General features: G+C 52.6%; 4 protein-coding genes, 1 long non-coding RNA gene and 1 other non-coding gene across 8 annotated transcripts in view; 2 read left to right on the top strand and 4 right to left on the bottom strand.

The window, feature by feature from the left end:
* Positions 1 to 35,051: 35,051 nt before the first annotated feature.
* Positions 35,052 to 44,513, bottom strand: LOC147102597 (ATP synthase peripheral stalk subunit d, mitochondrial-like). 2 transcript variants are annotated; one of them, XM_085963241.1, is made up of 4 exons: positions 44,419 to 44,513; positions 38,438 to 38,511; positions 36,303 to 36,433; positions 35,088 to 35,184 (listed from the first exon to the last, which is right to left on the bottom strand). In XM_085963241.1, the coding sequence occupies exons 1-4, from the start codon at positions 44,496 to 44,498 to the stop codon at positions 35,167 to 35,169; spliced, it is 303 nt and encodes a 100-aa protein (XP_085819367.1). In that variant the 5' UTR covers positions 44,499 to 44,513; the 3' UTR covers positions 35,088 to 35,166. The 2 variants fall into 2 exon arrangements, with proteins under 2 accessions (XP_085819369.1, XP_085819367.1); XM_085963243.1 differs by lacking the exons at positions 38,438 to 38,511; positions 44,419 to 44,513 and adding an exon at positions 38,300 to 38,359 and having other exon boundaries at positions 35,052 to 35,184.
* Positions 44,514 to 44,528: 15 nt separating this feature from the next.
* Positions 44,529 to 81,268, top strand: LOC147102596 (BTB/POZ domain-containing protein KCTD2-like). 2 transcript variants are annotated; one of them, XR_015073029.1, is made up of 7 exons: positions 44,529 to 44,769; positions 53,931 to 54,039; positions 57,108 to 57,199; positions 59,988 to 60,083; positions 78,417 to 78,542; positions 78,849 to 79,775; positions 79,818 to 81,268. XR_015073029.1 is itself a non-coding variant. In XM_085963240.1 (6 exons), the coding sequence occupies exons 1-6, from the start codon at positions 44,569 to 44,571 to the stop codon at positions 78,876 to 78,878; spliced, it is 654 nt and encodes a 217-aa protein (XP_085819366.1). In that variant the 5' UTR covers positions 44,529 to 44,568; the 3' UTR covers positions 78,879 to 81,268. The 2 variants fall into 2 exon arrangements, 1 of the variants encoding a protein (XP_085819366.1); XM_085963240.1 differs by having other exon boundaries at positions 78,849 to 81,268.
* A 645-nt stretch (positions 81,269 to 81,913) lies between these two features.
* LOC147102595 (uncharacterized) lies at positions 81,914 to 83,987 on the bottom strand. The gene is made up of 2 exons (XR_015073030.1): positions 83,851 to 83,987; positions 81,914 to 82,310 (listed from the first exon to the last, which is right to left on the bottom strand). It is a non-coding gene; the product is annotated as an uncharacterized LOC147102595 (long non-coding RNA).
* Positions 83,988 to 96,952: 12,965 nt separating this feature from the next.
* On the top strand, positions 96,953 to 97,025 carry trnar-ucg (transfer RNA arginine (anticodon UCG)). Its single transcript has one exon. It is a non-coding gene; the product is annotated as a tRNA-Arg (tRNA).
* Positions 97,026 to 112,574: 15,549 nt separating this feature from the next.
* Positions 112,575 to 121,659, bottom strand: mrpl58 (mitochondrial ribosomal protein L58). Its single transcript, XM_085963239.1, has 6 exons — positions 121,456 to 121,659; positions 120,365 to 120,407; positions 119,188 to 119,247; positions 116,530 to 116,612; positions 113,748 to 113,917; positions 112,575 to 112,764 (listed from the first exon to the last, which is right to left on the bottom strand). The coding sequence occupies exons 1-6, from the start codon at positions 121,642 to 121,644 to the stop codon at positions 112,680 to 112,682; spliced, it is 630 nt and encodes a 209-aa protein (XP_085819365.1). The 5' UTR covers positions 121,645 to 121,659; the 3' UTR covers positions 112,575 to 112,679.
* A 14,436-nt stretch (positions 121,660 to 136,095) lies between these two features.
* Positions 136,096 to 144,179, bottom strand: part of cdr2l (cerebellar degeneration-related protein 2-like) — a 34,831-nt gene continuing 26,747 nt past the window's right edge. Inside the window, exons 4-5 of the mRNA XM_085963238.1 lie at positions 142,265 to 142,429; positions 136,096 to 140,099 (exon numbers count right to left, since the gene is read on the bottom strand). Coding sequence (XP_085819364.1) covers positions 139,229 to 140,099; positions 142,265 to 142,429 — 1,036 coding nt within the window. The 3' untranslated portion in view covers positions 136,096 to 139,228. The remainder of the gene's footprint in view (positions 140,100 to 142,264; positions 142,430 to 144,179) is intronic.

Here is a 144,179-nt window from a genome sequence, read left to right as displayed (position 1 = left end):
CTCCCTGTACCCTGTAATACCCCACCCAGTCTAATCCCACTCCCCATACCCTGTAAGACCCCAACCAGACTAATCTCACTCCCCATACCCTGTGATACCCCACCCAGTCTAATCCCACTCCCATACACTGTGATACCCCACCCAGTCTAATCCCACTCCCCATACCCTGTAATACCCCGCCCAGTCTAATCCCACTCCCCATACCCTGTAATACCCCACCCAGTCTAATGACACTCCCCATACCCTGTAATACCCCACCCAGTCTAATCCCACTCCCCATACCCTGTAATACCCCACCCATTCTAATCTCACTCCCCATACCCTGTGATAACCCACCCAGTCTAATCCCACTCCCCATACCCTGTAATACCCCACCCAGTCTAATCTCACTCCCCATACCCTTTAATACCCCACCCAGTCTAATCTCACTCCCCATACCCTGTAATACCCCACCCAGTCTAATCCCACTCCCCATACCCTGAAATACCCACACAGTCTAATCCCACTCCCGATACCCTGTAATACCCACCCAGTCTAATCCTGCTTCCCATACAGTGTGATACCCCACCCAGTCTAATCTCACTCCCCATACCCTGTGATACCCCACCAAGTCTAACCCCACTCCCAGACCCTGTGATACCTCACCCAGTCTAATCTCACTCCCCATACCCTGTGATACCCCACCAAGTCTAATCCCACTCCCCATACCCTGTAATACCCCACCCAGTCTTATCATACTCCCCATACCCTGTAATACCCCACCCAGTCTAATCCCACTCCCCATACCCTGTAATACCCCACCCAGTCTAATCTCACTCCCATACCCTGTGATACCCCACCCAGTCTTATCCCACTCCCCATACCCCGTAATACCCCACCCAGTCTAATCTCACTCCCCATACCCTGTAATACCCCGCCCAGTCTAATCCCACTCCCCATACCCTGTGATACCCCACCCAGTCTAATCCCACTCCCCATACCCTGCAATACCCCACCCAGTCTAATCTCACTCCCCATACCCTGTAATACCCCACCCAGTCAAATCTCACTCCCCATACCTTTAATAACCCACCCAGTCTAATCCCACTCCCCATACCCTGTGATACCCCACCCAGTCTCATCCCAATCCCCATACCCTGTAATACCCCACCCAGTCGGATCTCACTCCCCATACCCTGTAATACCCCACCCAGTCTAATCCCACTCCCCATACCCTGTAATACCACACCCAGTCTAATCCCACTCCCCCCATACCCTGTGATACCCCACCCAGTCTAATCTCACTCCCCATACCATGTGATACCCCACCCAGTCTAATCTCACTCCCCATACCCTGTGATACCCCACCCAGTCCAATCCCACTCCCCATACCCTGTTATACCCCACCCAGTTTAATCTCACTCCCCATACCCTGTAATACCCCACCCAGTCTAATCCCGCTCCCCATAAGCTGTAATACCCCACCCAGTCTAATCCCACTTCCAATACCCTGTAATACCCCACCCAGTCTAATCCCGCTCCCCATACCCTGTAATAACCCACCCAGTCTAATCCCACTCCCCATACCCTGTGATACCCCACTCAGTCTAATCCAACTCCCCATACCCTGTGATACCCCACCCAGTCTAATCCCACTCCCCATACCTGTGATACCCCACCCAGTCTAATCCCACTCCCCATACGCTGTAATACCCCACCCAGTCTAATCCCACTCCCCATACCCTGTAATACCCCACCCAGTCTAATCCCACTCCCCATACCCTGCAATACCCCACCCGGTCTAATCCCACTCCCCATACCCTGTGATACCCCACCCAGTCTAATCCCACTCCCCATACCCTGAAATACCCCACCCAGTCTAATCCCACTCCCGATACCCTGTAATACCCCACCCAGTCTAATCCCACTCCCCATACCCTGTGATACCCCACCCAGTCTAATCTCACTCCCCATACCCTGTGATACCCCACCCAGTCTAATCTCACTCCCCATACCCTGTGATACCCCACCAAGTCTAACCCCACTCCCCATACCCTGTGATACCTCACCCAGTCTAATCTCACTCCCCATACCCTTTAATACCCCACCCAGTCTAATCTCACTCCCCATACCCTGTAATACCCCACCCAGTCTAATCCCACTCCCCATACCCTGTAATACCCCACCCAGTCTAATCCCGCTCCCCATACCCTGTAATAACCCACCCAGTCTAATCCACTCCCCATACCCTGTGATACCCCACTCAGTCTAATCCCACTCCCCATACCCTGTGATACCCCACCCAGTCTAATCCCACTCCCCATACCCTGTAATACCCCACCCAGTCTAATCCCGCTCCCCATACCCTGTAATACCCCACCCAGTCTTATCCCACTCCCATACCCTGTAAGCCCCCACACAGTCTAATCCCACTCCCCATACGCTGTAATACCCCACCCAGTCTAATCCCGCTCCCCATACCCTGTAATACCCCACCCAGTCTTATCCCACTCCCATACCCTGTAAGCCCCCACACAGTCTAATCCCACTCCCCATACGCTGTAATACCCCACCCAGTCTAATCCCACTCCCCATACCCTGCAATACCCCACCCGGTCTAATCCCACTCCCCATACCCTGTGATACCCCACCCAGTCTAATCCCACTCCCCATACCCTGAAATACCCCACCCAGTCTAATCCCACTCCCGATACCCTGTAATACCCCACCCAGTCTAATCCCACTCCCCATACCCTGTAATACCCCACCCAGTCTAATCTCACTCCCCATACCCTGTGATACCCCACCCAGTCTAATCCCACTCCCCATACCCTGTGATACCCCACCCAGTCTAATCCCACTCCCCATACCCTGTGATACCCCACCCAGTCTAATCTCACTCCCCATACCCTGTGATACCCCACCCAGTCTAATCTCACTCCCCATACCCTGTGATACCCCACCAAGTCTAACCCCACTCCCCATACCCTGTGATACCTCACCCAGTCTAATCTCACTCCCCATACCCTGTGATACCCCACCAAGTCTAACGCCACTCCCCATACCCTGTGATACCCCACCCAGTCTAATCCTACTCCCCATACCCTGTGATACCCCACCAAGTCTAATCCCGCTCCCACAAGCTGTAATACCCCACCCAGTCTAATCCCACTTCCAATACCCTGTAATACCCCACCCAGTCTAATCCCGCTCCCCATACCCTGTAATAACCCACCCAGTCTAATCCCACTCCCCATACCCTGTAATACCCCACCCAGTCTAATCCTACTCCCCATACCCTGTAATACCCCACCCAGTCTAATCCCACTCCCCATACCCTGTAATACCCCACCCAGTCTAATCTCACTCCCCATACCCTGTGATACCCCACCCAGTCTTATCCCACTCCCCATACCCCGTAATACCCCACCCAGTCTAATCTCACTCCCCATACCCTGTAATACCCCACCCAGTCTAATCTCACTCCCCATACCCTGTGATACCCCACCCAGTCTAATCACACTCCCCATACCCTGCAATACCCCACCCAGTCTAATCCCACTCCCCATACCCTGCAATACCCCACCCAGTCTAATCTCACTCCCCATACCCTGTAATACCCCACCCAGTCAAATCTCACTCCCCATACCCTGTAATAACCCACCCAGTCTAATCCCACTCCCCATACCCTGTGATACCCCACCCAGTCAAATCCCACTCCCCATACCCTGTGATACCCCACCCAGTCTAATCCCACTCCCCATACCCTGTAATACCCCACCCAGTCGGATCTCACTCCCCATACCCTGTAATACCCCACCCAGTCTAATCCCACTCCCCATACCCTGTAATACCACACCCAGTCTAATCCCACTCCCCATACCGTGATACCCCACCCAGTCTCATCCCAATCCCCATACCCTGTAATACCCCACCCAGTCGGATCTCACTCCCCATACCCTGTAATACCCCACCCAGTCTAATCCCACTCCCCATACCCTGTAATACCACACCCAGTCTAATCCCACTCCCCATGCCTTGTGATACCCCACCCAGTCTAATCTCACTCCCCATACCATGTGATACCCCACCCAGTCTAATCTCACTCCCCATACCCTGTGATACCCCACCCAGTCCAATCCCACTCCCCATACCCTGTTATACCCCACCCAGTTTAATCTCACTCCCCATACCCTGTAATACCCCACCCAGTCTAATCCCGCTCCCCATAAGCTGTAATACCCCACCCAGTCTAATCCCACTTCCAATACCCTGTAATACCCCACCCAGTCTAATCCCGCTCCCCATACCCTGTAATACCCCACCCAGTCTTATCCCACTCCCATACCCTGTAAGCCCCCACACAGTCTAATCCCACTCCCCATACGCTGTAATACCCCACCCAGTCTAATCCCGCTCCCCATACCCTGTAATACCCCACCCAGTCTTATCCCACTCCCATACCCTGTAAGCCCCCACACAGTCTAATCCCACTCCCCATACGCTGTAATACCCCACCCAGTCTAATCCCACTCCCCATACCCTGCAATACCCCACCCGGTCTAATCCCACTCCCCATACCCTGTGATACCCCACCCAGTCTAATCCCACTCCCCATACCCTGAAATACCCCACCCAGTCTAATCCCACTCCCGATACCCTGTAATACCCCACCCAGTCTAATCCCACTCCCCATACCCTGTAATACCCCACCCAGTCTAATCTCACTCCCCATACCCTGTGATACCCCACCCAGTCTAATCCCACTCCCCATACCCTGTGATACCCCACCCAGTCTAATCCCACTCCCCATACCCTGTGATACCCCACCCAGTCTAATCTCACTCCCATACCCTGTGATACCCCACCCAGTCTAATCTCACTCCCCATACCCTGTGATACCCCACCAAGTCTAACCCACTCCCCATACCCTGTGATACCTCACCCAGTCTAATCTCACTCCCCATACCCTGTGATACCCCACCAAGTCTAACGCCACTCCCCATACCCTGTGATACCCCACCCAGTCTAATCCTACTCCCCATACCCTGTGATACCCCACCAAGTCTAATCGCTCCCCACAAGCTGTAATACCCCACCCAGTCTAATCCCACTTCCAATACCCTGTAATACCCCACCCAGTCTAATCCCGCTCCCCATACCCTGTAATAACCCACCCAGTCTAATCCCACTCCCCATACCCTGTAATACCCCACCCAGTCTAATCCTACTCCCCATACCCTGTAATACCCCACCCAGTCTAATCCCACTCCCCATACCCTGTAATACCCCACCCAGTCTAATCTCACTCCCCATACCCTGTGATACCCCCACCCAGTCTTATCCACTCCCCATACCCCGTAATACCACCACCCAGTCTAATCTCACTCCCCATACCCTGTAATACCCACCCAGTCTAATCTCACTCCCCATACCCTGTGATACCCCACCCAGTCTAATCACACTCCCCATACCCTGCAATACCCCACCCAGTCTAATCCACTCCCCATACCCTGCAATACCCCACCCAGTCTAATCTCACTCCCCATACCCTGTATACCCCACCCAGTCAAATCTCACTCCCCATACCCTGTAATAACCCACCCAGTCTAATCCCACTCCCCATACCCTGTGATACCCCACCCAGTCAAATCCCACTCCCCATACCCTGTGATACCCCACCCAGTCTAATCCCACTCCCCCTATACCCTGTAATACCCCACCCAGTCGGATCTCACTCCCCATACCCTGTAATACCCCACCCAGTCTAATCCCACTCCCCATACCCTGTAATACCACACCCAGTCTAATCCCACTCCCCATACCCTGTGATACCCCACCCAGTCTCATCCCAATCCCCATACCCTGTAATACCCCACCCAGTCGGATCTCACTCCCCATACCCTGTAATACCCCACCCAGTCTAATCCCACTCCCCATACCTGTAATACCACACCCAGTCTAATCCCACTCCCCATGCCTTGTGATACCCCACCCAGTCTAATCTCACTCCCCATACCATGTGATACCCCACCCAGTCTAATCTCACTCCCCATACCCTGTGATACCCCACCCAGTCCAATCCCACTCCCCATACCCTGTTATACCCCACCCAGTTTAATCTCACTCCCCATACCCTGTAATACCCCACCCAGTCTAATCCCGCTCCCCATAAGCTGTAATACCCCACCCAGTCTAATCCCACTTCCAATACCCTGTAATACCCCACCCAGTCTAATCCCGCTCCCCATACCCTGTAATAACCCACCCAGTCTAATCCCACTCCCCATACCCTGTGATACCCCACCAGTCCAATCCCACTCCCCATAAGCTGGAATACCCCACCCAGTCTAATCCCACTTCCCATACCCTGTCATACCCCACCCAGTCTAATCCCGCTCCCCATAAGCTGGAATACCCCACCCAGTCTAATCCCACTTCCCATACCCTGTCATACCCCACCCAGTCTAATCCCGCTCCCCATACCCCGTAATACCCCACCCAGTCTAATCTCACTCCCCATACCCTGTAATACCCCACCCAGTCTAATCCCACTCCCCATACCCTGAAATAACCCACCAGTCTAATCTCACTCCCCATACCCTGTGATACCCCACCCAGTCTAATCACACTCCCCATACCCTGTAAGCCCCACACAGTCTAATCCCACTCCCCATACGCTGTAATACGCCACCCAGTCTAATCCCACTCCCCATACCCTGTAATACCCCACCCAGTCTAATCCCACTCCCCATACCCTGCAATACCCCACCCGGTCTAATCCCACTCCCCATACCCTGTAATACCCACCCAGTTGATCCCACTCCCCATACCCTGTAAAACCCCCACCCAGTCTGATCTCATCACTCCCCATACCCTGTAACACCCCACCCAGTCTAATCCCACTCCCCATACCCTGTAATACCCCACCCAGTCTAATCCCACTCCCCATACCCTGCAATACCCCACCCAGTCTGATCCCACTCCCCATACCCTGTAAAAGCCCCACCCAGTCTGATCTCACTCCCCATACCCTGTAACACCCCACCCAGTCTAATCCCACTCCCCATACCCTGTAATACCCACCCAGTCTAATCCCGCTCCCCATACCCTCTAATACCCCACCCAGTCTAATCTCACTCCCGATACCCTGTAATACCCCACCCAGTCTAATCTCACTCCCCATACCCTTTAATACCCCACCCAGTCTAATCTCACTCCACATACCCTGTAATACCCCACCCAATCTAATCCCACTCCCCATACCCTGAAATACCCCACCCAGTCTAATCCACTCCCGATACCCTGTAATACCCCACCCAGTCTAATCCTGCTTCCCATACAGTGTGATACCCCACCCAGTCTAATCTCACTCCCCATACACCCTGTGATACCCCACCAAGTCTAACCCCACTCCCCATACCCTGTGATACCTCACCAAGTCTAATCCCACTCCCCATACCCTGTAATACCCACCCAGTCTAATCCTACTCCCCATACCCTGTAATACCCCACCCAGTCTAATCTCACTCCCCATACCCTGTAATACCACCACCCAGTCTAATCTCACTCCCCATACCCTGTGATACCCCACCCAGTCGAATCACACTCCCCATACCCTGCAATACCCCACCCAGTCTAATCCCACTCCCCATACCCTGCAATACCCCACCCAGTCTAATCTCACTCCCCATACCCTGTAATACCCCACCCAGTCAAATCTCACTCCCCATACCCTGTAATAACCCACCCAGTCTAATCCCACTCCCCATACCCTGTGATTACCCCACCCAGTCTAATCCCACTCCCCATACCCTGTGATACCCCACCCAGTCTAATCCACTCCCCATACCCTGTAATACCCCACCCAGTCGGATCTCACTCCCCATACCCTGTAATACCCCACCCAGTCTAATCCCACTCCCCATACCCTGTAATACCACACCCAGTCTAATCCCACTCCCCATACCCTGTGATACCCCACCCAGTCTAATCTCACTCCCATACCCTGTGATACCCCACCCAGTCTAATCTCACGCCCCATACCCTGTGATACCCCACCCAGTCCAATCCCACTCCCCATACCCTGTTATACCCACCCAGTTTAATCTCACTCCCCATACCCTGTAATACCCCACCCAGTCTAATCCCGCTCCCCATAAGCTGGAATACCCCACCCAGTCTAATCCCACTTCCCATACCCTGTCATACCCCACCCAGTCTAATCCCGCTCCCCATACCCCGTAATACCCCACCCAGTCTAATCTCACTCCCCATACCCTGTAATACCCCACCCAGTCTAATCCCACTCCCCATACCCTGAAATAACCCACCCAGTCTAATCTCACTCCCCATACCCTGTGATACCCCACCCCAGTCTAATCACACTCCCCATACCCTGTAAGCCCCCACACAGTCTAATCCCACTCCCCATACGCTGTAATACCCCACCCAGTCTAATCCCACTCCCCATACCCTGTAATACCCCACCCAGTCTAATCCCACTCCCCCATACCCTGCAATACCCCACCCGGTCTAATCCCACTCCCCATACCCTGTGATACCCCACCCAGTCTGATCCCACTCCCCATACCCTGTAAAACCCCCACCCAGTCTGATCTCACTCCCCATACCCTGTAACACCCCACCCAGTCTAATCCCCACTCCCCATACCCTGTAATACCCCACCCAGTCTAATCCCACTCCCCATACCCTGCAATACCCCACCCAGTCTGATCCCACTCCCCATACCCTGTAAAAGCCCCACCCAGTCTGATCTCACTCCCCATACCCTGTAACACCCCACCCAGTCTAATCCCACTCCCCATACCCTGTAATACCCCACTCAGTCTAATCCCACTCCCATAGCCTGTGATACCCCACCCAGTCTAACCTCACTCCCCATACCCTGTAATACCCCACCCAGTCTAATCCCACTCCCCATACCCTGTGATACCCACCCAGTCCAATCCCACTCCCCATACCCCTGTCAAACCCCACCCAGTCTAATCCCACTCCCCATACCCTGTAATACCCCACTCAGTCTAATCTCACTCCCCATACCCTGTAAAACCCCACCCAGTCTAATCCCACTCCCCATACCGTGTAATACCCCACCCAGTCTAATCTCACCCCCCATACCTTGTAATACCCCACCCAGTCTAATCCCACTCCCCATACCCTGTAATACCCCACCCAGTCTAATCCCACTCCCCACACCCTGTAATACCCCACCCAGTCTAATCCCACTCCCCACACCCTGTAATACCCCACCCAGTCTAATCCCACTCCCCACACCCTGTAATACCCCACCCAGTCTAATCCCACTCCCCATACCCTGTGATATCCCACCCCAGTCTAATCTCACTCCCCATACCCTGCAATACCCGACCAGGTCTAATCCCACTTCCCATACCTTGTAATACCCCACCCAGTCTAATCTCACTCCCCATACCCTGTAATACCCCACCCAGTCTCATCCCACTCCCCTGTACCCTGAAATACCCCACCCAGTCTAATCCCACTCCCCATACCCTGTGATACCCCACCCAGTCTAATCCCACTCCCCATACCGTGATACCCCACCCACTCTAATCCCACTCCCCATACCTTCTAATACCCCACCCAGTCTAACCCCACTCCCCATACCCTGTAATACCCCACCCACTCGAATCCCACTCCCCAACCCTGTAATGCCCCACCCAGTCTAATCCCACTCCCAATACCCTGTAATACCCCACCCAGTCTAATCCCACTCCCCATACCCTGTAATACCCCAAATCTAATCCCACTCCCATACCCTGTAATACCCCACCCAGTCTAATCCCACTCCCCATACCCTGTAATACCCCACCCAGTCTAATCCCACTCCTCATAGCCTGTAATACCCCACCCAGTCTAATCCCACTCCCCATACCCTGTAATACCCCAAGTCTAATCCCACTCCCCCATACCCTGTAATACCCCACCCAGTCTAATCCACTCCCCAAACCTGCAATAACCCACCAAGTCGAATCCCACTCCCCATACCCTGTGATACCCCACCCAGTCTAATCCACTCCCCATAGCCTGTAATACCCCACCCAGTCTAATCCCACTCCCCATACCCTGTAATACCCCACCCAGTCTAATCCACTCCCCATACCCTGTAATACCCCACCAAAGTCGAATCCCACTCCCCATACCCTGTGATACCCCACCCAGTCTAATCCCACTCCCCATACCGTGATATCCCACCCAGTCTAATCTCACTCCCCATACCCTGTAATACCCCACCCAGTCTAATCCCACTCCCCCATACCCTGAAATACCCCACCCAGTCTAATCCCGCTCCCCATACCCTGTGATACCCCACCCAGTCTAATCCCACTCCCCATACCCTGTGATACCCCACCCAGTCTAATCCCACTTCCCATACCCTGTGATATCACACCCGGTCTAATCTCACTCCCCATACCCTGTAATACCCCACCCAGTCTAATCTCACTCCCCATAACCTGTAATACCCCACAGTCTAATCCCACTCCCCATAGCCTGTAATATCCCACCCAGTCTAATCCCACTCCCCCATACCCTGTAATACCCCACCCAGTCTAATCCCACTCCCCATACCCTGTGATACCCCACCCAGTCTAATCTCACTCCCAATACCCTGTAATACCCAAACAGTCTAATCCCACTCCCCATACCCTGTCATACACCACCCAGTCAAATCCCACTCCCCATACCCTGTAATACCCCACCCAGTCTAATCCCACTCCCCATACCCTGTAATACCCCACCGAGTCTCTATCCCACTCCCCATACCCTGTGATACCCCACCCAGTCTAATCCCACTTCCCAAACCCTGTGATACCCCACCCAGTCAAATCTCACTCCCCATACCCCTGTGATACCCCACCCAGTCTAATCTCACTCCCCATACCCTGTAATACCCCACCTAGTCTAATCCCACTCCCCATACCCTGTAATACCCCACCCAGTCTAATCCCACTCCCCATACCCTGTAATACCCCACCCAGTCTAATCTCACTCCCCATACCCTGCAATACCCCACAGTCTAATCCCACTCCCCATACCCTGTAATACCCCACCCAGTCTAATCTCACTCCCCATACCCTGTGATACCCCACCCAGTCTAATCCCACTCCCCATACCCTGTAATAGTCCACCCAGTCTAATCCCACTCCCCATACCCTGCAATACCCCACCCAGTCTAATCCCACTCCCCATACCCTGTAATACCCCACAGTCTAATCCCACTCCCCATACCCTGTAATACCCCACCCAGTCTAATCTCACTCCCCATACCCTGTGATACCCCACCCAGTCTAATCCCACACCCCATACCCTGTAATAGTCCACCCAGTCTAATCCCACTCCCCATACCCTGTAATACCCCACCCAGTCTAATCACACTCCCCATACACTGTGATACCCCACCCAGTCGAATCCCACTCCCCATACCCAGTGATACCCCACCCAGTCTAATCCCACTCCCCATACCCTGTAATACCCCACCCAGTCTGATCTCACTTCCCATACCGTGATACCCCACCGAGTCTAATCCCACTCCCCATACCCTGTAATACCTCACCCAGTCTAATCTCACTCCCCATACCCTGTAATACCCCACCCAGTCTAACCCCACTCCCCATACCCTGCAATACCTCACCCAGTCTAATCCCACTCCCCATACCCTGCAATACCCCACCCAGTCTAATCCCACTCCCCATAGCCTGTAAAAGCCCCACCCAGTCTGATCTCACTCCCCATACCCTGTAACACCCCACCCAGTCTAATCCCACTCCCCATACCTTGTAATACCCCACCCAGTCTAATCCCACTTCCCATACCGTAATACCCCACCCAGTCTAATCCCACTCCCCATACCCTGAAATACCCCACCCAGTCTAATCTCACTCCCCATATCCTGTGATACCCCACCCAGTCCAATCCCACTCCCCATACCCTGTCAAACCCCACCCAGTCTAATCCCACTCCCCATACCCTCTAATACCCCACCCAGTCTAATCTCACCCCCCATACCCTGTAATACCCCACCCAGTCTAATCCCGCTCCCCATACCCTGTAATACCCCACCCAGTCTAATCTCACTCCCCATAACCTGTAAAACCCCACCCAGTCTAATCCCACTCCCCATACCGTGTAATACCCCACCCAGTCTAATCTCACTCCCCATACCTTGTAATACCCCACCCAGTCTAATCCCACTCCCCATACCCTGTAATACCCCACCCAGTCTAATCCCACTCCCCACACCCTCTAATACCCCACCCAGTCTAATCTCACCCCCCATACCTTGTAATACCCCACCCAGTCTAATCCCACTCCCCATACCCTGTAATACCCCACCCAGTCTAATCCCACTCCCACACCCTGTAATACCCCACCCAGTCTAATCCCACTCCCCACACCCTGTAATACCCCACCCAGTCTAATCCCACTCCCCATACCCTGTAATACCCCACCCAGTCTAATCCCACTCCCTGTACCCTGAAATACCCCACCCAGTCTAATCCCACTCCCCATACCGTGATACCCCACCCACTCTAATCCCACTCCCCATACCTTCTAATACCCCACCCAGTCTAACCCCACTCCCCATACCCTGTAATACCCCACCCAGTCTAATCCCACTCCCCAACCCTGTAATACCCCACCCAGTCTAATCCCACTCCCAATACCCTGTAATACCCCACCCAGTCTAATCCCACTCCCCATACCCTGTAATACCCCACCCAGTCTAATCCCACTCCCCATACCCTGTGATACCCCACCCAGTCTAATCTCACTCCCCATACCCTTTAATACCCCACCCAGTCTAATCCCACTCCCCATACCCTGTAATACCCCACCCAGTCTAATCCCACTCCCCATACCCTGTAATACCCCACCCAGTCTAATCCCACTCCCCAAACCCTGTAATACCCACCAAGTCGAATCCACTCCCCATACCCTGTAATACCCCACCCAGTCTGATCCCACTCCCCATACCCTGTAATACCCCACCCAGTCTAATCCCACTCCCCATACCCTGTAATACCCCACCCAGTCTAATCCCACTCCCCATACCCTGCAATACCCCACCCGGTCTAATCCCACTCCCCATACCCTGTAATACCCCACCCAGTCTGATCCCACTCCCCATACCCTGTAAAGCCCCCACCCAGTCTGATCTCACTCCCCATACCCTGTAACACCCCACCCAGTCTAATCCCACTCCCCATACCCTGTAATACCCCACCCAGTCTAATCCCACTCCCCATACCCTGCAATACCCCACCCAGTCTGATCCCACTCCCCATACCCTGTAAAAGCCCCACCCAGTCTGATCTCACTCCCCATACCCTGTAACACCCCACCCAGTCTAATCCCACTCCCCATACCCTGTAATACCCCACTCAGTCTAATCCCACTCCCCATAGCCTGTGATACCCCACCCAGTCTAACCTCACTCCCCATACCCTGTAATACCCCACCCAGTCTAATCCCACTCCCCATACCCTGTGATACCCCACCCAGTCCAATCCCACTCCCCATACCCTGTCAAACCCCACCCAGTCTAATCCCACTCCCCATACCCTGTAATACCCCACCCAGTCTAATCTCACTCCCCATACCCTGTAAAACCCCACCCAGTCTAATCCCACTCCCCATACCGTGTAATACCCCACCCAGTCTAATCTCACCCCCCATACCTTGTAATACCCCACCCAGTCTAATCCCACTCCCCATACCCTGTAATACCCCACCCAGTCTAATCCCACTCCCCACACCCTGTAATACCCCACCCAGTCTAATCCCACTCCCCACACCCTGTAATACCCCACCCAGTCTAATCCCACTCCCCACACCCTGTAATACCCCACCCAGTCTAATCCCACTCCCCATACCCTGTGATATCCCACCCAGTCTAATCTCACTCCCCATACCCTGCAATACCCGACCAGGTCTAATCCCACTTCCCATACCTTGTAATACCCCACCCAGTCTAATCTCACTCCCCATACCCTGTAATACCCCACCCAGTCTCATCCCACTCCCTGTACCCTGAAATACCCCACCCAGTCTAATCCCACTCCCCATACCCTGTGATACCCCACCCAGTCTAATCCCACTCCCCATACCTTCTAATACCCCACCCAGTCTAACCCCACTCCCCATACCCTGTAATACCCCACCCACTCGAATCCCACTCCCCAACCCTGTAATGCCCCACCCAGTCTAATCCCACTCCCAATACCCTGTAATACCCCACCCAGTCTAATCCCACTCCCCATACCCTGTAATACCCCAAGTCTAATCCCACTCCCCATACCCTGTAATACCCCACCCAGTCTAATCCCACTCCCCATACCCTGTAATACCCCACCCAGTCTAATCCCACTCCTCATAGCCTGTAATACCCCACCCAGTCTAATCCCACTCCCCATACCCTGTAATACCCCACCAAGTCTAATCCCACTCCCCATACCCTGTAATACCCCACCCAGTCTAATCCCACTCCCCAAACCCTGTAATAACCCACCAAGTCGAATCCCACTCCCCATACCCTGTAATACCCCACCCAGTCTAATCCCACTCCCCATACCCTGTAATACCCCACCAAGTCGAATCCCACTCCCCATACCCTGTGATACCCCACCCAGTCTAATCCCACTCCCCAGACCGTGATATCCCACCCAGTCTAATCTCACTCCCCATACCCTGTAATACCCCACCCAGTCTAATCCCACTCCCCATACCCTGAAATACCCCACCCAGTCTAATCTCACTCCCCATACCCTGTAATACCCCACCCAGTCTAATCTCACTCCCCATACCCTGAAATACCCCACCCAGTCTAATCTCACTCCCCATACCCTGTAATACCCCACCCAGTCTCATCCCACTCCCTGTACCCTGAAATACCCCACCCAGTCTAATCCCACTCCCCATACCCTGTGATACCCCACCCAGTCTAATCCCACTCCCCATACCGTGATATCCCACCCAGTCTAATCTCACTCCCCATACCCTGTAATACCCCACCCAGTCTAATCCCACTCCCCATACCCTGAAATACCCCACCCAGTCTAATCCCGCTCCCCATACCCTGTGATACCCCACCCAGTCTAATCCCACTCCCCATACCCTGTGATATCACACCCAGTCTAATCTCACTCCCCATACCCTGTGATACCCCACCCAGTCTAATCTCACTCCCCATAGCCTGTAATACCGCACCCAGTCTAATCCCGCTCCCCATAACCTGTAATACCCCACCCAGTCTAATCCCACTTCCCATACCCTGTAATACCCCACCCAGTCTAATCCTGCTCCCCATACCCTGTAATACCCCACCCACTCTAATCCCACTCCCCATACCCTGTGATACCCCACCCAGTCAAATCCCACTCCCCATACCCTGTGATACCCCACCCAGTCTAATCCCACTCCCAATACCCTGTAATACCCCAAACAGTCTAATCCCACTCCCCATACCCTGTCATACCCCACCCAGTCAAATCCCACTCCCCATACCCTGTAATACCCCACCCAGTCTAATCCCACTCCCCATACCCTGTAATACCCCACCGAGTCTTATCCCACTCCCCATACCCTGTGATACCCCACCCAGTCTAATCCCACTTCCCAAACCCTGTGATACCCCACCCAGTCAAATCTCGCTCCCCATACCCTGTGATACCCCACCCAGTCTAATCCCACTCCCCATACCCTGCAATACCCCACCCAGTCTAATCCCACTCCCCATACCCTGTAATACCCCACAGTCTAATCCCACTCCCCATACCCTGTAATACCCCACCCAGTCTAATCTCACTCCCCATACCCTGTGATACCCCACCCAGTCTAATCCCACTCCCCATACCCTGTAATAGTCCACCCAGTCTAATCCCACTCCCCATACCCTGTAATACCCCACCCAGTCTAATCCCACTCCCCATACACTGTGATACCCCACCCAGTCGAATCCCACTCCCCATACCCAGTGATACCCCACCCAGTCTAATCCCACTCCCCATACCCTGTAATACCCCACCCAGTCTGATCTCACTTCCCATACCGTGATACCCCACCCAGTCTAATCCCACTCCCCATACCCTGTAATAGTCCACCGAGTCTAATCCCACTCCCCATACCCTGTAATACCTCACCCAGTCTAATCTCACTCCCCATACCCTGTAATACCCCACCCAGTCTAATCCCACTCCCCATAACCTGTAATACCCCACCCAGTCTAATCCCACTCCCCATACCCTGAAATACCCCACCCAGTCTAATCTCACTCCCCATATCCTGTGATACCCCACCCAGTCCAATCCCACTCCCCATACCCTGTCAAACCCCACCCAGTCTAATCCCACTCCCCATACCCTGTAATACCCCACCCAGTCTAATCTCACTCCCCATAACCTGTAAAACCCCACCCAGTCTAATCCCACTCCCCATACCGTGTAATACCCCACCCAGTCTAATCTCACTCCCCATACCTTGTAATACCCCACCCAGTCTAATCCCACTCCCCATACCCTGTAATACCCCACCCAGTCTAATCCCACTCCCCACACCCTCTAATACCCCACCCAGTCTAATCTCACCCCCCATACCTTGTAATACCCCACCCAGTCTAATCCCACTCCCCATACCCTGTAATACCCCACCCAGTCTAATCCCACTCCCCACACCCTCTAATACCCCACCCAGTCTAATCTCACCCCCCATACCTTGTAATACCCCACCCAGTCTAATCCCACTCCCCATACCCTGTGATACCCCACCCAGTCTAATCCCACTCCCCATACCCTGTAATACCCCACCCAGTCTAATCCCACTCCCCACACCCTGTAATACCCCACCCAGTCTAATCCCACTCCCCACACCCTGTAATACCCCACCCAGTCTAATCCCACTCCCCATACCCTGTAATACCCCACCCAGTCTAATCCCACTCCCTGTACCCTGAAATACCCCACCCAGTCTAATCCCACTCCCCATACCCTGTAATACCCCACCCAGTCTAATCCCACTCCCAATACCCTGTAATACCCGACCCAGTCTAATCCCACTCCCCATACCCTGTAATACCCCACCCAGTCTAATCCCACTCCCCAACCCTGTAATACCCCACCCAGTCTAATCCCACTCCCCATACCTTCTAATACCCCACCCAGTCTAACCCCACTCCCCATACCCTGTAATACCCCACCCAGTCTAATCCCACTCCCCAACCCTGTAATACCCCACCCAGTCTAATCCCACTCCCAATACCCTGTAATACCCCACCCAGTCGAATCCCACTCCCCATACCCTGTAATACCCCACCCAGTCTAATCCCACTCCCCATACCCTGTGATACCCCACCCAGTCTAATCTCACTCCCCATACCCTGTAATACCCCACCCAGTCTAATCCCACTCCCCATACCCTGTAATACCCCACCCAGTCTAATCCCACTCCCCATACCCTGTAATACCCCACCCAGTCTAATCCCACTCCCCATACCCTGTAATACCCCACCCAGTCTAATCCCACTCCCCAACCCTGTAATACCCCACCCAGTCTAATCCCACTCCCAATACCCTGTAATACCCCACCCAGTCTAATCCCACTCCCCATACCCTGTAATACCCCACCCAGTCTAATCCCACTCCCCATTCCCTGTGATACCCCACCCAGTCTAATCTCACTCCCCATACCCTGTAATACCCCACCCAGTCTAATCCCACTCCCCATACCCTGTAATACCCCACCCAGTCTAATCCCACTCCCCATACCCTGTAATACCCCACCCAGTCTAATCCCACTCCCCATACCCTGTAATACCCCACCCAGTCTAATCCCACTCCCCAAACCCTGTAATACCCCACCAAGTCGAATCCCACTCCCCATACCCTGTAATACCCCACCCAGTCTAATCCCACTCCCCATACCCTGTAATACCCCACCAGGTCGAATCCCACTCCCCATACCCTGTGATACCCCACCCAGTCTAATCCCACTCCCCATACCCTGTGATATCCCACCCAGTCTAATCTCACTCCCCATACCCTGTAATACCCCACCCAGTCTAATCCCACTCCCCATACCCTGAAATACCCCAACCAGTCTAATCCCGCTCCCCATACCCTGTGATACCCCACCCAGTCTAATCCCACTCCCCATACCCTGTGATATCCCACCCAGTCTAATCTCACTCCCCATACCCTGTGATATCCCACCCAGTCAAATCCCACTCCCCATACCCTGAAATACCCCACCCAGTCTAATCCCGCTCCCCATACCCTGTGATACCCCACCCAGTCTAATCCCACTCCCCATACCCTGTGATATCCCACCCAGTCTAATCTCACTCCCCATACCCTGAAATACCCCACCCAGTCTAATCCCACTCCCCATACCCTGTAATACCCCACCCAGTCTAATCTCACTCCCCATACCCTGTAATACCCCACCCAGTCTAATCCCGCTCCCCATACCCTGTAATAACCCACCCAGTCTAATCCCACTCCCCATACCCTGTGATACCCCACCCAGTCTAATCCCACTCCCCATACCCTGTGATACCCCACCCAGTCAAATCCCACTCCCCATACCCTGTAATACCCCACCCAGTCTAATCCCACTCCCAATACCCTGTAATACCCCACACAGTCTAATCCCACTCCCCATACCCTGTAATACCCCACCCAGTCAAATCCCACTCCCCATACCCTGTGATACCCCACCCAGTCTAATCCCACTCCCCATACCCTGTAATACCCCACCGAGTCTTATCCCACTCCCCATACCCTGTGATACCCCACCCAGTCTAATCCCACTTCCCAAACCCTGTGATACCCCACCCAGTCTGATCCCACTCCCCATACCCTGTAATACCCCACCCAGTCTGATCTCACTCCCCAGACCCTGTAATACCCCACCCAGTCTAATCTCACTCCCCATACCCTGCAATACCCCACCCAGTCTAATCCCACTCCCCATACCCTGAAATACCCCACCCAGTCTAATCCCACTCCCCATACCCTGTAATACCCCACCCAGTCAAATCCCACTCCCCATACCCTGTAATACCCCACCCAGTCTAATCTCACTCCCCATACCCTGTGATACCCCACCCAGTCTAATCCCACTCCCCAGACCCTGTGATACCCCACCCAGTCTAATCCCACTCCCCATACCCTGCAATACCACACCCAGTCTAATCCCACTCCCCATACCCTGCAATACCCCACCCAGTCTAATCCCACTCCCCATACCCTGTAATACCCCACAGTCTAACCCCACTCCCCATACCCTGTAATACCCCACCCAGTCTAATCTCACTCCCCATACCCTGTGATACCCCACCCAGTCTAATCCCACTCCCCATACCCTGTAATACCCCACCCAGTCTAATCCCACTCCCCATACACTGTGATACCCCACCCAGTCTAATCCCACTCCCCATACCCTGTAATACCCCACCCAGTCTGATCTCACTTCCCATACCGTGATACCCCACCCAGTCTAATCCCACTCCCCATACCCTGTAATACCTCACCCAGTCTAATCTCACTCCCCATACCCTGTAATACCCCACCCAGTCTAATCCCACTTCCCATACCGTAATACCCCACCCAGTCTAATCCCACTCCCCATAACCTGTAATACCCCACCCAGTCTAATCCCACTCCCCATACCCTGAAGTACCCCACCCAGTCTAATCTCACTCCCCATACCCTGTAATACCCCACCCAGTCAAATCCCACTTCCCATACCGTGATACCCCACCCAGTCTAATCCCACTCCCCATACCCTGAAATACCCCACCCAGTCTAATCCCACTCCCCATACTGTGATACCCCACCCAGTCTAATCCCACTCCCCATACCCTGTAATACCCCACCCAGTCTAATCCCACTCCCCATACCCTGTAATACCCCACCCAGTCTAATCCCACTCCCCATACCCTGTAATACCCCACCCAGTCTAATCCCACTCCCCATACCCTGTAATACCCCACCCAGTCTAATCCCACTCCCCATACCCTGTAATACCCCACCCAGTCTAATCCCACTCCCCATACCCTGAAATACCCCACCCAGTCTAATCTCACTCCCCATACCCTGAAATACCCCACCCAGTCTAATCCCACTTCCCATACCCTGTAATACCCCACCCAGTCTAATCCCACTCCCCATACCCTGAAATACCCCACCCAGTCTAATCTCACTCCCCATACCGTGATACCCCACCCAGTCTAATCCCACTCCCCATACCCTGAAATACCCCACCCAGTCTAACCCCACTCCCCATACCGTGATACCCCACCCAGTCTAATCTCACTCCCCATACCCTGAAATACCCCACCCAGTCTAATCCCACTCCCCATACCCTGTAATACCCCACCCAGTCTAATCCCACTCCCCATACCCTGTAATACCCCACCCAGTCGAATCCCACTCCCTGTACCCTGTAATACCCCACCCAGTCGAATCCCACTCCCCATACCCTGTAATACCCCACCCAGTCGAATCCCACTCCCTGTACCCTGTAATACCCCACCCAGTCTAATCCCACTCCCCATACCCTGTAAGACCCCACCCAGTCTAATCTCACTGCCCATACCCTGTGATACCCCACCCAGTCTAATCCCACTCCCCATACACTGATACCCCACCCAGTCTAATCCCACTCCCCATACCCTGTGATACCCCACCCAGTCTAATCCCACTCCCCATACCCTGTAAGACCCCACCCAGTCTAATCTCACTGCCCATACCCTGTGATACCCCACCCAGTCTAATCCCACTCCCCATACACTGTGATACCCCACCCAGTCTAATCCCACTCCCCATACCCTGTAATACCCCACCCAGTCTAATCCCACTCCCAATACCCTGTAATACCCCACACAGTCTAATCCCACTCCCCATACCCTGTAATACCCCACCAAGTCAAATCCCACTCCCCATACCCTGTGATACCCCACCCAGTCTAATCCCACTTCCCAAACCCTGTGATACCCCACCCAGTCTAATCCCACTTCCCAAACCCTGTGATACCCCACCCAGTCAAATCCCACTCCCCATACCCTGTGATACCCCACCCAGTCTAATCCCACTCCCTGTACCCTGTAATACCCCACCCAGTCTAATCCCACTCCCCATACCCTGTAAGACCCCACCCAGTCTAATCTCACTGCCCATACCCTGTGATACCCCACCCAGTCTAATCCCACTCCCCATACACTGTGATACCCCACCCAGTCTAATCCCACTCCCCATACCCTGTGATACCCCACCCAGTCTAATCCCACTCCCCATACCCTGTAATACCCCACCCAGTCTAATCCCACTCCCAATACCCTGTAATACCCCACACAGTCTAATCCCACTCCCCATACCCTGTAATACCCCACCCAGTCAAATCCCACTCCCCATACCCTGTGATACCCCACCCAGTCTAATCCCACTTCCCAAACCCTGTAATACCCCACCCAGTCTGATCCCACTCCCCATACCCTGTAATACCCCACACAGTCTAATCCCACTCCCCATACCCTGTGATACCCCACCCAGTCTAATCCCACTTCCCAAACCCTGTGATACCCCACCCAGTCTGATCCCACTCCCCATACCCTGTAATACCCCACCCAGTCTGATCTCACTCCCCAGACCCTGTAATACCCCACCCAGTCTAATCTCACTCCCCATACCCTGCAATACCCCACCCAGTCTAATCCCACTCCCCATACCCTGAAATACCCCACCCAGTCTAATCCCACTCCCCATACCCTGTAATACCCCACCCAGTCAAATCCCACTCCCCATACCCTGTAATACCCCACCCAGTCTAATCTCACTCCCCATACCCTGTGATACCCCACCCAGTCTAATCCCACTCCCCATACCCTGCAATACCACACCCAGTCTAATCCCACTCCCCATACCCTGCAATACCCCACCCAGTCTAATCCCACTCCCCATACCCTGTAATACCCCACAGTCTAACCCCACTCCCCATACCCTGTAATACCCCACCCAGTCTAATCTCACTCCCCATACCCTGTGATACCCCACCCAGTCTAATCCCACTCCCCATACCCTGTAATACCCCACCCAGTCTAATCCCACTCCCCATACACTGTGATACCCCACCCAGTCTAATCCCACTCCCCATACCCTGTAATACCCCACCCAGTCTGATCTCACTTCCCATACCGTGATACCCCACCCAGTCTAATCCCACTCCCCATACCCTGTAATACCTCACCCAGTCTAATCTCACTCCCCATACCCTGTAATACCCCACCCAGTCAAATCCCACTTCCCATACCGTGATACCCCACCCAGTCTAATCCCACTCCCCATACCCTGAAATACCCCACCCAGTCTAATCCCACTCCCCATACCGTGATACCCCACCCAGTCTAATCCCACTCCCCATACCCTCTAATACCCCACCCAGTCTAATCCGACTTCCCATATCCTGAAATACCCCACCCAGTCTAATCCTACCTTCCATACCCTGTAATATCCCACCCAGTCTAATCCCACTCCCCATACCCTCTAATACCCCACCCAGTCTAATCCCACTCCCCATACCCTGAAATACCCCACCCAGTCTAATCCCACTCCCCATACCCTGAAATACCCCACCCAGTCTAATCCCACTCCCCATACCCTGAAATACCCCACCCAGTCTAATCCCACTCCCCATACCCTGTAATACCCCACCCAGTCTAATCCCACTCCCCATACCCTGAAATACCCCACCCAGTCTAATCTCACTCCCCATACCCTGTAATACCCCACCCAGTCTAATCCCACTCCCCATACCCTGTAATACCCCACCCAGTCTAATCTCACTCCCCATACCCTGAAATACCCCACCCAGTCTAATCCCACTCCCCATACCCTGAAATACCCCACCCAGTCTAATCTCACTCCCCATACCCTGTAATACCCCACCCAGTCTAATCCCACTCCCCATACCCTGTAATACCCCACCCAGTCTAATCTCACTCCCCATACCCTGAAATACCCCACCCAGTCTAATCCCACTCCCCATACCCTGTAATACCCCACCCAGTCTAATCCCACTCCCCATACCCTGTAATACCCCACCCAGTCTAATCTCACTCCCCATACCCTGAAATACCCCACCCAGTCTAATCTCACTCCCCATACCCTGAAATACCCCACCCAGTCGAATCCCACTCCCCATACCCTGTAATACCCCACCCAGTCTAATCCCACTCCCCATACCCTGTAATACCCCACCCAGTCTAATCCCACTCCCCATACCCTGTAATACCCCACCCAGTCTAATCCCACTCCCCATACCCTGTAATACCCCACCTAGTCTATTCCCACTCCCCATACCCTGTAATAGCCCACCCAGTCTAATCCCACTCCCCATAACCTGTAATACCCCACCCAGTCTATTCCCACTCCCCATACCCTGTAATACCCCACCCAGTCTAATCCCACTCCCCATACCCTGTAATACCCCACCCAGTCTAATCCCGCTCCCCATACCCTGTGATACCCCACCCAGTCTAATCCCACTCCCCATACCCTGTGATACCCCACCCAGTCTAATCCCACTCCCCATACCCTGTAATACCCCACCCAGTCTAATCCCACTCCCTGTACCCTGTAATACCCCACCCAGTCTAATCCCACTCCCCATACCCTGTAAGACCCCACCCAGTCTAATCTCACTGCCCATACCCTGTAATACCCCACCCAGTCTAATCCCACTCCCCATACACTGTGATACCCCACCCAGTCTAATCCCACTCCCCATACCCTGTGATACCCCACCCAGTCTAATCCCACTCCCCATACCCTGTAATACCCCACCCAGTCTAATCTCACTCCCCATACCCTGTAATACCCCGCCCAGTCTAATCTCACTCCCCATACCCTGTAATACCCCACCCAGTCTAATCTCACTCCCCATACCCTGTAATACCCCACCCAGTCTAATCCCACTCCCCATACCCTGAAATACCCCACCCAGTCTAATCCCACTCCCCATACCCTGTGATACCCCACCCAGTCTAATCCCACTCCCCATACCCTGTAATACCCCACCCAGTCTAACCCTACTTCCCATACCCTTAAATACCCCACCCAGTCTAATCCCACTCCCCATACCCTGTGATACCCCGCCCAGTCTAATCCCACTCCCCATACCCTGTAATACCCCACCCAGTCTAATCTCACTCCCCATACCCTGTCATACCCCACCCAGTCTAATCACACTCCCCATACCCTGTGATACCCCACCCAGTCTAATCCCACTCCCCATACCCTGTAATACCCCACCCAGTCTAATCTCACTCCCCATACCGTCATACCCCACCCAGTCTAATCACACTCCCCATACCCTGTGATACCCCACCCACTCTAATCCCACTCCCCATACCCTCTAATACCCCACCCAGTCTAATCTCACTCCCGATACCCTGTAATACCCCACCCAGTCTAATCTCACTCCCCATACCCTTTAATACCCCACCCAGTCTAATCTCACTCCCCAAACCCTGTAATACCCCACCCAGTCTAATCTCACTCCCCATACCCTGTAATACCCCACCCAGTCTAATCCCACTCCCCATACCCTGAAATACCCCACCCAGTCTAATCCCACTCCCGATACCCTGTAATACCCCGCCCAGTCTAATCCTGCTTCCCATACCGTGATACCCCACCCAGTCTAATCCCACTCCCCATACCGTGATACCCCACCCAGTCTAATCTCACTCCCCATACCGTGTAATACCCCACCCAGTCTAATCCCACTCCCCATACCCTGTGATACCCCACCAAGTCTAACCCCACTCCCCATACCGTGATACCTCACCCAGTCTAATCTCACTCCCCATACCCTGTGATACCCCACCAAGTCTAACCCCACTCCCCATACCCTGTGATACCTCACCAAGTCTAATCCCACTCCCCATACCCTGTGATACCCCACCCAGTCTAATCCCACTCCCCATACCCTGTGATACCCCACCAAGTCTAACCCCACTCCCCATACCGTGATACCCCACCCAGTCTAATCCCACTCCCCATACCCTGTGATACCTCACCAAGTCTAATCCCACTCCCCATACCCTGTAATACCCCACCCAGTCTAATCCTACTCCCCATACCCTGTAATACCCCACCCAGTCTAATCCCACTCCCCATACCCTGTAATACCCCACCCAGTCTAATCTCACTCCCCATACCCTGTAATACCCCACCCAGTCTAATCTCACTCCCCATACCCTGTGATACCCCACCCAGTCTAATCACACTCCCCATACCCTGCAATACCCCACCCAGTCTAATCCCACTCCCCATACCCTGCAATACCCCACCCAGTCTAATCTCACTCCCCATACCCTGTAATACCCCACCCAGTCAAATCTCACTCCCCATACCCTGTAATAACCCACCCAGTCTAATCCCACTCCCCATACCCAGTGATACCCCACCCAGTCTAATCCCACTCCCCATACCCTGTGATACCCCACCCAGTCTAATCCCACTCCCCATACCCTGTAATACCCCACCCAGTCGGATCTCACTCCCCATACCCTGTAATACCCCACCCAGTCTAATCACACTCCCCATACCCTGTGATACCCCACCCAGTCTAATCCCACTCCCCATACCCTGTAATACCCCACCCAGTCTGATCCCACTCCCCATACCCTGAAATACCCCACCCAGTCTAATCCCACTCCCCATACCCTGTGATACCCCACCCAGTCTAATCTCACTCCCCATACCCTGTGATACCCCACCCAGTCTAATCTCACTCCCCATACCCTGTGATACCCCACCCAGTCTAATCTCACGCCCCATACCCTGTGATACCCCACCCAGTCCAATCCCACTCCCCATTCCCTGTTATACCCCACCCAGTTTAATCTCACTCCCCATACCCTGTAATACCCCACCCAGTCGAATCCCGCTCCCCATAAGCTGTAATACCCCACCCAGTCTAATCTCACTCCCCATACCCTGTAATACCCCACCCAGTCTAATCCCACTCCCCATACCCTGTAATACCCCACCCAGTCTAATCTCACTCCCCATACCCTGTAATACCCCACCCAGTCTAATCTCACTCCCCATACCCTGTAATACCCCACCCAGTCTAATCCCACTCCCCATACCTTGAAATACCCCACCCAGTCTAATCCCACTCCCCATACCCTGTGATACCCCACCCAGTCTAATCCCACTCCCCATACCGTGATACCCCACCCAGTCTAATCTCACTCCCCATACCGTGATACCCCACCCAGTCTAATCTCACGCCCCATACCCTGTGATACCCCACCCAGTCCAATCCCACTCCCCATACCCTGTAATAACCCACCCAGTCTAATCCCACTCCCCATACCCTGTGATACCCCACCCAGTCTAATCCCACTCCCCATACCCTGTGATACCCCACCCAGTCAAATCCCACTCCCCATACCCTGTAATACCCCACCCAGTCTAATCCCACTCCCAATACCCTGTAATACCCCACCCAGCCTAATCCCACTCCCCATACCCTGTAATACCCCACCCAGTCTAATCTCACTCCCCATACCCTGTAATACCCCACCGAGTCTTATCCCACTCCCCATACCCTGTAATACCCCACACAGTCTAATCCCACTCCCCATACCCTGTAATACCCCACCCAGTCTAATCCCACTCCCCATACCCTGTGATAGCCCACCCAGTCTAATCCCACTCCCCATACCCTGTAATACCCCACCCAGTCCAATCCCGCTCCCCACACCCTGTAATACCCCACCCAGTCTAATCCCACTCCCCATACCCTGTAATACCCCACCCAGTCGAATCCCACTCCCCATACCCTGTGATATTCCACCCAGTCTAATCCCACTCCCCATACCCTGTAATACCCCACTGTGGTAAACCACTGTTGTTAGTATTGTTGTTCAGCACTGTTGTTAGTACTGTTGTTCACTGTTAGTACTGTTGTTCACTCTTGCATATTGTTGTACTTGTCTGCGCATGCCTCAGCTGACTCCGCCCCTGGCTCCACCCTCATGGCTGGGTATAAAGGTCGCTGCTCAGAAGCCTCCGGCCCTTTTGGATACCAGGCAACCACAAGAGGCATGCTCTGTTCTTCGGTAATAAAAGCCTGTTTATTACTTTCTCAATCTCCAGTCTTCTGTAGCAATTGATAGTGCATCACCCACCCAGTCTAATCCCACTCTCCATACCGTGATACCCCACCCAGTCTAATCTCACTCCCATACCCTGTAATACCCCACCCAGTCTAATCCCACTCCCCAAACCGTGATACCCCACCCAGTCTAATCCCACTCCCCATACCCTGTAATACCCCACCCAGTCTAATCTCACTCCTCATACCCTGTAATACCCCACCCAGTCTAATCCCACTCCCCATACCCTGTAATACCCCACCCAGTCTAATCCCACTCCCCATACCCTGTGATACCCCACCCAGTCTAATCCCACTCCCCATACCCTGTGATACCCCACCCAGTCTAATCCCACTCCCCATACCCTGTAATACCCCACCCAGTCCAATCCCACTCCCCATACCCTGCAATACCCCACCCAGTCTAATCTCACTCCCCATACCCTGTGATACCCCACCCAGTCTAATCCCACTCCCCATACCCTGTAATACCCCACCCAGTCTAATCCCACTCCCCATACCCTGTAATACCCCACCCAGTCTAATCTCACTCCCCATACCCTGTAATACCCCACCCAGTCTAATCCCACTCCCCATACCGTGATACCCCACCCAGTCGAATCCCACTCCCCATACCCTGTAATACCCCACCCAGTCTAATCTCACTCCCCATACCCTGTAATACCCCACACAGTCTAATCCCACTCCCCATACCCTGTAATACCCCACCCAGTCTAATCCCACTCCCCATACCCTGTAATACCCCACCCAGTCTAATCCCACTTCCCATACCCTGTAATACCCCACCCAGTCTAATCCCACTCCCCATACCCTGCAATACCCCACCCAGTCGAATCCCACTCCCCATACCCTGTAATACCCCACCCAGTCTAATCCCACTCCCCAGACCCTGTAATACCCCACCCAGTCTAATCCCACTCCCCATACCCTGAAATAGCCCACCCAGTCTAATCTCACTCCCCATACCGTGATACCCCACCCAGTCGAACCCCACTCCCCATACCCTGAAATAGCCCACCCAGTCTAATCCCACTCCCCATACCCTGAAATAGCCCACCCAGTCTAATCTCACTCCCCATACCGTGATACCCCACCCAGTCTAATCCTACTTCCCATACCCTGAAATACCCCACCCAGTCTAATCTCACTCCCCATACCCTGTAATACCCCACCCAGTCTAATCCCACTCCCCATACCCTGTCATACCCCACCCAGTCTAATCCCACTCCCCATACCCTGACATACCCCACCCAGTCTAATCCCACTCCCCATACCCTGTAATACCCCACCCAGTCTAATCCCACTCCCCATACCCTGTCATACCCCACCCAGTCTAATCCCACTCCCCATACCCTGTCATACCCCACCCAGTCTAATCCCACTCCCCATACCCTGTCATACCCCACCCAGTCTAATCCCACTCCCCATACCCTGTGATACCCCACCCAGTCTAATCTCACTCCCCATACCCTGTAATACCCCACCCAGTCTAATCTCACTCCCCATACCCTGTAATACCCCACCCAGTCTAATCCCACTCCCCATACCGTGATACCCCACCCAGTCTAATCCCACTCCCCATACCCTGTAATACCCCACCCAGTCTAATCTAACTCCCCATACCCTGTAATACCCCACCCAGTCTAATCCGACTTCCCATACCCTGAAATACCCCACCCAGTCTAATCCTACCTTCCATACCCTGTAATATCCCACCCAGTCTAATCCCACTCCCCATACCCTCGAATACCCCACCCAGTCTAATCCGACTTCCCATATCCTGAAATACCCCACCCAGTCTAATCCTACCTTCCATACCCTGTAATATCCCACCCAGTCTAATCCCACTCCCCATACCCTCTAATACCCCACCCAGTCTAATCCCACTCCCCATACCCTGAAATACCCCACCCAGTCTAATCCCACTCCCCATACCCTGAAATACCCCACCCAGTCTAATCCCACTCCCCATACCCTGAAATACCCCACCCAGTCTAATCCCACTCCCCATACCCTGTAATACCCCACCCAGTCTAATCCCACTCCCCATACCCTGAAATACCCCACCCAGTCTAATCTCACTCCCCATACCCTGTAATACCCCACCCAGTCTAATCCCACTCCCCATACCCTGTAATACCCCACCCAGTCTAATCTCACTCCCCATACCCTGAAATACCCCACCCAGTCTAATCCCACTCCCCATACCCTGAAATACCCCACCTAGTCTAATCTCACTCCCCATACCCTGTAATACCCCACCCAGTCTAATCCCACTCCCCATACCCTGTAATACCCCACCCAGTCTAATCTCACTCCCCATACCGAAATACCCCACCCAGTCTAATCCCACTCCCCATACCCTGTAATACCCCACCCAGTCTAATCTCACTCCCCATACCCTGAAATACCCCACCCAGTCTAATCTCACTCCCCATACCCTGAAATACCCCACCCAGTCGAATCCCACTCCGCATACCCTGTAATACCCCACCCAGTCTAATCCCACTCCCCATACCCTGTAATACCCCACCCAGTCTAATCCCACTCCCCATACCCTGTAATACCCCACCCAGTCTAATCCCACTCCCCATACCCTGTTATACCCCACCTAGTCTATTCCCACTCCCCATACCCTGTAATAGCCCACCCAGTCTAATCCCACTCCCCATAACCTGTAATACCCCACCCAGTCTATTCCCACTCCCCATACCCTGTAATACCCCACCCAGTCTAATCCCACTCCCCATACCCTGTAATACCCCACCCAGTCTAATCCCGCTCCCCATACCCTGTGATACCCCACCCAGTCTAATCCCACTCCCCATACCCTGTGATACCCCACCCAGTCTAATCCCACTCCCCATACCCTGTAATACCCCACCCAGTCTAATCCCACTCCCTGTACCCTGTAATACCCCACCCAGTCTAATCCCACTCCCCATACCCTGTAAGACCCCACCCAGTCTAATCTCACTGCCCATACCCTGTAATACCCCACCCAGTCTAATCCCACTCCCCATACACTGTGATACCCCACCCAGTCTAATCCCACTCCCCATACCCTGTGATACCCCACCCAGTCTAATCCCACTCCCCATACCCTGTAATACCCCACCCAGTCTAATCTCACTCCCCATACCCTGTAATACCCCGCCCAGTCTAATCTCACTCCCCATACCCTGTAATACCCCACCCAGTCTAATCTCACTCCCCATACCCTGTAATACCCCACCCAGTCTAATCCCACTCCCCATACCCTGAAATACCCCACCCAGTCTAATCCCACTCCCCATACCCTGTGATACCCCACCCAGTCTAATCCCACTCCCCATACCCTGTAATACCCCACCCAGTCTAACCCTACTTCCCATACCCTTAAATACCCCACCCAGTCTAATCCCACTCCCCATACCCTGTGATACCCCACCCAGTCTAATCCCACTCCCCATACCCTGTAATACCCCACCCAGTCTAATCTCACTCCCCATACCCTGTCATACCCCACCCAGTCTAATCACACTCCCCATACCCTGTGATACCCCACCCAGTCTAATCCCACTCCCCATACCCTGTAATACCCCACCCAGTCTAATCTCACTCCCCATACCGTCATACCCCACCCAGTCTAATCACACTCCCCATACCCTGTGATACCCCACCCACTCTAATCCCACTCCCCATACCCTCTAATACCCCACCCAGTCTAATCTCACTCCCGATACCCTGTAATACCCCACCCAGTCTAATCTCACTCCCCATACCCTTTAATACCCCACCCAGTCTAATCTCACTCCCCAAACCCTGTAATACCCCACCCAGTCTAATCCCACTTCCCATACCGTGATACCCCACCCAGTCTAATCTCACTCCCCATACCCTGTAATACCCCACCCAGTCTAATCCCACTCCCCATTCCCTGTGATACCCCACCCAGTCTAATCCCACTCCCCATACCGTGATACCCCACCCAGTCTAATCTCACTCCCCATACCCTGTAATACCCCACCCAGTCTAATCCCACTCCCCATACCCTGTGATACCCCACCAAGTCTAACCCCACTCCCCATACCGTGATACCTCACCCAGTCTAATCTCACTCCCCATACCCTGTGATACCTCACCAAGTCTAATCCCACTCCCCATACCCTGTAATACCCCACCCAGTCTAATCCTACTCCCCATACCCTGTAATACCCCACCCAGTCTAATCCCACTCCCCATACCCTGTAATACCCCACCCAGTCTAATCTCACTCCCCATACCCTGTGATACCCCACCCAGTCTGATCCCACTCCCCATACCCCGTAATACCCCACCCAGTCTAATCTCACTCCCCATACCCTGTAATACCCCACCCAGTCTAATCTCACTCCCCATACCCTGTGATACCCCACCCAGTCTAATCACACTCCCCATACCCTGCAATACCCCACCCAGTCTAATCCCACTCCCCATACCCTGCAATACCCCACCCAGTCTAATCTCACTCCCCATACCCTGTAATACCCCACCCAGTCAAATCTCACTCCCCATACCCTGTAATAACCCACCCAGTCTAATCCCACTCCCCATACCCAGTGATACCCCACCCAGTCTAATCCCACTCCCCATACCCTGTGATACCCCACCCAGTCTAATCCCACTCCCCATACCCTGTAATACCCCACCCAGTCGGATCTCACTCCCCATACCCTGTAATACCCCACCCAGTCTAATCACACTCCCCATACCCTGTGATACCCCACCCAGTCTAATCCCACTCCCCATACCCTGTAATACCCCACCCAGTCTAATCCCACTCCCCATACCCTGAAATACCCCACCCAGTCTAATCCCACTCCCCATACCCTGTGATACCCCACCCAGTCTAATCTCACTCCCCATACCCTGTGATACCCCACCCAGTCTAATCTCACTCCCCATACCCTGTGATACCCCACCCAGTCTAATCTCACGCCCCATACCCTGTGATACCCCATCCAGTCCAATCCCACTCCCCATTCCCTGTTATACCCCACCCAGTTTAATCTCACTCCCCATACCCTGTAATACCCCACCCAGTCGAATCCCGCTCCCCATAAGCTGTAATACCCCACCCAGTCTAATCTCACTCCCCATACCCTGTAATACCCCACCCAGTCTAATCCCACTCCCCATACCCTGTAATACCCCACCCAGTCTAATCTCACTCCCCATACCCTGTAATACCCCACCCAGTCTAATCTCACTCCCCATACCCTGTAATACCCCACCCAGTCTAATCCCACTCCCCATACCCTGTGATACCCCACCCAGTCTAATCCCACTCCCCATACCGTGATACCCCACCCAGTCTAATCTCACTCCCCATACCGTGATACCCCACCCAGTCTAATCTCACGCCCCATACCCTGTGATACCCCACCCAGTCCAATCCCACTCCCCATACCCTGTAATAACCCACCCAGTCTAATCCCACTCCCCATACCCTGTGATACCCCACCCAGTCTAATCCCACTCCCCATACCCTGTGATACCCCACCCAGTCAAATCCCACTCCCCATACCCTGTAATACCCCACCCAGTCTAATCCCACTCCCAATACCCTGTAATACCCCACCCAGCCTAATCCCACTCCCCATACCCTGTAATACCCCACCCAGTCTAATCTCACTCCCCATACCCTGTAATACCCCACCGAGTCTTATCCCACTCCCCATACCCTGTAATACCCCACACAGTCTAATCCCACTCCCCATACCCTGTAATACCCCACCCAGTCTAATCCCACTCCCCATACCCTGTGATACCCCACCCAGTCTAATCCCACTCCCCATACCCTGTAATACCCCACCCAGTCCAATCCCGCTCCCCATACCCTGTAATACCCCACCCAGTCTAATCCCACTCCCCATACCCTGTAATACCCCACCCAGTCGAATCCCACTCCCCATACCCTGTGATATTCCACCCAGTCTAATCCCACTCCCCATACCCTGTAATACCCCACTGTGGTAAACCACTGTTGTTAGTATTGTTGTTCAGCACTGTTGTTAGTACTGTTGTTCACTGTTAGTACTGTTGTTCACTCTTGCATATTGTTGTACTTGTCTGCGCATGCCTCAGCTGACTCCGCCCCTGGCTCCACCCTCATGGCTGGGTATAAAGGTCGCTGCTCAGAAGCCTCCGGCCCTTTTGGATACCAGGCAACCACAAGAGGCATGCTCTGTTCTTCGGTAATAAAAGCCTGTTTATTACTTTCTCAATCTCCAGTCTTCTGTAGCAATTGATAGTGCATCACCCACCCAGTCTAATCCCACTCTCCATACCGTGATACCCCACCCAGTCTAATCTCACTCCCATACCCTGTAATACCCCACCCAGTCTAATCCCACTCCCCATACCGTGATACCCCACCCAGTCTAATCCCACTCCCCATACCCTGTAATACCCCACCCAGTCTAATCTCACTCCTCATACCCTGTAATACCCCACCCAGTCTAATCCCACTCCCCATACCCTGTAATACCCCACCCAGTCTAATCCCACTCCCCATACCCTGACATACCCCACCCAGTCTAATCCCACTCCCCATACCCTGAAATACCCAACCCAGTCTCATCTCACTCCCCATACCCTGTGATACCCCACCCAGTCTAACCCCACTCCCCATACCCTGTAATACGCCACCCAGTCTAACCCCACTCCCCATACCCTGAAATACCCCACCCAGTCTAATCTCACTCCCCATACCCTGTGATACCCCACCCAGTCTAATCCTACTTCCCATACCCTGTAATACCCCACCCAGTCTAATCCCACTCCCCATACCCTGTAATACCCCACCCAGTCTAATCCCACTCCCCATACCCTGTAATACCCCACCCAGTCTAATCCCATTCCCCATACCCTGTGATACCCCACCCAGTCTAATCCCACTTCCCATACCCTGTAATACCCCACCCAGTCTAATCCCATTCCCCATACCCTGTGATACCCCACCCAGTCTAATCACACTCCCCATACCCTGTAATACCCCACCCTGTCTAATCTCACTTCCCATACCCTGTGATACCCCACCCAGTCTAATCCCACTCCCCATACCCTGTGATACCCCACCCAGTCTAATCTCACTCCCCATACCCTGTAATACCCCACCCAGTCTAATCCCAATTTTCATACCCTGTAATACCCCAGCCAGTCTAATCGCACTTCCCATACCCTGTGATACCCCACCCAGTCTAATCTCACTCCCCATACCCTGTAATACCCCACCCAGTCTAATCTCACTCCCCATACCCTGTAATACCCCACCCAGTCTAATCCCACTCCCCATACCCTGTAATACCCCACCCAGTCTAATCTCACTCCCCATACCCTGTAATACCCCACCCAGTCTAATCCCACTCCCCATACCCTGTAATACCCCACCCAGTCTAATCCCACTCCCCATACCCTGTAATACCCCACCCAGTCTAATCTCACTCCCCATACCCTGTAATACCCCACCCAGTCTAATCCCACTCCCCATACCCTGTAATACCCCACCCAGTCTAATCCCACTCCCCATACCCTGAAATACCCCACCCAGTCTAATCTCACTCCCCATGCCCTGTAATATGCCACTCAGTATAATCCCACTCTCCTCAGTCCCCATTCCCTTTAATATCCCAGCCAGTCTGATCCCACTCTCCTCCATCACCATTCCCTTTACTATCCCGTGCAGTCTACTCCCAATCTCCTCACTTCCCATACCATGCAATATTCCTCTTTTTCAAGCAACTATCTAATTCCCTTTTAAAAACATTCTCGAGATGTTCAGGTTTATACAGGACACACGGAGAAATTCAGTGGGCTTCCCCCGCCTGTTCAGAGCCCCCTCCCCCTCACTGTTCCATCACCTTCTTTTCAAATTCGGCCACCAAACCAGCCTTGGCAATCACTTTCTGGTAATAGCTCCAGTCAATGGTCGGAGGTTTCTCAGCAAGCGACGTCAACCTGTGGGGAAACAGAAACAGTCAGCAGACCGCAATCAGCAAACAGAGACCCCCACACAGATAACCCTCTTACCCCACCTTTAAAGAGCCACGCTCACCGGTAGGCAATTTATTGCTTTATGCATGAATTTTCTGCTCAAGGTTAGGGATCATCGGCTTGAAACATTAACTGTTTCTCTCCCCACAGATGCTGCCAGACCTACCACATGTTTCCTGTATTTTCTGTTCATATATTGGGGATATTAAGGCTGGGGAATGGTACACTTTCCATTTTGGGCACAGTGTCAGCATTTAGCATTTTCTGTTGTTAGCTCAGATACAGCACGGGTTCGAAAACAGGAAAGCTCTCTCTGCATTATCTCATCAAACACTGCTGTACCTGCCCTGGGAGTGTTTGATGGGGACAGTGTAGAGGGAGCTTTACTCTGTATCTAACCCGTGCTGTACCTGCCCTGGGAGTGTTTGATGGGTCAGTGTAGGGGGAGCTTTACTCTGCATCTAACCCGTGCTGTACCTGCCCTGGGAGTGTTTGATGGGTCAGTGTGGAGGGAGCTTTACTCTGTATCTAACTCGTGCTGTACCTGTCCCAGGAGTGTTTGATGGGTCAGTGTAGAGTGAGCTGTACTCTATATCTAACCCCGTGCTGTACCTGCCCTGGGAGTGTTTGATGGGACAGTGTAGAGGGAGCTTTACTCTGTATCTAACCCGTGCTGTACCTGCCCTGGGAGTGTTTGATGGGAAAGTGTAGAGGGAGCTTTACTCTGTATCTAACCCGTGCTGTACCTGCCCTGGGAGTGTTTGATGGGACGGTGCAGAGGGGGCTTTACTCTGTATCTAACCCGTGCTGTACCTGCCCTGGGAGTGCTTGATGGGACAGTGTAGAGGGAGCTTTACTCTGTATCTAACCCGTGCTGTACCTGCCCTGGGAGTGTTTGAAGCTGACACTGGGTGCCTGAAATGGAAAATGTTGCATCCTCAACTTTGACATCCCAATGAACACAGAAAATATTTGGGGGGAGGGGGAGGGAAAGGACAAAAGAATTCTTGTTGGCAGCTCTTGGAGCAAGGGGACTTGTCTGTTGTGGATTTACATCAGGCCACTGATACGGGGGCACTGACCTGGTAGACAGAGCGTCGCTTCGGGTTTTCAGCGCGTTGAACATGGGTCTCTGGTTGGGTGGGACCCGCTCGCCAAACGCCAACCAGTCGGCGGCTTTCACGGCAGCTCTTCGACTCGCCATCTTCGCAATCTGGAAAAACAGAGAATGTCAAAGATATTGAGACCGGGGAAATCAGGGCAATGGGTCACCGTGTTGCGGATTCCCCCACAATGGCCCATCCAGACACAAGCGCTGCTGTGCTAACACAGCACAATGTACAGCCGCCTTTCAAGGTGACAATGTTTGGATCTTTGACTCTGTTCACTTTCTCTGCCTCTCCCATGTGCTTAGCTGTGAATTGCTCTTCTCTCTCCAACTGCCACACCCCGGAGCTGGCAATATTGGGGAACTGTTGATTCGACCAAGAACAGTAACGCATCAAAATACAGGCAGCTGTGTTCATCTTACATTCCCACTCCTCCCACATTACAACAGCGACTACACTCCAAAAATAGTACCTCATTGGCTGTAAAGCGCTTTGAGACATCTGGTGGTCGTGAAAGGCGCTATATAAATGTTTGTCTCTTTGCAGGGAGCAAGCGGAAGCCAAGTGCAGGCAGCGCAAGGAGCGCACGTCAACCCAAGCACCACACCCACCCGCCCCTTCAACCACCGTCTGCCCCACCTGTGACAGAGACTGTAGGTCCCGCATTGGACTCATCAGTCACCTGAGAACTCATTTTTAATGTGGAAGCAAATCATCCTCGGTTCCCAGGGACTGCCTAAGAAGATATAAATGTAAGTCTTTCTTTAATATTTCTAGTCACTCGCCAATCACAGCCCACCCCTCTAGTACCCTAACATGAAAAGGAAACATTTACAGGGCTGTGGGGAAAGAGCAGGGCAAGGAAACCTCCTGCTGATTACCACCTACCGTCCTCCCTCAGCTGATGAATCAGTACTCCTTCATGTTGAACACCACTTGGAAGAAGCACTGAGAGTAGCAAGGGCACAGAATGTACTCTGGGTGGAGGACTTCAATGTCCGTCACCAAGAGTGGCTCGGTCGGACCACTACTGACCGAGCTGGCCGAGTCCTGAAGGACATAACTGCCAGTCTGGGCCTGCGACAGGTGGTGAGAGAACCAACACGAGGGGAAAAACCTACTTGACCGCGTCCTCGTCAATCTATCGGTCGCAGATGCATCAGTCCATGACAGTATTGGTAGCAGTGACCACCGCACAGTCCTTGTGGAGACGAAGTCCTGTCTTCACACTGAGGACACCCTCCATCATGTTGTGTGGGACTACCAGCGTGCTGAATGGGATAGATTTAGAACAGATCTAGCAGCTCAAAACTGGGCATCCATGAGGCGCTGTGGGCCCATCAGCAGCAGAATTATATTCCACCACAATCTGTAACCTCATGGCCCGGCATATCCCTCACTCTATTACCATCAAGCCAGGTGACCGACGCCGGTTCAATGAGCATGCCAGGAGCAGCACCAGGCATAGCGAAAAATGAGCTGCCAACCTGGTGAAGCTAGAAACAGGACTACATGCATGCTAAACAGCATGTTATAGACAGAGCTAAACAATCCCACAACCAACAGATCAGATCAAAGCTCTGCAGTCCTGCCACATCCAGTCGTGAATGGTGGTGGACAATTGAGCAACTAACGGGAGGAGGAGGCTCAACGATGGCGGAGCCCAGCACGAGTGCAAAAGACAAGGCTGAAGCGTTTGCAACTATCTTCAGCCAGAAGTGCCGAGTGGATGATCCATCTCGGCCTCCTCCTGAGGTCCCCACCATCACAGAAGTCAGTCTTCAGCCAATTCAATTCACTCCGCGTGATAAAGAAACGGCTGAACACATTCGATGCAGCCAAGTCTCTGGGCCCTGACAACATGCCGGCTGTCGTACTGAGGACTTGTGCTCCAGAACTAGCCGCGCCTCTAGCCAAGCTGTTCCAGTACAGCTACCACACTGGCATCACAAGCCACAAGTCACACTTGCCTGGATGGGGGCAGCTCCAACAACACTCAAGAAGCTCGACACCATCCAGGACAAAGCAGCCCGCTTGATTGGCACCCCATCCCCCACCTTAAACATTCACTCCCTCCACCACCGGTGTACCGTGGCTGCAGTGTGTACCATCTACAAGATGCACTGCAGCAACTCGCCAAGGCTTCTTCAGCAGCACCTCCCAAACCCGCGATCTCTTCCACCTAGAAGGACATGGGCAGCATAAGAACATAAGAAATAGGAGCAGGAGGCCATTCGGCCCTTCGCGCCTGCTCCGCCATTCAATGAGATCATGGCTGATCTTCTGCCTCAACTCCATTCACCGGCCCTATCGCCATATCCCTTGATGCCCTTACTAGTCAGAAATCTATCGACTTCTGTTTTGAATATGCTCAATGACTGAGCCTCCACAGCCCTCTGGGGTAGAGAATTCCAAAGATTCCCCACCCTCTGTGTGAAGACGTTTCTTCTCATCTCAGTCCTGAATGGCCGACCCTTTATCCTGAGGCTGTGGCACTGCAGTCGCATGGGGACATCATCACCTGCACGTTCCCCTCCAAGTCACACACCATCCTGACTTGGAAATATATCGCCGATCCTTCATCGTCGCTGGGTCAAAATCCTGGAACTCCCTCCCTAACAGCACTGTGGGAGTACCTTCACCACACGGACTGCAACGGTTCAAGAAGGTGGCTCACCACCACCTTCTCGAGGGCAACTAGGGATGGGCAATAAATGCCAGCCTTGCCAGCGACGCCCACATCCTAAAGGGAAGTGGGGCTAATTGGATAACTCTTCGAAAGAGCCGGCACAGGCTTGATGGGTCGAATGGTGCGATTCTATGAACTGGCCAATCACAGCCCATCCCTCTTGTCCCCTGTCTCTGCTCCCCTACCCTGCCCTGCAGATCGTTGCAAATATTTCTCACTGTTGGAGTAATGAGATTCTCCCTAATATGGCTTTAAGTTTAATATTTTATATATATTTAAATCCTTTGTAGAAGATCCTGGGCTTCCTTTATCCCAACTATAATTTCAGGTTGAGTGTTTGGGCAGATGCATGGTAAATGCAGTATAATGTGGATAAATGCAAGGTTATCCACTTTGGTGGTAAAAACAGGAAGGCAGATTATTATCTGAATGGCAATCGATTGGGAGAAGGGGAAGTGCATCGAGACCTGGGTGTCCTTGTGCACCAGTCGCTGAAGGTAAGCATGCAGGTGCAGCAGGCAGTTAAGAAGGCAAATGGTATGTTGGCCTTCGTAGCGAGAGGGTTCAAGTACAGGAGCAAGGATGTCTTGCTGCAGTTGTACAGGGCCGTACAAAATTCTAACAGGACTAGACAGACTAGATGCAGGAAGGGTGTTCCCGATGGTCGGGGAGCCCAGAACCAGGGGTCACAGTCTAAGGATAAGGGGTAAGCCATTTAGGACAGAGATGAGGAGGAATTTCTTCACCCAGAGAGTGGTGAACCTGTGGAATTCTCTACCACAGAAGGCAGTTGAGGCCAATTCATTAAATATATTCAAGAAGGAGTTGGATATATTTCTTAAGGCTAAAGGGATCAAGGGATATGGGGAGAAAGCAGGGACCGGGTACTGAATTTGGATGATCAGCTATGATCGCATTGAATGGCGGAGCAGGCTCGAGGGGCCGAATGGCCTACTCCTGTTCCTATCTTCTATTTTTCTATGTTTAGGTGAACATAAAAGAACTGAACCGTTAACATTCTTTCTCTCTCCACAGATGCTGCCTGGCCTGCTGAGTATTTCCAACATTCTCTGTTTTTATTATAAAAGATGGCACTAGCTCACTCGCAGCTCACTCCCTCCTCCTCCATCATTTCTCTTTCCCTCTTGCCTCTATCCCCGCTGACCCCAACCACCGCCGCCCCAGCGTCTCCCTTTCCCCCCTCTTTCCCCGCCTGTCCCGCTCCGCCCCCTCGCCTGTCCCGCTCCACCCCCTCGCCTGTCCCGCTCCACCCTCTCTCGCCTGTCCCGCTCCACCCTCTCTCGCCTGTCCCGCTCCACCCTCTCTCGCCTGTCCCGCTCCGCCTCTCTCGCCTGTCCCGCTCCGCCCCCTCGCCTGTCCCGCTCCGCCCCCTCGCCTGTCCCGCTCCACCCTCTCTCGCCTGTCCCGCTCCACCCTCTCTCGCCTGTCCCGCTCCACCCTCTCTCGCCTGTCCCGCTCCACCCTCTCTCGCCTGTCCCGCTTCACCCCCTCTCGCCTGTCCCGCTCCACCCTCTCTCGCCTGTCCCGCTCCACCCTCTCTCGCCTGTCCCGCTTCACCCCCTCTCGCCTGTCCCGCTCCACCCTCTCTCGCCTGTCCCCCTCGACCCTCTCTCGCCTGTCCCGCTCCACCCTCTCTCGCCTGTCCCGCTTCACCCTCTCTCGCCTGTCCCGCTTCACCCTCTCTCGCCTGTCCCGCTTCACCCTCTCTCGCCTGTCCCGCTTCACCCTCTCTCGCCTGTTCCGCTTCACCCTCTCTCGCCTGTCCCGCTTCACCCTCTCGCCTGTCCCGCTTCACCCTCTCTCGCCTGTCCCGCTTCACCCTCTCTCGCCTGTCCCGCTTCACCCTCTCTCGCCTGTCCCGCTTCACCCTCTCTCGCCTGTCCCGCTTCACCCTCTCTCGCCTGTCCCGCTTCACCCTCTCTCGCCTGTCCCGCTTCACCCTCTCTCGCCTGTCCCGCTTCACCCTCTCTCGCCTGTCCCGCTTCACCCTCTCTCGCCTGTCCCGCTTCACCCTCTCTCGCCTGTCCCGCTTCACCCTCTCTCGCCTGTCCCGCTTCACCCTCTCTCGCCTGTCCCGCTCCACCCTCTCTCGCCTGTCCCGCTCCACCCCCTCGACCCTCTCGCCTGTCCCGCTTCACCCTCTCTCGCCTGTCCCGCTTCACCCTCTCTCGCCTGTCCCGCTTCACCCTCTCTCGCCTGTCCCGCTTCACCCTCTCTCGCCTGTCCCGCTTCACCCTCTCTCGCCTGTCCCGCTTCACCCTCTCTCGCCTGTCCCGCTTCACCCTCTCTCGCCTGTCCCGCTTCACCCTCTCTCGCCTGTCCCGCTTCACCCTCTCTCGCCTGTCCCGCTTCACCCTCTCTCGCCTGTCCCGCTTCACCCTCTCTCGCCTGTCCCGCTCCACCCCCTCGACCCTCTCGCCTGTCCCGCTTCACCCTCTCTCGCCTGTCCCGCTTCACCCTCTCTCGCCTGTCCCGCTTCACCCTCTCTCGCCTGTCCCGCTTCACCCTCTCTCGCCTGTCCCGCTTCACCCTCTCTCGCCTGTCCCGCTTCACCCTCTCTCGCCTGTCCCGCTTCACCCTCTCTCGCCTGTCCCGCTTCACCCTCTCTCGCCTGTCCCGCTTCACCCTCTCTCGCCTGTCCCGCTTCACCCTCTCTCGCCTGTCCCGCTTCACCCTCTCTCGCCTGTCCCGCTTCACCCTCTCTCGCCTGTCCCGCTTCACCCTCTCTCGCCTGTCCCGCTTCACCCTCTCTCGCCTGTCCCGCTTCACCCCCTCTCGCCTGTCCCGCTTCACCCTCTCGCCTGTCCCGCTTCACCCCCTCTCACCTGTCCCGCTTCACCCCCTCACCTGTCCCGCTTCACCCTCTCGCCTGTCCCGCTTCACCCTCTCGCCTGTCCCGCTTCACCCTCTCGCCTGTCCCGCTGCACCCCCTCGCCTGTCCCGCTTCACCCTCTCGCCTGTCCCGCTTCACCCTCTCGCCTGTCCCGCTTCACCCTCTCGCCTGTCCCGCTTCACCCTCTCGCCTGTCCCGCTTCACCCTCTCGCCTGTCCCGCTTCACCCCCTCGCCTGTCCCGCTTCACCCCCTCGCCTGTCCCGCTTCACCCTCTCGCCTGTCCCGCTTCACCCTCTCGCCTGTCCCGCTTCACCCTCTCGCCTGTCCCGCTTCACCCCCTCTCGCCTGTCCCGCTTCACCCCCTCACCTGTCCCGCTGCACCCCCTCTCACCTGTCCCGCTTCACCCCCTCTCGCCTGTCCCGCTTCACCCCCTCTCACCTGTCCCGCTTCACCCCCTCTCACCTGTCCCGCTTCACCCCCTCACCTGTCCCGCTTCACCCTCTCGCCTGTCCCGCTTCACCCTCTCGCCTGTCCCGCTTCACCCTCTCACCTGTCCCGCTTCACCCCCTCTCACCTGTCCCGCTGCACCCCCTCTCGCCTGTCCCGCTTCACCCCCTCTCGCCTGTCCCGCTTCACCCCCTCGCCTGTCCCGCTTCACCCTCTCGCCTGTCCCGCTTCACCCTCTCGCCTGTCCCGCTTCACCCTCTCGCCTGTCCCGCTTCACCCCCTCTCACCTGTCCCGCTGCACCCCCTCTCACCTGTCCCGCTTCACCCCCTCTCACCTGTCCCGCTTCACCCCCTCACCTGTCCCGCTTCACCCTCTCGCCTGTCCCGCTTCACCCTCTCACCTGTCCCGCCTCGCCTGTCCCGCTTCACCCTCTCGCCTGTCCCGGTTCACCCCCTCTCACCTGTCCCGGTTCACCCCCTCTCGCCTGTCCCGGTTCACCCCCTCTCGCCTGTCCCGCTTCACCCCCTCTCGCCTGTCCCGCTTCACCCCCTCACCTGTCCCGCTTCACCCCCTCGCCTGTCCCGCTTCACCCTCTCGCCTGTCCCGCTTCACCCTCTCGCCTGTCCCGCTTCACCCTCTCGCCTGTCCCGCTTCACCCTCTCGCCTGTCCCGCTTCACCCTCTCGCCTGTCCCGCTTCACCCTCTCGCCTGTCCCGCTTCACCCTCTCGCCTGTCCCGCTTCACCCTCTCGCCTGTCCCGCTTCACCCCCTCTCGCCTGTCCCGGTTCACCCCCTCTCGCCTGTCCCGGTTCACCCCCTCTCGCCTGTCCCGCTTCACCCCCTCTCGCCTGTCCCGCTTCACCCTCTCTCGCCTGTCCCGCTTCACCCCCTCTCGCCTGTCCCGCTTCACCCCCTCTCGCCTGTCCCGGTTCACCCCCTCTCGCCTGTCCCGCTTCACCCTCTCGCTTGTCCCGCTCCACCCTCTCGCCTGTCCCGCTTCACCCCCTCTCGCCTGTCCCGCTTCACCCTCTCTCGCCTGTCCCGCTTCACCCCCTCACCTGTCCCGCTTCACCCCCTCTCGCCTGTCCCGCTTCACCCCCTCTCGCCTGTCCCGGTTCACCCCCTCTCGCCTGTCCCGCTTCACCCTCTCGCTTGTCCCGCTCCACCCTCTCGCCTGTCCCGCTTCACCCCCTCTCGCCTGTCCCGCTTCACCCTCTCACCTGTCCCGCTTCACCCCCTCACCTGTCCCGCTTCACCCCCTCTCGCCTGTCCCGCTTCACCCCCTCTCGCCTGTCCCGGTTCACCCCCTCTCGCCTGTCCCGCTTCACCCTCTCGCTTGTCCCGCTCCACCCTCTCGCCTGTCCCGCTTCACCCCCTCTCGCCTGTCCCGCTTCACCCTCTCACCTGTCCCGCTTCACCCCCTCACCTGTCCCGCTTCACCCCCTCTCGCCTGTCCCGCTTCACCCTCTCACCTGTCCCGCTTCACCCCCTCTCGCCTGTCCCGCTTCACCCCCTCTCGCCTGTCCCGCGTCACCCCCTCTCGCCTGTCCCGCTTCACCCTCTCGCCTGTCCCGCTTCACCCCCTCTCGCCTGTCCCGCTTCACCCCCTCTCGCCTGTCCCGCTCCACCCTCTCGCCTGTCCCGCTTCACCCTCTCGCCTGTCCCGCTTCACCCCCTCTCGCCTGTCCCGCTTCACCCCCTCTCGCCTGTCCCGCTTCACCCTCTCGCCTGTCCCGCTTCACCCCCTCTCGCCTGTCCCGCTTCACCCCCTCTCGCCTGTCCCGCTCCACCCTCTCGCCTGTCCCGCTTCACCCTCTCCCCTGTCCCGCTCCACCCTCTCGCCTGTCCCGCTTCACCCCCTCTCGCCTGTCCCGCTCCACCCTCTCGCCTGTCCCGCTTCACCCTCTCGCCTGTCCCGCTTCACCCCCTCTCGCCTGTCCCGCTTCACCCTCTCGCCTGTCCCGCTTCACCCCCTCTCGCCTGTCCCGCTCCACCCTCTCGCCTGTCCCGCTTCACCCCCTCTCGCCTGTCCCGCTTCACCCTCTCGCCTGTCCCGCTTCACCCCCTCTCGCCTGTCCCGCTTCACCCCCTCTCACCTGTCCCGCTTCACCCTCTCAGCGACTCCTGAGTCCACCAAGGACGGCAAGATGGCGGCGCGGAAGCGGAAATACGTCATCGATAACCCCGACCCGAAAGCGGAACGTGAACCCGGAAGCAGCGTTGGCATTTCCGGAAATGGCGGCGTGATGGCGGAGCTGCAAAATTCTGGGCCTCCGGGCGGTAATGAGGCGGCCTCTCCCGGGCCCGGCGAGAAACCCGGCAACAAATGGGTGCGGCTGAATGTGGGCGGCACCTACTTCATCAGCACCAAGCAAACGCTGTGCAGGGATCCCAAATCCTTCCTTTGCCGCCTGTGCCAGGAGGACCCGGACCTGGACTCGGATAAGGTAATGGCGGCCAACCTGTGACCATGGTGACTGATAATCCCACCGCCACCCCGGTGACCGATAATCCCACCGTGCCCCCAGTGACCGATAATCCCACCGTGCCCCCGGTGACTGATAATCCCACCGCCACCCCGGTGACCGATAATCCCACCGTGCCCCCGGTGACCGATAATCCCACCGTGCCCCCGGTGACCGATAATCCCACCGTGCCCCCGGTGACCGATAATCCCACCGTCTCCCCGGTGACCGATAATCCCACCGTGCCCCCGGTGACCGATAATCCCACCGTGCCCCGGGTGACCGATAATCCCACCGTCTCCCCGGTGACCGATAATCCCACCGCCTCCCCGGTGACAGATAATCCCACCGTGCCCCCGGTGACCGATAATCCCACCGTGCCCCCGGTGACCGATAATCCCACCGTGCCCCCGGTGACCGATAATCCCACCGTGCCCCCGGTGACCGATAATCCCACCGCCGCCCCGGTGACCGATAATCCCACCGTGCCCCCTGGTGACCGATAATCCCACCGCCGCCCCGGTGACCGATAATCCCACCGCCTCCCCGGTGACCGATAATCCCACCGTGCCCCCGGTGACCGATAATCCCACCGTGCCCCCGGTGACCGATAATCCCACCGTGCCCCAGGTGACCGATAATCCCACCGTCTCCCCGGTGACCGATAATCCCACCGTGCCCCCTGGTGACCGATAATCCCACCGCCTCCCTGGTGACCGATAATCCCACCGCCTCCCTGGTGACCGATAATCCCACCGCCTCCCCGGTGACCGATAATCCCACCGTCTCCCCGGTGACCGATAATCCCACCGCGCCCCCCGGTGACCGATAATCCCACCGTCTCCCCGGTGACCGATAATCCCACCGTCTCCCCGGTGACCGATAATCCCACCGTCTCCCCGGTGACCGATAATCCCACCGTCTCCCCGGTGACCGATAATCCCACCGTCTCCCCGGTGACCGATAATCCCACCGTCTCCCCGGTGACCGATAATCCCACCGCCTCCCCGGTGACCGATAATCCCACCGCCTCCCCGGTGACCGATAATCCCACCGTCTCCCCGGTGACCGATAATCCCACCGCTTCCCCGGTGACCGATAATCCCACCGTCTCCCCGGTGACCGATAATCCCACCGCTTCCCCGGTGACCGATAATCCCACCGCCTCCCCGGTGACCGATAATCTCCCCGGTGACCGATGATCCCACCGCGCCCCCGGTGACCGATGCTCCCACCGTCTCCCCCGACGGCCCCGCCGTCGCCCCCGGTCTCTGCCGCATCTGCTCCGACGATGCCACCTTCCGTACCAGTGCTTCTGACAAGTCTTCCTTTTTCCTCAACCGAGGATTCCCCTCTACCGTGGTTGACACGGCCCTCGACCGTGTCCGTTCTATCTCCCGCACTTCTGCTCTCACCCTTGCCCCTCCCTCCTGGAACCACGGTAGGGTTCCCCTTGTCCTCACCTTTCACCCCACCAGCCTCCACATTCAACGGATCATCTTCCGCCACCTCCAGCGTGATCCCACCACCAAACGCATCTTCCCCTCACCTCCCCTTTCAGCATTGCGAAGGGACTGCTCCCTCCTCAATCACCCCCAACAACCCTTCCCCTTCGCCCGGCACCTTCCCGTGCAAGCGCAGGAGATGCAACACCTGCCCTTTTACCTCCTCCCTTCCCACTGTCCAGGGCCCCAAACACCCCTTCCAGGTGAAACAGTGATTTACTTGTACTTCTTGCAATCTAGTATACCGTATTCGCTGCTCACGATGCGGTCTCCTCTACACTGGGGAGACCAAACGCAGATTGGGTGACCGCTTTGCGGAACACCTCCGTTCAGTCTGTAAGGGTGACCCTGAGCTTCCGGTCGCCTGTCACTTTAATTCACCGCTTCACTCCCACTCTGATCTCTCTGTCCTCGGCCTATTACATTGTTCCAATGAAGCTCAACGTAAGCTCGAGGAACAGCGCCTCATCTTTCGATTGGGCACTTTACAGCCTGCCGGGCTCAACATCGAGTTCAACAAGTTCAGACTATAACCTCGGCCCCCATTTTTCAGGCTGTTTATGATCCTACCATCCCCATTTGCAACATTTAACCTCTCCCGCCTCCCACCCCAGCACAGACTGTTCCTTCAGTTCCTTCCTCCCCTCCCCCTTTCCCTGCCTCTGTACCTGCTTAAAACCTGTTACATCTCGAACCTTTTCCAGCTCTGACCAAGGGTCCCAGACCTGAAACGTTAACTCTGTTTCTCTCTCCACGGATGTTGCCTGACCTGCTGAGTATTTCCAGCATTTCCTGTTGTTATTTCAGATTTCCAGCATCCGCAGTATTTTGCTATTGTCTTAAAATAGCTCATTTGATTAACAAACCAATGTTATAATTACCAAATAACATCAGAATAAGGACGGCTCACCCAGACCATATCCCCCATTGTTGCGTCCAGGACCCAGTCAGACCAGTTGAATCTCTGCCGCTACTCCCTGTTTTTTTTTTTAAGAGCTTCTGTAGATGGCAGCTGGCAGCATCATTGAAACGTTCGTGAATGTGAGCTTCTTTTACAGCCCGCGTTGAAGATAGCATCAAGGTTGAAAAATTAGAAGAAATTAAGAAATATCGATTGAGTGATGCCAAACCCAGTAGATTGGAGAAGGAAGTCGAGGAGCTCCATAGTTTACGGGTGCTGAGCCAGAGTATGACAAAGAGCAGTTGATTTTAACACAGTACGCAGGGAGAAGGAGTGTGCAGGATGGTGTGATTGGAGGAGCAACAACAACAACTTGTATTTATATAGCACCTTTAACGTAGTAAAACGTCCCAGGGCTCTTCACAGGAGTGTTTTAAGACGAGAAAGGTTGTGATACAGAAAAAGGAGAGGGATAACATAATAGGAGCAGGAGCAGGCCATGCGGCCCCTCGAGCTTGCTCCTCCATTCAATAAGATCACGGCTGAATGTCTACATCACCTCCACTTTCCTGCTCTATCCCCATATCCCTTGATTCCTTTAGTGCCCAAAAATCTATCGGCCTCAGTCCTGAATACACTCATCGACTGAGCATCCACAGCCGCCTGGGGCAGAGAATTCCAAAGATATCATAGTTGGAACATAAGAATTGCCAGATGAGAAAAGGCCAGAGTCCGTCTAGTTTGCCTTCTACCACCCTGGCAGTTGCATCATACAACGATAATGGAGTTGTTGACCAATCACAGCGATCAATCTCCATCAATGAGTCTCCAACAGACCCAGACATGAGGTGAGGAAAACCCCCAGTGATCGAGAGCTTCGGGAACCAGAGGTCCAAAGTCACACCTTCCTCCCGAGCACTTACCACACGTCATGTCTCAAATTACTCAAAATGTTGTTTTCTGAAAGAAATCTATCTCATTTGCATTTGGAAGTCAAGTTTACCTTGCCTCCGGTCCAGGAATGAGCGAGAGCTGTTAGCAGAGCCTGGGCAGGCTCGGGAGCAGGATTCGGGTCTGCACAGAATTGCGCTCTGAGAGAATTGCGGAAGGAAAGAAAAGAGAGAGCGTGCACGTCTGCCGCACCTTTCACATCCTCGGGGCTCGCCAAATCACTTCACAACCACTGAATTACTTCTGAGTGTAGTCACGGTTATTACATAGAGAAACACGGCAGCCAAATTGTACACGGCAAGGTCCCACAAACAGCAAATGAGATTAAGGACGGGTTTATCTGTTTTTGGTGGTAATTGAGGGAGGAATGTTGGCCAGGACAGCGGGAGAATTCCCCTCCTCCTCTTGGAGAAGTGCCCTGGGATCTTTTACATCCATTTGAGAGGGCAGATGGGGCCCTGGTTTAACGTTTCATTTAAAAGACGGCACCTCTGACAGTGCTGCCGTCCGTGTCAGCCTGGATTATGGGCTCAAGTCCCTGGTGTGGAGCTTCAACCTTCTGACTCATAGGCAACAAGATTTTCATTGCCTCGTTAAAGGGTCTGGAGGAGTCCAAGATATAGTGATGCATAAATCACCTAATGTGGTGAATGTCACTCTGTTACCTTTAAGGGCCTGAACAGAAATAAATCTGTGCAATGTCCGTCCAGAACATGTTTCAGATCACAACAGTGCCCAATATTTAGCACTAAGCTGATAGTATCACTTGGGCCATAGATATGGGACCCCAGTGTTATACAGTGACAGACCTGTCCCCACCAGTACTGTGCCCCAGTGTTATACAGTGACTGACCTGTACCCACCAGTACTGTACCCCAGTGTTATACAGTGACTGACCTGTCCCCACCAGTACTGTGCCCCAGTGTTATACAGTGACAGACCTGTACCCACCAGTACTGTGCCCCAGTGTTATACAGTGACTGACCTGTACCCACCAGTACTGTACCCCAGTGTTATACAGTGACTGACCTGTCCCCACCAGTACTGTGCCCCAGTGTTATACAGTGACAGACCTGTACCCACCAGTACTGTGCCCCAGTGTTATACAGTGACTGACCTGTACCCACCAGTACTGTGCCCCAGTGTTATACAGTGACTGACCTGTACCCACCAGTACTGTACCCCAGTGTTATACAGTGACAGACCTGTCCCCACCAGTACTGTGCCCCAGTGTTATACAGTGACTGACCTGTACCCACCAGTACTGTACCCCAGTGTTATACAGTGACTGACCTGTCCCCACCAGTACTGTGCCCCAGTGTTATACAGTGACTGACCTGTACCCACCAGTACTGTACCCCAGTGTTATACAGTGACTGACCTGTCCCCACCAGTACTGTGCCCCAGTGTTATACAGTGACAGACCTGTACCCACCAGTACTGTACCCCAGTGTTATACAGTGACTGACCTGTACCCACCAGTACTGTGCCCCAGTGTTATACAGTGACTGACCTGTACCCACCAGTACTGTACCCCAGTGTTATAGTGACAGACCTGTACCCACCAGTACTGTACCCCAGTGTTCTACAGTGACTGACCTGTACCCACCAGTACTGTGCCCCAGTGTTATACAGTGACTGACCTGTACCCACCAGTACTGTACCCCAGTGTTATACAGTGACTGACCTGTACCCACCAGTACTGTACCCCAGTGTTATACAGTGACTGACCTGTACCCACCAGTACTGTACCCCAGTGTTATACAGTGACTGACCTGTACCCACCAGTACTGTACCCCAGTGTTATACAGTGACAGACCTGTGCCCACCAGTACTGTGCCCCAGTGTTATACAGTGACAGACCTGTACCCACAGTACTGTGCCCCAGTGTTATACAGTGACAGACCTGTACCCACCAGTACTGTACCCCAGTGTTATACAGTGACAGACCTGTACCCACCAGTACTGTACCCCAGTGCTATACAGTGACAGACCTGTACCCACCAGTACTGTACCCCAGTGTTATACAGTGACTGACCTGTACCCACCAGTACTGTACCCCAGTGTTATGCAGTGACTGACCTGTACCCACCAGTACTGTACCCCAGTGTTATACAGCGACACACCTGTCCCCACCAGTACTGTGCCCCAGTGTTATACAGTGACTGACCTGTACCCACCAGTACTGTACCCCAGCGTTATACAGTGACTGACCTGTACCCACCAGTACTGTACCCCAGTGTTATACAGTGACAGACCTGTACCCAACAGTACTGTAACCCAGTGTTATACAGTGACACACCTGTGCCCACCAGTACTGTACCCCAGTGTTATACAGTGACAGACCTGTACCCACCAGTACTGTACCCCAGTGTTATACAGTGACAGATCTGTACCCACCAGTACTTACACAGTGACAGATCTGTACCCACCAGTACTGTACCCCAGTGTTATACAGTGACAGACCTGTACCCACCAGTACTGTACCCCAGTGTTATACAGTGACAGACCTGTACCCACCAGTACTGTACAGTGACAGACCTGTACCCACCAGTACTGTACCCCAGTGTTATACAGTGACAGACCTGTACCCACCAGTACTGTACCCCAGTTTTATACAGTGACAGACCTGTACCCGCCAGTACTGTACCCCAGTGTTATACAATGACAGACCTGTCCCCACCAGTACTGTACCCCAGTGTTATACAGTGACAGATCTGTACCCACCAGTACTGTACCCCAGTGTTATACAGTGACAGACCTGTACCCACCAGTACTGTACAGTGACAGACCTGTACCCACCAGTACTGTACCCCAGTGTTATACAGTGACAGACCTGTACCCACCAGTACTGTACCCCAGTTTTATACAGTGACAGACCTGTACCCGCCAGTACTGTACCCCAGTGTTATACAATGACAGACCTGTCCCCACCAGTACTGTACCCCAGTGTTATACAGTGACAGACCTGTACCCACCAGTACTGTACCCCAGTGTTATACAGTGACAGACCTGTACCCACCAGTACTGTACCCCAGTGTTATACAGTGACAGACCTGTACCCACCAGTACTGTACCCCAGTTTTATACAGTGACAGACCTGTACCCGCCAGTACTGTGCCCCAGTGTTATACAGTGACTGACCTGTACCCACCAGTACTGTACCCCAGTGTTATACAGTGACTGACCTGTCCCCACCAGTACTGTGCCCCAGTGTTATACAGTGACAGACCTGTACCCACCAGTACTGTGCCCCAGTGTTATACAGTGACTGACCTGTACCCACCAGTACTGTACCCCAGTGTTATACAGTGACTGACCTGTCCCCACCAGTACTGTGCCCCAGTGTTATACAGTGACAGACCTGTACCCACCAGTACTGTGCCCCAGTGTTATACAGTGACTGACCTGTACCCACCAGTACTGTGCCCCAGTGTTATACAGTGACTGACCTGTACCCACCAGTACTGTACCCCAGTGTTATACAGTGACAGACCTGTCCCCACCAGTACTGTGCCCCAGTGTTATACAGTGACTGACCTGTACCCACCAGTACTGTACCCCAGTGTTATACAGTGACTGACCTGTCCCCACCAGTACTGTGCCCCAGTGTTATACAGTGACTGACCTGTACCCACCAGTACTGTACCCCAGTGTTATACAGTGACTGACCTGTCCCCACCAGTACTGTGCCCCAGTGTTATACAGTGACAGACCTGTACCCACCAGTACTGTACCCCAGTGTTATACAGTGACTGACCTGTACCCACCAGTACTGTGCCCCAGTGTTATACAGTGACTGACCTGTACCCACCAGTACTGTACCCCAGTGTTATAGTGACAGACCTGTACCCACCAGTACTGTACCCCAGTGTTCTACAGTGACTGACCTGTACCCACCAGTACTGTGCCCCAGTGTTATACAGTGACTGACCTGTACCCACCAGTACTGTACCCCAGTGTTATACAGTGACTGACCTGTACCCACCAGTACTGTACCCCAGTGTTATACAGTGACTGACCTGTACCCACCAGTACTGTACCCCAGTGTTATACAGTGACTGACCTGTACCCACCAGTACTGTACCCCAGTGTTATACAGTGACAGACCTGTGCCCACCAGTACTGTGCCCCAGTGTTATACAGTGACAGACCTGTACCCACAGTACTGTGCCCCAGTGTTATACAGTGACAGACCTGTACCCACCAGTACTGTACCCCAGTGTTATACAGTGACAGACCTGTACCCACCAGTACTGTACCCCAGTGCTATACAGTGACAGACCTGTACCCACCAGTACTGTACCCCAGTGTTATACAGTGACTGACCTGTACCCACCAGTACTGTACCCCAGTGTTATGCAGTGACTGACCTGTACCCACCAGTACTGTACCCCAGTGTTATACAGCGACACACCTGTCCCCACCAGTACTGTGCCCCAGTGTTATACAGTGACTGACCTGTACCCACCAGTACTGTACCCCAGCGTTATACAGTGACTGACCTGTACCCACCAGTACTGTACCCCAGTGTTATACAGTGACAGACCTGTACCCAACAGTACTGTAACCCAGTGTTATACAGTGACACACCTGTGCCCACCAGTACTGTACCCCAGTGTTATACAGTGACAGACCTGTACCCACCAGTACTGTACCCCAGTGTTATACAGTGACAGATCTGTACCCACCAGTACTTACACAGTGACAGATCTGTACCCACCAGTACTGTACCCCAGTGTTATACAGTGACAGACCTGTACCCACCAGTACTGTACCCCAGTGTTATACAGTGACAGACCTGTACCCACCAGTACTGTACAGTGACAGACCTGTACCCACCAGTACTGTACCCCAGTGTTATACAGTGACAGACCTGTACCCACCAGTACTGTACCCCAGTTTTATACAGTGACAGACCTGTACCCGCCAGTACTGTACCCCAGTGTTATACAATGACAGACCTGTCCCCACCAGTACTGTACCCCAGTGTTATACAGTGACAGATCTGTACCCACCAGTACTGTACCCCAGTGTTATACAGTGACAGACCTGTACCCACCAGTACTGTACAGTGACAGACCTGTACCCACCAGTACTGTACCCCAGTGTTATACAGTGACAGACCTGTACCCACCAGTACTGTACCCCAGTTTTATACAGTGACAGACCTGTACCCGCCAGTACTGTACCCCAGTGTTATACAATGACAGACCTGTCCCCACCAGTACTGTACCCCAGTGTTATACAGTGACAGACCTGTACCCACCAGTACTGTACCCCAGTGTTATACAGTGACAGACCTGTACCCACCAGTACTGTACCCCAGTGTTATACAGTGACAGACCTGTACCCACCAGTACTGTACCCCAGTTTTATACAGTGACAGACCTGTACCCGCCAGTACTGTACCCCAGTGTTATACAGTGACAGACCTGTACCCACCAGTACTGTACCCCAGTGTTATACAGTGACAGACCTGTACCCACCAGTACTGTACCCCAGTTTTATACAGTGACAGACCTGTACCCGCCAGTACTGTACCCCAGTGTTATACAATGACAGACCTGTCCCCACCAGTTTTGTATATCTCAAACGCTCTCCATACACACCCCATATATTTAAAGTAGAGTCTGTAATTGTGTTCTTGGTGTTTTTCACAGTTGAAGTTGAGAATGGTTCACTCATTCACCACCGCACCACATTCAGAGCTCGGCCTTGGATTGTGTGAGCTGCTTTCATATTGGCGTTTATTCTGTGTTCCATTTTCTCTCCGTGTTTTGCAGGATGAAACTGGTGCCTATCTTATAGACAGAGACCCGAGTTACTTTGGCCCGATCCTCAACTACCTGCGACATGGCAAACTGATCATTAACAAGGACTTGGCGGAGGAGGGTGAGAGCTGAAAACCTGCTGAAATATAATCTGACACGGACTGGCATTAGAACATTGACAGGGAGGTTGGCTGGACATGGCAAGGAAGGTAACCCAGACATTGGTGAGAACATTCAGCTGGACACTGTGTTAGACCCCAAGACTGACCCTGACGTAGATTGGGACATTAGCCCTTTGGTGGGCTACATCATCAAGGTGACAGTGACTACATTAGTACAGTTGGATTCCTAGCCAGGCTTGATTTGTGGGTCTTACATTAGTGTTTAGTGACTGAGAAGCTGCATTTATATAGCACCTTTCATGCCCTCAGGACATCCCAAAGCGCTTTACAGCCAACAGAGTACTTTTGAAGTGTATTCACTGTTGTAATGTAGGGAAATGTGGCAGTCAATTTGTGCACAGCAAGCTGCCACAAACAATGTGATAATGACCAGCTCATCTGGTTTAGTGATGTTGGTTGAGGGATAAATATTGGCCAGGACTCAAACTGCTCTTCTTCGAATAGTGGCCATAAGATCTTTTACGTCCACCTGAGAGGGCTGGCGGGGCCCCGGTTTAATGTCTCATCAGAAAGGTGGCCCCTCCAACAGTGCAGCACTCCCTCAGTACTGGATTATGGGCTCAAGTCTCTGGAGTTGGGCTTGAATCCACGACCTTCTAACGCCGAGGCGAGAGTGCTACCCACTGAGCCACGGCTGAGATGAATGTCTCGCACTTAACCGCACATTACAGCATCCCACAATCAGCAAATGGCCTGTTAAATCTGTTGTTGGTGGAGAGAGGCGTGTTGGGCATGTAGGATTATGTGTTCAGTGTTAAGGGAAAAGGCAGGCGATTAGGATTAGCATGGAGCTGCCACACTGAACAAAATTGGTGGACTAGGTTCAGTAGGTCAATGGCTGCTTCTGTTCCAGTGCCTGAAATGCCGAGCACTTACAGCCTCACCTTGATAAGCACACAAAATACTTGGCAAGGTGGGATCTAGAGCAGTGAGTTGAATTTGAGGTTTGATTGAAACGTCCAGTCCTCAAGGAGACTGGATTGCATTATGAGGGGGCCAACAGTCCAGTGTTTGATTTGTTGGTGAGGTCAAGACTTCGTTGCGTAGGTAACATAGAAAAAGCAGCTGCATGAGAGATGTCATTCTAAACACTAGGGTCAGCTGTGACTTAGTGTTTGACAGATTATGGTGCAATCTGTGCCCAAATTGCAGAATCGTGTATAAAACCTCTATCCTGACACACATCAATGGCAAATTATCCCACTGCGGTGTCCTTAGCGACCATGGTAAGCAGTAGTTTTACTATTGACGTGTGGGGCTTGGTTTGGGGTTCTGAATGTCCATCCGAGGTAGGTGGTTCTGACGATACGTTGCCTTAACCGCTGCAGATGATGATATGGATCAGCTAAAATGACATTTGCGTCCGATGCGATTCAGTGGGTAAAGGTCCAGATCGCTGCAGCAACCTGAAACAAACGTGAACATAAGAAGATAAGAATTAGGAGCAGGAGTCGGCCATTCAATAAGATCATGGCCGATCTTTGACCTCAACTCCACTTTCCCGTCCCATCCCCATATCCCTTGATTCCCCTAGAGGCCGAGTCGGCCAAGTACCTGGATTAGAGGCCTGTCCCTGTTGTCCGAGAAAGCTGGTCAGTTACCCTGCAGATAAGACAGTGAAAGGAGAAGGCTGCACTTTGAGCATACCAGATGGATTTCATTCATGCAAATTAAAATTTATTGCACTCTTCCCCTCCCCACCACCTTTAAAACTGCACCACCGCACCTCGGCCAATGTGTAATCACCAGGTAATCTGTTTTAGTGACGTTGATTGAGGGATAAATATTGGCCAGGACACCGGAGAGAACTCCCCCTGCTCTTCTTTGAATTGTGCCGTGGGATCTTTTACGTCCACCTGAGAGAGCAGACGGGGCCTCGTTTTAACGTCTCATCCGAAAGACAGTGCAGCACTCCCTCAGCACTGCACTGGGAGTGTCAGCCTAGATTATGTGCTCAAGCCTCTGGAGTGGGACTTGAACCCACAACCTTCTGACTCAGAGATGAGGGTGCTGCCCCCTGATGCTGAATTTGCTACTTCAAAACCTCTTATGATTTGTAAATTTATCTGTAATGACTAAATTCAGAAGCATACTGTTAAACACAGTCACCTTTAATGAGTTACAGGCATTCTTCAGATTAAGGTCATGGTCTATATTCTGTAAGTTTACACACCAGGAGCAACCTTCCCTTTGAGACCTTTCCTTCTTTTGAGCCCACATTACTACAGTTTTATTTTATGGGGAAGCCCAGATGTAGAGTCCGTGCCCACAGTGCAGATAGCCAGCCAGGCTGAGCAGAGCAAAATGCAAGGGTAGCCAAGCTTTCTGTCTTCATGGCTGGGTAGATGTGTACCATGGATCTGAAATAAAAACAGAAAATGCTGGAAATACTCAGCAGGTCAGGCAGCATCTGTAGAGAGAAAAACAGAGTTAACGTTTCAGGTCGATGGCCCTTTGTTAGAACTGGAAAAAGAACTGTGTAGCGTGGATCCTCGGGGCCAGGTATAGGCTGGGGTTTTTTGCTCCAGTGCCAGCCTGCAGTGCTTTGCCCATTAAGTTAAATGAATGGAAACTGTTGCAAAATAGGGAAAGCTCTAAAGTTTAAATCCACGTTCCCATGACTTTGCATCTATCGCAAGTTCCTGGCACTCCCAGATCTTGGTGTTCCGGTTTAAGGTTTCCCCACCAGTACAGCCTGTTGACCCACAAATTTCAAACAGGCCGACCGAGTGCGAAATATAATCCCAAGTAGAGCTGATGTGCCTGGGGTTCGAGGGATGAGCAGCCTCGGAAGGCCCAAAGGCTGGACACCTCTGCGCTGTATGTGATGTTCAGTTGTCTGGATGTTCATGGCGGGGTAGAGCTGGGTAAAAGTGCCCTGTCGGTAGAATTTCCTGTTTGAGGCTGTGTTTGAGCTGATGCCGAGTGGTCGCTGGGCTTGTGATCCTATTGCTGGTGGAGTCAGGCCCTGGCCAACTGCTTTCTAATCCCTGCTGTGTTTTTCCAGGGGTACTGGAGGAGGCGGAGTTCTATAACATTGCGTTACTTGTTCGATTAGTCAAGGAACGCATTCGGGACCTGGAGAATAGGACCTCACAGGTGAGCCCCTGTCCAGTATCGGCGGGTTGGTCATTTATTTCATTGGAAACCAGGCGCCTAAAGCCTGGGCTTCTGACAACTCTCTGTAAACCAGTCTGCCTTTACCCCACACACGGGCAGAGTGTAAACATGGGGATTACCCGAGTGTGTGGCGCACATTGCAGACCCCAGGGCAGTGGGGTGAGGTTGGGGAATGGGGATTCCAAAAATAGTTCCGCGACATTTTTTTTCTAATTGAAAGTGTCCATGTGTGTGTGTGTGTGCATTTATTGCCCATCCCTAATTGCCCTTGAGAAGGTGGTGGTGAGCCGCCTTCTTGAACCACTGCGGTCCGTGTGGTGAAGGTACTCCCACAGTGCTGTTGGGGAGGGAGTTCCAGGATTTTGACCCAGCGATGATGAAGGAACGGTCGATATACTTCCACGTCAGGATGGTGTATGACTTGGAGGGGAACTTGGAGGTGGTGGTGTTCCCATGCACCTGCTGTCCTTGTCCTTCTAGGTGGAAGAGGTCGCGGGTTTGGGAGGTGCTGCCAAAGAAGCCTTGGCGAGTTGCTGCAGTGCATCTTGTAGATGGTACACACTGCAGCCATGGTACACCAGTGGTGGAGGGAGTGAATATTTAAGGCGGTGGATGAGGTGCCAATCAAGCGGGCTGCTTTACCGAGAAGCCCTAGTAAAACTGAAGTCGATGGGAATCGGGGCGAAAACACTCCACTGGCTGGAGTCATACCTAGCACAAAGGAAGGTGGTTGTGGTTGTTGGAGGCCAATCATCACAGCCCCAGGACATCGCTGCAGGAGTTCCTCCGGGCAGTGTCCTAGGCCCAACCATCTTCAGATGGTTCATCAATGACCTTCCCTCCAACATAAGGTCAGAAGTGGGGATGTTCGCTGATGATTGCAGTGTTCAATTCCATTTGCAACTCCTCAGATAATGAAGCAGTCCATGCTCGCATGCAGCAAGACCTGGACGACGTTCAGGCTTGGGCTGATTAGTAGCAGCAGTAACAACAACAACTTGTATTTATATAGCGCCTTTAACGTAGTAAAACGTCCCAAGGTGCCTCACAGGAGCGTCATCAAACACAATTCGACACCGAGCCACATGAGATATTAGGGCAGAGGTCAAAGAGGTAGGTTTTAAGGAGCACCTTAAAGGAAGAAAGAGAGGTTTAGGGAGGAAATTCCAGCACTAAGACCGCCTAATTTCTACCTCCGTAACATCGCCTGACTCCGTCCCTGCCTCCGCTCATCTGCTGCTAAAACCCTCAGCCACTGTTACCTCTAAACTTGACTATTCCAATGCACTCCTGGTTGGCCTCCCATTTTCTGCCCTCTGTAAACTTAGGGTCATTCAAAACTCTGCTGTACGTGTCCTAACTCGCCCCAGGTCCCGTTCACCCATCACCAATATTCCCTCCTAATTCTTTTTCCTGTGCGCGGTCCCTTTAAATTTGCTGCGCATGTGCGGTATCTTTTCCAGCGGTAACAACGGGTGAGCGGCCTGCGCGGGACCTCCCAATCGATGCACGCTTGCGCACCTTAGGGGGAACGCTGCCCATCACCCCTGTGCTCGCTAACCTACATTGGCTCCCAGTCCAGCAACGCCTCAATTTTAAAATTCTCATCCATGTTTTCAAATCCCTCCATGGCCTCACCCCTCCCTATTTCTGTAACCACCTCCAGCCCTACAACCCCCCGAGATCTCTGCGCTCCTCCAATTTTGGCCTCTTGTGCATCCCCAGTTTTAATTGCTCCACCATTGGCAGCCATGCCCTAAGCTCTGGACAAGTAACATTCACGCCACACAAGTGCCTGGCAATGCCCATCTCCAACAAGAGAGAGTTTAACCACCTCCCCTTGACATTCAGTGGCATTGCCCTCGCCAAGTCCCCCACTATCAACATCCTGGGCGTCATTGACCAGAAACTTAACTGGACCAGTCACATAAATACTGTGGGAACAAGAGCAGGTCAGAGGCTGGGTATTCTGCAGCAAGTGACTCACCTCCTGACTCCCCAAAGCCACCCCTCCCCCCCCCACAAGGCACAAGTCAGGAGTGTGATGGAATACTCTCCACTTGCTTGGATGAGTGCAGGTCCAACAACACTCAGGAAGATCAACACCATCCAGGACAAAGCAGTCCGCTTGATTGGCCCCCCATCCACCACCTTAAACATTCACTCCCTCCACCATCAGCGCACCGTGGCTGCAGTGTGTACCATCTACAAGATGCACTGCAGCAACTCGCCAAGGCTTCTTCGGCAGCACCTCACAAACCCGCGACCTCTTCCACCTAGAAGGACAAGGGCAGCAGGTGCATGGGAACACCATCACCTCCAAGTTCCCCTCCAAGTCATACACCGTCCTGACTTGGAAATATATCGGCCGTTCCTTCACCGTCGCTGGGTCAAAATCCTGGAACTCCCTCCCTAACAGCACTGTGGGAGTACCTTCACTACACGGACTGCAGTGGTTCATGCAGGCAGCTCACCACCACCTTCTCAAGGGCAGTTAGGGATGGGCAATAAATGCCAGCCTTGCCAACAACGCCCACATCCTAAGAATTAAATTTTTTAAAACCCAGTATGAGATCAGCTACAGGCCAGAAATCATAGCTGGCATTATCTGGTGGTTCAGTCACACCCTGCCTCGTAGTAAGGACTAACGTGTGAACTTGTCTGATGTAGTGATGAGGATAAGACTCGGTATTTGTGTCTGACTGTTTTATGCATTAATGAGAATTACCACGCAAGTGTGTATAACGGTGTGACGTCCACTCTACAGGGACCTGTTAAACATGTTTACCGCGTCTTGCAATGTCAGGAGGAGGAACTCACCCAGATGGTTTCCACAATGTCGGACGGTTGGAAATTTGAGCAGGTACTACCTCGGTTTTCAGTCATTGTTAACTAGGGATCTGCGGTATTGGCTGGCTAGCTCATTGAAACCATCAGCACAGTGCGCAACCACAGTTGAGAGGGTACATTGAAGGTAACTAAACTAATACTGAGAATTGGAATCGCAGGGGGTATTTGCACTGATGGGCGCTGTTATCGAAGTGTCGTGTTTCTAAGGGCCACCGATAGACTTGAACAGTAATAAATGGAGATAAACACAAACCCTAACCAGGGGACACTGGCTTAAGCACAGAAGAGGAAAGATAAGCAGACAGTCTACTTGATACAGAGTATGGGGAATGTGTGCAACAGACTGCCCAGGGAGACAGCAGAAGGTGGACAGTGCCGGCAAGTTCAAGAGGAAATGGAATAATATTTTGGTGAAAGAGGCAGCTGAGGGCTACGAGAGACAGTGTGCACACTGGGTTTGTTTGAACTGTCGGGGAGGACAGCTTCTGTGGCCCTCTACATCCTGCGCTATATAGGGTGGGAGTTAATCTCTGGCCCTCTACATCCTGCGCTGTATAGGGTGGGAGTTAATCTTTGGCCCTCTACATCCTGCGCTATATAGGGTGGGCGTTAATCTCTGGCTCTCTACATCCTGCGCTATATAGGGTGGGCGTTAATCTCTGGCTCTCTACATCCTGCGCTGTATAGGGTGGGCGTTAATCTCTGGCCCTCTACATCCTGCGCTATATAGGGTGGGCGTTAATCTCTGGCTCTCTACATCCTGCGCTATATAGGGTGGGCGTTAATCTCTGGCTCTCTACATCCTGCGCTATATAGGGTGGGCGTTAATCTCTGGCCCTCTACATCCTGCGCTATATAGGGTGGGCGTTAATCTCTGGCTCTCTACATCCTGCGCTATACAGGGTGGGCGTTAATCTCTGGCCCTCTACATCCTGCGCTGTATAGGGTGGGCGTTAATCTCTGGCTCTCTACATCCTGCGCTATATAGGGTGGGTGTTAATCTCTGGCCCTCTACATCCTGCGCTGTATAGGGTGGGTGTTAATCTCTGGCTCTCTACATCCTGCGCTGTATAGGGTGGGCGTTAATCTCTGGCTCTCTACATCCTGCACTATATAGGGTGGGTGTTAATCTCTGGCTCTCTACATCCTGCGCTATATAGGGTGGGCGTTAATCTCTGGCCCTCTACATCCTGCGCTATATAGGGTGGGTGTTAATCTCTGGCTCTCTACATCCTGCGCTGTATAGGGTGGGCGTTAATCTCTGGCTCTCTACATCCTGCGCTATACAGGGTGGGAGTTAATCTCTGGCCCTCTACATCCTGCGCTATATAGGGTGGGAGTTAATCTCTGGCCCTCTACATCCTGCACTATATAGGGTGGGTGTTAATCTCTGGCTCTCTACATCCTGCGCTGTATAGGGTGGGCGTTAATCTCTGGCCCTCTACATCCTGCGCTATATAGGGTGGGCGTTAATCTCTGGCCCTCTACATCCTGCGCTATATAGGGTGGGCGTTAATCTCTGGCCCTCTACATCCTGCGCTATATAGGGTGGGCGTTAATCTCTGGCTCTCTACATCCTGCGCTATACAGGGTGGGCGTTAATCTCTGGCCCTCTACATCCTGCGCTGTATAGGTTGGGCGTTAATCTCTGGCTCTCTACATCCTGCGCTATATAGGGTGGGTGTTAATCTCTGGCCCTCTACATCCTGCGCTGTATAGGGTGGGTGTTAATCTCTGGCCCTCTACATCCTGCGCTATATAGGGTGGGCGTTAATCTCTGGCCCTCTACATCCTGCGCTATATAGGGTGGGCGTTAATCTCTGGCCCTCTACATCCTGCGCTATACAGGGTGGGCGTTAATCTCTGGCTCTCTACATCCTGCGCTATACAGGGTGGGCGTTAATCTCTGGCCCTCTACATCCTGCGCTGTATAGGGTGGGCGTTAATCTCTGGCCCTCTACATCCTGCGCTGTATAGGGTGGGCGTTAATCTCTGGCCCTCTACATCCTGCGCTATATAGGGTGGGAGTTAATCTCTGGCCCTCTACATCCTGCGCTATATAGGGTGGGCGTTAATCTCTGGCCCTCTACATCCTGCGCTGTATAGGGTGGGTGTTAATCTCTGGCCCTCTACATCCTGCGCTATATAGGGTGGGAGTTAATCTCTGGCCCTCTACATCCTGCGCTGTATAGGGTGGGAGTTAATCTCTGGCTCTCTACATCCTGCGCTATATAGGGTGGGCGTTAATCTCTGGCCCTCTACATCCTGCGCTATATAGGGTGGGCGTTAATCTCTGGCCCTCTACATCCTGCGCTGTATAGGGTGGGCGTTAATCTCTGGCTCTCTACATCCTGCGCTATATAGGGTGGGCGTTAATCTCTGGCCCTCTACATCCTGCGCTGTATAGGGTGGGTGTTAATCTCTGGCCCTCTACATCCTGCGCTGTATAGGGTGGGCGTTAATCTCTGGCTCTCTACATCCTGCGCTATATAGGGTGGGAGTTAATCTCTGGCCCTCTACATCCTGCGCTATATAGGGTGGGCGTTAATCTCTGGCCCTCTACATCCTGCGCTATATAGGGTGGGAGTTAATCTCTGGCCCTCTACATCCTGCGCTATATAGGGTGGGAGTTAATCTCTGGCTCTCTACATCCTGCGCTATATAGGGTGGGAGTTAATCTCTGGCCCTCTACATCCTGCGCTGTATAGGGTGGGCGTTAATCTCTGGCCCTCTACATCCTGCGCTGTATAGGGTGGGCGTTAATCTCTGGCCCTCTACATCCTGCGCTGTATAGGGTGGGCGTTAATCTCTGGCCCTCTACATCCTGCGCTGTATAGGGTGGGCGTTAATCTCTGGCCCTCTACATCCTGCGCTGTATAGGGTGGGCGTTAATCTCTGGCCCTCTACATCCTGCGCTGTATAGGGTGGGAGTTAATCTCTGGCCCTCTACATCCTGCGCTGTATAGGGTGGGCGTTAATCTCTGGCTCTCTACATCCTGCGCTATATAGGGTGGGCGTTAACCTCTGGCCCTCTACATCCTGCGCTATATAGGGTGGGCGTTAATCTCTGGCCCTCTACATCCTGCGCTATATAGGGTGGGCGTTAATCTCTGGCTCTCTACATCCTGCGCTATATAGGGTGGGCGTTAACCTCTGGCCCTCTACATCCTGCGCTGTATAGGGTGGGCGTTAATCTCTGGCCCTCTACATCCTGCGCTATATAGGGTGGGAGTTAATCTCTGGCCCTCTACATCCTGCGCTATATAGGGTGGGCGTTAACCTCTGGCCCTCTACATCCTGCGCTATATAGGGTGGGCGTTAATCTCTGGCCCTCTACATCCTGCGCTGTATAGGGTGGGCGTTAATCTCTGGCCCTCTACATCCTGCGCTATATAGGGTGGGCGTTAATCTCTGGCCCTCTACATCCTGCGCTATATAGGGTGGGCGTTAATCTCTGGCTCTCTACATCCTGCGCTATATAGGGTGGGAGTTAATCTCTGGCCCTCTACATCCTGCGCTATATAGGGTGGGCGTTAATCTCTGGCCCTCTACATCCTGCGCTATATAGGGTGGGCGTTAATCTCTGGCTCTCTACATCCTGCGCTATATAGGGTGGGCGTTAATCTCTGGCCCTCTACATCCTGCGCTATATAGGGTGGGCGTTAATCTCTGGCCCTCTACATCCTGCGCTGTATAGGGTGGGAGTTAATCTCTGGCCCTCTACATCCTGCGCTATATAGGGTGGGCGTTAATCTCTGGCTCTCTACATCCTGCGCTGTATAGGGTGGGCGTTAATCTCTGGCTCTCTACATCCTGCGCTATATAGGGTGGGCGTTAATCTCTGGCCCTCTACATCCTGCGCTATACAGGGTGGGCGTTAATCTCTGGCTCTCTACATCCTGCGCTATATAGGGTGGGCGTTAATCTCTGGCCCTCTACATCCTGCGCTATATAGGGTGGGCGTTAATCTCTGGCCCTCTACATCCTGCGCTATATAGGGTGGGAGTTAATCTCTGGCCCTCTACATCCTGCGCTATATAGGGTGGGAGTTAATCTCTGGCCCTCTACATCCTGCGCTATATAGGGTGGGCGTTAATCTCTGGCCCTCTACATCCTGCGCTATATAGGGTGGGCGTTAATCTCTGGCCCTCTACATCCTGCGCTATATAGGGTGGGCGTTAATCTCTGGCCCTCTACATCCTGCGCTATACAGGGTGGGCGTTAATCTCTGGCCCTCTACATCCTGCGCTATATAGGGTGGGCGTTAATCTCTGGCTCTCTACATCCTGCGCTGTATAGGGTGGGCGTTAATCTCTGGCTCTCTACATCCTGCGCTATATAGGGTGGGCGTTAATCTCTGGCCCTCTACATCCTGCGCTATATAGGGTGGGAGTTAATCTCTGGCCCTCTACATCCTGCGCTGTATAGGGTGGGAGTTAATCTCTGGCCCTCTACATCCTGCGCTATATAGGGTGGGAGTTAATCTCTGGCTCTCTACATCCTGCACTATATAGGGTGGGCGTTAATCTCTGGCTCTCTACATCCTGCGCTATACAGGGTGGGCGTTAATCTCTGGCTCTCTACATCCTGCACTATATAGGGTGGGCGTTAATCTCTGGCCCTCTACATCCTGCGCTATACAGGGTGGGCGTTAATCTCTGGCCCTCTACATCCTGCGCTATATAGGGTGGGCGTTAATCTCTGGCTCTCTACATCCTGCGCTATACAGGGTGGGCGTTAATCTCTGGCTCTCTACATCCTGCGCTGTATAGGGTGGGCGTTAATCTCTGGCCCTCTACATCCTGCGCTGTATAGGGTGGGCGTTAATCTCTGGCCCTCTACATCCTGCGCTGTATAGGGTGGGCGTTAATCTCTGGCCCTCTACATCCTGCGCTATATAGGGTGGGCGTTAATCTCTGGCCCTCTACATCCTGCGCTGTATAGGGTGGGCGTTAATCTCTGGCCCTCTACATCCTGCGCTATATAGGGTGGGCGTTAATCTCTGGCCCTCTACATCCTGCGCTATATAGGGTGGGCGTTAATCTCTGGCCCTCTACATCCTGCGCTATACAGGGTGGGCGTTAATCTCTGGCTCTCTACATCCTGCGCTATACAGGGTGGGCGTTAATCTCTGGCTCTCTACATCCTGCGCTATATAGGGTGGGAGTTAATCTCTGGCCCTCTACATCCTGCGCTGTATAGGGTGGGAGTTAATCTCTGGCCCTCTACATCCTGCGCTATATAGGGTGGGAGTTAATCTCTGGCTCTCTACATCCTGCGCTGTATAGGATGGGTGTTAATCTCTGGCCCTCTACATCCTGCGCTATATAGGGTGGGCGTTAATCTCTGGCTCTCTACATCCTGCGCTATATAGGGTGGGCGTTAATCTCTGGCCCTCTACATCCTGCGCTATATAGGGTGGGCGTTAATCTCTGGCCCTCTACATCCTGCACTATATAGGGTGGGCGTTAATCTCTGGCCCTCTACATCCTGCGCTATATAGGGTGGGCGTTAATCTCTGGCCCTCTACATCCTGCGCTATATAGGGTGGGCGTTAATCTCTGGCCCTCTACATCCTGCGCTATATAGGGTGGGCGTTAATCTCTGGCCCTCTACATCCTGCGCTATATAGGGTGGGCGTTAATCTCTGGCTCTCTACATCCTGCGCTATATAGGGTGGGCGTTAATCTCTGGCCCTCTACATCCTGCACTATATAGGGTGGGCGTTAATCTCTGGCCCTCTACATCCTGCGCTATATAGGGTGGGCGTTAATCTCTGGCCCTCTACATCCTGCGCTATATAGGGTGGGAGTTAATCTCTGGCCCTCTACATCCTGCGCTATATAGGGTGGGCGTTAATCTCTGGCCCTCTACATCCTGCGCTATATAGGGTGGGCGTTAATCTCTGGCCCTCTACATCCTGCGCTATATAGGGTGGGCGTTAATCTCTGGCCCTCTACATCCTGCGCTATATAGGATGGGCGTTAATCTCTGGCCCTCTACATCCTGCGCTATATAGGGTGGGCGTTAATCTCTGGCCCTCTACATCCTGCGCTATATAGGGTGGGAGTTAATCTCTGGCCCTCTACATCCTGCGCTGTAGAGGGTGGGAGTTAATCTCTGGCCCTCTACATCCTGCGCTATATAGGGTGGGCGTTAATCTCTGGCTCTCTACATCCTGCGCTATACAGGGTGGGCGTTAATCTCTGGCTCTCTACATCCTGCGCTGTATAGGGTGGGCGTTAATCTCTGGCCCTCTACATCCTGCGCTGTATAGGGTGGGCGTTAATCTCTGGCTCTCTACATCCTGCGCTATACAGGGTGGGCGTTAATCTCTGGCCCTCTACATCCTGCGCTGTATAGGGTGGGTGTTAATCTCTGGCTCTCTACATCCTGCGCTATATAGGGTGGGCGTTAATCTCTGGCTCTCTACATCCTGCGCTGTATAGGGTGGGCGTTAATCTCTGGCTCTCTACATCCTGCGCTATACAGGGTGGGCGTTAATCTCTGGCCCTCTACATCCTGCGCTATACAGGGTGGGCGTTAATCTCTGGCTCTCTACATCCTGCGCTATACAGGGTGGGCGTTAATCTCTGGCCCTCTACATCCTGCGCTGTATAGGGTGGGCGTTAATCTCTGGCTCTCTACATCCTGCGCTATACAGGGTGGGCGTTAATCTCTGGCTCTCTACATCCTGCGCTGTATAGGGTGGGCGTTAATCTCTGGCCCTCTACATCCTGCGCTATACAGGGTGGGCGTTAATCTCTGGCTCTCTACATCCTGCGCTATACAGGGTGGGCGTTAATCTCTGGCTCTCTACATCCTGCGCTATATAGGGTGGGCGTTAATCTCTGGCTCTCTACATCCTGCGCTATATAGGGTGGGAGTTAATCTCTGGCCCTCTACATCCTGCGCTATATAGGGTGGGCGTTAATCTCTGGCTCTCTACATCCTGCGCTATATAGGGTGGGCGTTAATCTCTGGCCCTCTACATCCTGCGCTGTATAGGGTGGGCGTTAATCTCTGGCCCTCTACATCCTGCGCTGTATAGGGTGGGCGTTAATCTCTGGCTCTCTACATCCTGCGCTATACAGGGTGGGCGTTAATCTCTGGCCCTCTACATCCTGCGCTATATAGGGTGGGCGTTAATCTCTGGCCCTCTACATCCTGCGCTATATAGGGTGGGAGTTAATCTCTGGCCCTCTACATCCTGCGCTATATAGGGTGGGCGTTAATCTCTGGCCCTCTACATCCTGCGCTATATAGGGTGGGCGTTAATCTCTGGCCCTCTACATCCTGCGCTATATAGGGTGGGAGTTAATCTCTGGCCCTCTACATCCTGCGCTATATAGGGTGGGCGTTAATCTCTGGCTCTCTACATCCTGCGCTATATAGGGTGGGAGTTAATCTCTGGCCCTCTACATCCTGCGCTATATAGGGTGGGCGTTAATCTCTGGCCCTCTACATCCTGCGCTATATAGGGTGGGCGTTAATCTCTGGCCCTCTACATCCTGCGCTATATAGGGTGGGCGTTAATCTCTGGCCCTCTACATCCTGCGCTATATAGGGTGGGAGTTAATCTCTGGCCCTCTACATCCTGCGCTGTATAGGGTGGGCGTTAATCTCTGGCCCTCTACATCCTGCGCTATATAGGGTGGGCGTTAATCTCTGGCCCTCTACATCCTGCGCTATATAGGGTGGGCGTTAATCTCTGGCCCTCTACATCCTGCGCTGTATAGGGTGGGCGTTAATCTCTGGCCCTCTACATCCTGCGCTGTATAGGGTGGGCGTTAATCTCTGGCTCTCTACATCCTGCGCTGTATAGGGTGGGAGTTAATCTCTGGCCCTCTACATCCTGCGCTATATAGGGTGGGCGTTAATCTCTGGCTCTCTACATCCTGCGCTGTATAGGGTGGGAGTTAATCTCTGGCCCTCTACATCCTGCGCTATATAGGGTGGGCGTTAATCTCTGGCTCTCTACATCCTGCGCTATATAGGGTGGGCGTTAATCTCTGGCTCTCTACATCCTGCGCTGTATAGGGTGGGCGTTAACCTCTGGCCCTCTACATCCTGCGCTATATAGGGTGGGCGTTAATCTCTGGCTCTCTACATCCTGCGCTGTATAGGGTGGGCGTTAATCTCTGGCTCTCTACATCCTGCGCTATACAGGGTGGGCGTTAATCTCTGGCCCTCTACATCCTGCGCTATATAGGGTGGGCGTTAATCTCTGGCTCTCTACATCCTGCGCTGTATAGGGTGGGCGTTAATCTCTGGCTCTCTACATCCTGCGCTATATAGGGTGGGCGTTAATCTCTGGCCCTCTACATCCTGCGCTATACAGGGTGGGCGTTAATCTCTGGCTCTCTACATCCTGCGCTATATAGGGTGGGCGTTAATCTCTGGCTCTCTACATCCTGCGCTATATAGGGTGGGCGTTAATCTCTGGCCCTCTACATCCTGCGCTATATAGGGTGGGTGTTAATCTCTGGCCCTCTACATCCTGCGCTATATAGGGTGGGCGTTAATCTCTGGCTCTCTACATCCTGCGCTATATAGGGTGGGTGTTAATCTCTGGCCCTCTACATCCTGCGCTGTATAGGGTGGGAGTTAATCTCTGGCCCTCTACATCCTGCGCTATATAGGGTGGGCGTTAATCTCTGGCCCTCTACATCCTGCGCTGTATAGGGTGGGAGTTAATCTCTGGCCCTCTACATCCTGCGCTATATAGGGTGGGAGTTAATCTCTGGCCCTCTACATCCTGCGCTATATAGGGTGGGCGTTAATCTCTGGCCCTCTACATCCTGCGCTATATAGGGTGGGAGTTAATCTCTGGCCCTCTACATCCTGCGCTATACAGGGTGGGCGTTAATCTCTGGCCCTCTACATCCTGCGCTATATAGGGTGGGAGTTAATCTCTGGCCCTCTACATCCTGCGCTATATAGGGTGGGAGTTAATCTCTGGCTCTCTACATCCTGCGCTATATAGGGTGGGAGTTAATCTCTGGCCCTCTACATCCTGCGCTATATAGGGTGGGAGTTAATCTCTGGCCCTCTACATCCTGCGCTATACAGGGTGGGAGTTAATCTCTGGCCCTCTACATCCTGCGCTGTATAGGGTGGGTGTTAATCTCTGGCCCTCTACATCCTGCGCTGTATAGGGTGGGCGTTAATCTCTGGCCCTCTACATCCTGCGCTATATAGGGTGGGCGTTAATCTCTGGCCCTCTACATCCTGCGCTATACAGGGTGGGTGTTAATCTCTGGCCCTCTACATCCTGCGCTGTATAGGGTGGGCGTTAATCTCTGGCCCTCTACATCCTGCGCTATATAGGGTGGGCGTTAATCTCTGGCTCTCTACATCCTGCGCTATATAGGGTGGGCGTTAATCTCTGGCCCTCTACATCCTGCGCTATATAGGGTGGGCGTTAATCTCTGGCCCTCTACATCCTGCGCTATATAGGGTGGGCGTTAATCTCTGGCCCTCTACATCCTGCGCTATATAGGGTGGGCGTTAATCTCTGGCCCTCTACATCCTGCGCTATACAGGGTGGGCGTTAATCTCTGGCCCTCTACATCCTGCGCTATATAGGGTGGGTGTTAATCTCTGGCTCTCTACATCCTGCGCTATACAGGGTGGGCGTTAATCTCTGGCTCTCTACATCCTGCGCTATATAGGGTGGGAGTTAATCTCTGGCCCTCTACATCCTGCGCTATATAGGGTGGGCGTTAATCTCTGGCCCTCTACATCCTGCGCTATATAGGGTGGGCGTTAATCTCTGGCCCTCTACATCCTGCGCTATATAGGGTGGGTGTTAATCTCTGGCCCTCTACATCCTGCGCTATATAGGGTGGGCGTTAATCTCTGGCTCTCTACATCCTGCGCTAGATAGGGTGGGAGTTAATCTCTGGCCCTCTACATCCTGCGCTATATAGGGTGGGAGTTAATCTCTGGCCCTCTACATCCTGCGCTATACAGGGTGGGCGTTAATCTCTGGCCCTCTACATCCTGCGCTATATAGGGTGGGAGTTAATCTCTGGCCCTCTACATCCTGCGCTATACAGGGTGGGCGTTAATCTCTGGCCCTCTACATCCTGCGCTATATAGGGTGGGCGTTAATCTCTGGCCCTCTACATCCTGCGCTATATAGGGTGGGCGTTAATCTCTGGCCCTCTACATCCTGCGCTATATAGGGTGGGCGTTAATCTCTGGCTCTCTACATCCTGCGCTATATAGGGTGGGCGTTAATCTCTGGCTCTCTACATCCTGCGCTATATAGGGTGGGCGTTAATCTCTGGCCCTCTACATCCTGCGCTATATAGGGTGGGCGTTAATCTCTGGCCCTCTACATCCTGCGCTATATAGGATGGGCGTTAATCTCTGGCCCTCTACATCCTGCGCTATATAGGGTGGGAGTTCATCTCTGGCCCTCTACATCCTGCGCTATATAGGGTGGGCGTTAATCTCTGGCCCTCTACATCCTGCGCTGTATAGGGTGGGAGTTAATCTCTGGCCCTCTACATCCTGCGCTATACAGGGTGGGCGTTAATCTCTGGCCCTCTACATCCTGCGCTATATAGGGTGGGCGTTAATCTCTGGCCCTCTACATCCTGCGCTATATAGGGTGGGCGTTAATCTCTGGCCCTCTACATCCTGCGCTATATAGGGTGGGCGTTAATCTCTGGCCCTCTACATCCTGCGCTATATAGGGTGGGCGTTAATCTCTGGCTCTCTACATCCTGCGCTATATAGGGTGGGCGTTAATCTCTGGCCCTCTACATCCTGCGCTATACAGGGTGGGCGTTAATCTCTGGCCCTCTACATCCTGCGCTGTATAGGGTGGGCGTTAATCTCTGGCCCTCTACATCCTGCGCTGTATAGGGTGGGTGTTAATCTCTGGCCCTCTACATCCTGCGCTATATAGGGTGGGAGTTAATCTCTGGCCCTCTACATCCTGCGCTATATAGGGTGGGCGTTAATCTCTGGCCCTCTACATCCTGCGCTATATAGGGTGGGAGTTAATCTCTGGCTCTCTACATCCTGCGCTATACAGGGTGGGCGTTAATCTCTGGCCCTCTACATCCTGCGCTATATAGGGTGGGCGTTAATCTCTGGCCCTCTACATCCTGCGCTGTATAGGGTGGGCGTTAATCTCTGGCCCTCTACATCCTGCGCTATATAGGGTGGGCGTTAATCTCTGGCTCTCTACATCCTGCGCTGTATAGGGTGGGAGTTAATCTCTGGCTCTCTACATCCTGCGCTGTATAGGGTGGGAGTTAATCTCTGGCTCTCTACATCCTGCGCTATACAGGGTGGGAGTTAATCTCTGGCCCTCTACATCCTGCGCTATATAGGGTGGGCGTTAATCTCTGGCCCTCTACATCCTGCGCTATACAGGGTGGGCGTTAATCTCTGGCCCTCTACATCCTGCGCTATATAGGGTGGGCGTTAATCTCTGGCCCTCTACATCCTGCGCTATACAGGGTGGGTGTTAATCTCTGGCCCTCTACATCCTGCGCTATACAGGGTGGGCGTTAATCTCTGGCCCTCTACATCCTGCGCTGTATAGGGTGGGAGTTAATCTCTGGCCCTCTACATCCTGCGCTATACAGGGTGGGCGTTAATCTCTGGCCCTCTACATCCTGCGCTGTATAGGGTGGGCGTTAATCTCTGGCCCTCTACATCCTGCGCTATATAGGGTGGGCGTTAATCTCTGGCCCTCTACATCCTGCGCTATATAGGGTGGGCGTTAATCTCTGGCCCTCTACATCCTGCGCTATACAGGGTGGGCGTTAATCTCTGGCCCTCTACATCCTGCGCTATATAGGGTGGGAGTTAATCTCTGGCCCTCTACATCCTGCGCTATATAGGGTGGGAGTTAATCTCTGGCCCTCTACATCCTGCGCTATATAGGGTGGGCGTTAATCTCTGGCCCTCTACATCCTGCGCTATATAGGGTGGGAGTTAATCTCTGGCCCTCTACATCCTGCGCTATATAGGGTGGGAGTTAATCTCTGGCCCTCTACATCCTGCGCTATACAGGGTGGGAGTTAATCTCTGGCCCTCTACATCCTGCGCTGTATAGGGTGGGAGTTAATCTCTGGCCCTCTACATCCTGCGCTATATAGGGTGGGCGTTAATCTCTGGCCCTCTACATCCTGCGCTATATAGGGTGGGCGTTAATCTCTGGCCCTCTACATCCTGCGCTATATAGGGTGGGCGTTAATCTCTGGCCCTCTACATCCTGCGCTATATAGGGTGGGCGTTAATCTCTGGCTCTCTACATCCTGCGCTATATAGGGTGGGCGTTAATCTCTGGCTCTCTACATCCTGCGCTATATAGGGTGGGAGTTAATCTCTGGCCCTCTACATCCTGCGCTATATAGGGTGGGCGTTAATCTCTGGCCCTCTACATCCTGCGCTATATAGGGTGGGCGTTAATCTCTGGCCCTCTACATCCTGCGCTGTATAGGGTGGGCGTTAATCTCTGGCTCTCTACATCCTGCGCTGTATAGGGTGGGCGTTAATCTCTGGCCCTCTACATCCTGCGCTATATAGGGTGGGCGTTAATCTCTGGCCCTCTACATCCTGCGCTATATAGGGTGGGCGTTAATCTCTGGCCCTCTACATCCTGCGCTAGATAGGGTGGGAGTTAATCTCTGGCTCTCTACATCCTGCGCTATACAGGGTGGGAGTTAATCTCTGGCCCTCTACATCCTGCGCTGTATAGGGTGGGTGTTAATCTCTGGCTCTCTACATCCTGCGCTATACAGGGTGGGTGTTAATCTCTGGCTCTCTACATCCTGCACTATATAGGGTGGGTGTTAATCTCTGGCTCTCTACATCCTGCGCTATACAGGGTGGGTGTTAATCTCTGGCTCTCTACATCCTGCGCTATATAGGGTGGGAGTTAATCTCTGGCCCTCTACATCCTGCGCTATATAGGGTGGGAGTTAATCTCTGGCCCTCTACATCCTGCGCTATATAGGGTGGGCGTTAATCTCTGGCCCTCTACATCCTGCGCTGTATAGGGTGGGAGTTAATCTCTGGCCCTCTACATCCTGCGCTGTATAGGGTGGGCGTTAATCTCTGGCCCTCTACATCCTGCGCTGTATAGGGTGGGCGTTAATCTCTGGCCCTCTACATCCTGCGCTATATAGGGTGGGCGTTAATCTCTGGCCCTCTACATCCTGCGCTATATAGGGTGGGTGTTAATCTCTGGCTCTCTACATCCTGCACTATACAGGGTGGGCGTTAATCTCTGGCCCTCTACATCCTGCGCTATATAGGGTGGGAGTTAATCTCTGGCTCTCTACATCCTGCGCTGTATAGGGTGGGCGTTAATCTCTGGCTCTCTACATCCTGCGCTATATAGGGTGGGAGTTAATCTCTGGCCCTCTACATCCTGCGCTATATAGGGTGGGAGTTAATCTCTGGCTCTCTACATCCTGCGCTATATAGGGTGGGAGTTAATCTCTGGCTCTCTACATCCTGCGCTGTATAGGGTGGGCGTTAATCTCTGGCTCTCTACATCCTGCGCTATATAGGGTGGGCGTTAATCTCTGGCCCTCTACATCCTGCGCTGTATAGGGTGGGAGTTAATCTCTGGCTCTCTACATCCTGCGCTATATAGGGTGGGAGTTAATCTCTGGCCCTCTACATCCTGCGCTATATAGGGTGGGAGTTAATCTCTGGCTCTCTACATCCTGCGCTATATAGGGTGGGCGTTAATCTCTGGCCCTCTACATCCTGCGCTATATAGGGTGGGCGTTAATCTCTGGCCCTCTACATCCTGCGCTATATAGGGTGGGCGTTAATCTCTGGCCCTCTACATCCTGCACTATATAGGGTGGGCGTTAATCTCTGGCCCTCTACATCCTGCGCTGTATAGGGTGGGCGTTAATCTCTGGCCCTCTACATCCTGCGCTGTATAGGGTGGGCGTTAATCTCTGGCTCTCTACATCCTGCGCTATATAGGGTGGGCGTTAATCTCTGGCCCTCTACATCCTGCGCTATATAGGGTGGGCGTTAATCTCTGGCCCTCTACATCCTGCGCTGTATAGGGTGGGCGTTAATCTCTGGCCCTCTACATCCTGCGCTATATAGGGTGGGCGTTAATCTCTGGCTCTCTACATCCTGCGCTATATAGGGTGGGCGTTAATCTCTGGCCCTCTACATCCTGCGCTATATAGGGTGGGCGTTAATCTCTGGCCCTCTACATCCTGCGCTATATAGGGTGGGCGTTAATCTCTGGCCCTCTACATCCTGCGCTATATAGGGTGGGCGTTAATCTCTGGCCCTCTACATCCTGCGCTATACAGGGTGGGCGTTAATCTCTGGCCCTCTACATCCTGCGCTATATAGGGTGGGCGTTAATCTCTGGCCCTCTACATCCTGCACTATATAGGGTGGGCGTTAATCTCTGGCCCTCTACATCCTGCGCTGTATAGGGTGGGCGTTAATCTCTGGCCCTCTACATCCTGCGCTGTATAGGGTGGGCGTTAATCTCTGGCCCTCTACATCCTGCGCTATACAGGGTGGGCGTTAATCTCTGGCCCTCTACATCCTGCGCTGTATAGGGTGGGCGTTAATCTCTGGCCCTCTACATCCTGCGCTGTATAGGGTGGGCGTTAATCTCTGGCCCTCTACATCCTGCGCTATACAGGGTGGGCGTTAATCTCTGGCTCTCTACATCCTGCGCTATATAGGGTGGGCGTTAATCTCTGGCCCTCTACATCCTGCGCTGTATATGGTGGGCGTTAATCTCTGGCCCTCTACATCCTGCGCTATACAGGGTGGGAGTTAATCTCTGGCTCTCTACATCCTGCGCTGTATAGGGTGGGCGTTAATCTCTGGCTCTCTACATCCTGCGCTGTATAGGGTGGGCGTTAATCTCTGGCCCTCTACATCCTGCGCTGTATAGGGTGGGCGTTAATCTCTGGCTCTCTACATCCTGCGCTGTATAGGGTGGGCGTTAATCTCTGGCTCTCTACATCCTGCGCTATATAGGGTGGGAGTTAATCTCTGGCCCTCTACATCCTGCGCTATATAGGGTGGGCGTTAATCTCTGGCCCTCTACATCCTGCGCTATATAGGATGGGCGTTAATCTCTGGCCCTCTACATCCTGCGCTGTATAGGGTGGGCGTTAATCTCTGGCCCTCTACATCCTGCGCTGTATAGGGTGGGCGTTAATCTCTGGCTCTCTACATCCTGCGCTATATAGGGTGGGTGTTAATCTCTGGCCCTCTACATCCTGCGCTATATAGGGTGGGCGTTAATCTCTGGCTCTCTACATCCTGCGCTGTATAGGGTGGGCGTTAATCTCTGGCCCTCTACATCCTGCGCTATATAGGGTGGGAGTTAATCTCTGGCTCTCTACATCCTGCGCTGTATAGGGTGGGCGTTAATCTCTGGCTCTCTACATCCTGCGCTATATAGGGTGGGCGTTAACCTCTGGCCCTCTACATCCTGCGCTGTATAGGGTGGGCGTTAATCTCTGGCCCTCTACATCCTGCGCTGTATAGGGTGGGCGTTAATCTCTGGCCCTCTACATCCTGTGCTGTATAGGGTGGGCGTTAATCTCTGGCCCTCTACATCCTGCGCTATATAGGGTGGGCGTTAATCTCTGGCCCTCTACATCCTGCGCTATATAGGGTGGGAGTTAATCTCTGGCTCTCTACATCCTGCGCTATATAGGGTGGGAGTTAATCTCTGGCCCTCTACATCCTGCGCTATATAGGGTGGGAGTTAATCTCTGGCCCTCTACATCCTGCGCTATATAGGGTGGGAGTTAATCTCTGGCCCTCTACATCCTGCGCTATATAGGGTGGGCGTTAATCTCTGGCCCTCTACATCCTGCGCTATATAGGGTGGGCGTTAATCTCTGGCCCTCTACATCCTGCGCTATATAGGGTGGGTGTTAATCTCTGGCCCTCTACATCCTGCGCTGTATAGGGTGGGCGTTAATCTCTGGCCCTCTACATCCTGCGCTATATAGGGTGGGCGTTAATCTCTGGCCCTCTACATCCTGCGCTATATAGGGTGGGCGTTAATCTCTGGCCCTCTACATCCTGCGCTATATAGGGTGGGCGTTAATCTCTGGCCCTCTACATCCTGCGCTATATAGGGTGGGCGTTAATCTCTGGCCCTCTACATCCTGCGCTATATAGGGTGGGTGTTAATCTCTGGCCCTCTACATCCTGCGCTGTATAGGGTGGGCGTTAATCTCTGGCCCTCTACATCCTGCGCTGTATAGGGTGGGCGTTAATCTCTGGCCCTCTACATCCTGCGCTATATAGGGTGGGTGTTAATCTCTGGCCCTCTACATCCTGCGCTGTATAGGGTGGGTGTTAATCTCTGGCCCTCTACATCCTGCGCTATATAGGGTGGGCGTTAATCTCTGGCTCTCTACATCCTGCGCTATATAGGGTGGGCGTTAATCTCTGGCCCTCTACATCCTGCGCTATATAGGGTGGGCGTTAATCTCTGGCCCTCTACATCCTGCGCTATACAGGGTGGGCGTTAATCTCTGGCCCTCTACATCCTGCGCTATACAGGGTGGGCGTTAATCTCTGGCCCTCTACATCCTGCGCTATATAGGGTGGGCGTTAATCTCTGGCTCTCTACATCCTGCGCTGTATAGGGTGGGAGTTAATCTCTGGCCCTCTACATCCTGCGCTATATAGGGTGGGCGTTAATCTCTGGCCCTCTACATCCTGCGCTATATAGGGTGGGAGTTAATCTCTGGCTCTCTACATCCTGCGCTATATAGGGTGGGCGTTAATCTCTGGCCCTCTACATCCTGCGCTATATAGGGTGGGCGTTAATCTCTGGCCCTCTACATCCTGCGCTATATAGGGTGGGCGTTAATCTCTGGCTCTCTACATCCTGCGCTGTATAGGGTGGGAGTTAATCTCTGGCCCTCTACATCCTGCGCTATATAGGGTGGGAGTTAATCTCTGGCCCTCTACATCCTGCGCTATATAGGGTGGGCGTTAATCTCTGGCCCTCTACATCCTGCGCTGTATAGGGTGGGCGTTAATCTCTGGCCCTCTACATCCTGCGCTATATAGGGTGGGAGTTAATCTCTGGCCCTCTACATCCTGCGCTATATAGGGTGGGCGTTAATCTCTGGCCCTCTACATCCTGCGCTATACAGGGTGGGCGTTAATCTCTGGCCCTCTACATCCTGCGCTATATAGGGTGGGCGTTAATCTCTGGCCCTCTACATCCTGCGCTATATAGGGTGGGCGTTAATCTCTGGCCCTCTACATCCTGCGCTATACAGGGTGGGCGTTAATCTCTGGCCCTCTACATCCTGCGCTATATAGGGTGGGCGTTAATCTCTGGCCCTCTACATCCTGCGCTATATAGGGTGGGCGTTAATCTCTGGCCCTCTACATCCTGCGCTATATAGGGTGGGCGTTAATCTCTGGCTCTCTACATCCTGCGCTATATAGGGTGGGCGTTAACCTCTGGCCCTCTACATCCTGCGCTGTATAGGGTGGGCGTTAATCTCTGGCCCTCTACATCCTGCGCTATATAGGGTGGGCGTTAATCTCTGGCCCTCTACATCCTGCGCTATACAGGGTGGGCGTTAATCTCTGGCCCTCTACATCCTGCGCTATATAGGGTGGGCGTTAATCTCTGGCCCTCTACATCCTGCGCTAGATAGGGTGGGAGTTGCCCGTGTCACCCAGTAGGCCCCTATAACCATTGTTCATATAAACCTTTAAATAATGTTCTGCACCCAGTTTGATTGTTGTACGGAGAAGATGACTGTATTGGGGTGCAGTTGTGTAATGCGATATTAAAATACAGGTGTGCTTGTGAGAAATTCCTCCCAGCTACTATTTTAATAAAAGAAGATCTGTTTATAATAGAGGGTTAAATGCATTAGAATAACAGATTTGAACATGGATGCATACCCATGCATAGCAACTACGGAGTGAATCACGCTGTGTGATATTAGAAACTGAACAGATTAGGTGGTGGCATGCTAATATCATATAGCGCGATTTCACCAGTATGTTACAGCGTGCGGTTATGGATTCCACGTTGTAGGGATAAGCTCCATCCCGATGCCATCCGCAGGCAGCGTATTGTAGAAGGTGTGGCTTTGTGTTACACACCAGCTGGCTGGGAACTGCCAGTCTCTGGATCTCACGGGATCGAGTAGATCTCGAGGCTGCTGTGTCTGGTGATCTCTCCCACTCAGATGGTTGCTGCATCTGATTACATTGGGGCGGAAACTTTCTTGCTGTGGAAGGCTGTAAGAAAGGTGTGTGTAATTTTACCTGGTGCCCAGTGTGTGCTGCTGCTAATTCAAATTCTGCGGTTCTCTCTCAGCTCATTAGCATCGGGTCCTCCTACAACTACGGCAACGAAGATCAGGCTGAATTCCTCTGTGTTGTCTCCAGGGAGCTGAATAACTCAACGAATGGAATCGTCATAGAGCCTAGTGAGAAAGCCAAGGTACCGCTCTGTCCCTCCCTTCGCCTCTTGCTCTCGCTGTCACAGGACATGCCAACCTCACGCAGTCAAGTTGAGGCAGTTTGAGATATTCTTTGCGTTTTGTTGTTACGGCTTAGAATGTGGAACGTACGAATATGGAGACAGTTAGACGCAATCCTGGAGAGAAGGGATCGGGGGATATTTTGACACAGTGGGGTTGAGATCTATCAAAACACTTGGGTTTGTTTGACCTACCTACTTTTTCCTTCTCCTAAAAACTTCTAACGATCTTGTCTCCTGATTTTTTTTTTTTTTTGGAAAACACAGATTCTGCAAGAGCGAGGCTCGAGAATGTGACCTTACTGGATCGGAATTGCTGTTTACATTCCGTACCTTGAAGAGGGGTCCTCCACTTGCTGGGGACACCAAACCTTTGCCATACTCTGACACCGGCCTCGACGCTTTCAGTTCACACGGACCTCCTTGATCTGTGGGCTCATTTTACTGAAGAACTCGGCCTCTCTGCCTTTCACTTGAAGCCTAGGAGAGGCTCACGGCACTTCTCTCAAGAATTAATTGTAAAAGCTGCCAAATCTCCCCCGTGTCATTGTTTGTTGTTGTGCAATATATATTCAACCAATGCATTTAATTGCCTTTAACAGACCTGTGATGCTGCTCGTTCCTCGGCGACTAGGAAGGAGAGCCACAGCCATTTTATTGTCTGCTTTGTGAGAATTCCTTTCTTTTCTTCCTATGGAGCATTGTGTGCATGGATTCCACTCAATGAATTCAGGGCAGGTTCTGGGGGGGAGGGGAATGATGCAGTATTGTAATTATTGAGTAAACACTTAATTAAGTGAAATTCCACAATTCTTGTTAATGGTTTTTTTCCCCCCTCTTGCATTGGGTCACTGTACTTTTATGACATAATGATAAGATGATTAAACCACTCAGTATTGTCACTAGGATTTCACTCTAGTATTGTGCTGTATGTGCAGAATTTTCACACAGTGCCAATCGAAATGTGCAGAATTTTCACACTGTGCCAATCGAACTGTGCAAAACGCCAGCCATACAATTCTAGGTTGTGCCCATCCAAATTTAGGTTCCGCTGGAGAGAGCATTTTGAGCTGTGTAACACTGGGGTACAGTACCAGTGGGTACAGGTCTGACACTGTATAACTCTGGGGTACAGTACTGGTGGGTACAGGTCTGTCACTGTATAACACTGGGGTACAGTACTGGTGGGTACAGGTCTGTCACTGTATAACACGGGTACAGTACTGGTGGGTACAGGTCTGTGACTGTATAACACTGGGGTACAGTACCGGTGGGTACAGGTCTGTCACTGTATAACACTGGGGTACAGTACTGGTGGGTACAGGTCTGTCACTGTATAACACTGGGGTACAGTACTGGTGGGTACAGGTCTGTCACTGTATAACGCTGGGGTACAGTACTGGTGGGTACAGGTCTGTCACTGTATAACACTGGGGTACAGTACTGGTGGGTACAGGTCTGTGACTGTATAACACTGGGGTACAGTACCGGTGGGTACAGGTCTGTCACTGTATAACACTGGGGTACAGTACTGGTGGGTACAGGTCTGTGACTGTATAACACTGGGGTACAGTACCGGTGGGTACAGGTCTGTCACTGTATAACACGGGTACAGTACTGGTGGGTACAGGTCTGTCACTGTATAACACGGGTACAGTACTGGTGGGTACAGGTCTGTCACTGTATAACACGGGTACAGTACTGGTGGGTACAGGTCTGTCACTGTATAACACTGGGGTACAGTACCGGTGGGTACAGGTCTGTCACTGTATAACACTGGGGTACAATACTGGTGGGTACAGGTCTGTCACTGTATAACACTGGGGTACAGTACTGGTGGGTACAGGTCTGTCACTGTATAACACGGGTACAGTACCGGTGGGTACAGGTCTGTCACTGTATAACACTGGGGTACAATACTGGTGGGTACAGGTCTGTCACTTTATAACACTGGGGTACAGTACTGGTGGGTACAGGTCTGTCACTGTATAACACTGGGGTACAGTACTGGTGGGTACAGGTCTGTCACTGTGTAACACTGGGGTACAGTACCGGTGGGTACAGGTCTGTCACTGTATAACACTGGGGTACAATACTGGTGGGTACAGGTCTGTCACTGTATAACACTGGGGTACAGTACTGGTGGGTACAGGTCTGTCACTGTATAACACGGGTACAGTACCGGTGGGTACAGGTCTGTCACTGTATAACACTGGGGTACAGTACTGGTGGGTACAGGTCTGTCACTGTATAACACGGGTACAGTACCGGTGGGTACAGGTCTGTCACTGTATAACACGGGTACAGTACCGGTGGGTACAGGTCTGTCACTGTGTAACCCTGGGGTACAGTACCAGTGGGTACAGGTCTGACACTGTATAACTCTGGGGTACAGTACTGGTGGGTACAGGTCTGTCACTTTATAACACTGGGGTACAGTACTGGTGGGTACAGGTCTGTCACTGTATAACACTGGGGTACAGTACTGGTGGGTACAGGTCTGTCACTCATGGGTGTAATATGAGAGGATGAATTAAAAACATTAGACAAGATGTGTAACACATGAGTGTGTCTTGTTAACTAATTTTCCTATGTCATGTTGGTGCTGATACACCGGACGAGCCCAGTGATAACACTTCACTTTATACTGGACAATAATTAAAGCATGTCGTTGGCTGCAGACAGGACTTTGGGCTATTCAGTGTGTTCTGGTGTTTGTGTTGTTTGGTTTTTATCAGCTTATTAAATGTCTCATTATTTGAAGTCTTGACAACATTTAGCCAAATTCCCAGAGAGGAGCCCTCCCCTACCTGCGGCAGGGTCTAGGTAAGGCCATGGTGAGGTGCAAACAACACAGCAGAAAGGGCACTGAAACTGGCCTCAGCCGGTGCTCCTGATCACTATTTTACTTGAATGGAATTGCTTGTATTTCATTCTTTCTTCCCACCATTTCTGATTGGGCCCGGGCAGCTTTCCCTCTTACTGAGCCTGGGCACAGTATGTAGATGGAAACTGGGCCGGGAGCTCATGGAACCTGCCTCATTTTCTTCTGGCACCTCATCAAAGGAGACTTGTGAGCATCAGCAGGCAATTTTTAACCTTTACCCTCGAGGTGCAGTGCTGAGACCGGCTGCAATACCCATCCTTCCCCTCCCCAGTACTGCCTCGGTTGGCAACTAACTGATGAAAAGACAAGGGTGAAACCTGTGACCGTCTGGCCTGTATGTCTCGGTGCTATTGAAAATGGTACTTCTACCCAGTAGGTGATGGTGGAGCCTCTTGTGTTTGAACAAGTGGAGAAGTCCTTTGTTTTGAGTTTAACAAACAAATCATTTGATTATACCAAAGTTTAGTTTTTATTACATATATATAAATGATTATTTGTGTTACATCAGGTAACTTTAATCTTAGTGTGATCCTCTAAGGAGCATTTCAATCTTCCTGTACATTTTGGATGAGTACGCTCAATCCTTTTGGCTCAGTCGCTCAGTCCATGTGCCATGCTAGTGCACCATGCGTGGCTGCAGTCTCTTGGATAGGGGCACCTGATGACACTGCCTATTGGCACTCGGGTGTTCCACTCCTCTTTCCCAAGCTCACCGGGATGGTTTCTTCTGTTCCACTTCCAGCAGTTGCTTTTCCCTTCGTTCCAGAATCACCTGCAACTTCTCATTGTATTTGTTCCGTTCTCTGGCACGAATCTCTTCGATGTCCGGGAAAAAACTGTGTCTGTTCAAAACATAAAACAATACTAGACACAAGGAGATTGTGACAAATTATTTAAAAATTTGTTCTTGGGACACCCCTAGTTGCCCTTTTGTAAATCACACTCAGTGTGGGACTGGAGTCACAGGTAGGCCCAGCCTGGGTAGGGGTGGCAGGTTCCCTTCCCTGAAAGACATTTAGAAATTCCAAACAGGTTTCATTACAATCCAGCAGTTTTTGCAGTCATTCTTTCTGGTGCCAGCCTACAAATTATGTTTACTGAAAAGTTTCACAATTTGCCATTTTGAGATTTATATGGGTATCTTAACCACCAGGAAAGAAAAAAAAGACTTGCATTTCTACAGCGCCTTTCACGACCTCAGGATGTCACAAAGCACTTTACAGCCAATGAAGTACTTTTTGAAGTGCACTCACCGTTGTAATGTGAGAAACACAGCAGCCAATTTGCGCACAGCAAGCTCCCACAAACAGCAATGTGATAATGACCAGATAATGTTTTTTGTGACATTGGTTGGGGGATATATATTGGCCCCAGGGAGAACTTCCCTGCTCCTCTTCAAAATAGTGTCACGGGATCTTTTACGTCCACCTGAGAGAGCAGACGGGGCCTCGGTTTAACGTCTCATCTGAAAGACGGCACCTCCGACAGTGCAGCACTCCCTCAGCACTGCACTGGAGAGTCAGTCTAGATTATGGGCTCAAGGCTGTGGAGTGGGACAAGAACGAACAACCTGACTCCGGTGAGGGTGCTACATAGAAACATAGCAGATAGGAGTAGGCCATTCGGCCCCTCGAGCCTGCTCTGCCATTCAATGCGATCATGGCTGATCATCCAAATTCAGTACCCGGTCCCTGCTTTCTCTCCATACCCCTTGATCCCTTTAGCCTTAAGAAATATATCCAACTCCTTCTTGAATATATTTAATGTATTGGCCTCCACTGTCTTCTGTGGGAGAAAATTCCACAGGTTCACCACTCTGGGTGAAGAAATTCCTCCTCATCTCTGTCCTAAATGGCTTACCCCTTATCCTTAGACTGTGACCCCTGGTTCTGGACTCCCTGACCGTCGGGAACATCCTTCCTGCATCTAGTCTGTCCAGTCCTGTTAGAATTGTATAAGTTTTTTAAACTCCAGCGAATATAAGCCTAATCGACCCAATCTCCTTATACGTCATTCCTGCCATCCCAGGTATCAGTCTGGTGAATCTTCGCTGCACTCCCTCCATGGCAAGAACATCCTTCCTCAGATAAGGCGACCAAAACTGCATACAATACTCAAGGTGTGGTCTCACCAAGACTACCAACTGAGCACCAGGGCTTTCAGTCAGTTTGGCCAATTCTCCTGGAAGGTACTGACTGGGCATAGTCTACAGATGCCAACCTATGCTGTGCTGCCCCAGCCTGGCCATTGTGCAGGGGGCTCCAGTCTCCATGGTAACCAGCCACCATTCGGGATGGGCCATGACCTCTGGAGGTCACCTGGTGACCCCCGAGCGCCGCGCCCTGGGATATAACTAACTGACGGCACAGAATGCTGGCTAACCTGTACAGAAAGGCCGCCACCAGCCCCGTGATGACCGCCCCGAGCAGCAACGGTTTAGCCCAGCGTTTGGTGACTGACAACTGGCTCTGCTTCATGGCCGCGGCACACTTCCGGCCTCACCTTTGTTGCTCTACGCATGCGCGGCACGGAGCGGTAACCGGGGAAACCCGGAGCGGAGTGATAACTGGGGAAACCCGGAACGGCTTCATCAAAACCCGGAGCGGAGAATTAAAATGGCAAGCGACCCGAAGCTCGGGGTCATGCTTGCGGACTGAAGGGAGGTGTTCAGCAAAGCGATCACCCAATCTGCGTTTGGTCTCCTCAATGTAGAGGAGGCCGCATAGTGTGAGTCTGGGTTGGTCAGTCTGACTCAGTTTAGTTTGGGTCGGTCAGTCTGACTCAGTTTAGTTTGGGTCGGTCAGTCTGGCTCGGTCAGTCTGGGTTGGTCAGTCTGGCTCGGTCTACTTCGGGTCGGTCAGTCTGGGTCGGTCAGTCTGAGTTGGTCAGTCTGGCTCAGTCTAGCCTGGGTCGGGCAGTCTGGGTCGGTCAGTCTGGATTGGTCAGTCTGGGTCGGTCATTCTGAGTTGGTCAGTCTGGCTTGGTCCAGTCTGGCTCGGTCAGTCTGGGTTGGTCCAGTCTGGGTCGGTCAGTCTGGGTTGTTCAGTCTGGCTCAGTCTACTCCAGGTCGGTCAGTCTGGGTCGGTCAGTCTGGCTCGGTCCAGTCTGGCTCGGTCAGTCTGAATTGGTCAGTCTGGGTCGGTCAGTCTGGGTCGGTCAGTCTGAGTTGGTCAGTCTGAATTGGTCAGTCTGGGTTGGTCCAGTCCGGCCCACTTGTGCTGATATAAAAATGGAAACTATTTTGTGGGATACGTGGAACATTCAGTATTATATTATATTATAATTTAGATGGTGGGGTCCGTGATTATTGATCCATTTGACAATGTGTCCTTCAACCAAAAAAGTTTGAGAATCAATGATCTGGGGGAACAGATACACAAATCACTAAAATTAGTGACGCAGGTTAATACGGCCATAAAATAAGCAAACAAAGCATTGGGGTTCATTTCTAGAGGGATAGAATTGAAAATTAGAGCTGTGGAGGCTGGGTCATTGAATATATTTAAGGTGGAGATGGACAGATTTTTGAAAGGTAAGGGAGTCGAGGGTTATGGGGAGCGGGCAGGGGAGTGGAGTTGAGGCCAAGATTGGATCAGCCATGATCTTATTGCAAGAAGTCACACAACACCAGGTTATAGTCCAACAGCTTTATTTGAAATCACAAGCTTTCGGAGCGCTGCTCCTTCATCAGGTGAAGTGGAGAGATGCATAAAGACACAGCTTATATAGTCGGAGAATAATGTCAGATGTTTACAGGTAATCTTTCTAACTGCCATTTATCACACCTCGGCAGAGAGATAATCACAGCAATCAAAGGTGTAAATGGGGTCCAAACAGGCCAGTCAGGAAAACATTACATCAAAGAACAATGAGGTGGGGTCACAAGGGGTCAAATATTGCAGATGCTGGGGTCTGTATGAAAAACAAAAAAACAGACAAAAAACATTTTTTTTTTGCTGGAAATCACAGCAGGTCCGGCCGCATCTGTGTAGAGAGAACAAGCCAATGTCGACTCGAGTCTGGATGACCCTGCGTCAGGTGGGGTTACATGTAGCGTGACATGAACCCAAGATCTCGGTTGAGACCGTCCTCATGGGTGCGGAACTTGGCTATCAGTTTCTGCTCGACGATTTTGCGTTGTCGTGTGTCTCGAAGGCCGCCTTGGAGAATGCTTACCCGAAGATCGGAGGCTGAATGTCCTTGACTGCTGAAGTGTTCCCCGACTGGAAGGGAACACTCCTGCCTGGTGATTGTTGCGCGGTGTCCGTTCATCCGTTGTCGCAGTGTCTGCATGGTCTCGCCGATGTACCATGCTCCGGGGCATCCTTTCCTGCAACGTATGAGGTAGACAATGTTGGCCGAGTCACATGAGTATGTACCATGTACCTGGTGGGTGGTGTCCTCACGTGTGATGATGGTATCTGTGTTGATGATCTGGCATGTCTTGCAGAGGTTGCTGTGGCAGGGTTGTGTGGTGTCGTGGTCGCTGTTCTCCTGAAAGCTGGGTAATTTGCTGCGAACGATGGTCTGTTTGAGGTTAGGTGGCTGTTTGAAAGCGAGTAGTGGAGGCGTGGGGATGGCCTTAGCGAGGTGTTCGTCGTCATCGATGACATGTTGAAGGCTGCGAAGAACATGGCGTAGTTTCTCCGCTCCAGCGAAGTACTGGACGACGAAGGGTACTCTGTTGGTTGTGTCCCATGTTTGTCTTCTGAGGAGATCGGTGCGATTTTTCGCTGTGGCCCGTCGGAACTGTCGATCGACGAGTCGAGCGTCATGTCCCGTTCTTACAAGGGCGTCTTTCAGTGTCTGTAGGTGTCCATCGCGTTCCTCCTCGTCTGAGCAGATCCTGTGTATTCGCAGGGCTTGTCCATAGGGGATGGCTTCTTTAACGTGGTTAGGGTGGAAGCTGGAGAAGTGAAGCATCGTGAGGTTGTCCGTGGGCTTGCGGTAGAGTGAAGTGCTGAGGTGTCCGTCTTTGATGGAGATTCGTGTGTCCAAGAATGAAACTGATTCTGAGGAGTAGTCCATGGTGAGTTTGATGGTGGGATGGAACTCGTTGATGTTATCGTGTAGTCTTTTCAGTGATTCTTCGCCGTGGGTCCATAGGAAGAAAATGTCGTCGATGTATCTGGTGTATAGCGTTGGTTGGAGATCCTGTGCAGCGAAGAAGTCTTGCTCGAACTTGTGCATGAAGATGTTTGCGTATTGGGGTGCGAATTTGGTCCCCATGGCTGTTCCGTGTGTTTCGGTAAAGAACTGGTTGTCGAAGGTGAAGACATTGTGGTCAAGGATGAAGCGGATGAGTTGTAGGATGGCGTCTGGAGATTGGCTGTTGTTAGTGTTGAGTACTGAGGCTGTCGCAGCGATGCCGTCATTGTGGGGGATACTGGTGTAGAGTGCCGAGACGTCCATCGTGGCGAGGAGTGTTCCTGGTTCAACTGGTCCGTGGGTGCTGAGTTTCTGTAAGAAGTCTGTAGTGTCGCGACAGAAGCTGGGGGTTCCCTGTACGATGGGTTTCAGGGTGCCCTCGACATATCCAGAGAGGTTCTCACACAGGGTTCCGTTGCCTGATGCGATAGGATGTCCGGGTGTGTTGGCTTTGTGTATCTTTGGGAGGCAGTAGAAGTCTCCCACGCGGGGAGTACGTGGGATGAGAGCATGTAGGATGCTTTGAAGGTCTGGATCGAAGGTTTTGATCAGTCTGTTGAGTTGGCGGGTGTGTTCTTTGGTCGGATCTGCGGGTAACTGTCTGTAGTGTTCCTGGTTGTCCAGTTGTCGGTATACATCTTTGCAATAGTCCGTTCTGTTCTGTATGACGATGGCGCCTCCTTTGTCTGCTGGTTTGATGACGATGTTGCGGTTGGTCTTGAGAGCGTGGATGGCGTTGCGTTGTGCTCGGGTGACATTCTGGACTGTCTTGTGAGTGCGGCTGATGAATCTGGCGTTGATGCATCTCCTGACAGCTTGAGCATACATGTCAAGCTTAGGGCAGCGACCCTCCAGAGAGGTCCAATTTGACTCTTTCTTCTTCGGTCGCTGCACTGCGGATCCCTCTGTCTCTGCTCCGGATCATTGATTGTCTCATTGGGTTCACTGCTGACATCTTGGGATTTGTGGAAGAATTCCCGGAGCCTCATTCTCCTGATGAATTCCTCTGTGTCTGCCGCGAGACCGATGGGATCCATTTTGGTGGTGGGGCAGAAATTGAGCCCTCGGCTGAGAACTTCAATTTCGTCTGGTTGAAGGGTGTGGTCGGACAGGTTGACGATGGATTTCCCTGTGGTTTCAACCGTGGTACCGGGGGAGGCTTGGTTGCTGCTGCTGGTGATGCCGAGTTTCTCAAGCTTCCTGTTCTTGGTGTGCATGTAGGTAGCGTAGTTCCGTTGCCTTGTTTGTTTGGCGGTGTCTCGTAGCTGGTCTGCTGTGTCCTGAGCACAGGCTGAGAACATGGACTCCATCTCGGTTTCGAGGTTGCGGCGTCTGCTGTAGAGCTGGTGTACGAGATGGTTGAGGAGTGTGCGAGAGGTACGACGGCAGAGTCTCTCAGCGTAGTCTGTGTTGTAGGTCGACTTGAGCGGGTTCGTGATCTGTAGTCCTTTCGGGATCTTGTCTGCTTTCTTGCATCTCTGTCGAAACTTGATGTCTGTGTCGATATGCGCGATCTTCTTGGAGATCCTCTCCACTTTGAGCCGGCAGTTTGTGGTGTCGATAGTAGCCATGGTGTGGAGATGCCGGAGTTGGACTGAGGTGGACAAATGTAAGAAGTCACACAACACCAGGTTATAGTCCAACAGCTTTATTTGAAATCACAAGCTTTCGGAGCGCTGCTCCTTCGTCAGGTGAAGTGGAGAAATGCATAAAGACACAGCTTATATAGTCAGAGAATCATGTCAGATGTTTACAGGTAATCTTGCCAACTGCCATTTATCACACCTCGGCAGAGAGATAATCACAGCAATCAAAGGTGTGAATGGGGTCCAAACAGGCCAGTCAGGAAAACATTACATCAAAGAACAATGAGGTGGGGGTCACAAGGGGTCAAATATTGCAGATGCTGGGGTCTGTATGAAAAACAAAAAAACAGACAAAAAACATTTTTTTTTGCTGGAAATCACAGCAGGTCCGGCCGCATCTGTGTAGAGAGAACAAGCCAATGTCGACTCGAGTCTGGATGACCCTGCGTCAGGTGGGGTTACATGTAGCGTGACATGAACCCAAGATCCCGGTTGAGGCCGTCCTGTTGGGTGCAGAACTTGGCTATCAGTTTCTGCTCGACGATTTTGCGTTGTCGTGTGTCTCAAAGGCCGCCTTGGAGAATGCTTACCCGAAGATCGGAGGCTGAATGTCCTTGACTGCTGAAGTGTTCCCCGACTGGGAGGGAACACTCCTGCCTGGTGATTGTTGCGCGGTGTCCGTTCATCCGTTGTCGCAGTGTCTGCATGGTCTCGCCGATGTACCATGCTCTGGGGCATCCTTTCCTGCAACGTATGAGGTAGACAACGTTGGCCGAGTCACATGAGTATGTACCATGTACCTGGTGGGTGGTGTCCTCACGTGTGATGATGGTATCTGTGTTGATGATCTGGCATGTCTTGCAGAGGTTGCTGTGGCAGGGTTGTGTGTTGTCATGGTCGCTGTTCTCCTGAAAGCTGGGTAATTTGCTGCGAACGATGGTCTGTTTGAGGTTAGGCGACTGTTTGAAAGCGAGTAGTGGAGGCGTGGGGATGGCCTTAGCGAGGTGTTCGTCATCATCGATGACATGTTGAAGGCTGCGAAGAACATGGCGTAGTTTCTCCGCTCCGGCGAAGTACTGGACGACGAAGGGTACTCTGTTGGTTGTGTCCCGTGTTTGTCTTCTGAGGAGGTCGGTGCGATTTTTCGCTGTGGCCCGTCGGAACTGTCGATCGACGAGTCGAGCGTCATATCCCGTTCTTACAAGGGCGTCTTTCAGTGTCTGTAGGTGTCCATCGCGTTCCTCCTCGTCTGAGCAGATCCTGTGTATTCGCAGGGCTTGTCCATAGGGGATGGCTTCTTTAACGTGGTTAGGGTGGAAGCTGGAGAAGTGAAGCATCGTGAGGTTGTCCGTGGGCTTGCGGTAGAGTGAAGTGCTGAGGTGTCCGTCTTTGATGGAGATTCGTGTGTCCAAGAATGAAACCGATTCTGAGGAGTAGTCCATGGTGAGTTTGATGGTGGGATGGAACTTGTTGATGTTATCATGTAGTCTTTTCAGTGATTCTTCGCTGTGGGTATGGACCCACAGGAAGAAAATGTCGTCGATGTATCTGGTGTATACCGAGATCTTGGGTTCATGTCACGCTACATGTAACCCCACCTGACGCAGGGTCATCCAGACTCGAGTCGACATTGGCTTGTTCTCTCTACACAGATGCGGCCGGACCTGCTGTGATTTCCAGCAAAAAAAAAAAATGTTTTTTGTCTGTTTTTTTGTTTTTCATACAGACCCCAGCATCTGCAATATTTCAGCCCTTGTGACCCCACCTCATTGTTCTTTGATGTAATGTTTCCCTGACTGACCTGTTTGGACCCCATTCACACCTTTGATTGCTGTGATTATCTCTCTGCCGAGGTGTGATAAATGGCAGTTAGAAAGATTACCTGTAAACATCTGACATTATTCTCTGACTATATAAGCTGTGTTTTTATGCATTTCTCCACTTCACCTGACGAAGGAGCAGCACTCCGAAAGCTTGTGATTTCAAATAAAGGTGTTGGACTATAACCTGGTGATGTGTGACTTCTCACAGTTGTCCACCCCAGTCCAACTCCGGCATCTCCACACCATGATCTTATTGAATGGCGGAGCAGGCTCGAGAGGCCGAATGACCGACTCCTGCTCCTACGTCTTATGTTCTTATGTAAAAACAGAGCGTTTATGTTAAATAAAAACAGAAAATGCTGGAAATACTCAGCAGGTCAGGTAGCATCCGTGGAGAGAGAAACAGGGTTAACGTTTCAGGTCGATGACCCTTTGTCAGAACTGGAAAAAGCTGGAGATGGAACAGGTTTTTAAGCAAGTGTAGGGGCTGGGGAGGGGGAAAGAACAAAAGGGAAGGTCTGTGATAGGCTGGAAGGCAGGAGAGATTGAGAGACAAAAGGGATGATGGTGCAAGGCAGAAGGAGATGGTAATGGGACAAGTTAAGCAACAAAAGATGGCTCTAGATGAAGTGTAAATCGCACCGGCAGAATGATCGACAGCTGCCATGTGAGAGAGAAAAAAAATAAAAATAAATAAATAAAATAAATGGAAAAAAGGATGGGGGCCGAGGTTATAGTCTGAAATTGTTGAACTCTATGTTGAATCCAGAAGGCTGTAAAGGGCCTAATCGGAAGATGAGGTGCTGTTCCTCGAGCTTACGCTGAGCTTCACTGGAACAATGCAAGAGGCCGAGGGCAGTGAGGTCCGAGTGGGAGTGGAGCGGAGAATTAAAGTGACAGGCGACCGGAAGCTTTGCGGAACACCTCCGTTCAGTCCGTAAGGGTGACCCCGAGCTTCCGGTCGCCTGTCACTTTAATTCTCCGCTCCACTCCCACTCTGACCTCTCCGCCCTCGGCCTCTTACACTGTTCCAGTGAAGCTCAGCGTAAGCTCGAGGAACAGCATCTCATCTTTCGATTAGGTACTTTACAGCCTTCGGGACTCAACATCGAGTTCAACAAGTTCAGACCATAACCTCGGCCCCCATCCTTTTTATAAATTTATTTTATTTATTTATTTTTTCTCTCTCTCACATGGCAGCTGTCGATCATTCTGCCATTGCCATTTACACTTCATCTAGAGCCATCTTTTGTTTCTTAACTTGTCCCATTACCATCTCCTTTTGCCTCGCACCATCTCTTAATCTTTCTTAATCTCTCCTGCCTTCCATCCTATCACAGACCTTCCCTTTTGCTCTTTCCTCCCCTCCCCACTTTCCCCGCCCCTGCACTTGATAAAACCTGTTCGATCTCCAGCTTTTTCCAGTTCTGATGAAGGGTCATCGACCTGAAACGTTAACTCTGTTTCTTTCTCCACAGATGCTGCCTGACCTGCTGAGTATTTCCAGCATTCTTTGTTTTTATTTCAGATTTCCAGCATCCGCAGTATTTTACTTTTGTGTTAAAGTTTATGTTAAACTTGTATCGACCTTGGTTAGACCACACTTGGAGTACTGTGAACAACTGTGGTCTCCATATTATAAAAAGGATTTAGAAGCACTGGGGAAGGTGTAAAAAAGATTTACCAGAACTGAGAGGTTCTAACTATCAGGAAAGATTGAACAGGCTGGGGCTCTCTCTCTAGAAAAGGGAAGGCTGAGGGGTGACCTTTAAGATTATGAAAGGGTTCGAAAGGGTAGACATAGAGAAGATGTTTCCACTTGTGGGTGAGACCAAAACTAGGGCCATAAATATAAGATATTCACCAATAAATCCAACAGGGAATTCAGGGGAAACTTCTTTACCCGGAGAGTGGTGAGAATGTGGAACTCGCTACCACAGGGAGTGGTTCAGGCGAATAGTATAGATACATTTAAGGGAAAGCGAGATAAGCATATGAGGGAGAAAATAATAGAAGGATATGTTGATAGGGTGAGATTAAATAGGTTGGGAGGAGACTCATGTAGAGTATAAACATGAGAACCTAAGAAATAGGAGCAGGAGTCGGCCATTTGGCCCTTCGAGCCTGTTCTGCCATTCAATGAGATCCTGGCTGATCTTCTACCTCATCTCCACTTTCCTGCACTATCTCCATATCCCTTGATTCCCTTAATATTCAAAAATCTATCGATTTCTGTCTTGAATATACCCAATGACTGAGCCTCCACAGCCCTCTGGGGCAGAGAATTCCAAAGATTCACCACCCTCTGAGTGAAGAAATTTCTCCTCATCTCAGTCCTAAATGGCCGGCCCCTTATTCTGAGACTGTGACCCCTGGTTCTAGACTCCCCAGCCAGGGGAAACATCCTCCCTGCATCTACCCTGTCAAGCCCTGTAAGAATTTTGTATGTTTCAATGCGATCACCTCTCATTCTTCTAAACTCTAGAGAATATAGGCCTAGTCTACTCAATCTCTCCTCATAGGACAATCCCCCCATCCCAGAAACCAGTCTGGTGAACCTTCGTTGCACTCCCTCTATGGCAAGTATATCCTTCCTTAGGTAAGGAGACCAAAACTGTACACAATACTCCAGGTGTGGTCTCCCCAGGGCCCGATATAATTGCAGTAAGGTGTCTTTACTCTTATACTCAAATCCTCTTGTAATAAAGGCCAACATACCATTTGCTTTCTAATTGCTTGCTGTACCTGCATGTTAACTTTCAGTGATTCGTGTACAAGGACACCCAGGTCCCTCTGAACACCAACATTTCCCAATCTCTCACCATTTAAAAAATACTCTGCTTTTCTATTTTTCCTACCAAAGTGGATAACTTCACATTTCTCCACATTATATTCCATTTGCCATGTTCTTGCCCACTCACTTAGCCTGTCTATATCCCCTTGAAGCCTCCTTGCATCCTCCTCCCAACTTACATTCCCACCCAGCTTTGTATCAGACGTGGAGAAGATGTTTCCACTTGTGGGGGAGACCAGAACTAGGGGCCGTAAATATAAGATATTCACCAATAAATATCCCATCATTTATTATCAGGGCCCCTCCTCCTTTCCCATTTCGCCTATCTCTTCTAAAAGTGAAGTATCCGGGAATATTTAGTTCCCAACCTTGGCCACTTTGCAACCACGTCTCTGTAATGGCTATTAGATCAAACCTGTTCATTTCTGTCTGCGCTATTAGTTCGTCTAGAAGTGAAGTTAGGAAACACTTCTACACGCAAAGGGTGGTACAAGTTTGGAACTCTCTTCCGCAAACAGCAATTGATGCGAGGTCAATTGTTAATTTTAAATCTAAGATTGATAGATTTATGTTAACCAAAGGTATGAAGGGATAGAAACATAGAAACATAGAAGATAGGAGCAGGAGTCGGCCATTCGGCCCCTCGAGCCTGCTCCGCCATTCAATGAGATCATGGCTGATCATCCAATTTCAGTACCCTGTCCCTACTTTCTCTCCATATCCCTTGATCCCTTTAGCCTTAAGAAATATATCCAACTCCTTCTTGAATATATTTAATGAATTGGCCTCAACTGCCTTCTGTGGTAGAGAATTCCACAGGTTCACCACTCTCTGGGTGAAGAAATTCCTCCTCATCTCAGTCCTAAAAGGCTTACCCCTTATCCTTAGACTGTGACCCCTGGTTCTGGACTCCCCGACCATCGGGAACATCCTCCCTGCATCTAGTCTGTCCAGTCCTGCCAGAATTTTATAAGTTTCAATGAGATCCCCTCTCATTCTTCTAAACTCCCGCGAGTATAAGCCCAATCGACCCAATCTCTCCTCATACGTCATTCCTGCCATCCCAGGTATCAGCCTGGTGAATCTTCACTGAACTCCTTCCATGGCAAGAATATCCTTCCTCAGATAAGGCGACCAAAACTGCACACAATACTCAAGATGTGGTCTCACCAAGGCCCTGTACAACTGCAGCAAGACATCCTTGTTCCTGTACTCAAACCCTCTCACTATGAAGGCCAACATACCATTTGCCTTCTTAACCGCCTGCTGCACCTGTATGCTTACCTTCAGCGACTGGTGCACAAGGACACCCAGGTCTCGTTGCACTTCCCCTTCTCCCAATCTATTGCCATTCAGATAATAATCTGCCTTCCTGTTTTTGACAACAAAGTGGATAACCTCACATTTATCCACGTTATATTGCATCTGCCATGCTTCTGCCCAATCACCCAACCTGTCCAAATCATCCTGTAGTTTCTCGGCATCCTCCTCACAGCACACACGCCCACCCAGCTTTGTGTCGTCTGCAAACTTGGAGATATTACATCTAGTTCCCTTGTCTAGATCATTAATATATATTGTGAATAGCTGGGGTCCAAGGACCGATCCCTGCGGTACCCCACTAGTCACTGCCTGCCACTCGGAAAAAGACCCGTTTATTCCAACTCTTTGCTTTCTATCTGCCAACCAGTTCTCTATCCAAGTCAATACCTTGCCCCCAATCCCATGTGCCTTAACTTTACACGCTAATCTCTTATGTGGGACCTTATCGAAAGCCTTCTGAAAGTCCAAATACACCACATCCACTGCTTTTCCCTTATCTATTTTACTAGTTACATCCTCAAAAAATTCCAGTAGGTTAGTCAAGTTTGTAAATCCATGTTGACTTTTTCCGATCCTGTCACTGTTTTCCAAGGATATAGGCCATAGGCGGGTATATGGAGTAAGGTCGCAGGTCAGCCATGATCTCATTGAATGGCGGAACAGGCTCGAGGGGCTGAATGGCCTTCACCTGTTCCGATGTTCCTTTCTTCTTCCTATGCTGGGTGCGGGATACTAAGTCTCCAAACCAACCTACTGAGAATCCCACACAGGTAGAGTTCCTGTTTTCCTGATAGGGACACACCCCACTTACCTAATTTCCAGAGACCTTGGGTGCAGCTTGGCCGAGCAAAGGCCGAGCGGGCACAGGATTACTGTCGGGAGTTTAACCAGCCGAAACCACCCAGTTCACCAATGAGCTTCCCAGGACCACCCAACCATTGGGATGTTGGCTGCCAGGGTTAGCTGCAGTGGAGGAAGCCCAGCTTTCGCTGAGTGGGGACTTGATTCTCTGACTGGTGCGTCCAATTTTCCGATCATTGAAACCAACAACCGGGAAATCGGAATGGGGCGGAGGGTGATGTTGGTCATGGATGGTAGTGAATTGCATCCCGTTTTACACCTCGCACCAGTTTCTGGACCATTGACAGAAAAAAGGAAAGACTCGCATTCCTATAGCGCCTTTCACCACCTCAGGATCTCCCAAAGCGCTTTACAACCAATGAAGTACTTTTTGAAGTGTCGTCACTGTTGTAATGTGGGAAACGCGGCAGCCGATTTGCGCACAGCAAGCTCCCACAAACAGCACTGTGATAATTGACCAGAGAATCTGTTTTAGTGGTGTTGATTGAGGGGTATTGGCCCAGGGCCCCGGGGAGACCGCCCTAGTGCCGTGGGATTTTTTTTGCATCCGCCTGAGAGGGCAGACGGGGCCCTCGGGTTAACGACTCATCCGAAAGACGGATTGAAACCAATGGAAAGGTAAAACAGACTGATTCACTGTCGCCCGTTTGGCCCAAGACCGATTTGAGACCGAAGGCATACAGGATACTTGCCTTCATTAGCTGAGGTATAGAATATAAGAGCAGGGGGGTTATGCTTCAACTGTATAAAATACTAGTCAGGCCGCAGCTAGAGTACTGCGTGCAGTTCTGGTCACCACATTACAGGAAGGATGTGATTGCACTAGAGAGGGTGCAGAGGAGATTTACGAGGAATGGGCTGGGGAATTTTAGCTATGAGGAAAGACTGGATAGGCTGGAGTTGTTTTCTTTGGAACAGAGGAGGTTGAGGGGAGACCTTATTGAGGTGTGTAAAATTATGAGGGGCATAGATAAAGTGGATAGAAAGGACCTATTTCTGTGATAGTGGATTGGCGGTTAGGATCAGATCAGCCATGATCTTATTCAATGGCGGAGCAGGCTCGAGGGGCCGATTGGCCTACTCCTGCTCCTATTTCTTATGTTCTTATGTTCTTATTTCCCTTAGCAGAGGGGTCAAAAACCAGGGGCATAGATTTAAAGTAATTGGTTGGAGGTTTAAAGGGGATTTGAGGAGAAATCTCTTCACCCAGAGGGTGGTGGGGGTCTGGAACTCACTGCCTGAAAAAGTGGTGGAGGCAGAAACCCTCACCACATTTAAAAAGTACTTGGATGTGCACTGGAAGTGCCGTAACCTGCAGGGCTACGGACCAAGTGCTGGAAAGTGGGATTAGAGTAGATAGCTGTTTGTCGGCCGGCACAGACACGATGGGCCGAATGGCCTCCTGTGCTGTAAATTTCTATGATTCTATGATATGTCCTCCCGGGCGGGGTCTCTGTGAATTGGCCGTGCCCAAACCTCCGAGTGGCACCCCCCCATGAGCAGAGGAGGAAGTCGAGCGGGACAATGAAGTCATAACGAGGCCACTCGGCCCATCGAGTCCGTGCCGGCTCTCCGATGAGCAATCCAGTCAGCCCCATTCCCCCGCTCTATCCCCGTAGCCCTGCAAGTTTATTTCCCTCAAGTGCCTATCCAGTCTCCCCGTGAAAACATTGAGTGTCTCCGCTTCCACCACTTCCGTCGGCAGCGAGTTCCAGGTCTTTTAAAACTGTGCCATTAAGTGTACATTGCCTCTCCCTGTTCCTTCTGCCAAAATGCATCAAAGTCGCTCTTGTGACTGGTTCAGTTTGGGCCAAGGCCCGAGTGCAGAGAGCGTTTGAGGAGGAGGAGCTGGCTGAGCTGCTGGAGACTGAGCTGCTGCCATTGAGCAATGTGATGACTGCCTGGTGTTCACCAGTGCGGATGTCCCGTCCCATTGCATTGAATATACCGACCGCGTGGCCTAATGGATAAGGCGTCCGACTTCGGATCGGAAGATTGAGGGTTCGAGTCCCTTCGTGGTCGCATTTTATAATTTAAAGGAAAAAAAGTATACATTTTTTTTTGTCATCTTGAAAATAATCGTTCTTTGAAATGCAAAAGCATTAATGCAGTGGCGGCGCCCCGGATTTCCACAGTTCGGAGTTTGAAAGCGATTTATCTAATTGCATTTACAAAGTATGTCTGGGTCCGAAAGTCACAATCCCAATTCCGGGCTGGATTAAATCGGGCCGCGGACCGAACAGCCAGACCGCAAACTCACGGCTTTAAATCGGCGCATCGACCCCAAGAGCCGCGTTTTCTGCCCTTTTGTTTCCGACATTCAAACAGTGCGAATGATAGTCACATCTGTTCAATTACAGTGTGACAACCCCAGGACTGGGGTACGGGGGATTCCCCCCAGCACTGGGGCACAGGGGGTTCCCCCCAGGACTGGAGAAAGGGGGATTCCCCCCAGGACTGGGGCACAGGGGGTTCCCCCCAGGACTGGAGACAGGGGGTTCCCCCCAGGACTGGAGACAGGGGGTTCCCCCCAGGACCGGAGACAGGGGGTTCCCCCCAGGACCGGAGAAAGGGGGTTCCCCCCAGGACTGGAGACAGGGGGTTCCCCCCAGGACCGGAGAAAGGGGGTTCCCCCCAGGACTGGAGACAGGGGGTTCCCCCCAGGACTGGAGACAGGGGGTTCCCCCCAGGACCGGAGAAAGGGGGTTACCCCTAGGACTGAGACACAGGGGGTTCCCCCCAGGACTGGGACATGGGGAGTTCCCCCCAGCACAGGGGTAGGGGGTTCCCCCCAGGACTGGGACACGGGGAGGTCCCCCCAGGACTGGGACACGGGGAGTTCCCCCCAGGACTGGGACATGGGGAGTTCCCCCCAGCACAGGGGTAGGGGGTTCCCCCCAGGACTGGAGACAGGGGGTTTTCCCCCCAGGACTTGAGATAGAGAGTTACCTCCAGGACTGGGACACAGGGAGTTTCCCCCAGGACTGGAGAAAGGGAGTTCCCCCCAGGACTGGAGACAGGGGTTCCCCCCAGGACTGGAGACAGGGGGTTCCCCCCAGGACTGGTGACAGGGGGCTCCCCCCAGGACCGGAGAAAGGGGGTTCCCCCCAGGACCGGTGACAGGGGGTTCCCCCCAGGACTGGAGCCAGGGGTTTCCCCCCAGGACCGGAGAAAGGGGATTCTCCCCAGGACTGGTGACAGGGGGTTCCCCCCAGGACTGGAGACAGAGAGTTCCCCCCAGGACTGGGGCATAGGGAGTCCCCCCCCCCCCGATCTGTGACAGAGGGGGTTCCCCCCAGGACTGGAGACAGAGAGTTCCCCCCAGGACTGGGGCATAGAGAGTCCCCCCCCCCCGATCTGTGACAGAGGGGGTTCCCCCCAGGACTGGAGACAGGGAGTTCCCCCCAGGACTGGAGACAGGGGGTTCCCCCCAGGACTGGTGACAGGGGGTTCCCCCCAGGACCGGGGTACATAGAAACATAGAAGATAGCAGCAGGAGTAGGCCATTCGGCCACTCGAGCCTGTTCCGCCATTTAATGAGATCATGGCTGATCATCCAAATTCAGTACCCCCGTCCCTGCTTTCTCCCCATATCCCTTGATCCCTTTAGCCTGAAGAAATATATCTAACTCCTTCTTGAATATATTTAATAAGTTGGCCTCAACTGTCTTCTGTGGTAGAGAATTCCACAGGTTCACCACTCTCTGGGTGAAGAAATTCCTCCTCATCTCAGTCCTAAATAGCTTGCCCCTTATCTTTAGACTGTGACCCCTGGTTCTGGACTCCCCCGCCATCGGGAACATCCTTCCTGCATCTAGTTTGTCTAGTCCTGTTAGAATTTTATATGTTTCAATGAGATCCCCTCTCATTCTTCTAAACTCCAGTGAGTATAAGCCCAATCGACCCAATCTCTCCTCATACGTCATTCCTGCCATCCCAGGTATCAGCCTGGTGAATCTTCGCTGCACTCCCTCCATGGCCAGAACATCCTTCCTCAGATAAGGCAACCAAAACTGCACACAATACACAAGGTGTGGTCTCACCAAGGCCCTGTACAACTGCAGCAAGACATCCTTGCTCCTGTACTCGAATCCTCTTGCTATGAAGGCCAACATACTATTTGCCTTCTTAACCGCCTGCTGCACCTGCATGCTTACCTTTAGCAACTGGTGCACAGGGACACCTAGGTCTCGTTGCACTTCCTCTTTTCCCAATCTATTGCTGTTCAGATAATAATCTGTCTTCCTGTTTTTGCCACCAAAGTGGATAACCTCGCATTTATCCACATTATACTGCATCTGCCCAATCGCCCAATCGCCCAACCTGTCCAAATCGAACTGGAGTTTCTCGGCATCCTCCTCGCAGCACACATGCGCACCCAGCATTGTGTCGTCTGCAAATTTGGAGATATTACATCTAGTTCCCTCGTCTAGATCATTAATATATATTGTGAATAGCTGGGGTCCTAGCACCGATCCCTGCGGTACCCCACTAGTCATTGCCTGCCACTTGGAAAAAGACCCGTTTATTCCAACTCTTTGCTTCCTGTCTGCCAACCAGTTCTCTATCCAAGTCAGTACCTTACCCCCAATCCCATGTGCTTTAAATTTGCACACCAATCTCTTATGCGGGACCTTATTGAAAGCCTTCTGAAAGTCTAAATACACCACATCCACTGGTTCTTCCTTATCATTCTACCAGTTACATCCTCAAAAAATTCCAGTAGATTAGTCAAGCATGATTTACCTTTTGTAAATCCATGTTGACTGTTTTCCAAGTGCTCTGCTATTGCATCTTTTATAATGGACTCTAGCATTTTCCCCACTACCGATGTCAGGCTTACTGATCTATAATTCCCTGTTTTCTCTCTACCATCTTTTTTAAATAGTGGGGTTACATTAGCTACCCTCCAATCCATGGGAACTGTTCCAGAGTCTATCGAGTTCTGGAAGATGACCAGCAATGCATCTACTATTTCTAGGGCCACTTCCTTAAGTACCCTGGGATGTAGATTATCAGGCCCTGGGGATTTATCGGCCTTCAGTCCCATCAATTTTCCTAACACCATTTCCCTACAAATACTGATTTCTTTCAGTTCCACCCTTTCATCAGACCCTATGTTCCCCGGCATCTCTGGGAGGTTATTTGTGTCCTCCTTTGTGAAGACAGAACCAAAATATGTATTTAGTTGGTCTGCCATTTCTTTGTTCCCCATTATAAATTCCCCTGATTCTGACTGCAAGGGACCTACGCTTGACTTCACCAATCTTTTTCTCTTCACATATCTATAGAAGCTTTTACAGTCAGTTTTTATGTTCCCTGAAAGCTTACTCTCATATACTATTTCCCCCTCTTAATTAATCCCTTTGTCCTCCTTTGCTGAATCCTAAACTGCTCCCAATTCTCAGTTTTGCTGCTTTTTCTGGCCAATTTATAAGTGCTCTCCTCGGATCTTATGCTATCCCTAATTTCCCTTGTTAGCCACGGTTGAGTCACCTTTTTTGTTTTATTTTTATGCCAAACAGTGATGAACAAATTCTGTAGCTCATCCATGCGATCTTTAAATGTTTGCCATTGCCTATCCACCGTCAACCCTTTAAGAAACGGTCCCCAATCCATCCTAGCCAACTCACGCCTCATACCATCGTAGTTTCCTTTATTTTAATTCAGGACCCTAGTCTCTGAGTCAACTACTTCACTCTCCATCTTAATGAAGAATTCTATCATATTATGATCGCTCCTCCCCAAGGGGCCTCGCACAACAAGATTGCTAATTAATCCTTTCTCATTACATTCCCCCCAGGACTGGGGTACTGGGAGTTCCCCCCAGGAGTGGGACACTGGGAGTTCCCCCCAGGAGTGGGACACTGGGAGTTCCCCCCAGGAGTGGGACACTGGGAGTTCCCCCCAGGAGTGGGACACTGGGAGTTCCCCCCGAGGAGTGGGACACTGGGAGTTCCCCCCAGGAGTGGGGTACTGGGAGCTCCCCCCAGGAGTGGGACACTGGGAGTTCCCCCCAGGAGTGGGACACTGGGAGTTCCCCCCAGGAGTGGGACACTGGGAGTTCCCCCCGAGGAGTGGGACACTGGGAGTTCCCCCCAGGAGTGGGGTACTGGGAGTTCCCCCCAGGAGTGGGACACTGGGAGTTCCCCCCAGGAGTGGGGTACTGGGAGTTCCCCCCAGGAGTGGGGTACTGGGAGTTCCCCCCAGGAGTGGGACACTGGGAGTTCCCCCCAGGAGTGGGGTACGGGGAATTCCCCCCAGGAGTGGGGTATGGGGAGTTCCCCCCAGGAGTGGGGTACGGGGAGTTCCCCCCAGGAGTGGGGTACTGGGAGTTCCCCCCCCAGGAGTGGGGTACTGGGAGTTCCCCCCCCAGGAGTGGGGTACTGGGAGTTCCCCCCCCCAGGAGTGGGACACTGGGAGTTCCCCCCAGGAGTGGGACACTGGGAGTTCCCCCCAGGAGTGGGGTACGGGGAGTTCCCCCCAGGAGTGGGACACTGGGAGTTCCCCCCAGGAGTGGGACACTGGGAGTTCCCCCCAGGAGTGGGGTACTGGGAGTTCCCCCCCCCAGGAGTGGGACACTGGGAGTTCCCCCCAGGAGTGGGGTACTGGGAGTTCCCCCCAGGAGTGGGACACTGGGAGTTCCCCCCAGGAGTGGGGTACTGGGAGTTCCCCCCAGGAGTGGGACACTGGGAGTTCCCCCAGGAGTGGGGTACTGGGAGTTCCCCCCAGGAGTGGGACACTGGGAGTTCCCCCCAGGAGTGGGGTACGGGGAGTTCCCCCCCAGGAGTGGGACACTGGGAGTTCCCCCCAGGAGTGGGACACTGGGAGTTCCCCCCAGGAGTGGGACACTGGGAGTTCCCCCCAGGAGTGGGGTACGGGGAGTTCCCCCCAGGAGTGGGGTACTGGGAGTTCCCCCCAGGAGTGGGGTACGGGGAGTTCCCCCCAGGAGTGGGGTACGGGGAGTTCCCCCCAGGAGTGGGGTACTGGGAGTTCCCCCCAGGAGTGGGACACTGGGAGTTCCCCCCAGGAGTGGGGTACGGGGAGTTCCCCCCAGGAGTGGGGTACGGGGAGTTCCCCCCAGGAGTGGGGTACTGGGAGTTCCCCCCAGGAGTGGGGTACTGGGAGTTCCCCCCAGGAGTGGGACACTGGGAGTTCCCCCCAGGAGTGGGGTACTGGGAGTTCCCCCCAGGAGTGGGGTACTGGGAGTTCCCCCCAGGAGTGGGGTACGGGGAGTTCCCCCCAGGAGTGGGACACTGGGAGTTCCCCCCAGGAGTGGGACACTGGGAGTTCCCCCCAGGAGTGGGGTACGGGGAGTTCCCCCCAGGAGTGGGACACTGGGAGTTCCCCCCAGGAGTGGGACACTGGGAGTTCCCCCCAGGAGTGGGACACAGCGAATTCCCCCCAGGTCTGGGGTACGAGGAGTTCCCCCAGGTCTGGGGTACGGGGAGTTCCCCCCAGGAGTGGGGTACTGGGAGTTCCCCCCAGGAGTGGGGTACTGGGAGTTCCCCCCAGGAGTGGGGTACGGGGAGTTCCCCCCAGGAGTGGGGTACTGGGAGTTCCCCCCAGGAGTGGGGTACTGGGAGTTCCCCCCAGGAGTGGGGTACTGGGAGTTCCCCCCAGGAGTGGGGTACTGGGAGTTCCCCCCAGGAGTGGGACACTGGGAGTTCCCCCCAGGAGTGGGGTACTGGGAGTTCCCACCAGGAGTGGGGTACTGGGAGTTCCCCCCCAGGAGTGGGGTACGGGGAGTTCCCCCCAGGAGTGGGACACTGGGAGTTCCCCCCAGGAGTGGGACACTGGGAGTTCCCCCCAGGAGTGGGGTACTGGGAGTTCCCCCCAGGAGTGGGACACTGGGAGTTCCCCCCAGGAGTGGGACACTGGGAGTTCCCCCCAGGAGTGGGGTACGGGGAGTTCCCCCCAGGAGTGGGACACTGGGAGTTCCCCCCAGGAGTGGGACACTGGGAGTTCCCCCCAGGAGTGGGACACTGGGAGTTCCCCCCCCCAGGAGTGGGACACTGGGAGTTCCCCCCAGGAGTGGGACACTGGGAGTTCCCCCCAGGAGTGGGACACAGCGAATTCCCCCCAGGTCTGGGGTACGGGGAGTTCCCCCAGGTCTGGGGTACGGGGAGTTCCCCCCAGGAGTGGGGTACTGGGAGTTCCCCCCAGGAGTGGGGTACGAGGAGTTCCCCCCAGGAGTGGGGTACTGGGAGTTCCCCCCAGGAGTGGGGTACGGGGAGTTCCCCCCAGGAGTGGGGTACGGGGAGTTCCCCCCAGGAGTGGGGTACTGGGAGTTCCCCCCCAGGAGTGGGACACTGGGAGTTCCCCCCAGGAGTTGGACACTGGGAGTTCCCCCCAGGAGTGGGACACAGCGAATTCCCCCCAGGTCTGGGGTACGGGGAGTTCCCCCAGGACTGGGGTACAGGGAGTTCCCCCCAGGAGTGGGACACGGGGAGTTCCCCCAGGTCTGGAGTACGGGGATGTTTTCCCCTAGGATGCCCAGAAGTGCCGACTCTTGTGGTTACAGTCCCCACCGGTTCGCTCAATTGACAAGCCTCCTGTGTGAGCCTCGGCGGTGGGATATTCAGCTGCAAGGTGCGGCGTGCCCCGGCCTGATGCCGTCTTACCTGATAGATACTATCCAATACAGCAGGGCCAGGGGTCAGAACCGTGCAATCGGGCTGGGCCCTGACCTGGTCAGTGGGCTGGAGCTGGTCAGGGGGCTCGAGCTGGTCAGATGTCCAAGCTGGTCATGGGGCTGGAGCTGGTCAGGAGGCCTGAGCTGGTCACGGGGCTGGAGCTGGTGAGAGGGCCTGAGCTGGTCATGGGGCTGGAGCTGGTCAGGAGGCCTGAGCTGGTCAGGGGGCTGGAGCTGGTGAGAGGGCCTGAGCTGGTCATGGGGCTGGAGCTGGTCAGGAGGCCTGAGCTGGTCACGGGGCTGGAGCTGGTGAGAGGGCCTGAGCTGGTCATGGGGCTGGAGCTGGTCAGGAGGCCTGAGCTGGTCACGGGGCTGGAGCTGGTGAGAGGGCCTGAGCTGGTCATGGGGCTAGAGCTGGTCAGCAGGCCAGAGCTGGTCACGGGGCTGGAGCTGGTGAGAGGACCTGAGCTGGTCAGATGTCCGAGCTGGTCAGGGGGGCTGAGCTGGTCAGGGGGCTCGAGCTGGTCAGGGGGCTCGAGCAGCCCGTGATAATTATTTAGTATCAATGTCTAGTAAAATGTCGGGGCCCCGAACGCAGCCAAGGCAGGCCTCGCTCCTGCACCCTGGGTGATTACTTGCCCGGCTAACTCGAGGGCTGTTGAGGCCAACAGTAGACCCCTAACCCACTGATACCCCAAGGGACAGTGGTTGCCTCACGGGACCTTGTGCAAAGATGCTGTTTGGGAACCAATGGCAGAGCGATTAAAATCGGGGATTGCGCAAGAGGCCAGAATTGGAGGAGCGCAGATATCTCGGGCGCGGGGTGGGGGGGCTGCAGGAGGTTACAGAGATAGGGAGGCGCGAGTTCATGGAGGGATTTGAAAACAAGGATGAGAATTTTAAAATCGAGGCGTTGCCGGACTGGGAGCCAATGTAGGTCAGCAAGCACAGGGGTGATGGATGAACAGGACTTGGTGCGAGTTAGGACACGGGCAGTAGAATTTTGGATGAGCTCAGGTTAATGGCAGGTGTAAGGTGGGAGGCTGGTCTGGAGTGCGTTGGAATAGTCGAGTCTGGAGGGGTTCAGCAGTAGAGGCGGGGTGGAGACGGGCGATGTTACGGAGGTGTAAGTAGGTGGTCTCGCAGAAACAGAGTACGATAGGCTGCGGCTTCACTCTGTCCGGACTGGGATCCGTTTGGGGCTCTGTGCAATTGCACGGTCATAGGAACAGGAGCAGACCATTCAGCCCCTCGAGCCTGTTCCGCCATTCAATTAGATCACGACTGATCTGTATCTTAACTCCATCTTTGTTCCGTAACCTTTAATACCCTTGCATCACGAAAATCTAGCAATCTGTTTTGAAATTGTCAATTGAACCCCACCTTCAACAGCTTTTTGGGGGAGAGTTCCAGATTTCCACTACCCTTTGTGTGAAGAAGTGCTTCCCGACATCATCCCTGAACAGCCTGGCTCTAATTTGAAGGTTCTTGTTCTGGACTCCCTCCACCAGAGGAAATAGTTTCTCTCCACTCTATCAAAACTTTTAATCATCTTAAACACCTCGATCAGATCATCCCTTAATCTTGTAAACTCAGGGGAATACAAACCCAGTCTATGCAATCCATCCTCATAATTTAACCCTTTTAACCCCGGTGCTAACTCTGGCCCCCACTGACCCTAAACCGCTGGTGCGTGGCACAGACTGCGAACCGCGATGTGACACCATGTGTTCCTATTCTGCTCCTAGGCAGTGCAGACGGAAGAATATGTTGGCATATTGACGTGCCGTGCCCCTCTACCTCCCAGCTCATTATCTGAGTGACTGACTGCTTGTTTGTGGGATCTTGCTGTTCATAAATTGGCTGCCGGGTTTGCCTACAAACAACTGTGACTGCTCCTCAAAAGTACTTTGTTGGGCGTAAAGTGCTTTGGGATGTGATGCAGTGCCCAAACTCCAGAGCAGTTCAAGGTGGTATTTTCCTGACAGCAGGTCATGTGACTGCCCTCTCAGCCAGCGCTAGTCCACGGCACCAAAGAGACAATTTGAATGGATCAAGAAATTTGGGAACAAAACAGCCGTAGGCTGAAGTGGGTGAGGCAGTGGTTTGGGCTTGGCCCGTCCACATCTGGGGCCAGGGTCCAACTACAGCCCAGAGCTAAGGAAAGTCTGATGCACTATCAATTGCTACAAAAGACTGGAGATTGAGAAAGTAATAAACAGGCTTTTATTACCAAAGAACAGAGCATGCCTCTTGTGGTTGCCTGGTATCCAAAAGGGCTGGAGGCTTCTGAGCAGCGACCTTTATACCCAGCCATGAGGGTGGAGCCAGGGGCGGAGTCAGCTGAGGCATGCACAGACAAGTACAACAATATGCAAGAGTGAACAACAGTACTAACAGTGAACAACAATACTAACAACAGTGGTTTACCACATTCACCCCTTGTTTAGAATTGAGTCCGGCGGGGTGAAGTGCACTAAAAATTCGTGTACTGAAGTCTATCAGGAGGCCTTGTAAGCCGTCCTGAGCGTCGCAGCAGCGGCGGTGATGGTGCAGCATCCAATGGTGAACCCGGTGTCTCGTTCAGAGGAGGTGTAGCAGGTGGCGGACCCTGGGGCTGCTGCATGCCGTCTACAGGGGTCAGAGCATGGGTAATGGGAGGTAGCGATGGTGGTCTCTCAGAGGCACCCGAAGGTGCGAGGTCTCGTGCGGGGACTGTGTCCTGGGGGTAGGCAGGAGTAGCGGTGGGTGGCGAAGAGGGTGTTTCAGGAGCACCTGCAGGTGCGAGGTCTCGAATGGAGACTGTGTCCTCCCGCCCGTCCGGGTACACCACGTAAGCATACTGCGGGTTGGCGTGGAGGAGGCTCACCCTCTCGACCAGGGGGTCCGCCTTATGGGTCCTCACGTGCTTCCGCAGTAGGACGGGACCTGGAGAAGTCAGCCATGTTGGTAGCGAAATCCCCGACGTGGACTTCCTGGGGAAGGAGAACATTCTCTCGTGAGGAGTGGCATTGGTGGGTGTACAGAGCAGCGACCGAATGGAATGGAGCGCCGCAGCGAGGACCTCCTGCCAGCGGGAGGTCGGAAGGCCCTTAGATTTTAAGTTTAAAAGGACTGCCTTCCAGACTGTCGCATTCTCCCTTTCCACCTGGCCGTTACCCCGGGGGTTGTAGCTGGTGGTCCTGCTTGTAGCAATGCCTCTCGCGAGCAGGTACTGCCGAAGTTCGTCGCTCATAAAAGATGAGCCCCTGTCGCTATGGATATAGCTAGGGAAACCGAACAAGGCGAAGAGGTCATTCAGACATTTAATGACCGTGGTACTGGTCATGTCCGAGCAAGGGATGGCAAACGGGAAACGGGAGTACTCATCAATTATATTGAGGAAGTACACATTGCGGTCAGAGGAGGGGAGGGGCCCTTTAAAATCGATGCTCAGCCGCTCGAAGGGGCGCGTGGCTTTGATCAGGCTCGCTCTGTCTGGCCTATAAAAATGCGGCTTGCACTCGGCACAGATCTGGCAGTTCCTGGTCATGGTCCTGACCTCCTCGATGGAGTAGGGCAGGTTACGGGATTTGATAAAATGGAAGAACCTGGTGACCCCCGGGTGGCAGAGGTCATTGTGGAGGGTCTGTAGCCTATCAACCTGCGCGTTGGCGCACGTACCACGTGATAGGGCATCTGGGGGCTCATTGAGTTTCCCGGGCCGGTACAAGATATCGTAATTGTAGGTGGAGAGTTCGATTCTCCACCTTAAGATCTTGTCATTCTTGATTTTGCCCCGCTGCTTATTATGAAACATAAAAGCCACTGAACGCTGGTCAGTGAGCAGGGTAAATCGTTTTCCGGCCAGGTAATGCCGCCAATGTCGCACGGCTTCCACAATGGCCTGGGCCTCCTTTTCGACAGAGGAGTGTCGAATCTCGGGGCCCTGGAGGGTCCTTGAGAAAAAGGCCACGGGTCTCCCCGCCTGGTTAAGGGTTGCAGCTAGGGCAAAGTCGGATGCGTCGCTCTCCACTTGAAAAGGAAGGGACTCATCCACAGCGTGCATTGTGGCCTTCGCAATGTCTCCTTTTATGAGAGTGAAGGCTGCACAGGCCTCTGCTGTCAGGGGGAAGGAGGCGGACTTGATGAGGGGTCGGGCTTTATCCGCATAGTTGGGCACCCACTGAGCATAGTAAGAGAAAAACCCCAGGCATCTCTTCAGTGCTTTCTGGCAGTGGGGGAGGGGGAGCTCCATAAGGGGGCGCATTCTATCGGGGTCTGGGCCGATGACTCCGTTCTCCACTACGCAGCCAAGAATAGCGAGGCGCGTAGTACGAAACATACATTTGTCTTTGTTGTATGTGAGATTCAGCCGCTGGGCCGTCCGGAGGAATTTCTCTAGATTAACGTCGTGGTCCTGCTGGTCGTGGCCGCAGATGGTGACGTTGTCTAGATATGGGAAAGTGGCCTGGAGCGCGTTCTGGTCAACCATCCGGTCCATCTCCCGTTGGAAGACAGAAACTCCGTTGGTGACGCCGAAGGGAACTCTGAGAAAGTGATAGAGCCGACCGTCAGCTTCAAAAGCTGTGTACTGGCGGTCCTCAGCCCTGATGGGGAGCTGGTGGTATGCCGACTTCAGATCAATCGTCGAGAACACCCGGTATTGTGCTATCTGATTGACCATGTCAGATATGCGGGGGAGTGGGTATGCATCTAGTTGGGTGTAGCGATTGATCGTCTGGCTGTAGTCAATAACTAGGCGCTGTTTTTCGCCAGTCTTCACTACCACCACTTGTGCTCGCCATGGGCTGGTGCTACTTTCAATAATCCCTTCCTTCAGGAGTCTCGCTACCTCGGATTTAATGAAGCTCCTATCCCCAACACTGTAACGCCTGCTTTTGGTAGCGATGGGCTTACAGTCGCGGGTGAGGTTAGCGAACAAGGAGGGGGGGGGGGACTTTAAGGGTGGAGAGGCTGCAAATGGTGCACGGCGGGCGATTTAAAAGCTGCTGGCTGCAGACTGTGAGTGGGGGGAGGGGTCCGTCATACGCTAATGTGACACTCTTAAGGTGGCACTGAAAATCCAACCCCAGTAGAACGGCAGCGCAGAGATGGGGCAGGACCAGAAGTTTAAAATGTTTGTATTCTGTGCCCCTTACTGAAAGGGTCACTACACAGTAGCCACCGACGTCCGCTGACTGGGCTTTGGAAGCCAAAGAGATCCGATGGCGCGTCGGCAGGACCGGGAGAGAGTAACTGCGCACCGTGTCGGGGTGGATAAAGCTCTCCGTGCTCCCGCTGTCAAAAAGGCAGGTAGTGGCGCGGCCGTTTACCGTAATATCCATCATGGACCTGGACAGTTGATGAGGGAGAGATTGGTCCAGCGTCACGGAGGCCAGCGTATGGTCGAGCGAGTCGATGTGGTCGTCAGATGAGGCGGTGGTTGAGTCCGGCTCCCCCGTGGTTGAAGTCGGAGGCGTCCAAGATGGCGGACAAAATGGCGGCGCCCACGGTCCCGATCCCCACGCGGCTGGGGGAGCCCAAGATGGCGGACAAGATGGCTGCGCCCACGGTTCGCACGCAGCGCTGCTGGCGTTAGCGGTCTTCCCTTTGCAGGCGCTAACGTAGTGACCTTTCTTCCCGCAGCCGGAGCAGGTAGCATTCTTCGCGGGGCAGCGTGCTCTAGGGTGTTTAGCTTGGCCACAAAAATAGCATTTTTGTGCCTTGGACATCGCTGCAGCAGTCGGAGGTGGCGGTCCCATGGCCCAAGATTGCGGCGTCCACGGCGCGGGGCGATGAGGGGAGAAAGCGTCCATATTTCTGTGGGCCGCGTCGAGCGAGAGCGCGAGGGACACTGCCTTTGTCAGGTCTATTTCACCCTTCTCCAGCAGCCTCTGCCGGGAGTAGTCGGACCTTAGACCCGCAACGAAAGCGTCTCGTATCAATCCCTCCGCATGTGCCGCGGCCGATACTTCCTTGCAGTCGCAGCCGCGTCCGAGTACCCGCAGTGCCCGTAGGAAGGCTTCCACCGATTCCCCGGGCTGCTGTCTGCGAGATCTTAAAAGGTGCCTGGCATAGACCGTGTTAACCGGGCGTGCATACTGCCCTTTCAGTAGGTCGATAGCCGCCGCGTAGGTCGTCGCATCTTGGATTAAAGTATAGACTTGGTGGCTCACCTTCGAGGCCAGGATTTTCAGTTTATTTTCATCAAGAGTCACGGTCGAGGCTTCCAGATACGCCTCAAAGCAACGCAGCCATTGTGCGAATTTAGTCGACGAACCCGCTTCTTGGGGGTCTAGGTCCAGGCATGTTGGTCTGAGGGCTCGCAGCAGCGCCTGCTGCTCAGCGTTTTGCGCCATCGGTTGATCAGCATCCGCAGCCAACATTTAACTTTGGTAATAAAATTGATGCACTATCAATTGCTACAAAAGACTGGAGATTGAGAAAGTAATAAACAGGCTTTTATTACCAAAGAACAGAGCATGCCTCTTGTGGTTGCCTGGTATCCAAAAGGGCTGGAGGCTTCTGAGCAGCGACCTTTATACCCAGCCATGAGGGTGGAGCCAGGGGGGGAGTCAGCTGAGGCATGCACAGACAAGTACAACAATATGCAAGAGTGAACAACAGTACTAACAGTGAACAACAATACTAACAACAGTGGTTTACCACAAAGTCCTATGTGGAATAAGTTTGAGTAATAAACATGAGGGTCACAGCATTAAACTGGCACCAGACTGGCATTGAACTGGCACCAGTTTCACATTAAAGTGGCAGAAATTAAATTGGTACTCCGTAGGCCATGGGATGGCTGATGTGGAAAATGCAAAATTTCAGGGGCAGCTTAGCTGAGGTAGGGGCTGAGACACATTTTTGGGACAGTGTAGAGGGAGCTTTACTCTGTATCTAACCTGTGCTGTACCTGCCCTAGGAGTGTTTGATGGGACAGTGTAGAGGGAGCTTTACTCTGTATCTAACCCGTGCTGTACCTGCCCCGGGAGTGTTTGATGGGACAGTGTAGAGGGAGCTTTACTCTGTATCTAACCCCGTGCTGTACCTGCCCTGGGAGTGTTTGATGGGACAGTGTAGAGGGAGCTTTACTCTGTATCTAACCCCGTGCTGTACCTGCCCCGGGAGTGTTTGATGGGACAGTAGAGGGAGCCTTACTCTGTATCTAACCTGTGCTGTACCTGCCCTGGGAGTGTTTGATGGGACAGTGTAGAGGGAGCTTTACTCTGTATCTAACCCGTGCTGTACCTGCCCCGGGAGTGTTTGATGGGACAGTGTAGAAGGAGCTTTACTCTGTATCTAACCCGTGCTGTACCTGCCCTGGGAGTGTTTGATGGGACACCGAGTGCCTAATTGGATGAGTGTTCAATTTCCAAGCATGAACACCCCTCAGCTTCACCAGTTTTACTTTTAAGTTTCACATTGAATCATACTGCATAGAACTGTGGTTCTCAAACTTTTTTGGTTAAAGGGTGAACCCCTTTTCAAATGCATTAGTAATCACAGAGCCCTCATCTAAATTATACTATAGAATACTCAATATTAGAGTGCTGCATGTAAAGAGTGTTAAATACCTGTTTTCTTAAAAGCATTATTAATGTAGATATCAGTGAGATGGGTGTGCCTGCTTCTCACAGCAGAGTCTGATCACCTCGTCTCGTCCCTCAGTTTGGGAATCTCAGTTATGGGATTAAATTTTGGTTTCGTCGTTTAATGCGGTTTAGCAGCAATTTGTACGTTACTGATTTAATTAGTGAAATGAAGACGTGGATATAAATTCTGTGAAATTACAACGTAACACGGGAGCAGAGAAATAATCTGCAATCTGTGAATGAAGCTGCTCTCACTTCACGTCAGCACCTTCAGCCTGTGGGCCTCACATTTTCTGTTCTTCCCCATAGTTGTTCAAACAATATTCTGAGTTTTGGGGGTTTTGACCCAGCGACAATGAAGGAATGGCAGTACAGGTACACTATCCCTTATCCGAAAGCCTTGGGACCAGCTGAGTTTCGGTTTTTGGAATTTTTCGGATTTCAGAAGGCATTATTATAAGACTGGGAAATTTGTATTTAATATAAATTTTAAAAGTTCAGGCTACCTCTTGCGACTGTTCCGGGTCTCATTCCCCTTCCTGCTTCTCTGGAAAGCCGGATATCAGCTGACTCCTACTAAGCTGGCCCGCAAATCAGGTCGGGGGTTGGGTGGGGAGGGAGGGAAGAAAAGAATATCGGACAGGCTGCGGTTCGGGTCGGGGGGAGAAAAGAATATCGGACGGGCCGCGGTTCAGGTTGGGGGGGGGGGGGGGTGGGGGGGAGAAAAGAATATCGGACGGGCCGCGGTTCGGGTCGGGGGGAGAAAGACTATCGGACAGGCTGCTGCAGCTATCGGACGGGCCGCGGTTCAGGTTGGGGGGGGGGGGGGGGGAGAAAAGAATATCGGACGGGCCGCGGTTCGGGGGGAGAAAGACTATCGGACGGGCCGCTGCAGCTATCGGACGGGCCGCTGTATTGTTGGGTTCACTCTCCCGGTACCTCCTTCACACTGCCCGGCTCGGCCTGCAATCTCCTACCCAGGAGGGAACTCTGTGACCCTCTGCCCTGCTCAGCGTAAGTCGTGCGCCACTCTGGTCATGTCGTGCGCACGACTTACGCTGAACGAAAAAACTTTCGGTTTTTAGAGGTTTTCGGAAGTTCGGATAAAGGATAGTCTACCTGTATATGTTCAAGTCGGGATGGTGTGTGACTTAGAGGGGAACTTGGAGGTGGTGGTGTTCCCATGTGCCTGCTGCCCTTGTCCATAATGCAGTGAAGTGATGCATTTTAGAAGGAAAAATGAAGAGAGAGGCAATATAAATTAAAAGGTTTGAAGAGGACAGTCCTTCACAATCAATTCACTGACACCATGGAAGAAGTTAAATGAAACAACAAAGTCTACACAAAGTGACTTACTGGAGTCTTACAATAATTTTATTCAGTACTGTTTTGTACAAAGCAACAGAGTTGGGGAGTGGGCTGACCCCCGGGATTCACAGTTGTTGTTCCGAGAGTGTCTCTTCAGTCGAATCCCACCCGTCGATCCTGTTTGATGGCGGAGTGGATCTTCTTCTGCCGTAGCCGCTCCCGCTGCATACTCTCCACCCTGGAATCACCACAACTCATCAGTGAAGACTCGGCATTTTCCCTCGCGCCCTCCCCCACCTCCTTTATCCAGCTGACTTATCCTCCCCACCCCCGAGGGCGCTCAGTTCCTGCTGCGGACAGTTCCGCGGAGCCATTCTTCAAGTATTGAACCAGGTTAGTGAGTCACTGCAGGCCATTCAACCTTGGAGGGCATTACGGCACCACCCAATCCCGTCTTTCACCCGACGCTCTATCCAGTATCGGAGAACGGGCGGGAGCAGGAAGCTGGTTAATTCATCATCTCCCGACCCCACCTCCCCTCCACAAGTCCCTGGGCACTGAGGCCAAACTGGAGCACAGTTCAAGGTGCGTAGTGCTAGTGCCAACTGAGCCAGTGAGGCACAGGGCACTCAGCCACTGATGGGCACTGAGTGGTGAGGAGAACTTCTCTGAAATAGTGTCTCTGAATTTGCTTTTTTTTAAAAAAAAGAAGCACCTTTCATGACCTCAGGACATCCCAAACGCTTTACAGCCAATGAAATACTTTTAAAGTACTTTTTGTAATGTAGGAAATTGTTGTAATGTAGGAAACGCAGCAGCCAATTTGCGTACAGCAAGATCCCACAAATAGCAATATTTTAGTGATGTTGGTTGAGGGATAAATATTGGCCAGGACACTGGAAGAACTCCCCCCTGTTCCTCTTCGGAACAGTGGCCATGGGATCTTTTACATCCACCCGAGAGGGCAGACGAGGCCTTGGTTTTACGTCTCATCTGAAAGACAGCACCTCCGACAGTGCAGCACTCCCTCAGTACTGCACCAGGAGTGTCAGCCTGGATTATGTGTTGAAGTCTCTGGAGTGGGACTTGAACCCACAATGCTCTGACTCAGAGGCGAGGGTGCTAGCACTGAGCCACGGTTAACACTTGGAAACACCAGGAGCTGGGCAGCCTCCTTAGAGCGCCCAAGCGACTATTTGTTCCGCCTCCTTTAAACGTCACCTCATTCTCCGATTCTCGGCCTCCTCTTTGGACGACCGCTTGGGTTTCTGACTCACTCCTGCCACCATGTCCCGAATCTTCTGCAGACAGTCAGCGAGGTTTCTCATCTGGTACCTGCTGACCTCCGAAGTGACGATCAGCTCTCCGGCCCGATTGATTCTGCCCTGGTGCTGTTTGAGAGAGAGCGAGAGGGGAAGGAATGACGAGACACTGAGTGCAACCCCTCACATTAGGGAGCAGCTTTCTCCCCCGCTTTACCTCTTGATGGGGTACACTCACAGAATCATACAGCACAGGAGGCCATTCAGCCCATCGTGCCCCTGCCAGCTCTTTGAACGAGCTCTCCAATTAGTCCCACTCCCCGACTCTTTTCTCACAGCCCTGCAAATTTCTCCTTTTCAAGAATTTATCCAATTCTCTTTTGAAAGTTACTATTGAATCTGCTTCCACCGCCCTTTCAGGCAGCGCGTTCCAGATCACAACAACTCGCTGCGGAAAAAACATTTCTCATCTCCCCCCTGCTTCTTTTGCCAATTATCTTCAACCTGTCCCACATCTGAGCCCAGTGAGGCATCCAAAGCTGGAGCTCCCTGGAGATTAAAACAAAACAGAAAAGGGAGGCTTCTGACAAATGTCAGGCTCATAATACAGTAGAGAACCAAGCTGAATACGGAAAGTACAGAGGCGATCTGAAAAAGGGACTAAAAGGGGTAAAGAGAGAGTATGAGAATGGATTAGCGGCTAACATAAAAGGGAACCCAAAAGTCTTTTATAAACACAAATAGTAAAAGTGTAGTCAAAGGAAGGCTGGGACAGATTAGAGACCATAAGGGAGATCTTCTTGTGGAGGCAGAGGGCATGGCTGAGGTACTAAATGAGGACTTTGCATCTGTCTTCACTGGAGAAGAGGATGTTGCCAATGTAGCAGTAAAGGAGGAGGCAGTAGTGATATTGGATAGGATAAAAATAGATAAAGAAGGTACTTAAAAGGTTGGCAGTCCTCAAAGTAGAAAGGTCACCTGGTCCGGATGGGATGCAGCCTTGGTTACTGAGGGAAGCTAGGGTGGAAATTGCAGAGGCTCTGGCCACAGCCTTCCAATCCTTCTTGGATATGGGGGTGGTGCCAGAGGACTGGAGGATTGCAAATGTTACACCCTTATTCAAAAAAGGGGAGAGGGATAAACCCGGCAACTACAGGCCAGTCAGCCTGACGTCGGTGGTGGGGAAACTTTTAGACAACAATCCGGGACAAAATTAATTGGCATTTAGAAAAGTAACAGTTAATAAATGAAAGCCAGCACAGATTTTCTGAAGGCAAATCATGTCTGACTAACTTGATTGAGTTGTTTGATGAAGTAACGGAGAGGGTTGATGAGGGTAGTGCGGTTGATATTGTGTATATGGACTTTCAAGGGTGTTTGATAAAGCACCACATAATAGATTTATTAGCAAAATTAAAGCCCATGGGATTAAAGGGACAGTGGCTGCATGGATACAAAATTGGCTAAAGGACAGAAAGCAGAGAGTAGTGGTGAACGGTTGTTTTTCAGACTGGAGGGAAGTGTGCAGCGAGAGATGTCCCCCCAGCCAGAGGGAGCTGTCCCCCCCAGAGAGATCATAGAATGGAATGGTTACAGCACGGAAGGAGGCCATTCAGCCCATCGAGCCCATGCCAGCTCTCTGCAAGAGCATCTCAGCTAGTCCCCCCGCCCTTTCCCCGTAGCCCTGCAAATTTATTTCCTTCAGGTACTTATCCAATTCCCTTTTGAAAGCCGTGATTGAATCTGCCTCCACCACCCTCTCAGGCAGTGCATTCCAGATCCAAACACTCGCTGCGTAAAAAAGTTTTGCCTCATGTCGCCTTTGGTTCTTCTGCCAATCACCTTGGTGGCAGGGCAGGTTGAGGAAGCAGTTAAAAAGGCTTATGGGATCCTGGGCTTCATGAATAGAGGCATAGAGTGCAAAAGTTTGGAAATGATGATGAACCTTTATAAAACACTGGTTCGGCCCCAACTGGAGTATTGTGTCCAATTCTGGGCACCGCACTTTAGGAAGGATGTGAAGGCCTTAGAGAGGGTGCAGCAAAGATTTACGAGAATGATTCCAGGGATGAGGGACTTCAGATACGTTGATAGACTGGAGAAGCTGGGGTTGTTCTCCTTAGAGCACAGAAGATTGAGAGGAGATTTGATAGAGGTGTTCAAAATCATGAGGGGTCTGGAGATGGTAGATAGAGAGAAACTGTTCCCATTGGCAGAGGGGTCGAGAACCAGAGGGCACAGATTTAAGGTGATTGACAGAAGAACCAAAGGCGACATAAGAAAAAACTTTTTTACTCAGCGAGTGGTTATGATCTGGAATGCACTGTCTGAGAGGGCGGTGGAGGCAGACTCAATCACAGCTTTCAAAAGGGAGTTGGATAAGCACCCGAAGGAAAGAAATTTGCAGGGCAACGGGGAAAGGGCGGGGGAGTGGGACTAGCTGAAGTGCTCTTGTAGAGAGCCGGCACGGGCTCGACAGGCCGAATGACCACCTTCCGTGCTGTAACCATTCTATGATTCTACCTCAGCCATGCCCTCTGCCTCCACAGGTAGGTCTGCTTTTTGGTCCCCCCAGAGAGAGATGTCCCCTGCCCCGAGGGAGATATCCCCCACCCCCCGCAGAGAGAGTCAGTAACTTCAGGAGGGGGTGAAGGAAAGTGTGGGCGGGGGAGTGGGAATAAACAATGTGTTTATGTTGTAACCACTCTAACCGTCCGCCGTTCCTGAGCAGGTCTGCTCACCTTGGCGGTGATGGCACCTCGTACATCCTCAGAGAGCCAGTCCGCAGTCGCCACGTGGAACCTCACCTCCGCCTTCGTGTTCACTGTCACAACAGAACAAAAACACAAAAAACTAGGGGTGCGTTAAACGTTCACCAACACCCACTCCACCCCAAGTTACCCAACACCATTAGACCCAGCAGCCAACCCAGGGGCAGTCCCTCCCGTACCCCACCCAGGGACAGTCCCTCCCGTACCCCACCCAGGGGCCAGTCCCTCCCGAACCCCACCCAGGGGCCAGTCCCTCCCGAACCCCACCCAGGGGCAGTCCCTCCCGTACCCCACCCAGGGGCAGTCCCTCCCGTACCCCACCCAGGGGCAGTCCCTCCCCTACCCCACCCAGGGGGCAGTCCCTCCCGAACCCCACCCAGGGGGCAGTCCCTCCCCTACCCCACCCAGGGGGCAGTCCCTCCCCTACCCCACCCAGGGGCCAGTCCCTCCCGTACCCCACCCAGGGGCCAGTCCCTCCCGTACCCCGCCCAGGGGCCAGTCCCTCCCGTACCCCGCCCAGGGGCCAGTCCCTCCCGTACCCCGCCCAGGGGCCAGTCCCTCCCGTACCCCGCCCAGGGGCCAGTCCCTCCCGTACCCCGCCCAGGGGCCAGTCCCTCCCGTACCCCGCCCAGGGGCCAGTCCCTCCCGTACCCCGCCCAGGGGCCAGTCCCTCCCGAACCCCACCCAGGGGCCAGTCCCTCCCGTACCCCACCCAGGGGCCAGTCCCTCCCGTACCCCGCCCAGGGGCCAGTCCCTCCCGTACCCCGCCCAGGGGGCAGTCCCTCCCCTACCCCACCCAGGGGGCAGTCCCTCCCCTACCCCACCCAGGGGGCAGTCCCTCCCGAACCCCACCCAGGGGCCAGTCCCTCCCCTACCCCACCCAGGGGGCAGTCCCTCCCGTACCCCACCCAGGGGGCAGTGTCTCCCCTACCCCACCCAGGGGGCAGTCTCTCCCGTACCCCACCCAGGGGCCAGTCCCTCCCCTACCCCACCCAGGGGCAGTGCCTCCCTACCCCACCCAGGGGGCAGTCTCTCCCGTACCCCACCCAGGGGCAGTCTCTCCCCTACCCCACCCAGGGGGCAGTCCCTCCCGTACCCCACCCAGGGGGCAGTCTCTCCCCTACCCCACCCAGGGGCCAGTCCCTCCCCTACCCCACCCAGGGGCAGTGCCTCCCTACCCCACCCAGGGGGCAGTCCCTCCCGTACCCCACCCAGGGGGCAGTCCCTCCCGTACCCCACCCAGGGGGCAGTCCCTCCCGTACCCCACCCAGGGGGCAGTCCCTCCCGTACCCCACCCAGGGGGCAGTGTCTCCCCTACCCCACCCAGGGGGCAGTCTCTCCCGTACCCCACCCAGGGGCCAGTCCCTCCCCTACCCCACCCAGGGGCAGTGCCTCCCTACCCCACCCAGGGGGCAGTCTCTCCCGTACCCCACCCAGGGGCAGTCTCTCCCCTACCCCACCCAGGGGGCAGTCTCTCCCCTACCCCACCCAGGGGCCAGTCCCTCCCGTACCCCACCCAGGGCCAGTCCCTCCCGTACCCCACCCAGGGGGCAGTCCCTCCCGTACCCCACCCAGGGGGCAGTCCCTCCCGTACCCCACCCAGGGGGCAGTCCCTCCCGTACCCCACCCAGGGGGCAGTCCCTCCCGTACCCCACCCAGGGGGCAGTCCCTCCCGTACCCCACCCAAGGGCCAGTCCCTCCCGTACCCCACCCAGGGGGCAGTCCCTCCCGTACCCCACCCAGGGGCAGTGCCTCCCTACCCCACCCAGGGGGCAGTGTCTCCCGTACCCCACCCAGGGGGCAGTGCCTCCCTACCCCACCCAGGGGGCAGTGTCTCCCCTACCCCACCCAGGGGGCAGTGTCTCCCCTACCCCACCCAGGGGCCAGTCCCTCCCGTACCCCACCCAGGGGCACTCTCTCCCGTACCCCACCCAGGGGCCAGTCCCTCCCCTACCCCACCCAGGGGGCAGTCCCTCCCCTACCCCACCCAGGGGGCAGTCCCTCCCGTACCCCACCCAGGGGGCAGTGTCTCCCGTACCCCACCCAGGGGGCAGTGTCTCCCGTACCCCACCCAAGGGCCAGTCCCTCCCCTACCCCACCCAGGGGGCAGTTCCTCCCGTACCCCACCCAGGGGCAGTCCCTCCCGTACCCCACCCAGGGGCAGTCCCTCCCGTACCCCACCCAGGGGGCAGTCCCTCCCGTACCCCACCCAGGGGGCAGTGTCTCCCGTACCCCACCCAGGGGGCAGTCCCTCCCGTACCCCACCCAGGGGCCAGTCCCTCCCGTACCCCACCCAGGGGCAGTCTCTCCCGTACCCCACCCAGGGGCCAGTCCCTCCCGTACCCCACCCAGGGGCAGTCCCTCCCCTACCCCACCCAGGGGCAGTCTCTCCCTACCCCACCCAGGGGCCAGTCCCTCCCCTACCCCACCCAGGGGGCAGTGTCTCCCGTACCCCACCCACGTATCATCAAATAGGAGGTGGATCCCCACGGAGGTTACCACACGTAGTAGGGACCTTGGGGTGAGGTTCTGGAGGGTTGTACCCAGCGAGAGCCAGCTTGTGGCTGGACGGGGGAGGGGGGTGAAGAGCAGGTAAGTTTGAAGATTTCCAGCGACCAGTTTCCTTACCTTTGTTGACGTTCTGCCCCCCGGGCCCACTGCTCCGACAGTATGTCACCGTGAGACGGTCTGAGGACAGAATGAAATACCAACAGTGAGGGTTCATACCGCAACCCGACAGCAAGTGCTCGCTGAAACCCCTCGACTTACAATCTTAAATATAGACTGGAGACCAAAGGCCCTCCCGCCTGGCCCCACTGCTGCATCTAACGGATTCTGGAATGATTCCGGGGTGTTCACCTCCCCCACTCGACCCGGGCGTCCACTCCAGGTGTTGATCACAGTCTGTAAGTGAACTAACTCCCTGATATCAGTCCAAAATTTATCTTTTACAGGTTTGAACAGACATCCCTTTGTCCTACTCTCATAATTTGAAGTCATGTTCTGGATTTACATTTTCCATACTTTTTTTTTTATTCGTTTACGGGATGTGGGTGTCTCTCGCAAGGCCAGCATTTATTGCCCATCCCTAGTTACCCTTGAGAAGGTGGTGGTGAGCCGCCTTCTTGAACCGCTGCAGTCCGTGTGGTGAAGGTACTCCCACAGTGCTGTTAGGGAGGGAGTTCCAGGATTTTGACCCAGCGACGATGAAGGATTGGCGATATACTTCCAAGTCAGGATGGTGTGTGACTTGGAGGGGAACTTGGAGGTGGTGGTGTTCCCATGCGCCTGCTGCCCTTGTCCTTCTAGGTGGAAGAGGTCGCGGGTTTGGGAGGTGCTGCCGAAGAAGCCTTGGCGAGTTGCTGCAGTGCATCTTGTAGATGGTACACACTGCAGCCACGGTGCACCGGTGGTGGAGGGAGTGAATGTTTAAGGTGGTGGATGGAGTGCCAATCAAGCGGGCTGCTTTGTCCTGAATGCTGCTGAGCTTCTTGAGCGTTGTTGGAGCTGCACTCATCCAGGTAAGTGGAGAGTATTCCATCACACTCCTTACTTGTACCTTGTAGATGGTGGAAAGGCTTTGGGGAGTCAAGAGGTGAGTCACTCCCTGCAGAATACCCAGCGTCTGACCTGCTCTTGTTGCCACAGTATTTATGTGGCTGGTCCAGGTAAGTTTCTGGTTAATGGTGTTACTGTTTTACTATCTTATATAATTCTAGAAGATTCCCTCTCAGATGCCCCCTTCAAGGCTGAAAGTCCAAATACTAGTCAGTACTACAACTCTCAAACTGGCAGGCGCACATACCTACGGGTATATCTGTGCTGCAGGAATTCTGTAATGGTCCATCCTGTGGAGGTAAAACAAAGTGTGTGACAGAGCTACACGACGCAGGGCAACGTGCCACAGATTAGCGTGACTCGCAGTATCAGCAGTTACGTTACGACACGGCCACTATTTTCAGTTTGGTTTTAATAAGCAAAAACTTGACATAAAAGTCCGTTTGTTGATTGCTGTATTTATCCAGCTCCCCCGCGCCCTGAACATGTGCACAGCAAGAGGGTCAATAGTGACCGATAGTTGGAGTAATCACACCCGTCACTGCATCGGCTGTGCGGGGACAATCTGAAGATTCGTACCAGAAGCACGAAAGAGGCAGTTAGAACAATTTATCATCAGCTCACACTCGTTTCTCACACCCACAGCATTCTCACAGCTCTCACACCTGTTTCTCACACTTGCTGCCCTCACACTCATTTCTCACACCCTCTGCCCTCACTCGTTTCTCACACCCTCTGCCCTCACACCCGTTTCTCACACTCGCTGCCCTCACACCCGTTTCTCACTCGCTGCCCTCACACTCGTTTCTCACTCACTGCCCTCACACTCATTTTCACCCTCTGCCCTCACACTCGTTTCTCGCACCCTCTGCTCTCACTCATTTCTCATACTCGCTGCCCTCATACTCATTTCTCACACTCACTGCCCTCACTCATTTCTCACACTCGCTGCCCTCACTCATTTCTCACACTCGCTGCCCTCACTCATTTCTCACTCGCTGCCCTCACACCCGTTTCTCACACCCACTGCCCTCACACTCGCTGCCCTCACACCCATTTCTCACACTCGCTGCCCTCACACCCGTTTCTCACTCACTGCCCTCTCACTCGTGTCTCACACCCACTGCCCTCACACCCACTGCCCTCACACTCGTTTCTCACACCCACTGCCCTCACACCCGTTTCTCACACCCACTATCCTCACACTCGTTTCTCACACCCACTGCCCTCACTCATTTCTCACACTCGCTGCCCTCACACTCGTTTCTCACACCCACTATCCTCACACTCGTTTCTCACACCCACTGCCCTCACTCATTTCTCACTCGCCGCTCCCACCTCTCCCTGCTGGCGGCCGTGGCTCCCGCTGTAATCGGCCTTGCTGTTCGGATAAAGCAGCTCCAGGCTGTAGGCGCTGCGGTAATGGCGCTGCACAAACCCGGCCTGGGCCCGCAGGACAGCGGCTGGAATTCGCAGCAACCCTGCCCCGCTCCGCAACATGGCGCCCGCACCGGCCCTTCGCAACATGGCGCCCGCACCGGCCGGTCCGCCCGCCCTTCACAAGATGGCGCCAGTTTAGACTGTCCCCGTTAGATATCCGGCTGGAATACACGAGCGGCGGTTGAACGGTCCGAGGCCTCCCTCAGAGTCAATCTCTGCATAAAATATTTAACATTTATCAATATTTCGGCTACTTACCATTTATCAAACGCCAACTCTCCGACACCTCGTCCTACCTCCACCTGGACCATGACCGCACCACCGAACATCAAACCGCCATTTCCAAGACTGTCACTGACCTCATCTCCTCTGGAGATCTTCCCCCCCGCGGCCACCAACCTCCTAGTTCCCCAACCCCGCACAGCCCGCTTCTACCTCCTTCCCAAGATCCACAAACAGGACTGCGCTGGTAGACCCATCGTTTCAGCCTGTTCTTGTCCCACGGAACGTATCTCTTCCTATCTCGACTCTCTTTTCTCCCCTTGTCCAGTCTCTTCCCACCTACATCCGTGACTCTTCCGACGCCCTCCGCCACTTTAACAGTTTCCAGTTTCCTGGCCCCAACCGCCTCCTTTTCACCATGGACGTACAATCCCTCTACACCTCCATCCCCCACCAGGATGGCCTGAGGGCGCTCCGCTTCTTCCTTGAACAGAGGCCCAACCAGTCCCCATCCACCACCACCCTCCTCCGCCTGGCTGAACTTGTTCTCACATCGAACAACTTCTTTGACTCCACTCATTTCCTCCAAATTAAAAGGTGTTGCTATGGGAACCCACATGGGTCCTAGCTATGCCTGCCTTTTCGTGGAATATGTGGAACACTCTTTGTTCCAGTCTTACTCGGGTCCCCTCCCTCACCTCTTTTTCCGGTACATTGATGACTGTATCGGTGCCGTTTCCTGCTCTCGCCCTGAACGAGACAATTTCATTCACTTTGCCTCCAATTTCCACCCTTCCCTCACCTTCACATGGTCCATCTCCGACTCCTCCCTTCCCTTCCTCGACTTCTCCGTCTCCATCTCTGGGGATAGGTTATTGACCAACATTCACTACAAGCCCACTGACTCCCACAGCTACCTGGACTACACTTCCTCCCACCCCGCCTCCTGTAAGGACTCTATTCCATTCTCCCAGTTTCTCCGTCTCCGCCGCATCTGCTCCGACGATGCCACCTTCCATAACAGTGCTTCAAACATGTCTTCCTTTTTCCTCAACCGAGGATTCCCCTCTACCGTGGTTGACACGGCCTTTGTGCATTGAGTGCTGCTGGAGTTTTGCTAAGTGGGAGAAAAATCATTTAAGTGTATTTTGTGAATTTTAGTGTGTTAAGAAGTCAATTATTTGAAGTAAGTTTAATTTTTTAAGGGTTTTTTAAACTCTTGGGCAGTTTAAACCGGAAGTAGAATCCGGGTATAAAAGGGGAGGGGCTAGTGCAGTGCACAGAGTGCTTTGTGCATTGAGTGCTGCTGGAGTTTTGCGAAGTGGGAGAGTTCGGGCAAGTGGGAGGTGAGGGTGTGTTTTTTGCTCTGTTTTGTTCCCCACTCCCAGGCTTAGACAGCACTGCGGAGGCGGAGCAGCGAGACGAGGCAACCAAACAGGCCCCACAGACAGTATTCAAGGAGGAGGTTGGTGATCAGCTGGTTGGTTGGTTTTCTTCCTTCTCTTCTCTTTTATACCTTTAAGTTGGTAAGTCCTATTGAATAGTGGTGTGACATTATCATCTATATCCGGGCAGGGTCTTCATAACTAATAAGAAATTTAATTAATTATATAGAATGGAGCAGGTGATGTGTTACTGTTGCGAGATGTGGGAGCCGGTGGTCCCCATTGAGGCTCACGGTGATTACATCTGCGACAAGTGTTTGCTGCTAGAGGAACTCAAGTTCCATGTTATGGAGCTTGAGACCGAGCTTCAGACACTGCGACACATCAGGGAGGGGGAGAAGTTCCTGGACTCTATGTTTCAGGAGATGGTCACACCTATGAAGTTAATTACTGCAGATGTAGTCCGTGGTCAGGGACAGGACGGTGTGACTACGAGTGAGGAAGGTACAGGGATCCAGGATGTAGTGTTGAAGGAGATGCAGCCCTTGTTCTTGTCCAGCAGGATCGAGGTTCTTACTCCCTGTGAGGGCGGGAGCGGGGACTGCAGGGAGGATGAGCAACCGGGCCACAGCACCGTGGTACAGGGGGCCATTCAAGTGGAGGGAGTAAAAAGAAATGTTGTAGTGGTAGGGGATAGTATCATTAGGGGGATAGATAGGGTTCTCTGCAGTCAAGAGCGGGAGTCCCGAAGGCTGTGTTGCCTGCCCGGTGCCAGGGTTAAGGACATCTCCTCTGGACTGGAGAGAAACTTGGAGTGGGAGGGGGAGGATCTAGTTGTTGTGGTCCATGTTGGTACAAACGACGTAGATAGGACAAGGAAGACGGTTCTGTTAAAGGAGTATGAGCAGCTAGGGGTCAAATTAAAAAACAGAACCTCAAGGGTAATAATCTCTGGGTTATTACCTGAGCCACGAGCGAATTTGGCTAGGATAAATAAAATTAAAGAGTTAAATGCGTGGCTCAAAGACTGGTGTGGGAGAAATGGGTTTTGCTTCTTGGGACACTGGCACCAGTACTGGGACAGGAGGGAGCTGTTCCGTTGGGACGGACTCCACTTGGCCAGTGCTGGGACTAGAGTCCTGGCGAATCATATAACTAGGGCTGTAGAGAGGGCTTTAAACTAATTAGTGGGGGGAAGGTTTCTAGAGAGCAAATAACAGAAATGACAACAGAGAAGGTCATAGACTTAGGTAGCGGTGGGGGAATTAAAAAACAGAACGTGTCAGGAAGGGACAGAAGGTCTGGAGTAAAAAGTAAAGTACTAAAAAGGGAAAAAACAGGAACCAAGTGTTACAAAACATATTTGAAAGTTCTTTATCTGAATGCACGTAGCATTCGTAACAAAATGAATGAGTTAACGGCACAAATAACGACATATGGGTATGATCTTGTGGCCATTACAGAAACATGGCTGCAGGGTGACCATGACTGGGAATTAAACATACCAGGTTATTTAACAATCAGGAAGGACAGGCAGGAAGGGAGAGGAGGTGGGGTGGCTATGTTAATAAAGGAAGGAATCACTATAATACAGAGAAATGATATTGGGTCAAAGGAGCAGGATAGTGAAACAGTTTGGGTGGAGATAAGGAATAATAAGGGGAAAAAAACACTAGTGGGTGTAGTCTATAGGCCTCCGAACAGTTGCAACTCTGTTGGACGGAGTATTAATCAGGAAATAGTTGAGGCTTGTAATAAGGGAACAGCTATAATTATGGGGGATTTTAATTATCATATTAACTGGACAAATCAAATTGGGCAGGGCTGCCTTGAGGATGAGTTCATTGAGTGTATTAGGGATGGGTTTCTTGAGCAGTATGTAACTGAACCGACCAGGGGGCAAGCAACCTTAGATTTGGTCCTGTGTAATGAGACAGGATTAATTAAAAATGTCCTAGTAAAGGATCCCCTTGGAATGAGTGACCATAACATGGTTGAGTTCCATATTCAATTAGAGGGTGAGAAGGTTGGATCTCAAACAAGCGTGCTGAGTTTGAATAAAGGAGACTATGAAGGTATGAGAGCGGAATTGATTAGAGTGGACTGGGAAAATAGATTAAAGGGTAAGATGGTACATGATCAGTGGTGTACATTTAAGGAGTTATTTTACAACTTCCAAAAAATATATATTCCACTGAGGGAAAAAAGGGTGTAAAAGAAAAGATAGCCATCCGTGGCTAAGTAAAGCAATTAAGGATAGTATCCGACTAAAAACAAGGGCATATAAGGTAGCCAAATTTAGTGGGAGGATGGAAGATTGGGAAGTCTTTAAAAGACAGCAAAAAATAACTAAAAGATTGATTAAGAAAGGGAAGATAGATTATGAAAGTAAATTAGCAAAAAATATAAAAAGAGACAACAAAAGTTTCTATAGTTATATAAAAAGAAAAAGGGTGGCTAAAGTAAATGTTGGTCCCTTAGAGGATGAGACCAGGAAATTAATGGTGGGAAACATGGAGATGGCAAAAACACTGAACAATTATTTTGTATCAGTCTTTACAGTAGAGGACACTAAGAATATCCCAACACTGGGCAAACAGGGGGCTCTAGGGGGGGGGGCGGGGGGGGAGGAACTAAATACGATTAAAATCACTAAGGAAGTGGTACTTGGTAAAATAATGGGACTCAAGGCGGATAAATCCCCTTGACCCGATGGCTTGCATCCTAGGGTCTTGAGGGAAGTAGCGGTAGGGATTGTGGATGCATTGGTAATAATTTTCCAAAACTCACTGGACTCAGCAAAGGTCCCGGCAGATTTGAAAACTGTTAATGTAACACCCTTATTTAAAAAAGGGTAGTAGGCAGAAGGCTGGAAACTATAGACCTGTTAGCCTAACATCTGTACAATAGCAAAATACTGCAGATGTTGGAAATCCGAAATAACAACAGAAAATGCTGGAAAAACTCAGCAAGTCAGGCAACATCCGTGGAGAGAAATTTGAGTTGACGTTTCGGGTTTGACCCTTCTTCAAAACTGGAGAGAAAAGGAACTAGATCGAAGGCAGGGCTGCGATCGGACAAAAGAATAAAAGAACCAAAAGAAGTAAAAGAGATTAGAAGCTAGACGAGATGGTAATAGGCTGTGATTGGTAAAATCATCTGTGGTTGGTAAAATGTTAGAGTCCATTATTAAGGAGACAGTAACAGGACATTTGGATAAACATAATTTAATAGGACAAACTCAGCATGGTTTCATGAAGGGGAAGTCATGTTTGACAAATTTGCTTGAGTTTTTTGAGGAAGTAACATACAGGGTGGATAAAGGGGAACCAGTGGACGTAGTGTATTTAGACTTCCAAAAGGCATTTGACAAGGTGCCACACAAAAGATTATTGCTCAAGATAAAAAATCACGGGATTGGGGGTAATATTCTGGCATGGATAGAGGATTGGCTATCTAACAGAAGGCAGAGTTGGGATAAATGGTTCATTCTCAGACTGGCAATCAGTAACTAGTGGTGTTCCGCAGGGGTCAGTGCTGGGTCCCCAACTCTTTACAATCTATATTAACGATTTGGAGGAGGGGACCGAGTGTAACATATCAAAGTTTGCAGATGATACAAAGATGGGACGGAAAGTAGTGAGTGAGGAGGACATAAAAAACCTGCAAAGGGACATAGACAGGCTAAGTAAGTGGGCAGAGATTTGGCAGATGGAATACAATACTGGAAAGTGTGAGGTTATGCACTTTGGCAGGAAAAATCATAGAGCAAGTTATTATCTTAATGGCAAGAAACTGGAAAGTACTGTAGTACAAAGGGATCTGGGGGTCCTGGTGCACGAAACTCAAAAAGTTAGTATGCAGGTGCAACAAGTGATCAAGAAGGCCAATGGAATGTTGGCTTTTATTGCTAGGGGGATGGAATATAAAAACAGGGAGGTATTGCTGCAGTTGTACAAGGTATTGGTGAGACTGCACCTGGAATACTGCATACAGTTTTGGTGTCCATACTTAAGAAAAGACATACTTGCTCTCGAGTCAGTACAAAGAAGGTTCACTCGGTTAATCCCGGGGATGAGGGGGTGGTCATATGAGGAGGTGGTCATATGAGGAGAGGTTGAGTAGATTGGGACTCTACTCATTGGAGTTCAGAAGAATGAGAGGCGATCTTATTGAAACATATAAGATTGTGAAGGGGCTTGATCGGGTGGATGCGGTGAGGATGTTCCCAAGGATGGGTGAAACTAGAACTAGGGGGCATAATCTTAAAATAAGGGGCTGCTCTTTCAAAACTGAGATGAGGAGAAACTTCTTCACTCAGAGGGTGGTAGGTTTGTGGAATTTGCTGCCCCAGAAAGCTGTGGAAGCTACATCATTAAATAAATTTAAAACAGAAATAGATAGTTTCCTAGAAGTAAAGGGAATTAAGGGTTACGGGGAGCGGGCAGGAAATTGGACATGAGTCTAGGTTCGGAATGGTCATGGCCCTGTGGGTAGTGGAGTGGGCCCAGGGGCCGTGTAGCCTGGTTCTGCTCCTACTGTGTTCTAATTCTGTGTTAGATTTCAGGAGATGGTTTTATTCCTGTTCCTGGCTGGGGTGGAGATCGCCTTTACAGAAGGTAAGTACTGTAGAAAATATAGGGACAGAGTGATCTCCTGGAAGAATTTTGATCGCCTAGATGGGTCGGAGAGGAATTTCCCAGATTTTTTTCTCCCAAATTGGCCATTGGGTCTGTATCTGGTTTTTCGCCTCTCCCGGGAGATCACATGGGTTCGGGTGGATGCAGAGTGATAGAAGATTTGAGGTTAGGATCAGATCAGCCATGATCTTATTGAATGGTGGAGCAGGCTCGAGGGGCCGATTGGCCTACTCCTGCTCCTATTTCTTATGTTCTTATGTTCAACCGTGTCCGTTCTATCTCCCGCACTTCTGCCCTCACCCCTGCCCCTCCCTCCCGGAACCACGATAGGGTTCCCCTTGTCCGCACCTTTCACCCCACCAGCCTCCACATTCAACGGATCATCCTCCGCCATTTCCAACGTGATCCCAGCATCTTCCCCCTCCCCTTTCAGCATTCCGTAGGGACCGCTCCCTCCGAGACACCCTAGTCCACTCCTCTATCACCCCCAGCCCCCCTTCCCCTTCGCCCGGCACCTTCCCGTGTAAGCGCAGGAGATGCAACACCTGCCCTTATACCTCCCCCCCCCCTTTCCCACTGTCCAGGGTCCCAAACACCCCTTCCAGGTGAAACAGCAATTTACTTGTACTTCTCGCAATCTAGTATACTGTATTCGCTGCTCACGATGCGGTCTCCTCTACATTGGGGAGACCAAACGCAGATTGGATGACCGCTTTGCGGAACACCTCTGTTCAGTCCGTAAGGATGACCCCGAGCTTCCGGTCACCTGTCATTTTAATTCTCCGCCCCATTCCCACTCAGACCTCACCGTTCTCGGCCTCTTGTATTGTTCCACGGAAACCCAGCGTAAGCTCGAGGAACAGCACCTCATCTTCCGATTAGGCACTTTACAGCCTTCCGGACTCAATATCGAGTTCAACAATTTCAGATCATAACCTCGGCCCCTATTACATTTTTATATATATTTTTTATCCACATCTTTGTTTTGTGCCCTTCCCCCTTTTTTTCTCTCCCACATGGCAGCTGTCTCCCATTCTGCCAGCGCATTTCACACCTAATCTAGAGCCGTCTTTTGTCTCCACTAGTCCTATCACCATCTCGTCTGGTTTTGAATACCTCTTAATGTCTCTTCACTTCTCTTTTGTTCTCTCATCCCCATTTCCCAGCCCCCAAACTGGCCTTTTAATCTGTTCCATTTCCTGTGCTTCTTCAGTCCTGACGAAGGGTTTGACCCGAAACGTTGACTCTATTTTCTCTCCACGGATGTTGCCTGGCCTGCTGAGTTTTTCCAGCACTTTCTGTTGTTATTACCGTTTATCAAACTTTGTTTGATTCTGCTCCTGTGAAACACCTTTTACTACATTAAAGGTGTGACATAAATACAAGTTATTACCGACAGGAATGCAAATAATTTTAAAAAGTCACTTTCAGGGCAGGGGGGAGTTTTGGAGGAAGTTTGTCCCGGTGGGCTAGGGGAAGGAAGGGAAGTGGCAGAGGAAGCTGAACGGATGGTCTCAATCTTAGAGACAAAGTCCATGAGCTCCTCACACTTGTTGTCAGAGCTGAGGGTGGGGGAGACAGGGGAGAGGGGTTTAAGAAGACGGTTAGCAGTGGAGAATAGAAGCCGGGGTTTATCTTTGCATTCCAGAATCATTCTGGAATAGTGAGCAGTTTTAGCAGACGAGAGCAGGACCCGATAATGCTTTATGTGGTCCAGCCAGATCTGGCAGTGAATGGCTAAACCAGTTGTCCACCATATCTGTTCACAACTGCGTCCCTTGGACTTACGGAGCGAAGATGAGGGCCGTACCAGGGGGAACAGCCAGGGTGAGAGAGAGTAATGGTTTTAATAGGGACTCAGGCATCAAAGGTGGTGGTGAGGGTGTGGTTGAGCAGATCAGTAGCTGCAGAAATGTGGTGAATGGAGGGCCAAAGCTGGACAGTTGGGATTTCATAAGTGCAGTTGTAAGAGAGTTGGGAGAGAGTTTTTTTCCAGGGGTGGATTCAGAAGGAAGTAGGGTTGGGGGAGGGTGGAATGGGATGTGGGTGGAGAGCGATACGAGGAAGTGGTCACAGATGGCCTTATCTGCGGTTGACACGAGGCCATGAGAGATGGCAAGGTCGAGGGGGTGGCCGTGAATATGGGTTGGGGTGTTTACCTGGAGGGAGAGATTAAGGGAGGATAGCAGGCTCGTGAACTCAGAGGAGAGAGAGCATGATGAATTGAGATGGAAGTTGAAATCACCGAGGATGAGAAGTCGTTCGGTGCAGAGGCTGAGGGAGGAGAACAGTGAAGATATCTCGGTAATAACATTTTTATGGTACTTGGGTGGGCGGTAGAGAATGAGAATTTTAAATGAGAGGTGAGAGGGGTGGAGTAAGGCGAGACGCTCAAAGGAGGAGAAAGTGCCGGAGGAGTAGGGGGACAGACCCAGGTGTGATTTGGTGATGAGAGTCATACTGCCACCACTGCGGTCTGAGCTGGGCAAGTGGTGGAAGGTATAGCCAGGCGGGGTGGCTTCATTTAGGGGTAAGGTTACATCACCCCTCAGCCAGGTTTCCGTCAGGGCCATGATGTCGATGCAATCATCCACAATAAGCTCATGGATGGCAAGGGCCTTGTTCACAAGTGAACAGACATTCTGGAGGGAGATGTGGAGAGGGACGGTGATAGGTGATCCACTGCCAGCGTCCACAGGGTCAGCACTGGGTGGGGAGAGTGAGACAGGAAGGAGTAAGAACATAAGAAATAGGAGCAGGAGTAGGCCATTCGGCCCTTCAAGCCGGCTCTGCCATTCAATGAGATCATGGCTGATCTTCTGCCTCAACTCCATTCACCGGCCCTATCGCCATATCCCTTGATGCCTTTACTAGTCAGAAATCTATCGACTTCTGTTTTGAATATACCCAATGACTGAGCCTCCACAGCCCTCTGGGGTAGAGAATTCCAAAGATTCACCACCCTCTGTGAAGAAATTTCTCCTCATCTCAGTCCTGAATGGCCTACCCTTGATCCTGAGGCTGTGACCCCTGGTTCTAGACTCCCCAGCCAATGGAAACATTCTCCCACCATCCACCCTATCAAGTCCTGTAATAATTTTGTATGCTTCAATGAGATCCCCTCTCATTCTTCTGAATTCAAGAGAATACAGGCCTAGTTTACTCAATCTCTTCTCATACGACAGTCCCGCCATCCCAGGAATCAATCTCGTGAACCTTCGTTGCACTCCCTCTATGGCAAGTATATCCTTCCTTAGGTAAGGAGACCAAAATTGTACACAGTACTCCAGGTGTGGTCTCACCAAGGCCCTATATAATTGGAGTAAGACTTCTTTACTCCTGTACTCAAATCCTCTTGTAATGAAGGCCAACATACCATTTGCCTTCCTAATGGCTTGCTGCACCTGCACATTCACTTTCAGTGACTCATGTACAAGGACACCCAGGTCCCTTTGAGCATCTGCATTCCCCAATCTTTCACCATTTAGGAAATACTCTGCCTTTCTGTTTTTTCTACCAAAGTGGATAACTTCGCATGTATCCACATTATATTCCAGCTGCCATGTTCTCGCCCACTCACTGAGCCTGTTGAGATCCCCTTGAAGCCTCTTCCCAACTGACACTGCCACCTAGCTTTGTATTATCAGCAAATTTGGAAATGTTACATTTAGTCCCCTCATCCAAATCATTGATATAGATTGTGAATAGCTGGGGCCCAAGCACCCATCCTTGCGGTACCCCACTAGTCACAGCCTGCCATCCTGAAAAAGATCCATTTATCCCTACCCTTTGTTTTCTGTCTGTTAACCAATTCTCAATCCATGCTAGTATATTACCCCCAATTCCATGTGCCCTAATTTTGTTCACCAACCTCTTGTGTGGGACCTTATCAAAGGCCTTCTGAGTAAGGAATAAAGGTAACATGTACAGTCATGGAACAGATAAAGTTATAGAACATAAAGAGAGAGGAATGATTAATAAAACCAAAGTAAATTGCCTGCACAGCAATGTGCACAGCATTTGAAACAAAATGGGGTAACTGGAGGTAATAATTTGTAGCGAGGAGCCAGGTGTAGTCGGGATAACTGAAACATGGCTGCTTAGGACTAGCAACTAAATATTGCAGGCTATAACAATCAGAAGGACAGGGGGGGAAGAATGGGGATGGCATAGCTGTACTAATTAAGAGATAATATAATAGCAGTAGGAAAAAGGGACATAACAGAAAGATAGAAACAGAATCCATATGGATTGAGATAAAAAAAATTAAGAAGGGGTCGATCATTCTAATAGGGGTATTGGCCAGACAACCTAATAGTGGGAAGGAGGTGGAGGGAGAAACATGGAGGCAAATCTATGAAATGAGTAAACAACATAGAATAATAATCATGGGATATTTCAACTACCCCCAAATAGACTGGGAAAAGGTAGAGAAAGAGGAAAAGGGAATGGTGTTTTTACAATATGCTCTGGACTCCTTTCTTACCCAGGATGTAAGAATGCCAACCAGAGAGGGAGCACTGCTGCATCTAGTAGTGGGAAATGAACTAGAGCAGATAAGAGAAGTAAGCATGGGGGAACATCTAGGCAATAACGATCATAACATATTAAGGTTTAAGGTAATGATTGAGAGATAGAAGAGAAGGACCAAAGCAATAGATTGGAAAAAGCCAATTATGATGGCATGAGGATGGAATTGGGGAAGGTAAACTGGAAAAAAAATACTGACAAACAAAGAGACAGAACAGCAGTGGGAAACATTTAAAATGGTGACCAATAAGTTCAGGAGAAATATATCCCACTGAAAAGCAAGAGCAAACTAGCCAGCAATGACACACCATGAATGAATAAATAAGGGCAAAATTGAAACTGAAGAAAAAGGCATACAGGAAGTACAGAGACAACAAAGAGAATGACAAAAGGGAATACAAAAAGGTTAGGAAAGAAGTCAAAAAAACAATTAGGAAGGCAAAGAGAAATTACACAATTAAATTATCGAGGAATATAAGAGATAGTAAAGAATTCTGCAGACACATAAATAACAAAAGAAAAACCAGGATAAGGATAGGGCCACGAAGGGATATACACGATAAACTCACAGGTAATGACAGCAAAATGGCAGAAATATTAAATAATGACTTTGCTGGGACCACCGTTGTTCACCATTTACATAAACAATTTGGACTCATGAACAGTTCTGGTCCCCATATTATAAAAAGGATATACAGGCTCCGGAGAAGGGGCAAAAACCCTTTACTACAGATACCAGAACTGAGAGGTTGTCCCATCAGGAAAGATTGAACAGGCAGAGGGCTCTATTCTCTAGAAAAGAGAAGGCTGAGGGGTGACCTGATAAAGGTCTTTAAGATTATGGAAGGGTTGGATAGAGTAGACAGAGAAGATGTTTCCACTTGTGGGGGAGACTAGAACTAGGGGCCATAAATATAAGATAGTCACTAATAAATCCAATAGGGGATTCAGGAGAAACTTCTTTACCCAGAGAGTGGTGAGAATGTGGAACTCGCTACAGGGAGTGGTTGTGGCGAATAGCCAGATTACATTTAAGGGGAAGCTGGATAAACACATGAGGGAGAAAGGAATAGAAGGATATGCCTATAGGGTGAGATGAAGCGGGGTGGGAGAAAATGAACAGGACTTGGTGCTTCAATGAGCTGCCCCAAGAGGTGACAACCCGCCATCGAAAGTGTTATCCTCACCAGCATTTTGCTCACATTCCGACACTTCCAGTAAACATTCTCACAAGGTACGCTGGCAGGGGTTGCATTCGTGCAAGGCTCCGCATGGGATTACCTGGCTGGAACCCACTCCCAGAAGGGCGGCAGCCAGTTTGATTGGCCAACTGGCCAATCGCCTTACACGGAGAGCTGAGGGAGGGTCGGAGGTCAAGCCTTTGCCTTCCTGTCCAGCTAAGAAACACACGTTCTCGGTTCAGTCTGTGTTTGAAAGCGGGTTTACCCGATTCAGGGAGAGGGGAGCGGGGTAAGAGTGTGACATGCTCTGTTGTTTTCTATGCAGTGAGTAAGTTGAAACTCTGTTTGCTCACATAGGAAAAACAATAATTACCCTCATCTCACAAGATCAGACCTGCTTTCAGAAGAAAAATAGGAGCCTTGGCGAGTTGCTGCGGTGTTAGTTTGCTGACACTCTTTCAAACACAGCTCACTGCGGGAAGTGTTCCAGTAAACAACACCAACTTGTATTTATATAGCGCCTTTAACGTAGTAAAACATCCCAAGGCACTTCACAGGAGTGTTATAAGACAAAAAATTTGACACCGAGCCACACAAGGAGAAATTAGGACAGGTGACCAAAAGCTTGGTCAAAGAGGCAGGTTTTAAGCAGTGTCTTTAAGGAGGAGAGAGAGGTGGAGAGGCGGAGAGGTTTAGGGAGGGAATTCCAGAGCTTAGGGCCCAGGCAACAGAAGGCACGGCCACCAATGGTGGAGCGATTATAATCAGGGATGCTCAAGAGGCCAGAATTAGAGGAGCGCAGATATCTCGGGGGGGGTTGTGGGGCTGGAGGAGATTACAGAGATAGGGAGGGGCGAGGCCATGGAGGGATTTTTAAAACAAGGATGAGAATTTTGAAATCGAGGTGCTGCTTAACCGGGAGCCAATGTAGTTCAGCGAGCACAGAAAGAAGAAAGACTTGCATTTATATAGCGCCTTTCACGACCACCGGACGTCTCAAAGCGCTTTACAGCCAATGAAGTACTTTTGAAGTGTAGTCACTGTTGTAATGTGGGAAGTGCAGCAGCCAATTTGCACACAGCAAGCTGATAACAACCAGATAATCTGTTTTAGTGATGTTGATTGAGGGATAACTATTAGCCAGTACACCGGGGATAACTGCCCTGCTCTTCTTCAAAATAGCGGCCATGGGATCTTTTATGACCACTTGAGAGAGAAGACGGGGCCTCGATTTAACGTCTCATCTGAAAGACGGCACCTCCGGCAGTGCAGCACTCCCTCAGCACTGCACTGGGAGTGTCAGCCAAGCTTTAATGTGCTCAAGTCCCTGGAGTGGGACCTGAACCCACAACCTTCTGACTCAGAGGCGAGGGTGAGCGGGACTTGGTGCGAGTTAGGACATGGGCAGCCGAGTTTTGGATGACTTCAACTTTACATCGGGTAGAACATCGGGGCAGCACGGTGGCATAGTGGTTAGCACTGTTGCCTCACAGCACCAGGGACCCGGGTTCGAATCCGGCCTCGGGTGACTGTCTGTGTGGAGTTTGCACATTCTCCCCGTGTTTGCGTGGGTTTTCGCCGGGTGCTCCGGTTTCCTCCCACAGTCCAAAGATGTGCGGGTTAGGTTGATTGGCTATGATAAATTGACCCTTAGTGTTAGGGGGATTAAATACATGGGGTTACAGGGATAGGGTGGGATATGTGTTGGTGTAGGGGTTACGGGAATCGGGTGGGATATGTGTTGGTGCAGGCTCGATGGGCCGAAATGGCCTCTATCTGCACTGTGGGGTTTCTGTGATTCTGTGAAGAATGTGGGAGGCCAGCCAGGCGTGCGTTGGAATAGTTGCCTTTATGTAGTGGGATGTTTTAGCATTCTAAAAGCAGAGTGAAGCTCCCTGAAGTCACTGGGTCTTGCCGGGGTCACTGTTCCATGGGTCTCGCCACCCAGTTGGCCATTCTTCCAGTGTGAGCTTTGAAAGCATTCGTCAGCAGGCTATTCAACACAGAAGGCATCCCAATCCAATCCACACAGGACGTGTTGCAGCAGGAGGCACCGGCTGATATTTATTCCCTGCAACCCCCTCCCCCCCACGGGGAAAAAATCGAGGCCGACTGTAGCATCTCTATTCCTGCCCAGTGCAAGATCAGCAGCTTAGCACGGGTCAAGAATTAAAACCTGGTCGCGTGGAGAGGAAGGAGGACGATAGTCTGTGCGTGTGTGAATTTTTATGCTCAGCGAGGTGAAAACATTGTTCAATCCAACGACCCTCCTCCTCCCTCTTCCCCCCCAACCCCCAACTGGAAAATGAGTTTGGCAGTCGGGTGAGGACAGGATTGGGCGTAGCTGCGATGCACCCCAAATTCGAATAGCTCACATGAAGAACGGCACATGGATAAGGCACCTTAGTGGGGGGGCGACTGGTGCCTGTGGAGTCTGCACCTTCGGGAGAGATGGGGAAGGAAATCGGGGCAGGGCTGGGTGGGCGTCAAGGCAACCGTGAGGTGCTGCACTCAGCCCCTGGCTCTCTTCAACACCGAGGATCAGGCCCAGAAATAAAACAGGCACAGCACGCCAAGCAGTAACAGCAACGTTGCTTTTTAATGTCAGAATCAGACAAGGAACTAGAGGTTTAGTACTTCATTTGAAATTATACTTTAAAAAAAAAAAAAAACTTTTTTCCAAATAGGTTTTGGCACTTATCTGTAATGTGTGATGACCTCTGGGTCCATGTCACGGAGAGGGAGCAGATTCAGCGTCAGGGATCCCTCACACAGGGAAGCAACCCTCCCTTCCTCAGCGTGTAGACTCTCGATCTGATTGGGTTCCACACCCACCGTCTCCCAAACCCTCAGCCCTTACCAACCCCACTGAAGTGGCAATTTTAGAATTTTGAGCGCTATTCAACCACATTGTGCGTCGCTTCCAAGCCCAGCCCAATCGTGCAGCCCCTGCTGCCACCCAGTGGAAACTGGGAAACTCAGAACAGAGCAGAGAATGGACCCTGGGACAACCCCCCCCCCCGTCCCTCCTGGTTTTGTATTGCCCCAATTGGCCATCGGGGAGCCAATGAGTTTGGTTTTCTGTCCTTTGACCCGAGGTAGACACTGATTGGCTGTGATAGTGGCTGACATGGGCCCCAAGATTATACCCGATGTCACCCACTGTGTCCCCACACACTCTGCACTACTGTAGGATTGGGGGACCGAGGCCCAAATTCGCTTTATGAGTTTTGTGCTCATCAAGCTGTCAGCCCAGGGGACGGGACCACCCTGTCCCCACAAATACTGTCTCAAAAATGCTTCGTGTCTGACCAGGAGTGAAACCTCAGGCATCACAGAAGGACTCAGCAGATTGGGAAAATGGGATGTCCCCTGGGGCAACAGGTCACTGGGACAGCCCCCTGGGGCAACGGGACAGTCCCCTGGGGCAACAGGACACTGGGACAGCCCCCTGGGGCAACGGGACACTGGGACAGCCCCCTGGGGCAACGGGACACTGGGACAGCCCCCTGGGGCAACGGGACAGTCCCCTGGGGCAACAGGTCACTGGGACAGCCCCCTGGGGCAACGGGACAGTCCCCTGGGGCAACGGGACACTGGGACAGCCCCCTGGGGCAACGGGACACTGGGACAGCCCCCTGGGGCAACGGGACACTGGGACAGCCCCCTGGGGCAACGGGACACTGGGACAGCCCCCTGGGGCAACGGGACACTGGGACAGCCCCCTGGGGCAACGGGACACTGGGACAGTCCCCTGGGGCAACGGGACAGCCCCCTGGGGCAACAGGACACTGGGACAGCCCCTGGGGCAGCCCCCTGGGGCAACGGGACATTGGGCCAGCCCCCTGGGGCAACAGGACACTGGGACAGTCCCCTGGGGCAACGGGACATTGGGACAGCCCCCTGGGGCAACAGGACATTGGGACAGCCCCCTGGGGCAGCCAGTTCAATGAAGATAATGAACGTTTATGGAGCTGTAACTGGGCAGGTGGCGGACTGCACTAATTAGCAGAAAGGTTAGTTGTAGGTCAACTTCGCATGTTTATCAGCATCCACACTTCCACTCTTCAGCAGATCTGAGACATCACAAGGCCTCCTGATCTCTTCAAACCCTCACTTACCCCATGGCCTGAAGTCCACTCCACCGCCAAAACACCCAGGGGTAACTGCCCCGTCCCCACCACAATACATGAATAATGCACCGAGGAAACATAGGACATGGTCCCAAAGAGATGGCCTGGGTAGGCTGGGCTCCATTTTAGTACAGGCCTGTTCGACAAGATGGCCTCTCTTCAAATCGCGCAGCAGTCTCCGCGGGCAGACAAGTGGCAAATGAAATCTAATACTGACAAATATAAAGTATTGCACATTGAACAAAATACGGAGACCATAAACAGTTGAGAAATGGAACAGAATTAACCCAGGACCTGGGATCAACTGTGGACTTGTCAATGCAGATGGGGAGAAGCCACCAGGAGTGGGATCCCTGGCTGATTTTCCTCCTCCACATTCGAACAGCCTCACTGTCTGGGCTCACCCATCAAGCATGGTCACTTGGGCAAGGTGCTAGACTTCAGCGAGAGTCAGCACCCTCAGGAGAGATGGAGGAAACTAGGCTGGAGAGACACAGTAGGCCATGAAACCCAATCAGACAACAAGCACTGAAGGCAGAGACAGCGCGATCCAGACCAAATGTTCATGCATCAGAGAGGGCAGGAATCAGGCCAAATTACTGCCTCTCTCTCCCACCCTGGGCACATAATTACATTATTGCATAGTGTCCCCTTCCCACCCCCACCACCCCAAGAACAGTCAACTTAGCAGGCCCAGGGAGGCCTGGCCCGACAATGAATGTTAACCAGGTCAAACAAGAAAACTCTTAAACACAATAACACCCCCTTCCCCCAACTCCAGTGGACAGGCGGTAACAGAGAGAGCACGGTGTACAGTACTGAGTGACAATGGTCCTCTCAGAGGGAATTTGGGCTTTTGTTAACCAGCCTGTCAGAACTACTAACCCCCATCCATATCTGATACCATGCAACAGTCTCACTAAATCTGCAGTCTGATTTAAGCGTTCCTGTGGTTTTAAAACCCTATGGCCTTGTCAAGGTGGCAGCTGCCATTGCCAGAACCTGTTTCCTAAATGTCGGTTATAATACTGAGCTTCCTAAAAAAAACAGGCAAGTGTCTGGGCACCAAAGCGGACATTTTGAATCGTGAAGAATGGCGGCAGTAAATTAAAGTTCCCATAATCCGGAATAAGCAACACATCAGGGCAAATCCTGGAGTAACGCTGGAATGGAGAGGATCTAGGAAAACACGCGCACGCGTGTGTGATTCCAGGCCGGGCCGGAGACTGCGGTGTGACACCAGCATGGCGACAGGGGCCCTTCGTGGCAGGACAAGTGAAGATATGGTGTGTAATCCTCGACTGGAGAATACTGTACGCCTTTAAAAGTAAATACATCGCATTCGGCCTTCGTAGGGTAGCTGGAGAAATCCTGTATCTTGTATTCTGCAATTGGTGTGCGCATAAGAGGCCTGAAAACAGGCCCTAGTGGACATTCTTGTCAAAAAGCTGGATTCTGATTGGCACAGTAGAGAGAGAATCCTGTAAGACTGTCTCCTATTGGATGGCACAGGTGGCTCCAAGATGGCGCCTGCAGTTGCGCTCGCACAACGTTCCTGTTTCTCGGGCTCCATTGACGGATCACTTGGAGGCCTTGGTCTTGGACTTGGACTTGCTGGCGCTGATGTCGGCCTTGGTCTTCTGGATGCGGGAGAAGATTTCCTTGAAGAGGGCCTTGTATTCCGGCTGGGATTGGCCCAGCCTCTTGTCCGCCGCCTCCACCTGCTGGCTGAGGCTCAGGCTCTTCTCTGGGGCCTTCACTTCCGCCTCCAGGCATTCGAGCAGGAAGTCGCGGCAGGAACTGTCGCGCGAGATGGGCCGCGAGGTCTGCACCGCTGCGTGACGCAGGCCCTCCTCGTGCCGCCGGCACTTGCCCAGCAGCTCCTCGTATTTCTCCAGCAGCGCGTGGTACTGCTCGTCCACTTCGCGCAGGATGGACATGCCCCTCTTGCGCACGTTGTTAGCGTGCAGCGTGTAGTTGCCCTCGTGCCGGCTGACGTCGTCCTGCGTGATGATGGCGCTGAGCGCAGTGTCGCTGCAGCTCTTGCGCACGCGCGGCGGGCTGGCGGGAGGGGCTGGCAGGGCCGCGTCGTCCGACTCCGGGGCGTTGTTGAGCGGCTCGAGCAGGGCCTCCGACAGGTTGTCCTCGCCGCTGATCAGGTACTTCTTCACCTGCTTCATCTGCTGCAGCTCCCGCAGCTCGGCCTCCAGCTCCCGCACCCGCAGCTTGCAACTCTCCATCTGGCACAGCCGTCGCTCCAGCTCCGAGTACTCACCCAGCACAGCCGTGCACTCCCGCTCCGCCGCCTCCTTGCGCTGCTTCTCCTGGCTGATCTGCAGCCTCAGGGCATTGGCCGTCAGCCGGAGCCGCTCGTTCTCCTTCTCCAGGCGCTTGTGCTCGGGCTCAGCGTGGGTGCTTGTCCCGAGGAGCCCGTCGTCCCGAGTGCCATACCTGAGCGATATTAAAGGCACTACGTCAGAGGAATAGAATCACAGACTCTTACAGCACAGAAGGAGGCCAATCAGCCTGTCTTTGAAAGAGAGTTATCCAATTTAGCCCCACACCCCAGCTCTTTATTATCTGAATGGCAACAGATTGGGAAAAGGGGAAGTGCAACGAGACCTGGGTGTCCTTGTGCACCAGTCGCTGAAGGTAAGCATGCAGGTGCAGCAGGCGGTTAAGGCGGCAAATGGTATGTTGGCCTTCATAGCGAGAGGATTCGAGTACAGGAGCAAGGATGTCTTGCTGCAGTTGTACAGGGCCTTGGTGAGACCACACCTGGAGTATTGTGTGCAGTTTTGGTCGCCTTTGAGGAAGGATGTTCTTGCCATGGAGGGAGTGCAGCGAAGATTCATCAGACTGATACCTGGGATGGCAGGAATGACGTATGAGGAGAGATTGGGTCGATTGGGCTTGTACTCGCTGGAGTTTAGAAGAATGAGAGGGGATCTCATTGAAGCTTATAAAATTCTAACAGGACTAGACAGACTAGATGCAGGAAGGATGTTCCCGATGGCCGGGGAGTCCAGAACCAGGGGTTACAGTCTAAGGATAAGGGGTAGGCCATTTAGGACAGAGATGAGGAGGAATTTCTTCACCCAGAGAGTGGTGAACCTGTGGAATTCTCTACCACACAGGGCAGTTGAGGCCAATTCATTAAATATATTCAAGAAGGAGTTGGATATATTTCTTAAGGCTAAAGGGATCAAGGGATATGGGGAGAAGGCAGGGACAGGGTACTGAATTTGGATGATCAGCCATGATCTCATTAAATGGCGGAGCAGGCTCGAGGGGCCGAATGGCCTACTCCTGCTCCTATCTTCTATGTTTCTATGTTTCCCCATTGCCCTTACAATCGTCCTCTTCGAGTAAATGTCCAATTGTCTTTTAAAATCTCTGGGATCTGCTTCCACCTCCATTTCAGGTAGTGTGTTCCAGATCTTAACAACCTCCATTTCCCCCCCCAGTTCTTTGCCAATTATTTTAAATTGACGACCTCTGGTTCCCGACCCTCTTGCTCAATCAAAACGCCTCATTATTTTGAACACCTCTGTTAAATTTCCCCATAACCATCCCTACGCTTAAGGGTTACCCAGACTTGCTTGGATTTATAAAATAATGGTGTAATTCAGAATTTGACCCTCGGTCATACCGACTAAGTTAATGCAACAACACTTTGCAAACAGTGGGCGAGCGTCGCAAGATCCAACGTCACGCGATCGATCGTCACGTCAATGACCAGGAACATGTCAAACATTGTCGGTAACCCTAGTCACAAGCAGAGGCCCAAAGATGATCCTCCACTTTGATTCTTTTCAAAAACTCTTTCCCTTTCTATTACTCCTCGGGCCCAATTTACAGTCCCTCCACTTTTCATCTTCTGACATCCCTGAGGGGGGGGGGGATTGACAGGGTGGATACGGAGAGGTTGTTTCCCCTGGCTAGGGAGTCTAGAACCAGGGGGGCCACAGTCTCAGGATGAGGAGGAATTTCTTCACTCAGAGGGAGGTGAACTTTGGAATTCTATGCCCCAGAGGGCTGTGAATGCTGAGTCGTTGAGTATATTCAAGGCCGAGATCGGTAGATTTTTGGACTCTAAGGGAATCAAGGGATATGGAGATCGGGCGGGAAAGTGGAGTTGAGGTCGATGATCAGCCATGATCTTATTGAATGACGGAGCAGGCTCGAGGAGCCGTATGGCCGACTCCTGCTCCTATTTCTTATGTCCTGTTCTCTCCTTCTCCCCCGTACTGTACTCACTGACTCTTACTGGGGGTACCAGCTGCCCCATCATACAACACCTGACTGCTCATCCTTCCCGTGTGAGCCGAGACAGAGAGCGTCAGTGGACTATTTGACCAGAATGGGAATCACATTAGAGACTCATTTTTATCTTCACCCAACATCCACGCAGCTTCCAGCCCTGGGCAGGGGAGGGGGGTGTGATCAGCAGCAGGAACCACAGCTGACATCCGCACCCCCCCCACTCCCTAATCCCGGGGCGCTGACCTCAATCCTCTACCTACCTCTGCACAGCCCAGGAGCCCACCCTGGGACCTTCTGGTCCGTGCGAGTCAGTCGCTGCCTTGACCTCTGCGCCATCTTCAGAACGTTACCTGGGCATAGCACACAGCTCCTTCAGGCAGGGAAACGTGTGGATGGTTTTCCGGCGCTCCCGTTTATCCCGGCGGACTCGCAGCTGATCCATGTTTCTCATTTCCTGCATCTGGCTCTGAAGCACGTCCACTTGGTTCTGCAAACCCTCGATTGTTTCCGTCAATCTGCAGCCAATCACAGGAGCACAAGTTGTAAGTTACTCAGTCCACCCAAAAATTACACCCAGGGCCGGTACAGGGGGTTAGATACAGAGTAAAGCTCCCTCTACACTGTCCCAGCAAACACTCCCAGGGCAGGTACAGCACGGGTTAGATACAGAGTAAAGCTCCCTCTACAATGTCCCATCAAACACTCCCAGGGCAGGTACAGCACGGGTTAGATACACAGTAAACCTCCCTCTACACTGTCCCAGCAAACACTCCCAGGGCAGGTACAGCACGGGTTAGATACAGAGTAAAGCTCCCTCTACACTGTCCCATCAAACACTCCCAGGGCAGGTACAGCACGGGTTAGATACAGAGTAAACCTCCCTCTACACTGTCCCATCAAACACGCCCGGGGCAGGTACAGCACGGGTTAGATACAGAGTAAAGCTCCCTCTACACTGTCCCAGCAAACACTCCCAGGGCAGGTACAGCACGGGTTAGATACAGAGTAAAGCTCCCTCTACACTGTCCCATCAAACACTCCCAGGGCCGGTACAGCACGGGTTAGATACAGAGTAAAGCTCCCTCTACACTGTCCCATCAAACACTCCCAGGGCCGGTACAGCACGGGTTAGATACAGAGTAAAGCTCCCTCTACACTGTCCCATCAAACACTCCCAGGGCAGGTACAGCACGGGTTAGATAGAGAGTAAAGCTCCCTCTACACTGTCCCATCAAACACTCCCAGGGCAGGTACAGCACGGGTTAGATACAGAGTAAAGCTCCCTCTACACTGTCCCAGCAAACACTCCCAGGGCAGGTATAGCACGGGTTAGATACAGAGTAAAGCTCCCTCTACACTGTCCCATCAAACACTCCCAGGGCAGGTACAGCACGGGTTAGAAGATAGGAGCAGGAGTAGGCCATTCGGCCCCTCGAGCCTGTTCCGCCATTTAATGAGATCATGGCTGATCATCCAAATTCAGTACCCTGTCCCTGCCTTCTCCCCATATCCCTTTAGCCTTAAGAAATATATCTAACTCCTTCTTGAATATATTTAATGAATTGGCCTCAACTGCCTTCTGTGGTAGAGAATTCCACAGGTTCACCACTCTCTGGGTGAAGAAATTCCTCATCTCTGTCCTAAATGGCTTACCCCTTATCCTTAGACTCTGACCCCTGGTTCTGAACTCCCCGACCATCGGGAACATCCTTCCTGCATCTAATCTGTCTAGTCCTGTTAGAATTTTATAAGTTTCAATGAGATCCCCTCTCATTCTTCTAAACTCCAGTGAGTATAAGCCCAATCGACCCAATCTCTCCTCATACGTCATTCCTGCCATCCCAGGTATCAGCCTGGTGAATCTTCGCTGCACTCTCTCCATGGCAAGAACATCCTTCCTCTGATAAGGTGACCAAAACTGCACACAATACTCCAGGTGTGGTCTCACCAAGGCCCTGTACAACTGCAGCAAGGCATCCTTGCTCTTGTACTCGAATCATCTCGCTGTGAAGGCCAACATACCATTTGCCTTCTTAACCGCCTGCTGCACCTGCATGCTTACCTTCAGTAATACAATAGCAAAATACTGCAGATGCTGGAAATCTGAAATAACAACAGAAAATGCTGGAAATACTCAGCAGGCCAGGCAGCATCCGTGGAGAGAGAAACAGAGTTAACGTTTCAGGTCTGGGACCCTTCATCAGAACTGGAAATGTAACAGATAATAAGCAGGTGCAGAGACGGGAGCAGGGGGGGCGGTTAGGA

The sequence above is a fragment of the Somniosus microcephalus genome, chromosome 21 (genome assembly GCF_052327205.1).
Source record: "Somniosus microcephalus isolate GS21.2 chromosome 21, FLI_Smic_1.0, whole genome shotgun sequence".
NCBI classification, from domain to species: Eukaryota; Metazoa; Chordata; class Chondrichthyes; order Squaliformes; family Somniosidae; genus Somniosus; species Somniosus microcephalus.
This window is presented reverse-complemented; position numbering and strand designations above follow the sequence as displayed.

Excerpts from the sequence above, each read along its gene's own strand:
- LOC147102597 (XM_085963241.1), bottom strand. The coding sequence starts at position 44,498 with ATGACGTATTTCCGCTTCCGCGCCGCCATCTTGCCGTCCTTGGTGGAC. Across the intron at positions 38,512-44,418 it reads GAGAGGGTGAAGCGGGACAG|GTGGAAGAGATCGCGGGTTT; the intron begins GTGAGAGGGGGT and ends ATGTCCTTCTAG. Across the intron at positions 36,434-38,437 it reads TGCAGTGCATCTTGTAGATG|ATTGCGAAGATGGCGAGTCG; the intron begins GTACACACTGCA and ends CTGTTTTTCCAG.
- LOC147102596 (XM_085963240.1), top strand. The coding sequence starts at position 44,569 with ATGGCGGAGCTGCAAAATTCTGGGCCTCCGGGCGGTAATGAGGCGGCC. Across the intron at positions 60,084-78,416 it reads ACGGTTGGAAATTTGAGCAG|CTCATTAGCATCGGGTCCTC; the intron begins GTACTACCTCGG and ends GTTCTCTCTCAG. Across the intron at positions 78,543-78,848 it reads AGCCTAGTGAGAAAGCCAAG|ATTCTGCAAGAGCGAGGCTC; the intron begins GTACCGCTCTGT and ends TGGAAAACACAG.
- mrpl58 (XM_085963239.1), bottom strand. The coding sequence starts at position 121,644 with ATGTTGCGAAGGGCCGGTGCGGGCGCCATGTTGCGGAGCGGGGCAGGG. Across the intron at positions 119,248-120,364 it reads CAGCACAGATATACCCGTAG|ACCGTCTCACGGTGACATAC; the intron begins GTATGTGCGCCT and ends TTCTGTCCTCAG. Across the intron at positions 116,613-119,187 it reads GGGGCAGAACGTCAACAAAG|TGAACACGAAGGCGGAGGTG; the intron begins GTAAGGAAACTG and ends CTGTTGTGACAG.